The 106573-nt window shown below is 39.5% G+C and overlaps 3 protein-coding genes, 2 long non-coding RNA genes and 2 other non-coding genes across 10 annotated transcripts; 4 read left to right on the top strand and 3 right to left on the bottom strand.

The window, feature by feature from the left end:
• Positions 1-33264: 33264 nt before the first annotated feature.
• LOC107217577 (RING finger and CHY zinc finger domain-containing protein 1) lies at positions 33265-39570 on the top strand. Of its 4 annotated transcripts, none has more exons than XM_046739900.1 (6): positions 33265-33498; positions 34057-34281; positions 36015-36332; positions 36479-36757; positions 36866-36956; positions 37032-39570. In XM_046739900.1, exons 2-6 carry the CDS (start codon positions 34150-34152, stop codon positions 37109-37111), a joined length of 900 nt encoding a protein of 299 aa, XP_046595856.1. In that variant the 5' UTR covers positions 33265-33498; positions 34057-34149; the 3' UTR covers positions 37112-39570. The 4 variants fall into 4 exon arrangements, with proteins under 4 accessions (XP_046595856.1, XP_046595854.1, XP_046595855.1 ...); XM_046739898.1 differs by having other exon boundaries at positions 33265-33654; XM_046739899.1 differs by having other exon boundaries at positions 33265-33699; positions 34094-34281.
• LOC124294511 lies at positions 39035-74750 on the bottom strand. Its single transcript, XM_046739897.1, has 6 exons — positions 74663-74750; positions 74083-74299; positions 59448-59639; positions 46956-47056; positions 45887-46035; positions 39035-44510 (listed from the first exon to the last, which is right to left on the bottom strand). The coding sequence occupies exons 3-6, from the start codon at positions 59530-59532 to the stop codon at positions 42788-42790; spliced, it is 2058 nt and encodes a 685-aa protein (XP_046595853.1). The 5' UTR covers positions 59533-59639; positions 74083-74299; positions 74663-74750; the 3' UTR covers positions 39035-42787.
• Trnaq-cug lies at positions 41864-41935 on the top strand. The gene has a single exon. It is a non-coding gene; the product is annotated as a tRNA-Gln (tRNA).
• On the bottom strand, positions 55376-55447 carry Trnam-cau. Its single transcript has one exon. It is a non-coding gene; the product is annotated as a tRNA-Met (tRNA).
• On the top strand, positions 69201-70940 carry LOC124294512. Its single transcript, XR_006904390.1, has 2 exons — positions 69201-69831; positions 70332-70940. It is a non-coding gene; the product is annotated as an uncharacterized LOC124294512 (long non-coding RNA).
• Positions 74751-79876: 5126 nt separating the features above from the next.
• On the top strand, positions 79877-82011 carry LOC124294462. Its single transcript, XR_006904330.1, has 3 exons — positions 79877-80028; positions 81054-81112; positions 81441-82011. It is a non-coding gene; the product is annotated as an uncharacterized LOC124294462 (long non-coding RNA).
• An 18618-nt stretch (positions 82012-100629) lies between these two features.
• On the bottom strand, positions 100630-104658 carry LOC107227462 (leucine-rich repeat-containing protein 40-like). The gene is made up of 5 exons (XM_015668610.2): positions 104484-104658; positions 102911-104304; positions 102613-102776; positions 102439-102518; positions 100630-102292 (listed from the first exon to the last, which is right to left on the bottom strand). The coding sequence occupies exons 2-5, from the start codon at positions 104291-104293 to the stop codon at positions 102114-102116; spliced, it is 1806 nt and encodes a 601-aa protein (XP_015524096.2). The 5' UTR covers positions 104294-104304; positions 104484-104658; the 3' UTR covers positions 100630-102113.
• Between the last annotated feature and the right edge of the window lie 1915 nt (positions 104659-106573).

The following is a 106573-nucleotide window of genomic DNA, read 5'->3' as shown; positions in this document are numbered from 1 at the left end:
AAAAATCTTCCGTCTCAGAATTGATTTTTATGACTCTTTCCCGACCAATTGCACACCCAGGAACTCAGAAAACGCAGCGAAAAGAGCGTGGGACCAACAGGAGAGAAATGGCGAGCGAAAAAGCACCAGCTGAAAAATGTCGAAAACACAGGTTCTGGTTTTTTGGCTGTAACTTTTGATCCGTTGATCGCAGCCCATTGGAACTGCGCCCAATCGATTTCTCTCGCAGAATTACGTCGGACTAGTGCCAGACAGAATTTATTCCAGCACTTTTCAAAATCGCGAAAATTTTCGCCAAAATACAAAGGGGTTAACCTTCCTTTTTTTTTGACCGGAAAATCTCCCGTTGCAGAATTGATTTGTATGACCCTTTCCCGACCGATTGGACCCCCAGGAACTCAGAAAACGCAGCGAAAAGAGCGTGGGATCAACAGGAGAGGAATGGCGAGCGAAAACCACCAGCTGAAAAATGTCGAAAACACAGGTTCTCGTTTTTTGGCTGTAACTTTTGATCCGTTGATCGCAGCCTAACGGGACTGCGCCCGATCGATTCCTCTCGCAAATTTACGTCGGACTAGTGCCAGAAAGAATTTATTCCAGCACTTTTCAAAATCGCGAAAATTTTCGCCAAAAATACAAAGGGGTTAACCTTCCTTTTTTTTTGACCGAAAAATCTTGCGTCTCTGAATTAATTTGTATGACGCTTTCCCGACCAATTGGACCCCCAGGAACTCAGAAAACGCAGCGAAACGAGCGTGAGACCAACAGGAGAGAAATGGCCAGCGAAGAAGCACCAGCTGAAAAATGTCGAAAACACAGGTTCTTGTTTTTTGGCTGTAACTTTTGATCCGTTGATCGCATCCCATTGGGACTGCGCCCAATCGATTTCTCTCGCAGAATTACGTCGGACTAGTGCCAGAAAGAATTCGTTCCAGCACTTTTCAAAATCGCGAAATTTTTCGCCAAAATACAAAGGGGTTAACCTTCCTTTTTTTTTGACCGGAAAATCTCCCGTTGCAGAATTGATTTGTATGACCCTTTCCCGACCAATTGGACCCCCAGAAACACAGAAAACGCAGCGAAACGAGCGTGAGACCAACAGGAGAGAAATGGCCAGCAAAAAAGCACCAGCTGAAAAATGTCGAAAACACAGGTTCTCGTTTTTTGGCTGTAACTTTTCATCCGTTGATCGCAGCCTAACGGGACTGCGCCCGATCGATTTCTCTCGCAAATGTACGTCGGACTAGTGCCAGAAAGAATTTATTCCAGCACTTTTCAAAATCGCGAAAATTTTCGCCAAAAATACAAAGGGGTTAACCTTCCTTTTTTTTTGACCGAAAAATCTTGCGTCTCTGAATTAATTTGTATGACTCTTTCCCGACCAATTGGACCCCCAGGAACTCAGAAAACGCAGCGAAACGAGCGTGAGACCAACAGGAGAGAAATGGCCAGCGAAAAAGCACCAGCTGAAAAATGTCGAAAACACAGGTTCTCGTTTTTTGGCTGTAACTTTTGATCCGTTGATCGCAGCCTAATGGGACTGCTTTCAATCGATTTCTCTCGCAAATTTACGTCGGACTAGTGCCAGAAAGAATTTATTCCAGCACTTTTCAAAATCCCGAAAATTTTCGGCAAAAATACAAAGGGGTTAACCTTCCTTTTTTTTGACCGAAAAATCTTCCGTCTCAGAATTGATTTTTATGACTCTTTCCCGACCAATTGCACACCCAGGAACTCAGAAAACGCAGCGAAAAGAGCGTGGGACCAACAGGAGAGAAATGGCGAGCGAAAAAGCACCAGCTGAAAAATGTCGAAAACACAGGTTCTGGTTTTTTGGCTGTAACTTTTGATCCGTTGATCGCAGCCCATTGGAACTGCGCCCATTCGATTTCTCTCGCAGAATTACGTCGGACTAGTGCCAGACAGAATTTATTCCAGCACTTTTCAAAATCGCGAAAATTTTCGCCAAAATACAAAGGGGTTAACCTTCCTTTTTTTTTGACCGGAAAATCTCCCGTTGCAGAATTGATTTGTATGACCCTTTCCCGACCGATTGGACCCCCAGGAACTCAGAAAACGCAGCGAAAAGAGCGTGGGATCAACAGGAGAGGAATGGCGAGCGAAAACCACCAGCTGAAAAATGTCGAAAACACAGGTTCTCGTTTTTTGGCTGTACCTTTTGATCCGTTGATCGCAGCCTAATGGGACTGCTTTCAATCGATTTCTCTCGCAAATTTACGTCGGACTAGTGCCAAAAAGAATTTATTCCAGCACTTTTCAAAATCCCGAAAATTTTCGGCAAAAATACAAAGGGGTTAACCTTCCTTTTTTTTTGACCGAAAAATCTTCCGTCTCAGAATTGATTTTTATGACTCTTTCCCGACCAATTGCACACCCAAGAACTCAGAAAACGCAGCGAAACGAGCGTGTGACCAACAGGAGAGAAATGGCCAGCGAAAAAGCACCAGCTGAAAAATGTCGAAAAAACAGGTTCTCGTTTTTTGGCTGTAACTTTTGATCCGTTGATCGCAGCCCATTGGAACTGCGCTCAATCGATTTCTCTCGCAGAATTACGTCAGACTAGTGCCAGACAGAATTTATTCCAGCACTTTTCAAAATCGCGAAAATTTTCGCCAGAATACAAAGGGGTTAACCTTCCTTTTTTTTTGACCGGAAAATCTCCCGTTGCAGAATTGATTTGTATGACGCTTTCCCGACCAATTGGACCCTCAGGAACTCAGAAAACGCAGCGAAACGAGCGTGAGACCAACAGGAGAGAAATGGCCAGCGAAGAAGCACCAGCTGAAAAATGTCGAAAACACAGGTTCTCGTTTTTTGGCTGTAACTTTTGATCCGTTGATCGCATCCCATTGAGACTGCGCCCAATCGATTTCTCTCGCAGAATTACGTCGGACTAGTGCCAGAAAGAATTCGTTCCAGCACTTTTCAAAATCGCGAAAATTTTCGCTCAAAATACAAAGGGGTTAACCTTCCTTTTTTTTTGACTGATAAATCTTCCGTCTCAGAATTGATTTGTATGACCCTTTCCCGACCAATTGCACCCCCAAGAACTCAGAAAACGCAGCGAAACGAGCGTGGGACCAACAGGAGAGAAATGGCCAGCGAAAAAGCACCAGCTGAAAAATGTCGAAAACACAGGTTCTCGTTTTTTGGCTGTAACTTTTGATCCGTTGATCGCAGCCCATTGGAACTGCGCCCAATCGATTTCTCTCGCAGAATTACGTCGGACTAGTGCCAGACAGAATTTATTCCAGCACTTTTCAAAATCGCGAAAATTTTCGCCAAAATACAAAGGGGTTAACCTTCCTTTTCTTTTGACCGGAAAATCTCCCGTTGCAGAATTGATTTGTATGACGCTTTCCCGACCAATTGGACCCCCAGGAACTCAGAAAACGCAGCGAAACGAGCGTGAGACCAACAGGAGAGAAATGGCCAGCGAAGAAGCACCAGCTGAAAAATGTCGAAAACACAGGTTCTCGTTTTTTGGCTGTAACTTTTGATCCGTTGATCGCATCCCATTGGGACTGTGCCCAATCGATTTCTCTCGCAGAATTACGTCGGACTAGTGCCAGAAAGAATTCGTTCCAGCACTTTTCAAAATCGCGAAAATTTTCGCCAAAATACAAAGGGGTTAACCTTCCTTTTTTTTTGACCGAAAAATCTTGCGTCTCTGAATTAATTTGTATGACGCTTTCCCGACCAATTGGACCCCCAGGAACTCAGAAAACGCAGCGAAACGAGCGTGAGACCAACAGGAGAGAAATGGCCAGCGAAGAAGCACCAGCTGAAAAATGTCGAAAACACAGGTTCTCGTTTTTTGGCTGTAACTTTTGATCCGTTGATCGCATCCCATTGGGACTGCGCCCAATCGATTTCTCTCGCAGAATTACGTGGGACTAGTGCCAGAAAGAATTCGTTTCAGCACTTTTCAAAATCGCGAAAATTTTCGCTCAAAATACAAAGGGGTTAACCTTCCTTTTTTTTTGACCGAAAAATCTTGCGTCTCTGAATTAATTTGTATGACGCTTTCCCGACCAATTGGACCCCCAGGAACTCAGAAAACGCAGCGAAAAGAGCGTGGGACCAACAGGAGAGAAATGGCGAGCGAAAAAGCACCAGCTGAAAAATGTCGAAAACACAGGTTCTCGTTTTCTGGCTGTAACTTTTGATCCGTTGATCGCAGCCCATTGGAACTGCGCCCAATCGATTTCTCTCGCAGAATTACGTCAGACTAGTGCCAGACAGAATTTATTCCAGCACTTTTCAAAATCGCGAAAATTTTCGCCAAAATACAAAGGGGTTAACCTTCCTTTTTTTTTGACCGGAAAATCTCCCGTTGCAGAATTGATTTGTATGACGCTTTCCCGACCAATTGGACCCCCAGGAACTCAGAAAACGCAGCAAAACGAGCGTGAGACCAACAGGAGAGAAATGGCCAGCGAAGAAGCACCAGCTGAAAAATGTCGAAAACACAGGTTCTCGTTTTTTGGCTGTAACTTTTGATCCGTTGATCGCATCCCATTGGGACTGCGCCCAATCGATTTCTCTCGCAGAATTACGTCGGACTAGTGCCAGAAAGAATTCGTTCCAGCACTTTTCAAAATCGCGAAAATTTTCGCTCAAAAAACAAAGGGGTTAACCTTCCTTTTTTTTTGACCGAAAAATCTTCCGTCTCAGAATTGATTTGTATGACCCTTTCCCGACCAATTGCACCCCCAAGAACTCAGAAAACGCAGCGAAACGAGCGTGGGACCAACAGGAGAGAAATGGCCAGCGAAAAAGCACTAGCTGAAAAATGTCGAAAACACAGGTTCTCGTTTTTTGGCTGTAACTTTTGATCCGTTGATCGCAGCCTAATGGGACTGCTTTCAATCGATTTCTCTCGCAAATTTACGTCGGACTAGTGCCAGAAAGAATTTATTCCAGCACTTTTCAAAATCCCGAAAATTTTCGGCAAAAATACAAAGGGGTTAACCTTCCTTTTTTTTTGACCGAAAAATCTTCCGTCTCAGAATTGATTTTTATGACTCTTTCCCGACCAATTGCACACCCAAGAACTCAGAAAACGCAGCGAAACGAGTGTGGGACCAACAGGAGAGAAATGGCCAGCGAAAAAGCACCAGCTGAAAAATGTCGAAAACACAGGTTCTCGTTTTTTGGCTGTAACTTTTGATCCGTTGATCGCAGCCCATTGGAACTGCGCCCGATCGATTTCTCTCGCAGAATTACGTCAGACTAGTGCCAGACAGAATTTATTCCAGCACTTTTCAAAATCGCGAAAATTTTCGCCAAAATACAAAGGGGGTTAACCTTCCTTTTTTTTTGACCGGAAAATCTCCCGTTGCAGAATTGATTTGTATGACGCTTTCCCGACCAATTGGACCCCCAGGAACTCAGAAAACGCAGCAAAACGAGCGTGAGACCAACAGGAGAGAAATGGCCAGCGAAGAAGCACCAGCTGAAAAATGTCGAAAACACAGGTTCTCGTTTTTTGGCTGTAACTTTTGATCCGTTGATCGCATCCCATTGGGACTGCGCCCAATCGATTTCTCTCGCAGAATTACGTCGGACTAGTGCCAGAAAGAATTCGTTCCAGCACTTTTCAAAATCGCGAAAATTTTCGCTCAAAATACAAAGGGGTTAACCTTCCTTTTTTTTTGACCGAAACATCTTCCGTCTCAGAATTGATTTGTATGACCCTTTCCCGACCAATTGCACCCCCAAGAACTCAGAAAACGCAGCGAAACGAGCGTGGGACCAACAGGAGAGAGATGGCCAGCGAAAAAGCACCAGCTGAAAAATGTCGAAAACACAGGTTCTCGTTTTTTGGCTGTAACTTTTGATCCGTTGATCGCAGCCTAACGGGACTGCTTTCAATCGATTTCTCTCGCAAATTTACGTCGGACTAGTGCCAGAAAGAATTTATTCCAGCACTTTTCAAAATCCCGAAAATTTTCGGCAAAAATACAAAGGGGTTAACCTTCCTTTTTTTTTGACCGAAAAATCTTCCGTCTCAGAATTGATTTTTATGACTCTTTCCCGACTAATTGCACACCCAAGAACTCAGAAAACGCAGCGAAACGAGCGTGGGACCAACAGGAGAGAAATGGCCAGCGAAAAAGCACCAGCTGTAAAATGTCGAAAACACAGGTTCTCGTTTTTTGGCAGTAACTTTTGATCCGTTGATCGCAGCCCATTGGAACTGCGCCCAATCGATTTCTCTCGCAGAATTACGTCAGACTAGTGCCAGACAGAATTTATTCCAGCACTTTTCAAAATCGCGAAAATTTTCGCCAAAATACAAAGGGGTTAACCTTCCTTTTTTTTTGACCGGAAAATCTCCCGTTGCAGAATTGATTTGTATGACGCTTTCTCGACCAATTGGACCCCCAGGAACTCAGAAAACGCAGCGAAACGAGCGTGAGACCAACAGGAGAGAAATGACCAGCGAAGAAGCACCAGCTGAAAAATGTTGAAAACACAGGTTCTCGTTTTTTGGCTGTAACCTTTGATCCGTTGATCGCATCCCATTGGGACTGCGCCCAATCGATTTCTCTCGCAGAATTACGTCAGACTAGTGCCAGACAGAATTCGTTCCAGCACTTTTCAAAATCGCGAAAATTTTCGCCAAAATACAAAGGGGTTAACCTTCCTTTTTTTTTGACCGGAAAATCTCCCGTTGCAGAATTGATTTGTATGACGCTTTCCCGACCAATTGGACCCCCAGGAACTCAGAAAACGCAGCGAAACGAGCGTGAGACCAACAGGAGAGAAATGGCCAGCGAAGAAGCACCAGCTGAAAAATGTCGAAAACACAGGTTCTCGTTTTTTGGCTGTAACTTTTGATCCGTTGATCGCATCCCATTGGGACTGCACCCAATCGATTTCTCTCGCAGAATTACGTCGGACTAGTGCCAGAAGGAATTCGTTCCAGCACTTTTCAAAATCGCGAAAATTTTCGCTCAAAATACAAAGGGGTTAACCTTCCTTTTTTTTTGACCGAAAAATCTTCCGTCTCAGAATTGATTTGTATGACCCTTTCCCGACCAATTGCACCCCCAAGAACTCAGACAACGCAGCGAAACGAGCGTGGGACCAACAGGAGAGAAATGGCCAGCGAAAAAGCACCAGCTGAAAAATGTCGAAAACACAGGTTCTCGTTTTTTGGCTGTAACTTTTGATCCGTTGATCGCAGCCCATTGGAACTGCGCCCAATCGATTTCTCTCGCAGAATTACGTCAGACTAGTGCCAGACAGAATTTATTCCAGCACTTTTCAAAATCGCGAAAATTTTCGCCAAAATACAAAGGGGTTAACCTTCCTTTTTTTTTGACCGGAAAATCTCCCGTTGCAGAATTGATTTGTATGACGCTTTCCCGACCAATGGGACCCCCAGAAACACAGAAAACGCAGCGAAACGAGCGTGAGACCAACAGGAGAGAAATGGCCAGCGAAAAAGCACCAGCTGAAAAATGTCGAAAACACAGGTTCTCGTTTTTTGGCTGTAACTTTTCATCCGTTGATCGCAGCCTAACGGGACTGCGCCCGATCGATTCCTCTCGCAAATTTACGTCGGACTAGTGCCAGAAAGAATTTATTCCAGCACTTTTCAAAATCGCGAAAATTTTCGCCAAAAATACAAAGGGGTTAACCTTCCTTTTTTTTTGACCGAAAAATCTTGCGTCTCTGAATTAATTTGTATGACGCTTTCCCGACCAATTGGACCCCCAGGAACTCAGAAAACGCAGCGAAACGAGCGTGAGACCAACAGGAGAGAAATGGCCAGCGGAGAAGCACCAGCTGAAAAATGTCGAAAACACAGGTTCTCGTTTTCTGGCTGTAACTTTTGATCCGTTGATCGCAGCCCATTGGAACTGCGCTCAATCGATTTCTCTCGCAGAATTACGTCAGACTAGTGCCAGACAGAATTTATTCCAGCACTTTTCAAAATCGCGAAAATTTTCGCCAAAATACAAAGGGGTTAACCTTCCTTTTTTTTTGACCGAAAAATCTTCCGTCTCAGAATTGATTTGTATGACGCTTTCCCGACCAATTGGACCCCCAGGAACTCAGAAAACGCAGCGAAACGAGCGTGAGACCAACAGGAGAGAAATGGCCAGCGAAGAAGCACCAGCTGAAAAATGTCGAAAACACAGGTTCTCGTTTTTTGGCTGTAACCTTTGATCCGTTGATCGCATCCCATTGGGACTGCGCCCAATCGATTTCTCTCGCAGAATTACGTCGGACTAGTGCCAGAAAGAATTCGTTCCAGCACTTTTCAAAATCGCGAAAATTTTCGCTCAAAATACAAAGGGGTTAACCTTCCTTTTTTTTTGACCGAAAAATCTTCCGTCTCAGAATTGATTTGTATGACCCTTTCCCGACCAATTGCACCCCCAAGAACTCAGAAAACGCAGCGAAACGAGCGTGGGACCAACAGGAGAGAAATGGCCAGCGAAAAAGCACTAGCTGAAAAATGTCGAAAACACAGGTTCTCGTTTTTTGGCTGTAACTTTTGATCCGTTGATCGCAGCCCATTGGAACTGCGCTCAATCGATTTCTCTCGCAGAATTACGTCAGACTAGTGCCAGACAGAATTTATTCCAGCACTTTTCAAAATCGCGAAAATTTTCGCCAGAATACAAAGGGGTTAACCCTCCTTTTTTTTTGACCGGAAAATCTCCCGTTGCAGAATTGATTTGTATGACGCTTTCCCGACCAATTGGACCCCCAGGAACTCAGAAAACGCAGCGAAACGAGCGTGAGACCAACAGGAGAGAAATGGCCAGCGAAGAAGCACCAGCTGAAAAATGTCGAAAACACAGGTTCTCGTTTTTTGGCTGTAACTTTTGATCCGTTGATCGCATCCCATTGAGACTGCGCCCAATCGATTTCTCTCGCAGAATTACGTCGGACTAGTGCCAGAAAGAATTCGTTCCAGCACTTTTCAAAATCGCGAAAATTTTCGCTCAAAATACAAAGGGGTTAACCTTCCTTTTTTTTTGACCGAAAAATCTTCCGTCTCAGAATTGATTTGTATGACCCTTTCCCGACCAATTGCACCCCCAAGAACTCAGAAAACGCAGCGAAACGAGCGTGGGACCAACAGGAGAGAAATGGCCAGCGAAAAAGCACCAGCTGAAAAATGTCGAAAACACAGGTTCTCGTTTTTTGGCTGTAACTTTTGATCCGTTGATCGCAGCCTAATGGGACTGCTTTCAATCGATTTCTCTCGCAAATTTACGTCGGACTAGTGCCAGAAAGAATTTATTTCAGCACTTTTCAAAATCCCGAAAATTTTCGGCAAAAATACAAAGGGGTTAACCTTCCCTTTTTTTTGACCGAAAAATCTTCCGTCTCAGAATTGATTTTTATGACTCTTTCCCGACCAATTGCACACCCAAGAACTCAGAAAACGCAGCGAAACGAGCGTGGGACCAACAGGAGAGAAATGGCCAGCGAAAAAGCACCAGCTGAAAAATGTCGAAAACACAGGTTCTCGTTTTTTGGCTGTAACTTTTGATCCGTTGATCGCAGCCCATTGGAACTGCGCCCAATCGATTTCTCTCGCAAATTTACGTCGGACTAGTGCCAGAAAGAATTTATTCCAGCACTTTTCAAAATCGCGAAAATTTTCGGCAAAAATACAAAGGGGTTAACCTTCCTTTTTTTTTGACCGAAAAATCTTCCGTCTCAGAATTGATTTTTATGACTCTTTCCCGACCAATTGCACACCCAAGAACTCAGAAAACGCAGCGAAACGAGCGTGGGACCAACAGGAGAGAAATGGCCAGCGAAAAAGCACCAGCTGAAAAATGTCGAAAACACAGGTTCTCGTTTTTTGGCTGTAACTTTTCATCCGTTGATCGCAGCCTAACGGGACTGCGCCCGATCGATTCCTCTCGCAAATTTACGTCGGACTAGTGCCAGAAAGAATTTATTCCAGCACTTTTCAAAATCGCGAAAATTTTCGCCAAAAATACAAAGGGGTTAACCTTCCTTTTTTTTTGACCGAAAAATCTTCCGTCTCAGAATTGATTTGTATGACCCTTTCCCGACCAATTGCACCCCCAAGAACTCCGAAAACGCAGCGAAACGAGCGTGGGACCAACAGGAGAGAAATGGCCAGCGAAAAAGCACCAGCTGAAAAATGTCGAAAACACAGGTTCTCGTTTTTTGGCTGTAACTTTTGATCCGTTGATCGCAGCCCATTGGAACTGCGCCCAATCGATTTCTCTCGCAAATTTACGTCATACTAGTGCCAGAAAGAATTTATTCCAGCACTTTTCAAAATCGCGAAAATTTTCGGCAAAAATACAAAGGGGTTAACCTTCCTTTTTTTTTGACCGAAAAATCTTCCGTCTCAGAATTGATTTTTATGACTCTTTCCCGACCAATTGCACACCCAAGAACTCAGAAAACGCAGCAAAACGAGCGTGGGACCAACAGGAGAGAAATGGCCAGCGAAAAAGCACCAGCTGAAAAATGTCGAAAACACAGGTTCTCGTTTTTTGGCTGTAACTTTTGATCCGTTGATCGCATCCCATTGGGACTGCGCCCAATCGATTTCTCTCGCAGAATTACGTCGGACTAGTGCCAGAAAGAATTCGTTTCAGCACTTTTCAAAATCGCGGAAATTTTCGCTCAAAATACAAAGGGGTTAACCTTCCTTTTTTTTTGACCGAAAAATCTTCCGTCTCAGAATTGATTTTTATGACTCTTTCCCGACCGATTGCACCCACAAGAACTCAGAAAACGCAGCGAAACGAGCGTGGGACCAACAGGAGAGAAATGGCCAGCGAAAAAGCACCAGCTGAAAAATGTCGAAAACACAGGTTCTCGTTTTTTGGCTGTAACTTTTGATCCGTTGATCGCAGCCTATTGGGACTGCGCCCAATCGATTGCTCTCGCAAAAATACGTCGGACTAGTGCCAGAAAGAATTTATTCCGGCCTTTTTCAAAATCGCGAAAATTTTCGCCAAAAATACAAAGGGGTTAACCCTCCTTTTTTTTTGACCGGAAAATCTCCCGTTGCAGAATTGATTTGTATGACGCTTTCCCGACCAATTGGACCCCCAGGAACTCAGAAAACGCAGCGAAACGAGCGTGAGACCAACAGGAGAGAAATGGCCAGCGAAGAAGCACCAGCTGAAAAATGTCGAAAACACAGGTTCTCGTTTTTGGCTGTAACTTTTGATCCGTTGATCGCATCCCATTGAGACTGCGCCCAATCGATTTCTCTCGCAGAATTACGTCGGACTAGTGCCAGAAAGAATTCGTTCCAGCACTTTTCAAAATCGCGAAAATTTTCGCTCAAAATACAAAGGGGTTAACCTTCCTTTTTTTTTGACCGAAAAATCTTCCGTCTCAGAATTGATTTGTATGACCCTTTCCCGACCAATTGCACCCCCAAGAACTCAGAAAACGCAGCGAAACGAGCGTGGGACCAACAGGAGAGAAATGGCCAGCGAAAAAGCACCAGCTGAAAAATGTCGAAAACACAGGTTCTCGTTTTTTGGCTGTAACTTTTGATCCGTTGATCGCAGCCTAATGGGACTGCTTTCAATCGATTTCTCTCGCAAATTTACGTCGGACTAGTGCCAGAAAGAATTTATTTCAGCACTTTTCAAAATCCCGAAAATTTTCGGCAAAAATACAAAGGGGTTAACCTTCCCTTTTTTTTGACCGAAAAATCTTCCGTCTCAGAATTGATTTTTATGACTCTTTCCCGACCAATTGCACACCCAAGAACTCAGAAAACGCAGCGAAACGAGCGTGGGACCAACAGGAGAGAAATGGCCAGCGAAAAAGCACCAGCTGAAAAATGTCGAAAACACAGGTTCTCGTTTTTTGGCTGTAACTTTTGATCCGTTGATCGCAGCCCATTGGAACTGCGCCCAATCGATTTCTCTCGCAAATTTACGTCGGACTAGTGCCAGAAAGAATTTATTCCAGCACTTTTCAAAATCGCGAAAATTTTCGGCAAAAATACAAAGGGGTTAACCTTCCTTTTTTTTTGACCGAAAAATCTTCCGTCTCAGAATTGATTTTTATGACTCTTTCCCGACCAATTGCACACCCAAGAACTCAGAAAACGCAGCGAAACGAGCGTGGGACCAACAGGAGAGAAATGGCCAGCGAAAAAGCACCAGCTGAAAAATGTCGAAAACACAGGTTCTCGTTTTTTGGCTGTAACTTTTGATCCGTTGATCGCAGCCTAACGGGACTGCGCCCGATCGATTCCTCTCGCAAATTTACGTCGGACTAGTGCCAGAAAGAATTTATTCCAGCACTTTTCAAAATCGCGAAAATTTTCGGCAAAAATACAAAGGGGTTAACCTTCCTTTTTTTTTGACCGAAAAATCTTCCGTCTCAGAATTGATTTTTATGACTCTTTCCCGACCAATTGCACACCCAAGAACTCAGAAAACGCAGCGAAACGAGCGTGGGACCAACAGGAGAGAAATGGCCAGCGAAAAAGCACCAGCTGAAAAATGTCGAAAACACAGGTTCTCGTTTTTTGGCTGTAACTTTTCATCCGTTGATCGCAGCCTAACGGGACTGCGCCCGATCGATTCCTCTCGCAAATTTACGTCGGACTAGTGCCAGAAAGAATTTATTCCAGCACTTTTCAAAATCGCGAAAATTTTCGCCAAAAATACAAAGGGGTTAACCTTCCTTTTTTTTGACCGAAAAATCTTCCGTCTCAGAATTGATTTGTATGACCCTTTCCCGACCAATTGCACCCCCAAGAACTCCGAAAACGCAGCGAAACGAGCGTGGGACCAACAGGAGAGAAATGGCCAGCGAAAAAGCACCAGCTGAAAAATGTCGAAAACACAGGTTCTCGTTTTTTGGCTGTAACTTTTGATCCGTTGATCGCAGCCCATTGGAACTGCGCCCAATCGATTTCTCTCGCAAATTTACGTCGGACTAGTGCCAGAAAGAATTTATTCCAGCACTTTTCAAAATCGCGAAAATTTTCGCCAAAAATACAAAGGGGTTAACCTTCCTTTTTTTTTGACCGAAAAATCTTCCGTCTCAGAATTGATTTTTATGACTCTTTCCCGACCAATTGCACACCCAAGAACTCAGAAAACGCAGCAAAACGAGCGTGGGACCAACAGGAGAGAAATGGCCAGCGAAAAAGCACCAGCTGAAAAATGTCGAAAACACAGGTTCTCGTTTTTTGGCTGTAACTTTTCATCCGTTGATCGCAGCCTAACGGGACTGCGCCCGATCGATTCCTCTCGCAAATTTACGTCGGACTAGTGCCAGAAAGAATTTGTTCCAGCACTTTTCAAAATCGCGAAAATTTTCGCCAAAAATACAAAGGGGTTAACCTTCCTTTTTTTTTGACCGAAAAATCTTCCGTCTCGTAATTGATTTGTATGACCCTTTCCCGACCAATTGCACCCCCAAGAACTCAGAAAACGCAGCGAAACGAGCGTGGGACCAACAGGAGAGAAATGGCCAGCGAAGAAGCACCAGCTGAAAAATGTCGAAAACACAGGTTCTCGTTTTTTGGCTGTAACTTTTGATCCGTTGATCGCATCCCATTGGGACTGCGCCCAATCGATTTCTCTCGCAGAATTACGTCGGACTAGTGCCAGAAAGAATTCGTTTCAGCACTTTTCAAAATCGCGGAAATTTTCGCTCAAAATACAAAGGGGTTAACCTTCCTTTTTTTTTGACCGAAAAATCTTCCGTCTCAGAATTGATTTTTATGACTCTTTCCCGACCGATTGCACCCACAAGAACTCAGAAAACGCAGCGAAACGAGCGTGGGACCAACAGGAGAGAAATGGCCAGCGAAAAAGCACCAGCTGAAAAATGTCGAAAACACAGGTTCTCGTTTTTTGGCTGTAACTTTTGATCCGTTGATCGCAGCCTATTGGGACTGCGCCCAATCGATTGCTCTCGCAAAAATACGTCGGACTAGTGCCAGAAAGAATTTATTCCGGCCTTTTTCAAAATCGCGAAAATTTTCGCCAAAAATACAAAGGGGTTAACCTTCCTTTTTTTTTGACCGAAAAATCTTCCGTCTCAGAATTGATTTTTATGACTCTTTCCCGACCAATTGCACCCCCAAGAACTCAGAAAACGCAGCGAAACGAGCGTGGGACCAACAGGAGAGAAATGGCCAGCGAAAAAGCACCAGCTGAAAAATGTCGAAAACACAGGTTCTCGTTTTTTGGCTGTAACTTTTCATCCGTTGATCGCAGCCTAACGGGACTGCGCCCGATCGATTCCTCTCGCAAATTTACGTCGGACTAGTGCCAGAAAGAATTTATTCCAGCACTTTTCAAAATCGCCAAAATTTTCGCCAAAAATACAAAGGGGTTAACCTTCCTTTTTTTTTGACCGAAAAATTTTCCGTCTCAGAATTGATTTGTATGACCCTTTCCCGACCAATTGGACCCCCAGGAACTCAGAAAACGCAGCGAAAAGAGCGTGGGACCAACAGGAGAGAAATGGCGAGCGAAAAAGCACCAGCTGAAAAATGTCGAAAACACAGGTTCTCGTTTTCTGGCTGTAACTTTTGATCCGTTGATCACAGCCTATTGAGACTGCGCCCAATCGATTTCTCTCGCAAAATTACGTCGGAGTAGTGCCAGAAAGAATTTATTCCAGCACTTTTCAAAATCGCGAAAATTTTCGCCAAAAATACAAAGGGGTTAGCCTTCCTTTTTTTTTGACCGAAAAATCTTCCGTCTCAGAATTGATTTGTATGACCCTTTCCCGACCAATTGGACCCCCAGGAACTCAGAAAACGCAGCGAAAAGAGCGTGGGACCAACAGGAGAAAAAGGACGAGCGAAAACGCACCGGCTGAAAACGTCGAAAACACGGGTTCTCGTTTTTTGGCTGTAACTTTTGATCCGTTGATCGCAGCCTAACGGGACTGCGCCCGATCGATTTCTCTCGCAAATTTACGTCGGACTAGTGCCAGAAAGAATTTATTCCAGCACTTTTCAAAATCGCGAAAATTTTCGCCAAAAATACAAAGGGGTTAACCTTCCTTTTTTTGTGACCGAAAAATCTTCCGTCTCAGAATTGATTTGTATGACCCTTCCCCGACCAATTGTACCCCCAGGAACACAGAAAACGCAGCGAAAAGAGCGTGGGACCAACAGGAGAGAAATGGCGAGCGAAAAAGCACCAGCTGAAAAATGTCGAATACACAGGTTCTCGTTTTTTGGCTGTAACTTTTCATCCGTTGATCGCAGCCTAACGGGACTGCGCCCGATCGATTCCTCTCGCAAATTTACGTCGGACTAGTGCCAGAAAGAATTTATTCCAGCACTTTTCAAAATCGCGAAAATTTTCGCCAAAAATACAAAGGGGTTAACCTTCCTTTTTTTTTGACCGAAAAATCTTGCGTCTCTGAATTAATTTGTATGACGCTTTCCCGACCAATTGGACCCCCAGGAACTCAGTAAACGCAGCGAAACGAGCGTGAGACCAACAGGAGAGAAATGGCCAGCGAAAAAGCACCAGCTGAAAAATGTCGAAAACACAGGTTCTCGTTTTCTGGCTGTAACTTTTGATCCGTTGATCGCAGCCCATTGGAACTGCGCCCAATCGATTTCTCTCGCAGAATTACGTCAGACTAGTGCCAGACAGAATTTATTCCAGCACTTTTCAAAATCGCGAAAATTTTCGCCAAAATACAAAGGGGTTAACCTTCCTTTTTTTTTGACCGGAAAATCTCCCGTTGCAGAATTGATTTGTATGACGCTTTCCCGACCAATTGGACCCCCAGGAACTCAGAAAACGCAGCGAAACGAGCGTGAGACCAACAGGAGAGAAATGGCCAGCGAAGAAGCACCAGCTGAAAAATGTCGAAAACACAGGTTCTCGTTTTTTGGCTGTAACTTTTGATCCGTTGATCGCATCCCATTGGGACTGCACCCAATCGATTTCTCTCGCAGAATTACGTCGGACTAGTGCCAGAAGGAATTCGTTCCAGCACTTTTCAAAATCGCGAAAATTTTCGCTCAAAATACAAAGGGGTTAACCTTCCTTTTTTTTTGACCGAAAAATCTTCCGTCTCAGAATTGATTTGTATGACCCTTTCCCGACCAATTGCACCCCCAAGAACTCAGACAACGCAGCGAAACGAGCGTGGGACCAACAGGAGAGAAATGGCCAGCGAAAAAGCACCAGCTGAAAAATGTCGAAAACACAGGTTCTCGTTTTTTGGCTGTAACTTTTGATCCGTTGATCGCAGCCCATTGGAACTGCGCCCAATCGATTTCTCTCGCAGAATTACGTCAGACTAGTGCCAGACAGAATTTATTCCAGCACTTTTCAAAATCGCGAAAATTTTCGCCAAAATACAAAGGGGTTAACCTTCCTTTTTTTTTGACCGGAAAATCTCCCGTTGCAGAATTGATTTGTATGACGCTTTCCCGACCAATGGGACCCCCAGAAACACAGAAAACGCAGCGAAACGAGCGTGAGACCAACAGGAGAGAAATGGCCAGCGAAAAAGCACCAGCTGAAAAATGTCGAAAACACAGGTTCTCGTTTTTTGGCTGTAACTTTTCATCCGTTGATCGCAGCCTAACGGGACTGCACCCGATCGATTCCTCTCGCAAATTTACGTCGGACTAGTGCCAGAAAGAATTTATTCCAGCACTTTTCAAAATCGCGAAAATTTTCGCCAAAAATACAAAGGGGTTAACCTTCCTTTTTTTTTGACCGAAAAATCTTGCGTCTCTGAATTAATTTGTATGACGCTTTCCCGACCAGTTGGACCCCCAGGAACTCAGAAAACGCAGCGAAACGAGCGTGAGACCAACAGGAGAGAAATGGCCAGCGGAGAAGCACCAGCTGAAAAATGTCGAAAACACAGGTTCTCGTTTTTTGGCTGTAACTTTTGATCCGTTGATCGCATCCCATTGGGACTGCGCCCAATCGATTTCTCTCGCAGAATTACGTCGGACTAGTGCCAGATAGAATTCGTTTCAGCACTTTTCAAAATCGCGAAAATTTTCGCTCAAAATACAAAGGGGTTAACCTTCCTTTTTTTTTGACCGAAAAATCTTGCGTCTCTGAATTAATTTGTATGACGCTTTCCCGACCAATTGGACCCCCAGGAACTCAGAAAACGCAGCGAAAAGAGCGTGGGACCAACAGGAGAGAAATGGCGAGCGAAAAAGCACCAGCTGAAAAATGTCGAAAACACAGGTTCTCGTTTTCTGGCTGTAACTTTTGATCCGTTGATCGCAGCCCATTGGAACCGCGCCCAATCGATTTCTCTCGCAGAATTACGTCAGACTAGTGCCAGACAGAATTTATTCCAGCACTTTTCAAAATCGCGAAAATTTTCGCCAAAATACAAAGGGGTTAACCTTCCTTTTTTTTTGACCGGAAAATCTCCCGTTGCAGAATTGATTTGTATGACGCTTTCCCGACCAATTGGACCCCCAGGAACTCAGAAAACGCAGCGAAACGAGCGTGAGACCAACAGGAGAGAAATGGCCAGCGAAGAAGCACCAGCTGAAAAATGTCGAAAACACAGGTTCTCGTTTTTTGGCTGTAACCTTTGATCCGTTGATCGCATCCCATTGGGACTGCGCCCAATCGATTTCTCTCGCAGAATTACGTCGGACTAGTGCCAGAAAGAATTCGTTCCAGCACTTTTCAAAATCGCGAAAATTTTCGCTCAAAATACAAAGGGGTTAACCTTCCTTTTTTTTTGACCGAAAAATCTTCCGTCTCAGAATTGATTTGTATGACCCTTTCCCGACCAATTGCACCCCCAAGAACTCAGAAAACGCAGCGAAACGAGCGTGGGACCAACAGGAGAGAAATGGCCAGCGAAAAAGCACTAGCTGAAAAATGTCGAAAACACAGGTTCTCGTTTTTTGGCTGTAACTTTTGATCCGTTGATCGCAGCCCATTGGAACTGCGCTCAATCGATTTCTCTCGCAGAATTACGTCAGACTAGTGCCAGACAGAATTTATTCCAGCACTTTTCAAAATCGCGAAAATTTTCGCCAGAATACAAAGGGTTAACCTTCCTTTTTTTTTGACCGGAAAATCTCCCGTTGCAGAATTGATTTGTATGACGCTTTCCCGACCAATGGGACCCCCAGAAACACAGAAAACGCAGCGAAACGAGCGTGAGACCAACAGGAGAGAAATGGCCAGCTAAAAAGCACCAGCTGAAAAATGTCGAAAACACAGGTTCTCGTTTTTTGGCTGTAACTTTTCATCCGTTGATCGCAGCCTAACGGGACTGCACCCGATCGATTCCTCTCGCAAATTTACGTCGGACTAGTGCCAGAAAGAATTTATTCCAGCACTTTTCAAAATCGCGAAAATTATCGCCAAAAATACAAAGGGGTTAACCTTCCTTTTTTTTTGACCGAAAAATCTTGCGTCTCTGAATTAATTTGTATGACGCTTTCCCGACCAATTGGACCCCCAGGAACTCAGAAAACGCAGCAAAACGAGCGTGAGACCAACAGGAGAGAAATGGCCAGCGAAGAAGCACCAGCTGAAAAATGTCGAAAACACAGGTTCTCGTTTTTTGGCTGTAACTTTTGATCCGTTGATCGCATCCCATTGGGACTGCGCCCAATCAATTTCTCTCGCAGAATTACGTCGGACTAGTGCCAGAAAGAATTCATTCCAGCACTTTTCAAAATCGCGAAAATTTTCGCCCAAAATACAAAGGGGTTAACCTTCCTTTTTTTTTGACCGAAAAATCTTCCGTCTCAGAATTGATTTGTATGACCCTTTCCCGACCAATTGCACCCCCAAGAACTCAGAAAACGCAGCGAAACGAGCGTGGGACCAACAGGAGAGAAATGGCCAGCGAAAAAGCACCAGCTGAAAAATGTCGAAAACACAGGTTCTCGTTTTTTGGCTGTAACTTTTGATCCGTTGATCGCAGCCTAATGGGACTGCTTTCAATCGATTTCTCTCGCAAATTTACGTCGGACTAGTGCCAGAAAGAATTTATTCCAGCACTTTTCAAAATCCCGAAAATTTTCGGCAAAAATACAAAGGGGTTAACCTTCCTTTTTTTTTGACCGAAAAATCTTCCGTCTCAGAATTGATTTTTATGACTCTTTCCCGACCAATTGCACACCCAAGAACTCAGAAAACGCAGCGAAACGAGCGTGGGACCAACAGGAGAGAAATGGCCAGCGAAAAAGCACCAGCTGAAAAATGTCGAAAACACAGGTTCTCGTTTTTTGGCTGCAACTTTTGATCCGTTGATCGCAGCCCATTGGAACTGCGCCCAATCGATTTCTCTCGCAAATTTACGTCGGACTAGTGCCAGAAAGAATTTATTCCAGCACTTTTCAAAATCGCGAAAATTTTCGCCAAAAATACAAAGGGGTTAACCTTCCTTTTTTTTTGACCGAAAAATCTTCCGTCTCAGAATTGATTTTTATGACTCTTTCCCGACCAATTGCACACCCAAGAACTCAGAAAACGCAGCAAAACGAGCGTGTGACCAACAGGAGAGAAATGGCCAGCGAAAAAGCACCAGCTGAAAAATGTCGAAAACACAGGTTCTCGTTTTTTGGCTGTAACTTTTGATCCGTTGATCGCAGCCCATTGGAACTGCGCTCAATTGATTTTTCTCGCAGAATTACGTCAGACTAGTGCCAGACAGAATTTATTCCAGCACTTTTCAAAATCGCGAAAATTTTCGCCAGAATACAAAGGGGTTAACCTTCCTTTTTTTTTGACCGGAAAATCTCCCGTTGCAGAATTCATTTGTATGACGCTTTCCCGACCAATGGGACCCCCAGAAACACAGAAAACGCAGCGAAACGAGCGTGAGACCAACAGGAGAGAAATGGCCAGCGAAAAAGCACCAGCTGAAAAATGTCGAAAACACAGGTTCTCGTTTTTTGGCTGTAACTTTTCATCCGTTGATCGCAGCCTAACGGGACTGCGCCCGATCGATTCCTCTCGCAAATTTACGTCGGACTAGTGCCAGAAAGAATTTATTCCAGCACTTTTCAAAATCGCGAAAATTTTCGCCAAAAATACAAAGGGGTTAACCTTCCTTTTTTTTTGACCGAAAAATCTTGCGTCTCTGAATTAATTTGTATGACGCTTTCCCGACCAATTGGACCCCCAGGAACTCAGAAAACGCAGCGAAACGAGCGTGAGACCAACAGGAGAGAAATGGCCAGCGAAGAAGCACCAGCTGAAAAATGTCGAAAACACAGGTTCTCGTTTTTTGGCTGTAACTTTTGATCCGTTGATCGCATCCCATTGGGACTGCGCCCAACGATTTCTCTCGCAGAATTACGTCGGACTAGTGCCAGAAAGAATTCGTTTCAGCACTTTTCAAAATCGCGGAAATTTTCGCTCAAAATACAAAGGGGTTAACCTTCCTTTTTTTTCGACCGAAAAATCTTCCGTCTCAGAATTGATTTTTATGACTCTTTCCCGACCAATTGCACCCCCAAGAACTCAGAAAACGCAGCGAAACGAGCGTGGGACCAACAGGAGAGAAATGGCCAGCGAAAAAGCACCAGCTGAAAAATGTCGAAAACACAGGTTCTCGTTTTCTGGCTGTAACTTTTGATCCGTTGATCACAGCCTATTAAGACTGCGCCCAATCGATTTCTCTCGCAAAATTACGTCGGAGTAGTGCCAGAAAGAATTTATTCCAGCACTTTTCAAAATCGCGAAAATTTTCGCCAAAAATACAAAGGGGTTAGCCTTCCTTTTTTTTTGACCGAAAAATCTTCCGTCTCAGAATTGATTTGTATGACCCTTTCCCGACCAATTGGACCCCCAGGAACTCGGAAAATGCAGCGAAAAGAGCGTGGGACCAACAGGAGAAAAAGGGCGAGCGAAAAAGCACCGGCTGAAAACGTCGAAAACACGGGTTCTCGTTTTTTGGCTGTAACTTTTGATCCGTTGATCGCAGCCTAACGGGACTGCGCCCGATCGATTTCTCTCGCAAATTTACGTCGGACTAGTGCCAGAAAGAATTTATTTCAGCACTTTTCAAAATCGCGAAAATTTTCGCCAAAAATACAAAGGGGTTAACCTTCCTTTTTTTGTGACCGAAAAATCTTCCGTCTCAGAATTGATTTGTATGACCCTTCCCCGACCAATTGTACCCCCAGGAACACAGAAAACGCAGCGAAAAGAGCGTGGGACCAACAGGAGAGAAATGGCGAGCGAAAAAGCACCAGCTGAAAAATGTCGAATACACAGGTTCTCGTTTTTTGGCTGTAACTTTTCATCCGTTGATCGCAGCCTAACGGGACTGCGCCCGATCGATTCCTCTCGCAAGTTTACGTCGGACTAGCGCCAGAAAGAATTTATTCAAGCACTTTTCAAAATCGCGAAAATTTTCGCCAAAATACGAAGGGGTTAACCTTCCTTTTTTTTTGACCGGAAAATCTCCCGTTGCAGAATTGATTTGTATGACCCTTTCCCGACCAATTGGACCCCCAGGAACACAGAAAACGCAGCGAAACGAGCGTGAGACCAACAGGAGAGAAATGGCCAGCGAAAAAGCACCAGCTGAAAAATGTCGAAAACACAGGTTCTCGTTTTTTGGCTGTAACTTTTGATCCGTTGATCGCATCCCATTGAGACTGCGCCCAATCGATTTCTCTCGCAGAATTACGTCGGACTAGTGCCAGAAAGAATTCGTTCCAGCACTTTTCAAAATCGCGAAAATTTTCGCCAAAAATACAAAGGGGTTAACCTTCCTTTTTTTTTGACCGAAAAATCTTCCGTCTCAGAATTGATTTGTATGACCCTTTCCCGACCAATTGGACCCCCAGGAACTCAGAAAACGCAGCGAGAAGAGCGTGGGACCAACAGGAGAGAAATGGCGAGCGAAAAAGCACCAGCTGAAAAATGTCGAAAACACAGGTTCTCGTTTTTTGGCTGTAACTTTTGATCCGTTGATCGCATCCCATTGAGACTGCGCCCAATCGATTTCTCTCGCAGAATTACGTCGGACTAGTGCCAGAAAGAATTCGTTCCAGCACTTTTCAAAATCGCGAAAATTTTCGCTTAAAATACAAAGGGGTTGACCTTCCTTTTTTTTTGACCGAAAAATCTTCCGTCTCAGAATTGATTTGTATGACCCTTTCCCGACCAATTGCACCCCCAAGAACTCAGAAAACGCAGCGAAACGAGCGTGGGACCAACAGGAGAGAAATGGCCAGCGAAAAAGCACCAGCTGAAAAATGTCGAAAACACAGGTTCTCGTTTTTTGGCTGTAACTTTTGATCCGTTGATCGCAGCCCATTGGAACTGCGCCCAATCGATTTCTCTCGCAGAATTACGTCAGACTAGTGCCAGACAGAATTTATTCCAGCACTTTTCAAAATCGCGAAAATTTTCGCCAAAATACAAAGGGGTTAACCTTCCTTTTTTTTTGACCGGAAAATCTCCCGTTGCAGAATTGATTTGTATGACGCTTTCCCGACCAATTGGACCCCCAGGAACTCAGAAAACGCAGCGAAACGAGCGTGAGACCAACAGGAGAGAAATGGCCAGCGAAGAAGCACCAGCTGAAAAATGTCGAAAACACAGGTTCTCGTTTTTTGGCTGTAACTTTTGATCCGTTGATCGCATCCCATTGGGACTGCGCCCAATCGATTTCTCTCGCAGAATTACGTCGGACTAGTGCCAGAAAGAATTCGTTCCAGCACTTTTCAAAATCGCGAAAATTTTCGCCAAAATACAAAGGGGTTAACCTTCCTTTTTTTTTGACCGGAAAATCTCCCGTTGCAGAATTGATTTGTATGACGCTTTCCCGACCAATGGGACCCCCAGAAACACAGAAAACGCAGCGAAACGAGCGTGAGACCAACAGGAGAGAAATGGCCAGCGAAAAAGCACCAGCTGAAAAATGTCGAAAACACAGGTTCTCGTTTTTTGGCTGTAACTTTTCATCCGTTGATCGCAGCCTAACGGGACTGCGCCCGATCGATTCCTCTCGCAAATTTACGTCGGACTAGTGCCAGGAAGATCTTATTCCAGCACTTTTCAAAATCGCGAAAATTTTCGCCAAAAATACAAAGGGGTTAACCTTCCTTTTTTTTTGACCGGAAAATCTTGCGTCTCTGAATTAATTTGTATGACGCTTTCCCGACCAATTGGACCCCCAGGAACTCAAAAACGCAGCGAAACGAGCGTGAGACCAACAGGAGAGAAATGGCCAGCGAAGAAGCACCAGCTGAAAAATGTCGAAAACACAGGTTCTCGTTTTTTGGCTGTAACTTTTCATCCGTTGATCGCAGCCTAACGGGACTGCGCCCGATCGATTCCTCTCGCAAATTTACGTCGGACTAGTGCCAGAAAGAATTTATTCCAGCACTTTTCAAAATCGCGAAAATTTTCGCCAAAAATACAAAGGGGTTAACCTTCCTTTTTTTTTGACCGAAAAATCTTCCGTCTCAGAATTGATTTGTATGACCCTTTCCCGACCAATTGGACCCCCAGGAACTCAGAAAACGCAGCGAAAAGAGCGTGGGACCAACAGGAGAGAAATGGCGAGCGAAAAAGCACCAGCTGAAAAATGTCGAGAACACAGGTTCTCGTTTTCTGGCTGTAACTTTTGATCCGTTGATCACAGCCTATTAAGACTGCGCCCAATCGATTTCTCTCGCAAAATTACGTCGGAGTAGTGCCAGAAAGAATTTATTCCAGCCATTTTCAAAATCGCGAAAATTTTCGCCAAAAATACAAAGGGGTTAGCCTTCCTTTTTTTTTGACCGAAAAATCTTTCGTCTCAGAATTGATTTGTATGACCCTTTCCCGACCAATTGGACCCCCAGGAACTCAGAAAACGCAGCGAAAAGAGCGTGGGACCAACAGGAGAAAAAGGGCGAGCGAAAAAGCACCGGCTGAAAACGTCGAAAACACGGGTTCTCGTTTTTTGGCTGTAACTTTTGATCCGTTGATCGCAGCCTAACGGGACTGCGCCCGATCGATTTCTCTCGCAAATTTACGTCGGACTAGTGCCAGAAAGAATTTATTCCAGCACTTTTCAAAATCGCGAAAATTTTCGCCAAAAATACAAAGGGGTTAACCTTCCTTTTTTTGTGACCGAAAAATCTTCCGTCTCAGAATTGATTTGTATGACCCTTCCCCGACCAATTGTACCCCCAGGAACACAGAAAACGCAGCGAAAAGAGCGTGGGACCAACAGGAGAGAAATGGCGAGCGAAAAAGCACCAGCTGAAAAATGTCGAATACACAGGTTCTCGTTTTTTGGCTGTAACTTTTCATCCGTTGATCGCAGCCTAACGGGACTGCGCCCGATCGATTCCTCTCGCAAGTTTACGTCGGACTAGTGCCAGAAAGAATTTATTCCAGCACTTTTCAAAATCGCGAAAATTTTCGCCAAAATACGAAGGGGTTAACCTTCCTTTTTTTTTGACCGGAAAATCTCCCGTTGCAGAATTGATTTGTATGACCCTTTCCCGACCAATTGGACCCCCAGGAACACAGAAAACGCAGCGAAACGAGCGTGAGACCAACAGGAGAGAAATGGCCAGCGAAAAAGCACCAGCTGAAAAATGTCGAAAACACAGGTTCTCGTTTTTTGGCTGTAACTTTTGATCCGTTGATCGCAGCCTAACGGGACTGCGCCCGATCGATTCCTCTCGCAAATTTACGTCGGACTAGTGCCAGAAAGAATTTATTCCAGCACTTTTCAAAATCGCGAAAATTTTCGCCAAAAATACAAAGGGGTTAACCTTCCTTTTTTTTTGACCGAAAAATCTTCCGTCTCAGAATTGATTTGTATGACCCTTTCCCGACCAATTGGACCCCCAGGAACTCAGAAAACGCAGCGAAAAGAGCGTGGGACCAACAGGAGAGAAATGGCGAGCGAAAAAGCACCAGCTGAAAAATGTCGAAAACACAGGTTCTCGTTTTTTGGCTGTAACTTTTGATCCGTTGATCACAGCCTATTGAGACTGCGCCCAATCGATTTCTCTCGCAAAATTACGTCGGAGTAGTGCCAGAAAGAATTTATTCCAGCACTTTTCAAAATCGCGAAAATTTTCGCCAAAAATACAAAGAGGTTAACCTTCCTTTTTTTTTGATCGAAAAATCTTCCGTCTCAGAATTGATTTGTATGACCCTTTCCCGACCAATTGGACCCCCAGGAACTCAGAAAACGCAGCGAAAAGAGCGTGGGACCAACAGGAGAAAAAGGGCGAGCGAAAGAGCACCGGCTGAAAACGTCGAAAACACGGGTTCTCGTTTTTTGGCTGTAACTTTTGATCCGTTGATCGCAGCCTAACGGGACTGCGCCCGATCGATTTCTCTCGCAAATTTACGTCGGACTAGTGCCAGAAAGAATTTATTCCAGCACTTTTCAAAATCGCGAAAATTTTCGCCAAAAATACAAAGGGGTTAACCTTCCTTTTTTTTTGACCGAAAAATCTTCCGTCTCAGAATTGATTTGTATGACCCTTCCCCGACCAATTGTACCCCCAGGAACACAGAAAACGCAGCGAAAAGAGCGTGGGACCAACAGGAGAGAAATGGCGAGCGAAAAAGCACCAGCTGAAAAATGTCGAATACACAGGTTCTCGTTTTTTGGCTGTAACTTTTCATCCGTTGATCGCAGCCCATTGGAACTGCGCCCAATCGATTTCTCTCGCAGAATTACGTCGGACTAGTGCCAGACAGAATTTATTCCAGCACTATTCAAAATCGCGAAAATTTTCGCCAAAATACAAAGGGGTTAACCTTCCTTTTTTTTTGACCGGAAAATCTCCCGTTGCAGAATTGATTTGTATGACCCTATCCCGACCAATTGGACCCCCAGGAACTCAGAAAACGCAGCGAAAAGAGCGTGGGATCAACAGGAGAGGAATGGCGAGCGAAAACCACCAGCTGAAAAATGTCGAAAACACAGGTTCTCGTTTTTTGGCTGTAACTTTTGATCTGTTGATCACAGCCTATTAAGACTGCGCCCAATCGATTTCTCTCGCAAAATTACGTCGGAGTAGTGCCAGAAAGAATTTATTCCAGCACTTTTCAAAATCGCGAAAATTTTCGCCAAAAATACAAAGGGGTTAACCTTCCTTTTTTTTTGACCGAAAAATCTTCCGTCTCAGAATTGATTTGTATGACCCTTTCCCGAACAATTGTACCCCCAGGAACTCAGAAAACGCAGCGAAAAGAGCGTGGGACCAACAGGAGAGAAATGGCGAGCGAAAAAGCACCAGCTGAAAAATGTCGAAAACACAGGTTCTCGTTTTTTGGCTGTAACTTTTGATCCGTTGATAGCAGCCCATTGAGATTGCGCCCAATCGATTTCCCTCGCAGAAATACGTCGGACTAGTGCCAGAGAGAATTCATTCCAGCACTTTTCAAAATCGCGAAAATTTTCGCCAAATATACAAAGGGGTTGACCTTCCTTTTTTTTTGACCGAAAAATCTTTCGTCTCAGAATTGATTTGTATGACCCTCTCCCGACCAATTGGACCCCCAGGAACTCAGAAAACGCAGCGAAAAGAGCGTGGGACCAACAGGAGAAAAAGGGCGAGCGAAAAAGCACCGGCTGAAAACGTCGAAAACACGGGTTCTCGTTTTTTGGCTGTAACTTTTGATCCGTTGATCGCAGCCTAACGGGACTGCGCCCGATCGATTTCTCTCGCAAATTTACGTCGGACTAGTGCCAGAAAGAATTTATTCCAGCACTTTTCAAAATCGCGAAAATTTTCGCCAAAAATACAAAGGGGTTAACCTTCCTTTTTTTTTGACCGAAAAATCTTCCGTCTCAGAATTGATTTGTATGACCCTTCCCCGACCAATTGTACCCCCAGGAACACAGAAAACGCAGCGAAAAGAGCGTGGGACCAACAGGAGAGAAATGGCGAGCGAAAAAGCACCAGCTGAAAAATGTCGAATACACAGGTTCTCGTTTTTTGGCTGTAACTTTTCATCCGTTGATCGCAGCCCATTGGAACTGCGCCCAATCGATTTCTCTCGCAGAATTACGTCGGACTAGTGCCAGACAGAATTTATTCCAGCACTATTCAAAATCGCGAAAATTTTCGCCAAAATACAAAGGGGTTAACCTTCCTTTTTTTTTGACCGGAAAATCTCCCGTTGCAGAATTGATTTGTATGACCCTATCCCGACCAATTGGACCCCCAGGAACTCAGAAAACGCAGCGAAAAGAGCGTGGGATCAACAGGAGAGGAATGGCGAGCGAAAACCACCAGCTGAAAAATGTCGAAAACACAGGTTCTCGTTTTTTGGCTGTAACTTTTGATCTGTTGATCACAGCCTATTAAGACTGCGCCCAATCGATTTCTCTCGCAAAATTACGTCGGAGTAGTGCCAGAAAGAATTTATTCCAGCACTTTTCAAAATCGCGAAAATTTTCGCCAAAAATACAAAGGGGTTAACCTTCCTTTTTTTTTGACCGAAAAATCTTCCGTCTCAGAATTGATTTGTATGACCCTTTCCCGAACAATTGTACCCCCAGGAACTCAGAAAACGCAGCGAAAAGAGCGTGGGACCAACAGGAGAGAAATGGCGAGCGAAAAAGCACCAGCTGAAAAATGTCGAAAACACAGGTTCTCGTTTTTTGGCTGTAACTTTTCATCCGTTGATCGCAGCCTATTGGGACTGCGCCCAATCGATTGCTTTCGCAAAATTACGTCGGACTAGTGCCAGAAAGAATTTATTCCGGCCTTTTTCAAAATCGCGAAAATTTTCGCCAAAAATACAAAGGGGTCAACCTTCCTTTTTTTTTTGACCGAAAAATCTTCCGTCTCAGAATTGATTTTTATGACTCTTTCCCGACCAATTGCACCCACAAGAACTCAGAAAACGCAGCGAAACGAGCGTGGGACCAACAGGAGAGAAATGGCCAGCGAAAAAGCACCAGCTGAAAAATGTCGAAAACACAGGTTCTCGTTTTTTGGCTGTAACTTTTGATCCGTTGATCGCAGCCCATTGGAACTGCGCCCAATCGATTTCTCTCGCAGAATTACGTCGGACTAGTGCCAGACAGAATTTATTCCAGCACTTTTCAAAATCGCGAAAATTTTCGCCAAAATACAAAGGGGTTAACCTTCCTTTTTTTTTGACCGGAAAATCTCCCGTTGCAGAATTGATTTGTATGACCCTCTCCCGACCAATTGGACCCCCAGGAACTCAGAAAACGCAGCGAAAAGAGCATGGGATCAACAGGAGAGGAATGGCGAGCGAAAACCACCAGCTGAAAAATGTCGAAAACACAGGTTCTCGTTTTTTGGCTGTAACTTTTGATCCGTTGATCACAGCCTATTAAGACTGCGCCCAATCGATTTCTCTCGCAAAATTACGTCGGACTAGTGCCAGAAAGAATTTATTCCGGCCTTTTCCAAAATCGCGAAAATTTTCGCCAAAAATACAAAGGGGTTATAAACCTTTCTTTTTTTTTGATCGAAGAATCTTCCGTCTCAGAATTGATTTGTAAGACTCTTTCCCGACCAATTGGACCCCCAGGAACTCAGAAAACGCAGCGAAAAGAGCGTGGGACCAACAGGAGAGCAAAGACGAGCGATATTTATCATTTATTCATGATCAATACGTGATGCATACTATAAATTTTATAATTGTCTAGGAAACATACTAGATTATTCACAATAATCGGCTATAATATGACAATAAAAGAATTGTTCGTTTCGATATGGGATTTAATTCTACATGCAGTCCATATATTTCATAACATCAATATTCAGAATTAGGAGTAGGAGTAGGAGTAGGATCAGAAGTAGGAGTAGGAGTAGGAGTTAGAGTAGGAGTAGTAGTAGGTGAAGAAGTTGGAGTAGTGGGAGTTGGAGTAGGAGTTGGAGTTAACGTAGAAGTAGGAGCAGTAGAAGTAAGAGTAGTAGTAGTAGGAGTAGGGTAGGGTAGGGTAGGGTAGGGTAGGGTAGGGCAGAGGGTAGGGGGTAGGGGGTAGGGTTGCCCCCATCACCACCCCACCACAGCTTTACCCCACCACCCCATCACTCCACTACCCCAACACCCCAACAACCCATGATCACACCACCCCAACACCTCACCACCATCGCACTACCTTCAATCACCTTTGACGACCTCCGTCCTTTTTGTCGCCCTCGATCAGCCGCAAACACTTCTTACCGCCTTCAACCACCTCCAGCGACCACCGCTGACCACCTCGGGTTATGCCTTGAATAGTAATAAATATTTTCAGTATAAGAACACGTCAAAAATATTGTGTGAGGATTTATATAATTATTTATTAAATTAATAAAATAATAAATTTTATCAGCGCACTTATAGCTACTGAATTTGTGCTTGAACGAAGAAAAATTTAAATGATTTATTGTAAACATGACAAGTTTAAAAAATTTCAGATAAAATATAATCAACCTTGCTACCAAATATTATAAAAATGTTATAAAAATAAAAAACTCACCATTCATAAATCCTCGTCCTTCTCCTCCTTGTCTTCCTCCTGGTCCCGCACGATCACCCGTAACCACCTCTAACCACCTCCGACCACCTCCAACTACCGCCAACCACCTCCAACGACCACCACTGACCACCTCGGGTTATACATCGAATACTAATAAATACTTTAACTATTAGAACACATCAAAAATATTGTGTAAGGATTATTATAACTTTTGTATTGACACATTTCACCAAGAAGATTATGAGAAAATTATAAAAACTTATAGGAATTTTACTATCGCAATGATAGCCACTGAAGTTGGGCTTGCGCGAAAAATGAATTGCAATAATTTATTGTAAGCGTGACAAGATTAAAAATTTTAGTAAAATATAATTACAATTGCCATTAAATAATATAAAAATGTTTTACTCACCGAGTACAAATCCTCGTCCTCCTCTTCCTCATCCTCCTCCTCGTCCTCCTCCTCTACCACCGGCAACCCCCGCCAACTACCGCCAACGACTACCGCTAACCACCTTGGGTTATACCTTCAATATTAATAAATATTTTTCGTGAAATTTAGAACACTTGAAAATATTGTGTACTGATTAAATATAATTTTTCTATTGACACATTATACCAAGAAGATTATGAGAAACTTATCAAAAAGTAAAGAAATTTTACTTGCGCATTGACAGCTACTGAATTTGGACTTGCGCGGAGAATGAATTGAAATAATTTATTGTAAACGTGACAAGTTTACAAAATTTGAGATCAAATATAACTACAATTGCCATTAAATATTATAATAAAGTTAAACTCACCGAGCACAAATCCTCGTCCTCCTCGTCCTCCCCCTCGTCCTCTTCCGAACACTTCCAACGACCACCGCTAACGACCTTGGGTTGTACCTTGAATAGTAATAAATGTTTTCAGTATAAGAACACATCAAAAATATTGTGTAAAGATTAATATAATAAATTAAATAATCCATTGTAGAATGAATTTTATCTACGCATTTATAGCCACTGAATTTGTGCTTGCGCGAAAAATGAATTGAAATAATCTATTGTAAACGTGACAAGTTTAATAAATTTTAGATAAAATGTAATTACAATTGCAATTAAATATTATAAACATGCTAAACTCACCGAGCACAAATTCTTGTCCTTTTCGTCCACCTCTGACCACCTCCAACCACCGCCAACCACTTTGCATTATACCTTGAATAGTAATAAATATTTTCAGTATAAGAACACATAAAAACTTTGAATTGACGTATATTTTCATCATCGATGAACTAAATAACTCATAAAAAAACTTTAAATCACATTCATTTTCGTTCAGAAATTTCTTGGTAAAAATCGTTACCTTTTACGTTTGAGCTCGACAAATAATAGGATATCACGGTTTTTTGGGTCATTTTGGTACATCGATAATAGAATGATGTGCGAATTCAAAATAACTAGTTTTAAAACACTCGCTCTGTAAAGCGCGCTCGGGTTCGAATGCCCAGTGTAACTAGTTTTGTGCTCGTGCGCTCGCTGACTCGTAGTCAGTTTCTCACCAGATGACATAATTGTAGGGGAGACTGGGGCACGATGACTCCATAAAAATTCTGGTATTTGCTTCACAGTATACAGAATGAACACTGTCTTCGTGCATGTGACGCAAACCGAATCTGCCAGTTATATTTTTTCTATATAATGCTACAAATCACGTTCACACATGCATGTAAGTTTAACGCATTGTGATTCTATGACAATAAATTTCGTCAAAAAATACCACAGAACAATCATCTAAGTGCTGACAGATTTGAAATCCTACGCACAGCAATTCTAGCTCCAATTGAACTACGTTATTGTCATATATTCCTATTTATATAGTGCCAACCACTCACCAATTGCAATTTGTTGATCCTGGTCGTTGGTTTTTTTTCCGATTCAAAATGTTATCCGAAGCATACATATTGATTTGATAGTACAAAACATGACGTTTTCAATAATCAAACTTGTAGACTTGAAAATTAGTCCGTAAGGTCAGAAGTCATCAGGTCAAGGACCTGGACAGCCAGGACTACGGAACGCTTGTCCTGGAAGTAGAGTTCCTCCCGGTAGTGGACCAGGAGTGCAGGAACCCTGGAGCGTTTGTCCTCGAAGTCGAGTTTCACCAGGTAGCGGACCTGGAGCGCAGAAACCACGGAGCGCTTGTCCTAGAAGTCAATTTACACCAGGTAGTGGACCATGAGCGCAGGAACCATAGAGCGCTATGAGAAACTGGAGAACTACGGAAAATTAGTCCTGAATGTCAAAAGTCACCAGGTCAAGGACCTGAGCAGCCAGAACTACGCAGCGCTTGTCCTGGAAGTCGAGTTTCTCCAGGTAGCGGACCTTGCGCGCAGGATCCACGGATCTTTTGTCCTGGAAGTCGATTTTCACCAGGTAGCGGACCTGGAGCGCAGAAACTACGGTTCGCTTGTTCTGGAACTCGAATTGCACCAGGAAGCCGACCCGGAGCGCAGGATCCAGGAGGAAGAGAACCCGGTACTCGAAATCTGCGGAGCGCGATTCTCATCCGTCCGCTCTACTGCGCGGTTGTTTCCAGACTGAGGAAATCGGCTAGCTCATTACTATAGATCGATGACGTCAACAGAAAAAAAATTTTCAGTGACGTCACCGTCTGAACGTCCGAACATATGAACATCCAAACTTTGGTTTCGAACTTCAATACTGTGTATGATCTATGATGTATGCGATGTATGATGATGTATGATGTATGATGTACGATGATATGATATGATGTATAATGATCTTAGTTTTCACGTTTCACAGACAAGAAACACGCACTTTATCATTTCCGTCAATTCCAGACTCAAGCGGCTTGGCCCTTCGATGATTAGCCGTTGACTCAAGATATATTCTTCAGTTAACGGGTCAACTAATAACGCTGCCGTTCTACGACAGTTGGATGATAAAAATTTTTGCTCGTACCTTTCAAATTCGTGTTAAAATACACTCGAAGTTTTAAGAACCTTCGTTCTTTCTTTCCCTATAAAAATGAAATAAAAATTGCTGACAATCACCTCTTTAGGTTTTTAAATCAGGATACTGCGTTAAATACTGTCTCATGTACGGGGCATCCAATTTCATCTCGATCAAAATTAGCGCACCCGTGATGTATTAAAGTTACTCTGAATTTTTGTTCCATACGAACACTTTTCGAAAAACATTTCTGCTTCTCTACCCAACGGAGATACTTCAGTTGCGACTAGCTAAAACAGCGTTTCGATTGTATGCCTACGAAAATTAAAGATCGAGAGAGCAAATAAAAAGTTGTTGGAATAATTATGAATTGCCCAGCTGCCCACCGAAACCTGGTCACAAAAATTTACCCAGGGGTATCCGTCTATATTATCTTCAGTCAACGTTCGAACATTTATTTGGACGGCCTCGTAATTTTATGTCGTGATACCCCTGTACACGTAGCGACGCGTGCGGCCGTTGATGAAACTACCAACGCCGACGATAATACGATACCGTAGCGCTGTTGTTCCATCACTGCTATCCGTTTCCAATATCGAATATTCTAGTTTTCTATTTCTTGAATCTCGCGAAAACTTCCAACGTTATTTCTTACGTAGTGAATTAAAATGTATTTTATTTATCGATTCGAATCACGATTTGAACGAATTATTGATGTCAGTGGTTGAAGGCGACATGACTTAGAATATTTTTACTGTGTTTTTCTTTGATTATTTCAGAAAACTATAGATCAGCAAATATCTCTGTGACTTCAAATACGTACCAATTATCTCAACACCTGTGTAAATAATATTTTTTAGTGCCATATATTTACGCTACCGGATGTTTACGTGATCCGTAATCACTGTATCAGGCAGGCGTCGGAAGTTCCGGTTCAAGTTTCGGCTGTTCGCCGTTCGAGAGAGGTCGTCCTTAAAATCTTGTAAAATTACGTTTGTGGCAATAATGCTTGACTTAACAACGTATCTTGATTCGCGCTGATTTTAATCCGAGTAAAATTCCAGCGATAAATCTTGTAGCCGATGAGGGAACCTTGATCACGGTAATTGGAGAATCGGTCAGAAATGTGTCGGGTAACCTGTCATTCGAGTGATATTTGTTTTAGTTTATTGCGTATGTGTGTGACGGTGCTGAGTATTAACGGGTCTCGTCTCATTAATCGCACAATTGCGTATTGTGCGTAAATAAATATTGTGCCGTAAGTGTTTCACTCAGGTTGGATTGAAAAGGCGTCAAACAACGGGTAAAAATTTGTTTTATATTGACCTTGCCAGTGTGAGTTGCGAGAGACGGCTGCCGTGTGATAGCTGAAATATACAGAGCATTAGCAATTGTTGCAAGGCTTTTATTTTACTATTATTTCTATTCTCCTTCTACGTTGTATGTTGTAACATTCCGTTAAGGGTTTCATTCAGGTTGGATTGAAAAGGCTTCGAACAACGGGGGAAAATTCGTTTTATTTTGACCTTTTCAGTGTGAGAGCTGAAATACAGGGCATAAATAATTGTTGCAAGGCTTTCTTTTTTACTATCGTTTCTTATTTCCTTAATCGTTAAATATCTACATTGGCAAGGACACTTTTTTTTACCTCCTCTTACAGCTCCTGTCTCGAATTTTATCACAACCAATCATTCAAGGTGTGTTAATAATTTAAACAAGCAAGTGCAGCTTTGTGCTAATTATAAACTATATAATGGAGGACAGTGATGTCAAGCAGGTTGAAGAATCTGAGCCTAATAACAAATCTCAGAATGACGAAACCTCCGATCAAACAGACGAGGCAAGCGTTGGTTGTGCACATTACAAAAGAAAGTCGAAATTTGTGGTAAGTTTCATTTATTCGTACTTTCTAATTCACATGAACATATTAGTTTTCATCCAGATCCCCCAAAGCGAATAAAGTATGCTGAAAAATTTGCGCATCTGCTTTATAACTTGATATAGCAATTATTCGCCAGTACGATTTACCGTTGAAAATAATGTACTCATATTAATTAAAATGTATACACGTAACACGCGGTAGACTCTCCGTAACTTCCTATATTCTGGAGTTTTAAGCACTAAGCGCAAAGTGCGAGAAATTGTCTTGCTAGCGTCGATTAGACGAGCTTTGTTCTTTTCATAAAATACGCGATAGTTTAACCGCAGGGAATCGTATCTATATGTAGTAGCGATACTTGTAACGAGAAGCTGTCCAAACAAAAAGTTGGCACTTAAGAAGTTACGGAGAGTCCAGCATACGTGCATCTACCTACCTTATCAACGCTTAACCGACTCTCGTGCAAATATGAATTCTTGGTAATAAACACCGCTAGAGCAGCACGTGGAATATACGTGATTTCGATAGCTTTCAAATGCATACAGAGCAGGTTACCAAATGGTATTTGATCAACGACACGTCTACATTCGTCCATTGTTTACTACCTTATATGCTTTTAGAAACCTATAAGAATAACAATGCCATATCTAAAGTAAAAGACGGTAGTCATCGGTCGCTCTAGGCAAGCATGAGGCATTTTAAGATGCTTGATTCAACCGATTGGCATGCATGAGGTCGGAGTTGGTTACGTTAATTTAACGATGAATTTTCAGAAAAAAATTGTTGTATTGCAACTTTACGATTGACTGAAATTTAATAAACCGTAATAAAGCAAGATATACTTATATTTTAGAAACGTGACTTCTTCAAAGCCGTTGAAAAATTGCATAATATCAATTTTAGATCCACAATTTTTGCTAACATTAAAAACTTGAACCTCTTTGGCATTCTTGGAAGTTTAAATTTCTTATTCTTTCAAAGATATTAACTTTTAATATGAGATACATTGTATGAAACTCAATCTGTCCAGAAAAATAAATAAGAATCTTTACTTTTCAAAAATTTAATGTATGGAAAAATTATTAATTCTCGAGAGAATTGCAGATCAGTCAGCCAACCCTGAACCAGAACATTGTGCAGTTGTCACTCTATTATTCTATGAAGGCAATTATTAACCAGTGGTGCTCAAACTGCTGCAACACAATTCAATCTGTTTTGCAGCAGAGAAATACAATTTTCTCAATCCTGTAACTGTTGCAGTGAATTCACTGAAGTCACGACATCCATTTTTCTAGTATTAGCTAATCAAAATATGAAAAGTCAATGGGTTTTCCACAATCTTACGAGTTATTCTTGGTAAAAAGAACAGTACTTTTATTATATTTAGACATTGTCCATACTTGGAAATAATTACTATTTCATTTAGCCTCGTCCCTCTAGTTTGAAGCTTAAAACTCTGTGCTGTGAGTACATGTGTGAACCTTTACAGCGGATCAATAAAATATATATTTATCTCTGTTGCTGAACGTGAGTGACGGTGTACCGCGTGCTTTGTAATCTATAATCGGAAGGCATTTAGAAATAATATGGGTCTTTTTAGCTTATTAATTGAATGTAAATGAAGTTTTGTTAATTTCAATTCAGGATTATTACTTGTCCGTGCCAAATAGACTAATCCTTGATCGAGATAATAAGATAACGAATAACGATAAGTCAATTGATTTGTTTTCATTTTACAGACGCCATGCTGCAACAAGGTTTACACCTGCAGATTTTGTCACGATGAGCAAGAAGCCCATACCGTTAATAGGAAAGAAGTAACGGAGCTCATCTGTGTCCTGTGCGATACTCGCCAACCAGTGCAAGCTACTTGTCAAAAATGCAATTGCAGATTTGGAAAGTACACGTGTCTAGAATGCAACTTGTTCGACGACGAAGATAAAAATCAGTATCACTGCGATGGATGTGGGATTTGCAGGGTCGGAGGACGTGAGAGGTTCTTTCACTGTGCTAAATGCAATATGTGCTTACCGGTGCAGTTGCAGAATGGTCATAAGGTGAATAAAACAAAAATATTACACGACATGAAAAGGTTTTAGCAAAGGATCTTACTTGTTTCTTATTGATACCTCCTCATTCAATTCTGTACTGACGCAGAATACTTAAAAGTAAATATGTATTGCAAATTTTAATTACATTTCAGTGCGTTGAAAATGTTTCGCATGCAAATTGTCCGGTTTGCTTGGAAGACATTCACACAAGTAGAATTCCATGCCACATTCCTGATTGCGGACATCTGTTACACCGTACCTGCTTCGAAGAGCTTCTACATTCTGGCCACTATGCCTGTCCTACCTGCCAGGTATCCCTGCTAGACATGTCGGAACTTTGGAGATTCTTAGACAACGAAGTATCACAGACACCGATGCCTCCTGAGTACAGAGATTACAAGGCCGATATATTGTGCAAGGATTGTCACGAGGTTAGATGTTATTGATTACCTATTGCCAATTGACGATGTATGCTTTTTTTAATTGCGACAAATCTCCCGACAATCAATTTCTCCCATCTCATCAATTTAACGTTCCAGGAGTCCACTGTCAAGTTTCACGTGGTTGGCTTGAAGTGTTTAAACTGCGGAAGTTACAACACATGCAGGATCAAAGGGTCTCCGTGTCCTGGTAAATATTGAATTAACACCATCAAGTTAAAAAAAATTTAATGGAATTATTCTTACACTCGTTCGCTCCTATCAGATCCAGAATCCTTGGATGTTGCAGCTGGTGGAAGTGGTACAGGAGATGAGGAAAGTTCGCAAGACCACGATTCCCCGTAATGATATTGGGTATCAATATTTTTAGATGAAAAGATTCAACTGAAAATTTTCACGATACGGTACGTCAAATTGAAGGCCTACGTTAATTGCACTCTCAACAGTAGGGAAATGTGTGTAATGTGTGTGATTTTATTCGAATAACATTGAATGAATAATTGAATGTAACGGATATTCTGCAAGCCACATGCGGTTGTTAAGTACCTAAATTTCAAACTGTAAAATACACGTATACTCTTATGTATACTATGAACGCTTAGTCTTGCAGCTTACATAATTTAATGCCGGAAAGAGAAATGTTTATCAGATTGTAATCTAAGTCGATTTTCACGATTTGCCTTTTTTTAAAAGCAAGTGGCATAAAATCGAGGAATGCTTGAATTTACGAATAACGATTCATAACACAAAGATTCTCTAGTTTGAAAAACGTATTATTACATTTTGAAACGTACATATTTATCTTTTAGAGCAATTTTTTCAATTAGGAGGCAATTTTCGCTACTTATAATCTACTGTTATTCTATTTTTCATTGATTATCGTGCAGTGCATTTAAGATCTTTTAGAAATACGTACAATAGTAACCACCATTGCGGGTATGTATGAATACCGGAACTAAAATAGTCTAAATGCTTGCTTAGCTTTATTAGAGTTTCTCTTCAATGAATATATGCTGTAGGTAATATCTGTACTACAATTGGTATACCTATACTCAAATTATACTAAGATATGTAGAACCCTGACGAGGCATCGAGGCTTTAAGTTGAATTAGAGATTAATTTTATTAACTAAGAAAGAGCATAGAAACAAATGCTGTTAATAAAATATAATTTCGTCAAACATTTGTCCGAAAGCCGACAATATGTAAATACATATACACTACGATTAAGGCCATAAAATTAGCATGAGTAATTTTCTCATTGATACCAAAAAGACGTAGTTGTTTTCGTTAATGATATATTTTCTCTGCGTATCAAAGCGTTGAAAATGCCGTTAACTATATAAATAACGTTGTTTTGTCTTCAAAACACGTTTTGCTTAATTTTAGTAATCAATTGTTATGCATTCCCTTGGCTTGCCATTCCTAATTCGGAGCATTTGAGCTAAAATCGTGTTTCTTGTTAGTATAATTGAAGGATTTCCGTACACGTGTTATATATCAATATTTTTATTTCTCTAATGTTAGTAAATTGATTTTGAGACATTCCTTTTGGGCATAAACCTATGTTTACACATATAGGGCCAAGCTGACCAGTTATTTTGATCTTTATACAGGTCTTAATCGGTATACAAACAGTTTTTAGTTAGAAAACAAACAATCTTACTACTTTTTACATTCCAAGAAACTAGTAATAATCAAACTATTATTAGGAAATGAAGGTAGCAGCAACTGTACCTCTTAATCAAATCATTATCATGTTTGAAAACCACTATACACTGTGCGTTAAATGTTGAGGTTATTTGGCTGCCCCCGTAATGTTGTTTTCATCCAATTTATGTCACTTATCTTGCGTACAAGAGGCAGCTTGTATTTGAACTCGTTCAACTTACACACCGCAATTTGAATCACCCTCTTCTCCGCCCAGTTGGTTGTTGCATATTGTTGTCCCTTTACAAAATTTTCTTTATTTTCGAAGTGAAAAATCACCGTTTCAGTGATTGTGGAATATTGTCAGGGTAGAAAGATATTATTGTACCACAACGATTTGCCAGAGATTTATTTCTTAAATAGTGCATTTTGTATATGTATAATTGCTGTAAATAAAGATGCGTGATTGTTTATCACGCGAGAAATAAAGTGTGAAATGAGTCTTAAACACATGAGTACAGAGAGATTTATTGTAATGTAATCATGAATTTAGGTTTCTGTACTATAAAAAATTATCAATTTTATATTAGCACGCAGCGAACGTTTTTTAAATAATTAGGCTCTATTTACTTCAGTACTTGTTCAATAGAATTAAGGAAAATAATATTATCTCATTACAATAGGTTTCTCTACTTTATGCACGTAGAAATATTTGATACATGTACCGAATTGGAGACAAGTTGGGCTGCGATGGTACATGTACCTTGGAAAGATATAGTAATATTAATCGGCTGGAAAGGGTTCAATTAATTCGTTGTACCAATGATTATTGGTATCTTTATTGATCTTTTCTCCAATACATCAAGCGTATAAGCTAGGTGTCGTAACATATTGCGTGCGTTGAACTTGTCACGAATATGATCAATTAGTGTGAATTGTTTCGACGCAGTATCACTCCGTACTGAATACAGAGATTCTTAAAACAACTATTCATTATTCCACTTACTCGAAAAACGGTAGTTGATAAAATTCGTAGATATCGTGTATTCGATAATTTGTGTATGTGTGCGTATATTTGTTAGAAACTTTGACATGTGATTTTAAAAACTGAATAAAATGTAGTACTTTGTTCTTACTACTGCAAATTCCACCTCACACTTGCATTACGGATATCCCATGGCTGTTTATCTCATCGGTTTTAACCCTCGCAAATGTAGGTCCGTAAATGTGCTATTTCTGTAAGATCGAAATTTGCTGCTTCAACGTCGGTGATAAAGGCATTTACTATTGTTTCTTTGAGCCGGACAAATTTTGATTTTATTTGATCGGTAGAGAAATGATCCGAAGAACTGCTAAACAAGGTACCTGATGTTTACAAAACCGGTTTCTTTTATTTTGTAATTTGTTGAACAAAGAAAATGAACAAAGAAGATGAATAGGGCCTTTCTCAAAAAATCTTTGTCTCAGATTTGTTTTGTATGATCCTGGCTGGACTGAGCGGACCCCCAGAAACTCAGAAAACGCACCAAAAATGCACCACTATCGTTTTTAGGCTGTAACTTTCGAACCGTTGCTTGCAGCGTTTTTGAAACTTGCCTCGTCGATACCTCGCGCAAAATTACGTCAATGGAGTGTTCGGATGAAGTCATTCCAGCGTTTTTCAAATCGGTAAAATCTCAGATGAAGAACTCCAAAAGCCCCTCCTCGTTTCTATCGGTGTGTGGATTTTCACGCACTTCCAATTGAATCTTTCAATCACTTAATTGTTTGCCGCGTCACAGGAATGTTCCCAAGCGTCGTATGACGTTGTATTTGAGATTTCTGGAGCTACTCGATTTTCGTAACATCAACAGTTATTACGCCAAATTTACTCCTTCGATCGGCCTTTGAATTCCTTCAAGCAACTCGAACGCGATAACGAAAACATCGTGAGATCGAATCAATAACATTCTTTTGTTCGTCTTATGTTATTAGTATATTTCGAGTTTGAACCATTAAGCAACAATTGTGGTACTCCTTTTCCTTCCGAGGTATGAAGTATTGATTGTAGCATTTCAGTTGTTACGATTAATCTATTTACTAATTGCGATCACAGCTCTTGAAAACGCAGCATAATTCTTCGATAATATTTCTGATCCGTATAACAGAACGTTGATAGTTTCACTATCATATCGGATTATTCCAATTCACAGATAGGACGATTCAAAACTTTCAACAGCATCACTGCTATAAATACCTTAATCTGATTTCGTAAATCTCACGTCTGTCAACGTAAATCAAAGTATATTCCATTCTAGATCAATATTAATACATGATTGATACGTATAATATAAAAAATAGTCATAAATTCTCTCGGATAATAAATGGTTCAAAACTCTAAATTAGTTAAATTTATTGCTCAAACAGCCAGCCGCGTGTCACAATAATTCCTACGTCCGCTACAAAATATAGTCACAAAAAATTTCTCCGTTGTGTAAACAAAAATATTTCACGTTATTCACAATCAGAAGTATCGTAGTCACAGGTTATAAATTTATACGACAGTTTCGATCAACAGAGTACGTGAAAATTCGAAAACCACAAAACCTGGTGTTTTTCAGCGTAAGTATATTAATAAAATTATTTGACGAACCGACTGTAAAAAACAATCGAGTCCTTCAAAGCTTTAAGTGGAATCGACGGATCAGCTGCAACTCTCTTTATTTTACTTTTTATTTCTACGAGTAAATCACTCGGAGAACTTATCGCAATATTTTAAGCTGTAGTTCTGTAAATTTAAATTAATATTGAGCAGGATTTCGAGTGAAAAATGATTCTTATATCCGGATACCGGATAATTCATCTCGGAGCCAAACATCATTTTTAACCCTGCAGGCGGCAAGGTGTGCAAGGAAATTTACTTATGTATTCAACGCTCTACACAAGCCTGGCAATCTTATAATAATTGTCTAAAATTAGCTGCGTGGTCCGAGAAGCTGAGCCCACACACCGAATGACGCACGTAGCAATAATTGTATTCGTTTAATTAATACCAAGAAATCATTTGTTCCACATCCCCCTGTCAGTTCACCTGTCAATTAATATTACTTTGCGCATAATCACAACGACGCGGAGCTTGAGAAATTGATTCTGCCATCCGCATAAATTTGCGTTATATGATTCGGCCTGCCCGGGTCTCCGACCTCGTCCGTAATTATATTAATTTGGATTAATTGTAATTGTTCACTTTCAAATCTAGTCTCTAGATTGATACAGATATCAATGCATTACGCAGAACTGTATTTATTGAAGTAAATTGTTTGAGCCGAAACTTTGAGCGGAATAATGTTAGCCGACGATAACTAACGAATAATCAATTTCCGATATCCGAATACGTATTTCGGTTGCGAAAAAAAGTATCACATTTACAGTGCTCCTCGTTATCCTTGATTCGTTCCTTCAGCTTCAAGGTTCCATGGTGTAATGGTTAGCACTCTGGACTCTGAATCCAGCGATCCGAGTTCAAATCTCGGTGGGACCTGATTTTTTTTTTTCTTATCTCACGGTTCTTTTTTTACGTACTATGCGCGAACAGATGAATCAGGTATGTTTATAGTAATGTAAATCTTTATTAAATATAAATATAGAGTAAGGTATATTATTATAGGTACATGATATTTGCGATGCTACTTACCCACCTAGTTTTTGGTAATAATACAGTTAGTCGCTAAAATAATGTCTAACTCAGTCAACGGGTATCAAATTCACTCACCAGATAGTCAAGTTCGATGCATGTAAACCCTGTGCCTATGGGCGATTCCTTAAAAATTTGACACACTTTACAGTATCTGCTGTATAAATTGATCACGCAGTGTTGTGCAGCCAAGCCGAGGCAGTTTAGAACCAAATGCATCGAACGATTAGAGGCCATTTAAAGTATGCTGGAATTACGAAGATGTCAATCCCCCACACCGCACACATGAAATCACAGTTAATGGTTCTCTACACGACTCTGTGAATGATATTTTCAAACCAATAATTGAACTTGAATAGCGACCGACAGGAAAACGACATTACGGAAGCATACTCATGCAGATATGTTCGAATAAATTACACTGTTATACGGTTAACGCAGTTTGAACAATGCATCACACGCCTTATGGTAATTCTATATGTCGTACCACCGTGAAAAACCGCATCCCATGCATCACGTGCGGTCCAAATAACGCGATACGATGACACCAGTGGTACAAAGCGACGTAGATATTTAACCAGATAAAAATGAACGACTTTTGGTAACTCGTCAGGAACAATTGATTCGATGTTCCCGATAGACGGCGGCTTTGGATACATCATCCGATAAATGTTGACCACAAGTTCAACGTATCGACGTTCACCGTTTCGGTGTCTGCAGCAACTTGTTCTCCATGGATCTGATCTTGAGGCACTTCATGAGGAGCGCAACGATGGTAATAACGGCGCCAAAGAACGATATAACACCGAGAACGACGAGCACTATGAACCAGCTCTTGAAGGTTCCGATCCTCGTCGAAAAGTCACAATTACAATTTTCGTAGTCGGTAAGATTGAGGGCGGAAAAATTGACCGGCTTTAGCGAGATCGCGATCTTGGTTTCGTTGAGGACGTCGGGTTTCCGCTTCGCCGCGCTCTGTGACTTCTTCACAAACTTGTACGATATACCGTAGGTGAACTCCTGTCCATTGAATGACCCTTTCCAGCTGTAATACTGGACGAGTAAAACATTTCCAGTCGACGTTACCGGTACCTGGATATTGTTTATGTCGGAGTGGAGGATGTCGCAGTAGGACCAAGCTAGCGAATCGTTGGTAAAGGCTCCATTGTAGACGGTGATTTCGTTACCAGGACAGTAATTCAGGCTCGAATTCCGCCTAGAATCTGTTGATCCTGACTCGTCCTCGAAGGAGTTACGTATTATCTTCAGCTGCACGAATACCCGCTCTCCAGTTTTTCCCACAAATTTGTAGCTGCACAAAGTGCTGGGTGGGTACCAATGCTGGAACGACTTGATGCTCTCCTTGGTACCCCGGTCCGAACTCTTGTATACAAAATCGCAGTGCTTCCGGTGCCTCGCGGCCTCGTTGTGCTCGGTTATGGTCTCCTGCAGAGTAAGTCTGAACCCGTCGTGCATCACGGTACCGTCACGTTTGCTGAAAAATTCTACGATCACGTTCCGACCGCGTGATAATATTTCGGGAACGTTACCCTCGCCGCAGAATTTCGATATCTCGACGATCTTACCGTTCAGGTTTTCGTATATCGCCAGATAATCGCCGACGCAACGAAACCCGTCAAACTTCTCCAAGGACTTGTGTCGCCGTTTAAATCTGTGGTCGAAGAGGGCGCTGCTCTTCCTCATTTGTCCCATCGCCGTCTCCTCGAAAATCTTTTCACCCAGCCCCGAAGACGGAGAAAAAGTCTCGTCGAATCTCTGTCCCGCGTTCTTCGGTCCCGACGATTTTCTCCCCCCTTTTCCTCTTCCTCTTCTACTCTTCACCCTCCTCCGTCGGTTACCTTCCGTCATTTTTCGCCTCCCGTTAATCGCCTTCGGTTTCCTCTGTCTCACGTCGCTGCCGATTATCACCTCGTCGTCCTCGTCCAGCCGGTAGTCGAAGCTCTTCAAACCTCTTTGGTGCCTCGGTTCGTCGGAAGACTCGGTCTCGATGGGTGATTCCTCCCCTGAAGATCGCGCGTCCTCCTCCACGTGCAGGTCCTCGCAATTTTCGGTCCTGCATCCGTCCTGGACCGTGTAGTTCATCAGGCTAAAGATGTCGTCGGAAATACCGCCGATTTTAAACCTTCCCGAGGTCGACTCGAGCGATATTCTGCACCGCATTCCCCTCGGATATACGCCGGGGAATCCTGGCGAAGTGATCCTGCATTGACGCTGATAATTGTGGTTCGAACAATCCAGCGAACATTCGGCTGCCGAAGGTAGCGAATCGCCGTGTCTCTCCATTGCCAGGCGAACCGGAAGCACCGAAAATTGGGCTGAGAATATCACTGGATTCTTGTCGGCGAAGTTCTTGTCAGAATCCATCACGATGTTTAGTTCCGGACCTTTTCTCAGGAAGAGTCTGAAACACGTGTCGACGATTTCTTAGTCAAAAGAGCAAACATGAGAGAAATTATTATATTATGTTTTGAGATTAGTTTAACCCTTTAACGGCCGAGTCTCTTTCACGTTAGAAAAAAAACGATTTTCTCAATCGCTTAAAATTTTTCTCAATCTAAATGTTTGAAAAATTACATTTTTTAAAAACAGTTTTTCAATTTTTATGCCGAATCAACAGTTTTTCAAATGAAATTGTTCAGCGTAAACTTTCTTTGGAGTGTGTTACTATTTTTCAAATTGTTCCGGGATTTTTAAAATATAGTTGTTTCGTCAAAGGGTTCAGGGGTAACACCACTCTAACGGCCAAAAAAAAAGGGCCATTACGATTCACCTTCATCTCATACTCCGTTTTCAGATTTTCCTAAAGTTAATGAAGGAGGTTACTCTTTCAGGTTTGATTTTTAAGTCACCTTTGAAATACACGAGTTTTATCTTTATTTCAAGCTTAGTTATTTCAAAAACGGTCTAGAATTGTTCAAGTTACGAAACACGTCGACAGGCAAGAAAATTTCTGACTATCCTCCCTCACGGTGAAAAACCCCAACTTGGGTGTAAATTCGTACCCCTAACTTTTTTCTTATGGGAAAATTAGCATTATATATGAATGGGGAGTACGAATTTACACCCAAGTTGGGGTTTTTTTTGTGAGGTCTGCACTTTTCATGTCATTATAACGTCTGCCCATAAAATATGTGAAACAAAGAAACCACATGTTTTCGGCCTCAAAAACACACAATCGTACAATTATCGTCAGAACTGAAAACTCTAATGTAGCCACGGACTTTCTTTTTCTACTACGCTTTTCGCAGTTTCATTGAATTCTACACTGAGAGAAATTTTTTGTTCCGGTTACCGCTCAGTCCTTGATTATTTTCATTTTTTACCACAATCGAAAAATATACTTATAGGTAGAAAATGAAAATTAAGTCTATTATCCGTTACTATTCTTTCTCATCACGATCACTGTTGCTATGTATTCTTGCAACTGTTGCAAAAATTTAACGCTAGTGCAACGATAAATTGACGGTAAAGCCTTGTTTAGCTAAAAAAGTCGAGTAAACCTCACAAACTGATTTTGCCATGCAATTATTAAAAAAGGATCGACGATAGCGCAAAATGTTTACGCGTACCTCGTTCTTCGCAATTCCAACAATATTCAGACAGTTTTTTTTTTAACGATACCTGTTTTACTCAATTTTTCTAGTTACTCTAACAAATGAAATTTTTCACAGTGTAGCACGGCTCAAAACGTATAGCTTGCAGAATCTACCTGTCGAAAATTAAAATCTGTCTTAAAAAAATCCCTCGCTTAAAATGAAACTTGGACGAGATTCTGACCTGGTTGCATTTCCGGTCACGTGTCCGCAGTACCGTCCGACATCGTCCTCGAGGTCCTCGATGCCGTCAGAAAACTGGACGTAGGCACCGTGACAGATCGAGTCCCGAAGAGTTCCGACTTGAAGTCTGCGGATTCTCAGCTCTACGACCTAACAAGAGGATGAAATTAGGTTTTGGCTCATTAAAAACGGGGACATGCTTCGCCTGGATGCTTGGACGGGTTGAAGGTGTTACGAAAGTCTCTCTTCCCCAGCTAGGCGGACGGCTGTCTCTGCTAAAAACCGTTTGTCACACTCGCTAGCTCTGACGGCACGTATCGCATTTTACCCTCAGGGGTCAGGGGAAAACGACAAGTGCAGACGGTAGTTGGGCGACGTGTTTCACCTCTGGACCGCAGCTTCCTGCTTTTTTCATTAATTCTTTCTTTTCTCTTTTCTTTAATTTTTTCTCTTCTTTAATTCGTCGTCACGTTGTAAAATTTAATTTTAAATCAACGAGAATAAAGTTGAATACTTCGTTCGAATTCAGGTTATTAACGCTGATTCAAGTACCTGAAATCTATAATCAAAGATTTCCGAACGATATTTATCCCGGCGATTGCTCGATTAACCCTAATTGATCACTCCGGGTGAATTTCACCCCAAATATTTTTCAAGCTCACCGTAGAGTTCGGAAATAGACGTTCACAGTTTTTATGCTAGAAATCTTTTCCTAATCTTACGCTAGAATTTTTTTTTTTCCCGTTTCACCTTACCTTCGCTGATATTTTACATTATTCAAAGAATCCATTTTTGGTTAGGAACACTGAGAGAGAAAGAGTTTTTTATACGATCCTTAAACAATACCTAAAGACTTTTTTTTTATTGATATTGAGAACTCATCGTTGAAGCGGGATATCACTTTTTTGGAGCTGGATTAAATTTATCCCAATGTGACCGATTTGGGTTAAAACAACATTTTTTTCTCCCTTTCAAAAAGAGAAAAATCCGGTTAGGTTGAACCAAAAAATATCGATAAAATAAAGACAGTCTTTACAAATGAATCGAAAACAACGGAACATCCGAATTACCTGAGGATCTCTCAACGGTGCTCGAATCCTGACGACGCATCTGCCCATTCGTCCTGTCCAGTGAACCCATCCAACTGAAGTTCTGATGGTGCGGTTGCAGGCTGAAAAAAAAAAATTGCTCGCTTGTATATGAAATTTAATAAACTAGGCTCTGATTATTTAATCTCGATCGATAATAACCCGTCAGTGTGAAGTAAAAGAGATAATTTTCCCCCGCATCAATTATCGCAATTCCGAGAATCCGTTTCCCCTACAGCCCCAAACGCGGAATTTTATCGAGAGACTGCCGAGTATTTTTAACCTACCGGGTATTTTCCCACTGAGAAAAGCGATTTTATTTAGACATGGGGAAATAAGCGTGTATTTATTTTATTTCAGACAAATAACGATCAATGGAAATTTGTTAATGGTTAAAAAATCATACTTGGCACAACTAAAATTTGATAAAGTTTGTTAACAGTAAATAAACTCTTTTCTCAGTGCCTTTATTTCGATCGTTTTTTTCAACAAGTGCCCAAATCTGGATACGAGTAGAATCGGTGCGTTTCACGGGTGTAACTTGCTGTATTTATACCGGTGTAATAACGTATGCACCGTGCGTTAGGCGCCTAAGAGGGAGAACGTTTGAAGCACGCTTGTGGGCTAACAACAATCCGATGTCTTTGGGGCGAAATACGGCTCTCTGTCCCCCTCCGCACCCTCGAGTCCTGGAAAGTACCTCGACTTTTCCCGAGGACCTTTACCTCCTCCACCCCGAGAGCACGCCGCCGTCTCGCCGACCCCAGCAGTAGGTACGCAACTCCAACGATCATAACGAGAACGTGCTCTGAATATTTCAAGGAATCTATTGTTGTTATCATTATTTGGCGGAAAAAAAGACAGCGATACAGAGAAAGAGAGAGGGATGGAGGGAGGGAAGGACGGACTATTTTTAAGTAATTATTTATACACATACATATATTGTACATAAGGAAACTAGAATATAGTTAAATAGAGGTTTACAGAGAACGCAAGGTTGCGAAGGGGTGGAGATAGGCGGACGAACGGAAGGAAGGGTTAATTTCGGGCGATACTACCGCAAATTGGTGTTATGAATTTCGGCGTATTAAAATCCCGGAATACGTGTACGCAGACGTTTTGGCAAGGGTGAGCAAACGGCGTCCCCTTTAATTAACTCTGACTGGACGGGGAATGCGTGAACGTGACTTACGGAAGCCAGATTCTTGAGGTTTTGCGGTCTGCTTTCCAATACACTTCGAACCCGGCTAACAAGTTTCCTTCGAACAAGTTTCGGACCGGCGAACGTCCAACTGTCGAAAAGGTATTTTCTCACCTCTATATTCGCGGCTGCGGAGAAACTTTTGATTGTGCGAAAAGTCGGCGAACGACAAACGGCATTAAGAATGATGAAAAACAATCGATTATTTTTCGTGTATGAAAATGTTATAACGATCGGTTTTTTGGTCATTTCACTCCAGTGAACGACGCGATGCAACATCAATTTACGTTGTCGAAGTATCAATTATGATCATTGTATCACTTACTAAGCGTATTATAAGTTTGATATTATAAGTAAGAGGTAAGTGAATATTCTCACTTAAAGTTGAAAAATATTTTCAATCAAACTATAAATTATCAGAAAAACATTCTCGTTATTCAGACCAAAAATTTACAAAAATCCGGGTTTCAAAATAACACGAAATACTCGATTAATCGATTAATTTTTCGATTACTTACTTCGATGCATCGATTATTTTTTTACCTCATCGACAATCGCTAAACGCGCGATCGACTTGCACGCGTCGAAATTGCTTTGCGAATATCCACATTTACCTCGCGAAACGCCGGCGTCGCTGCGGCCTGGAACCATTTATTTATTTAGCCCAACTTTGTGCGATCAATTAATGGAATTAAACCGACCCTATTGACGGACCCTGGCCATACTGCAGGTACCTCCTCTCTCTCTATATACGATTTACCGACTAATTAATTGGCATTGATGCAGTCAATTCGATTCGAGTGCTGAGCCAAGTGCTCCGTGTGACGTCACACGATACGCAGCCGATAGCCGCCGCGAATAATCTACGAAGCATTTCGGCGATATTTTCATTCAATTTCGTTTCATTTCGTTTCATACTGATCTTTGATACATTAATTTTTTTTCCTTTCTTTTTTTATTGCAGCTGAAAACAGTCGCGTAAGCCGAATTCTATTCAAGGAAAATAGCGGATAATTGTGTAAAAGTCGAATCGGGCTTGAATGTAAACGGAGGATAGAAAATTTGCCGTATTAAATGTTAAACAATATATCAGGCATAATATTTAAACCACCGCGAAGACTAATCTAACTTGAATTTGGTGATATTAAACATTTTGAACTATACAATCAACCGGAACAATTATTCCGTTGTAAACTTCCATTCTTGAACAGGATAAAAACAAAAAACAAAAAAAAATCGCACTACTTAAATTAAATGAATAGATTTTAATTCGTTGAACATAATGATGGGACAAAAAATGATTCGGAAACGTGTCAAAAAATGATAAGGACGAAAATTTCGTTACATAGAAATAATCTCTAGCACCGTTTCTAAGGTTTCTATTCATCTATGTACCTGAAATTTTTCCAAGCAATTGAACGGTGGCATGATTTTCGTTAAGAGATGGAAAAAGTTGCCAGCAAACGATGCAATAAGATGCTGAAACTTTTCGCCGAAGTACCAGTTCAGTTATAATTATGTCAACATTATTAACAACTGTACGTTCAAAATTTGAAAGTTGAAGTAATTGAAACGCATTCATTTCCAAGTTGCGGAATATACGTATACGTTATCCGCATATACGTATACATGTGATATGTATAAATACATTCTCACCTGTTTGTGTGTAAAGTTAAGAGCGTATTGTGCGAAAATTGTTTTAATTAACAAACAAGTAGAGATAACGTGATAGGGTTGTTTAATTGCAGCAACTCAGCCCAGTTAATTTCTACGCTGCAATATTCCTGCTGCACCGAGCGTATTATAAATTAACCGACGAACTGGCCGTCAAGTTAATTTTCAGAGTAGTGGAGATAACGCCATTTACGCGAGCGTGCACTAACTACGCATATTTTTCACTTTTATTCCGTCTTCATCTTAACCATTGCGTCGTCGCTTGATCAACGAATTCACACGTCAGCGTATCGGAGAGAATCAAGTTAAGGATATCGAGTAAACGAAACAGCTCAATTTATAATATGCGGAAACAATGTATTAATTTATTACGAATCACCGATCGTGGTGTGCAGAATTTTTTACCATAGGATTATTATCTGGTACAAAATTTTTTTTTCACAGTTTCATAAATTTCGATTCTGTACACCGAATAATAAATAAAACCTGTAAGGTTTGCGTTTGTCTTTTTTACGTTGATAAACAGGTCTTGAAGTTTTTGTAAAACTTTTGAATAAAAGCGATTTAAATGTATTACTGAGCATCGTTTAATTGTTATTTACAATAAATGTTTAAAAAAAAATAGGTATTTTTTATTAAAATCCGAAATATCGTTCCGGTTTATACAATAAGCAAACTTTATCTAATAAAACTATATCTTCATTTATCAGTCGCGTAGGAGAAATCTAAATTTGACACCTTGAACCCAAACTCAAAATTCGTGTTGACCGGTGTAACAGGTTTAAAATAATTATGTAAATTACTCTTGACAGAGTAACTCGCGAGAATCTTTGAAACACAAAAGAGAGATTGAGTGAATGAAAATAAAAAAAAATAAATAAATAAATAAACAAACGTAACGAAACAAATACATCAATATTTTAGGGCTGATCTCTCTCGGGCGGAGAGTCTGAAAATTTAGTGCTTTTCTTTCTCTGCGTTAAAAAGCGAACGCGTGAACAGCTGCGCCGGCACCCAGCCGTCAAAAAATCTTGACGGTTACGATTTATACTCGTAATATGTATACGCCGGGGCGTGTAAAGTCGGACTGCAATTCTCATGGCTGATCCCGTGACACAAAGTCTGTAACACGTGTGTAAAATAACAGCGCGTAGAGGAGCCGCTGCAGGGTTTCGGCCAAGTGATAATACAGCGAATGCACCACGGAATTATGTGAAATGCAGGCGTCACCCGATAACTTTTAAACGATTATTCAATCCACGGTCTGGACGAGTAATTATCACGTTCATTCGGATCTTGGATAAATGAGACCTGTCATCCAGTTAATACGAACCCAACCAACGTCTGTCCTCATCGTTTTTGATTGTGCTGTTTAAAATTTATTTTGTATTTGTCCCAACTTTGAAACAGTATCCTAAATCTTTTTTTACCCATTTTTTCATTCAACTGTTCAATAATTTGTTAACATTGAGAGCGATTATGAAAAGGACCTTTTCGTAAAATTCTCAAAAACTGTGTTTTTCTTTTCCAATTATTTCCAATTATTTTTGTCTTCTTTTCAGCGCTTTTAATTTTTTTGATCAACTAAAACATTGTTTAAGCGGTCTGAAAATGCAGAAAAAAATTCTCAAAATTTTATGTTTCACTCAGACCACATCTAGACCGGTTTCATTTTGAAGTTGATAAAAAAGAAAAGTTGAATGTGCCAAAAAAAAAAAATGGACAAAAATCACTCCACGAGGGAACCGGTCTAAAAATGTTCCAAGTGAAAAATACCAGTTTCGAGAATTTTTCGGGAATTTTTAGTCCGTTCGAAAAAAAAATTGAAGTGCTGAAAAAATATAGAATAAAATCGGCCCGTCATGTCTCGGTCTTGAAATGTTTCGAACAGAAAATACAGTATCCGAAATTTTTTTGAGAATCTTAGAAAGGTCCTTTTCAACATCAATTCAAATATTTATAAGTAACTAAGCAGTTGAATAAAGAATCTGAAGAAATTCAGAGTACAGTTTCAGAGTTGGTACAATTGCAGACTTTTTTTTTAAACAAAATCAGAAACGGTGAGAGTCAGGCTTTGGTCGGGTTCATATGGAATTCATATACATATACATATATATACATATAGAGTTTAGAATTAAGCGTCATGCGTTCGGCGTCTAAATAAACCAGTCAACTCTTCACATTTCTCATCTCATTTTTCTTCGTTATAAATTACGTTTATCGCTGTACAATAGTGACGAAGAGTGAATGTCGCCCGCTTGTTATCCGAGCTGGTGTTGCTCAGACGGAAGGAATGAACCCCAACTGAGAACGGAGATCGTAAATATAGATGCGATTATCTCCGAAGAAGATCCTCGGGCCATGTGGATGATATCCTGCTGCCTTCCAAGCTGCCGATGTGAAAACGGCCGCAAGTCTGCCCGAAAGCACGTGACGAAAGCCGACTTTGAAATCTAATGATCTGTCGACTGTCACGTTCGTAACTTAGGCACGAGGATCTTTAGCATTGAAAATTCTCGCTTTTTGCTCGGGGTTGGTTGGCCACGAACCGATACTTTTTATCCGTACATAGTCTACGATATAATCGTACATTTAGTTGTACCTGTTTAAAAATCTATTTAAAAATATTGCAGTATAAGGTGCTGGAATTACAAGCAAAAGCTTGGATGGGTATCGGTCATGATTGATTAGATAGTAGATTCTCATTCATCCGGAAAACTATTTTTTCACGATTATTGAAACGGATATTCTTCTTTTCAAAACTCAATTTCAATACTGCCATTGTCGATGATGATCGATATCGGTGCAATGATGCGCGTAAATTTACGTATAAATATTGACTCTTTTTCGTCACTTTGACACTCCCGTGTTATTTATTTAAATAGTAACACTGAAACATCAATTCATGTAAATTATTCTTCAACGCGTGATATCATTCCTAAAAGTGTAAAATTAGCTTTGCCCATTGAATTAGCATAGATTTTCGATTTTGAATTTCAACTCGGTGATACGAGTCCAAGATTCTGAATATCGATATATTTTCTCAACAAGTTATTTCCTTAATCGCGCGGCTCTTTGTCTCATTTCGTACATACTAGTATTCTAATAATTAATTATAATTTACATCGTCAACGCCTCACGAGTCTCGGAGCAACGAGATAGCGGCCGATTATGAAAGAAGAAGGAAAAATATAAAATTATGATAGAAAGTATTCCGCTCGTAAAAGTCTCCGTGATTTATGTCGAGAGCTAGGAACGAATGATATCTGTGACAGACACGCACTCATCCTGAAAGCAGGACAGCTGAAAAAAGTACTTTCGATTGAAATATTACATACGCCGCGGTGATATCGCTATCTAGATATTTTTTCATCTGTCACAGAGGAGAAAGAGAGAGAGAGAGAGAGAGAGTTTGTGTACCGCATGTTGCAAGCATCGAGTTCTGATCGAGTTGCGGTGTTAAAAAGAGTTTCTTGGTGTATGATAAACGGAAAGGAAGTGAAAAGAAGAAGGAGAAAATCAAAAGACCTTCAAAAAAGAAGCTCGTGCAGAGAAGCCTCAGAATCAAAGCTGGTTCCGAGGCGCAAGGCAAATATTTACACAAACGAAAAATCCCTCTAAAACGCACTGCAGGTATTGTATTAAATATTTACACTTGCGTACGATTTCTCGTTATCTTAAAATGCGTTCAGCGGTTGTGTAAGAGAACACGTTTCGGTTATATTAAAACCGCGGTGTTCTAAAACTGTTTAATGTATAATACGGGATATAATTTAAACAGCAATTTCGGAACGGTCAACAAATATAACGCAATTTACAATATTGGAAATATATTCTATCGATTCGTTACTGTTCTTATCGCAGCAAGTGAGTATAACTGACATTAATTTCATTCCACTTCCAAATTCAACTACACTCGTTCAAATAATTACCTTTTTTTTCGTCGTGCAGTATCTCTAAATTTTTTCTCTTACATACACTGAAGAAATTTTGTAGTTCCGGTTACCGCTCAGTCCTTGACTTTTTTCAATCTTTACCACAATCGAAAAATATAATTCTAGGTAGAAAATGAAAATTAGTTCTCTAGCCATTCAAACAATTTTTTTTTAACGACACCTGTTTTACTGAATATTTCTAGTTACTACGACAAGTGAAATTTTTCTCAGTGCATCTGTGTCTTGACATTTACTCGGTCAATTTTGCGGTAAAAATATTGAAAATTTCCGTGACTCATGATTTTTTTGATGAAAAGTTCCATTTTGCCTCGAAATATAACAGCTGACGAGTGTTCCAGAATTTTTTCAAGTTATACGAATCGTAACATCTGTTTCCGCGCAATGATTTTTGACTTCAGCGACTCCGATGTTCCAACAATGTTATACACAGGACTCGTGCAGCGTAAGGGTTAAAGAAGAGTAGTAAAAAGATTTATACAACGATCAGCGAAACGCAAAAACTTTTCGAATAAACGAAAAACTCGAACTGGGAGAAAGAGGGAAATTGATTGGACAAATAAGAAGTCTCAGCAAACAACGGGCGAGTCTTGTTTTTTAGGGTTGACTGATTTTGTGGCAATTTTTATTGTTTTTCGTGACATTTCGGACATTGAAAAGGGTCTGGCGGGTCGTCTGAACACAGTACACAAACAGAGGTAAAGAGAGGCAAAAAAAAAAAAAATACGACCGAAGATGAAGATGAAAAAAAAAAAGTTTTTCCAGTTGAACCGAAAAGTCCATTAGCTTTCTGCCTCTTCGTCACCTGAACGACAGACTAACGCCAGTCAACCTCATAGAAACTCAGGCTACCATGTCCGTTTCTTACACTCGGGTTAAGTTATTCACGCGGTCCTTCCATTCACAAAACTTCTCTTTACTTTTATTCGTGCGTTTTATTCATTCAACTAATACAACACGCCTGTCAAGGCTTGATATTCTAAAATTCACACGGAACGTGGTGGGAAATAATTTAACTATGTATTAGTCATGGTGTCGTTGTTATACAGTACTGTAAACAATAATTGTCAAATAAAAATATCGACGTACATAATCGCGGTGGTTGCATAAATTGAAACTGGAATAAACGCGATGCATAGAACAGTTGTTAATACGGAAATAAAATGGGATTTGAAGCTGTAATATCGTAAAGTGAAAACAGTTGGTTATTATTAACGTTTTACGTAAAAATGACGATATCTTTTCGTTTTCTTGTTGCCAAAATCGTGTATTAACACACGCAAAAATAAGCAATAAAATCCTAAATTTAGGACGGTCAAATTTTGGAAATTAAACAAAGAAAAATGCCAACTAGCAGAGCGCGGTTTAAATAAATAAATAGGAAAAAACATTTGAAACTGTGATGTTGTATGATAAGAATAGTTGGTTATTATTATCGTTTTACGTAAAAATGACGATATCGTTTCGTTTCCTCGTTGCCAAAATCGTGTCTTAACAAAAACAAAGATAAATAATTAAATTTAATATTCAGGACAGTTAAATTTTTTAAATAATTAAAGTAAAAAAATACTTGTTAGCAGAGCGTGGTTTCGATCCACGGACCTCTGGGTTATGGGCCCAGCACGCTTCCACTGCGCCACTCTGCTCTCGCATCTGCTGTGCGTTAAAACTACAATTTAAATCAACTTGTTTTTTATAGATTTTTTTAAAGAGATAACAATCAAAATAAGAATGACATTTACCCTGCGTTCTGCTTTGTGTATTGGGCTGTGATTAAAATTATAACGATTATTACAATTTATCTATATAACGTATTTGTGATTTGTAGTAATTATTAGTTCTTGTTACAGAGTATAGACTGTGTTGAACACGTGTAAATTGACTTATCTTGCAATGTAATTAAATGTGCCACATGCCTATCGTTACACGCACAATATTCAATGCTACGAAAATTTATATCGTAGATAATAGAAGGCGTGTGACGTATGCATGATATATAGATCGTATAACGTATAAATTTCGTTTGACACAAACCACAGAACCGATGAATTGCTGTCTACAAAGCACTAATCGCCAATGAAAAGAAAAGTAAGAAAAACTGAATAGTTACAATAATTCATTAATTAATCAATCAAGAAGTTGAATCAAGCTCATACTATAGACGCAATGATTGTAATTTTTATTTTTTCCGCAACAGAATTATATTCGCTTATGCTAAAAATTTTGTATTATTTTAGCTGTGTGTTTATACTTCGAGACGATTTCGCAAAAATTGTATCTTATTTGTAAAAATCAATCGAATGCAAGTCGAATGCGAAGAATTTTATTTATTTGATAAAGACGCAAAGATTTCTGGAGATTTTTTTTCAAAATCCTGCGGTAGGCAAAGAATCGTAAATTTTTATTGCAAGTTAGAAAAGTTTATAAAAATTGTCTAAGACATTTATAGTTCGGCAGTTTGTTGCAAGAAAATTTTACTTCGGATGGTGACTGTGATTAATTTGGTAATTCTGAAACTAAAATCGATCAGCAATATCTGATTCGTAATTAAAGTTGTTCGTCGTTTGCAGCGTGTAATTCACGCGTTGATTCGACACGAGTTAACGGCGTCAAAAACGGTCTTTGAACTCGCAACGCTAAGGCTCGATGAAACTTTATACAGTTGGATAAACTTTATACGAGTTGGATAAACCTGAATCCCTCCGATACCGAGACGGGAAGATACGACAAGTTTTTCTCCACGGTTTTAAAATCTCCGTTACATAAAAACAAGAGTATGTTACACGTTTATTTACAAAGTACGAAATTGAGGTTAGAATCGCGTAATCTCAGATTTGTTTGCGACTGCGCATGCGCGCAGTGGAGAAAAGATCACTTTCAACTCCCAGGAGTTAAATACACTGAGAAAAATTTCATTCGTTACAGTAACTAGAAAAATTCGGTAAAACAGGTACCGTTAAAAAAACCGTTTGAATATTGTTGGAATTACGAAAAACGAGGTACGCCTAACCATTTTGCGCTATCGTCGATCCTTTTTTGCTAATCGCAACGCAAAATCAGTTTCTTCGGTTTACTCTACTTTTTTAGTTAAGGGAAGGTTCTAGTCAAAATCGACCAAAAAAACTTATTCTTTTGTATTGCTTTATTTTCATCCTTAAGGTCTTAAAAATGTGTAGGCAAAATTAAGGACTGAGCGGTAACCGGAACTAAAAATTTTTCTCAGTGTAGTAATAATAACATGCTTTTGCGAGGTCGTATACAAACAGTTTTGCATTGTTTAAGAAACGGAGTTTTGCCGTTTTCGAAATACGGCATGCACGAGACGCGACCTCGAGGCTCAGGGCGAGACGTGCCTGGATATGAAAAATAGGACGGATTTTGGAAGGGTGCGGGTCATCCTCAAGATGAATTCCTCGACGGCGATGCTACAGATGTCGTTTTATCATGTCGGTTGACGCGTGACGCTTTTTATCGTACTTGGCAACTCTGGACTGAAAGTGAACAGTGTCCATCAAATCGTGACGCGAGATTTCCAACCTGAGATTGAGACGTTTCGGGAAAAGATACTCCGTGCCTCGGTTCGTTGTGCGATTGCATTGCAGGAAATTAAAGACCAAAGCCAGAAATCTACTTCTCTAATCAGACTGAATTAAAGGAAATTATAATCATCGTGATTAACAACTCGAGGATACGCTTTACGATAAAGATCTTTGGTCTTGAGGGAAAAGAATCTCGAATAAAACCCCTGAGATTCGTATCTCAGGCTTGTCAAAGTCAGATTTAAGACATCGACGGAACACGAAGATAATGTTGGTAACTTTACCGCTGAAGAAAAGAAATTAAAAAGATATAACTATTTTGAAACTTCACAACGCCTTTGAAGATGTTAAGTTCTTGGAATGTGAGATACAATGTCTAGATATTTGCTTTATCACAGGTTCACTGAATTTCGAACGATCCTGACAGAGTTGCGAGATAATGATTTTTCCTAAGATAACACTTCGCGAACTTCAAACTCATGGCCAACCACACGACGGAACCCGATTTAGCGATCACAGTATCACCAATTTTTCAAAAAAACTAAAATTTACGATTGTATGTTTGAGAATTTCGTCGATCGTGAAAAAAAATTCCAAAAAAATCTCAAAAAATTCACAGCACACAAAGTTTCTTCAAGTGACTCGAAAATCCTAATTGCAAGTTCAACGAAAGCTTTTGTAGCCCTAAATACCTGTAATTCCAATATTCTGAAATCAGATGCGCGGTATAAATAAATCGATGAAACGGTTAATTCCTGACTTATATACATATATACGTACAACGACGTCGAATTTAAGTATCCGTAAAAAAAAAAATAGCGAAGCAACTCGACGACGACTTGAGCCAGCGTTCTGACGATACGCACGCTGTAATACCTGGCTATTCGAAAACAGAATTCAACCCCCGAGCCGCGCTGAATATTCATGCGACATCGGCACTCTCACGGCGACGGTTAAATCCGGTGTAGTTGTAAGGGAAAGGTTCTTCTCGAGGTTCCTAGCCGCGAGGTGTAGTGCTCGGAGTCACTCGGTGTAATGAATGAGCCAGTCGTATGCTGCACCATGCACCATACACCATACACCACATTCTACGGGAGGAATATGGAGAACGAACGGGGCGGGCTTTACACGCCGATTGAAGACGCGTGTTAATTTCTCCGTACGCCGGAGTTCAAAGAGGAATTACAGATACCGAGGGGAGGAACAGACCGACGTCGCTATTGTCTCTGAGTTTCAAACGCGTTGACGGTATCCGAGATACCGTAAGCACCGTGTTACTTGTTAAGCTTCAAACTCGGACGCGGTTCTGATTAACTGCAAACGCGGCCACTGCCATCCATGGGATGATCAATCTCAATTTTCTCTGGTTCGAAGTTACCGCGCTTAAGGTCGCGTAGTACTCCTACCCTTACCGACCGAGCAAACTCAACCTTTTTTTTTTCCTATATTGAAGAAACAAAATAACGGCTTCGAAATTCGATGGTCGATGAAAACAGTATCGCGATGGATTGTTTTACTCCTCGTTTTTCCATTATGAAATTGTGCAAAGTATCTCGGGTACTGTTCAGTTTTTAGCCCCTGAAATGCGGGAAATTTGGGAATAGTCACACGTGTCAAAAAAGCACACATCTTTTTTTTCTTTTACAATTTTAAAGGATTTGAGTTACTTGCGATGCATCGTCGAAATTTGTACACTTACCGTTCGTTTGTTTATTTAATACGGGAAGAAGAAGAGCGAGTTTGCTCGGTCGGTAATGGTAGGAGTACCACGTGTCCTTATGTATCGCGAATTTGGCTTAAAGCGAAAATTCAGTGGTGAGCACAGAGAAAATTGGAAAGTAGGTGTAGGTTTTTAGAATCGCTGATTACGATTCCGATCTTGAAAAATAAAAATTTAAGATCGCGGTTTACTTCTTTATGATGGTAACAACAATTCGGATTTCCAATTTCATGAATACATTTACCGATTTCTACTCAAATTTCGGCTAATATCAATCGTTTGAATTTCTTCACAAATCTTGACGAAATAATATAATTGCCGTTGGAAATTAAAGGTGAAAATTGATACATAAAATATACAATCAATTTTATCTTGAGATCAACGAACCTTTTGCATGGATGACGCCTCCCCAGCAGAGATCGGTCATCAAAGGCAGTATAAAACAGAGGCAAATTATGGCGTCGCATTTCATCTTCGAATCTGGCTGAAACCGCGTTTGTCGCGGACTGGGATGATGGAACACCTTCAGGACACCTTCTTCTTCATCCTGATCCCATACGCAGAATTACGCGCCTGAATCTGTTGCAAATAAACAGTTATTCTGTTATAAATTTATCCAGCAAAATTGTGCGATTGTCGAAAATATTATTTTCATTTATTACACAACGAGTTGCAATTATTAGATATTATTATTCACGGATTGGTAAAACGATTTTCGTCTTATTATATGATAATTGTGTTACTGTGAATTATCGATACTGATAATCCAAATCGTGGCTAAATTGATTATGCAAAAAGTTAGGCATTTTCGAGACAAATTAAATAAAATTACCGGACTATAATTTGGAGTAATTTTTTTCCTATCCAATTCCGGCTCTTAATCTCTCTTTGAAAACGACTGTTGTGTACAGATAATTTTAAAGTAAAATTTTCATCCGTGTCTCTCGAACCCCCCTGGAAAAGTAAAAATCTCGAGGTGAGAATTCTTCGCGTATAGCGAATTATTTTCGGAGACGTCGATCATCACCTCAGGCTCATTTCCAGCAGTTTCCAAGGAACGTATAAGACGCAAAGATGTATTGTACATGCACTCGCCGGCTTTCTTCTCGAATCAACCCCGTCAAAAGTACCCAAAATGGGATTTCACACGTTCTCGAAATCTTTATCAGCATCGTCCCGAGTCGCGGTTCAGGTGCGTGCCGAGGATGTGATAAAATATTTCTGATTCAGGGTGATTGGGCCCCGGGATATACGGGGGATCACCGTGATTGACGTGAACGAAGGAACGATCCCGCGACGTGACGGAATTTTAAAGTTTCTGCGCCATTCGTCGTCTGCATGCGGAAGTATCGATAGATACGGTGTGAAAATTCTTAGTACTCGTGTGAAAAGTACGACGATTCGTACGAAATGTTTAGACCGTAAGATGAATGAGAAAAAGAGATTAAAAAAAAAAAAAACTGTTTTTTCGCATCAATTTTCATCATCGTGAAAAGGGAAGAGTTTTTATTAGTCTGTCCGACTAACTTGAGCAAGTTTTGAAAGAGAATCAAAAAATTTGTACATTAGAAAAAAAAAAAAAAAATCTAAACTGGGAAAAACATGATCGTGTTATTTAGAAAATGTAAAGAGGAGGAAAAAGTATATGTTTGTCGGTAAAACGTTGGAAAACAATTTATTTCCGGTAGAACCGGAGGTTTCCAATTGAACGGGACATGGCAATTTTTCATGCTCATCGTATCGTTGTAAAATCTTGTAACTTTTAGATCATTTCATAACAACCGTTTGCAAGATCATCGCGAAAGTTTGTCGGACAGACGGAAATTTTTGTAAATACCTGTACTCCGGATTCTAGAGCTTCGAAAACGTGAAGATTGGTTGAAGTTAGAAAAAGTGTACAAATACTTTTCTTACAACACCAGAGGTGATGAAAATTATCACTTTATGAATAAATTCTCGTTGTTTAGAACGAGCAAAAGAAGAAGTTGGAAAATCTCGACAGCTGATAAAAGGTACGATTGAACGTCCAAGAAATTTACTGCACGTAGTTGGCGAAGAGATGAGACGTTTTCAGCACGGAATTAGAAAGCTCGCAGCCGCAGAATGTCCTCGCGAAAATACCGACCTGCCAAACTGACTTGAGTGCAGATGCAGCGACAGGGGAAAATCGCGGAGATAAAGGCGCATGACTTGGCTCGCTGATCGCGATTTCGCGCATCGCTCAGGCCGCACGTACGGTTGCAAAAGGTCCAAAAGAAACGCGGATTCGCACAGAATATACAGTTTCGATGACTCGAAGGGTTCGTTCGTTCTTTTGCACGGATTTTTCGCTTTGTTCTTAATCGGTTTCCGCCTCTCTTTCTACGTACAATGTACATGACAATATATACATATATACGAGCTTTTCACTCCCGGAATTCGCTCATCTTCGTGCTTCTTCCTTTTCCCCTTTTTCCCCGCACGCTAAGAATCGCCGTTTGCCTGTCCAGTAATTATTTCGACCGAAAGAAACTCGTTCGCAATGCTAAATTCGTTTTCTTGTTTGCGTCGTCCGTGCTTTTTCTAGTTTTTGCTACGCAAAGTTGTGAAACTTATGCGTAGTTGGAAAATTATATTGTGGATTAATAAAAAGATTCCTGGTTTATGAAAAATGGATGAACAGTGGAGTATTTATGCGATTCAAGTTGTATTTACGGTAACGAAACATTTACCGTTAAAAATGATTGTCAATTTACTTGTACACGTTTATTGTACAAAAGAGTTGTCAAATTACGAAATAGGGTTGCAAATTTACAAATTGGGTGTAGCTACGTAAATTACCATGCATTCGCCTTGTATTTCCGATAAAAAAATTTCAATTCGCTGCGGTGCGTGGTAAATTTGTCGTATTTGTAAATTGAATAAACAGTCTACGTATCGCGAATTCATTTTTCCGTATCCGAATAAAACTTGCAATACATTGTAGGAATTAAAAGTTGAATACAAAAATTTTGAACAGTGTTGATTTGGGAAAAGAAAAATCACCATTTTGCAATTTTATATTAACTCCGATTCAGAAGTTGAATTTTCGAAACATGAGTGTGTTTTGCTCAATTGTAAGCTTTAACAAACTTTGAAAAATTTATCCTAAACGTGGCAGTATTGTTGCAAATTTAAACCCCATTACAGAAATCGAAGAACGGAGGGTATCGCGTCTTGTAATTTGCATTATTTGTCAGACCTTCGACGAGACATCCGACAAATGATTTCGGTGCGACAAACAGCGGCTAGACTTCAAAGGCGGAGGATTGATAGAGCGAAGTCAATACTCGACGAGTGCAGACGGGGTGTTAATTAGGCTAAACAAGGGTTGAACTCATCGAGGTAAGAAGATCGGAATTAGGTATTCCGGCAAGGAGGCAGAGCCGGGGATTATTGCAGGCTAATTTCGAATGCGGAGCGGAAGTCCGAGTGTTATACTTCGAAGGGAAGAATCCTCGAGGAGATGATCCTGCGCGAGGTGGGTGGGGGTGAAGGGGATGATGGGGAAAACTCCCTAATTCCGGCCCTCGCGACACAGCGCCGTTTTTCCCGCAAGAATAAAAACCGATCTGATTATCCCCTTGTTTTATCCCCAAGGAATTTACTCGGCTCGATGCCGCGTGTTTACGGATCATACGGGGATCGTCGGGCTAAGCTTTTCAACTTCTCTACCTACCGCAAAAACCTTGCGCTGATATATCCCGAATTTTAAATTTATACAAACACGTGTAAAATCGCGATAAATCCTCTGATTGTATTTACAAAATTCTCTTTCGTCTGATCCACGGAAGACTTGGTTACGCTGTACGTATATGGGGAGTTCCATGCGAACCCAACCAACGTTGGGTTCCTGATCATTTCTGGTTGTACTTTATTTAGCTTACTAGTTGTCAGTGTTTTACCAGATGACATAGTTGTAGGGGAGACTGGGGCACCACGACTCCCCAAAAAATTCTGGTATTTGCTTCACGGTATAAAGAATGAACACTGTCTGCTTGTCCTGGAACTCGAGTTGCACCAGAAATCGACAGGATCCAGGAGGAAGAGAACCCGGTACTCGAAATCTGCGGAGCGCGATTCTCATCCGTCCGCTCAACTGCGCGGTTGTTTCCAGACTGAGAAATTCGCCTAGCTGATTTTCGTCGTCGACGATTACTATAGATCTATGGCGTCAAGAGTGGAAAAAAAATTTTGGGTGACGTCACTTTCCGAACATCCGTACGTCCGAACATCCAAACTTTGGTTTCGAACTTTAATACTATGTATGATTCTGTAATTGTCCCAACTCTGAAGCAGTACCCTAAATTTTTTCAGATTTTTTTATTCCACAGCTCAATAATTTATAAACATTGAGTGTGATTTTGAAAAGGATATTTTCGTAAAATTCTTAAAAACTGTATTTTCTTTTCGAAACATTTTAAGACCGGACCGTTGACGGATCGATTTTTGTCTTTTTTTTAGCGCTTTTAATTTTTTTGACCAACTAAAACATTGTTTAAACGGTCTGAAAATTCGCAAAAAATTCTCAAAACTTCCATTTTTCACTTAGACCATATCTAGACTGGTTTCATTATGGAGTTGATAAAAAAAAAGTTGAATGTCCCAAAACAATGGACAAAAATCGCTGCGTAAGGAAACCAGTCTGGAAATGTTGTAAGTGGAAAATACAAGTTTTGAAAATATTTCGGGAATTTTTAATCCGTTCAAACAATGTTTTAGCTGACCAAAAAAATAGAAAAAAAATGGGTTCGTCATGTCTTGGTCTTGAAATGTTTCGAATATAAAATACAGTTTCTGATTTTTTTTTGATAATTACGAATGGTTCCTTTTCAAAATCGCTTTAAATATTTATAAGTAATTACGCAGTTGATTAAAGAATCTGAAAAACTTCAGGCTACTATTCCAGAGTTGGGACAATTGCAGAAATTTTTTTAAACAAAATCAGAAATGATGAGGGTCAGACGTTGGTCGGGTTCGCATGGAATACCCCATATACTCATATATACACGCGTATATCGCACTCCTTTATTTATTCAGAACTTGTTTTAGGTCTCAAATATTTTACGACCATCCTCCATTGTTGTTTCACGGTGTTACGTTTCGTAACTATTTGTAGAAAAGAAAACCCCTATATGATTGTAAATTTACATGCATTTTCCACAATTTTAACCCCATAGATTCATTCAAGCAAGAATATAATAATAAATTTGTTATACTTAATAAAAATCTAAACTCAACGTCTAATTCGGATGATATCCGAGTGTATTAATGTGATTGCGTTACAACCGATTGAAAAATATGCAATTCACACGTTAAATTCACAAAACTATTTTCCCCTGGCTTCACATCACACCTATATAATTATACACTTTAAATAATTTGTACAATCAATGGTAAATTTTTTTTTTATTCATACAATTAACACCGCATTTTCAGAGTAGCAGTTTCATAACAATTCCATATAGTTTTTTTCCAGTTTCAAAAGGTTTCGTCGAAACGAGGTAAAATATGAGCAACTGTTATTGCTGCATCGGGATATCTCCTGGACTGTCCACCTTTCTCCCTCTCTCTCTCTCTCCTCTCTCTCTTTTCCTCGAGTTGCAACCCATGATCCGTAAGTCACGGATCCATCGTTTGTCCAGAACACCGTGTATACCTATCCAATAATTGTTTCTCCGCGGCTTTCATTTCTCATTTGTGGGTTGTTTTTATTTTTCCACAGATCGCTGAGCGCCTTTTTGCGGTGATTAGAGAAGATTTGTTGGAGGATTCTTCTGCTTTGGGATTTGTAACCACGTATATATATATAATACAACCACAATCACCGGCAGGCTGCAGGTCCACGCTAGAAGCTCGTTGCCAACTTTTCAATGTACTCCGGACACGAGAGCCGACGATTCATCACGAAAGATGTTCCGTAAGTTTGAAAATTTCTATACACAGAGGTCTTCTTATTATATATATATATATATATATATATATATATATATACACGCAACTTTTGTTATTACGTTATATTGCGAACAGGTTTCATGTACTCGAGCTCAGTACAGGAAACATTTTATTGGAAAGTATTTGAGAAAATTGTGTAAGATTAATCGTTTTTCCGATAAATCGATTCATCGAAGTTTCCTCACAATAACTCTGCTGGTCGATCGGTGTAGGAATTGAAATGTTGGATTAATCGATCGATTGTAAGAACGATTAAACGAAACCGATTTATCTCCCATTGCTACTATTTGCGTACCAAAATAAGGAAAACTTGATATAGAATTCTGAGGTGTTATTTCGGAGGCCGCAGAATTGCCACGTTTCGAGGATCAGATCAGAGTAATCACGCCTCTTGTTTGTTGGCATGGGCGAATGTAAATGTATCTTGAACTCTGTGAGGAGGGCACTTAACAATCGCTTAAAATAACCCCCTGGCATGAGCCGGCAACGAGACTGAAAACAAAGTTTCGATCGTTTTGCGCTCCTCGGCGATGAGACACGCGCCTGTCTTTCCGACTGGAACCGAGAAATCAACTGTCTCGTATCGTTCAAACGGTCCGTCGAGGGTGAAACGAAGTCGCAAAATTTTTACATTCTTATTTTTCCCTCTCGAGGATTCACAATTTTCACTGATTCTATTCATTATTTATTATTATTATTATTATTATTATTATTATTATTTTCTTTTTTCCAAAAAAATGGCGATCGTTTGAAGAATTTCAAATTCGACTTTTCGTCCTAAACTGTTGTGACATTTTTGTAACTATATATCGAAAAATTATGACGGTTGAAGGGGAAAAAAAAAAAAAATAGAATCGTGACAAATAATGTAAATTAGCCAAGAATATTCGTATCTGCAAATTTCAAAGATCTGATTGTTTGATGTTATTATCGATAAAAAAAGCTTCCTCTTCATTGATTGTGATAAAAAAAAAAAAATCAATCAATTTAAGCTCGATCTACACACTTTTTAATCGAACGAACAACCCCAATGAATTTCGATAATTCGTCGTCGGGATTTAACAGTTTTTTTTTTTTTTGTTTTAAATTCAACCACTTTTTCAGCTCTCTAATGATTAATTATCTATACTCGTATAATATCGTAATTTAGAATACGCGGATGTGCGGACGATCAGTGTTTTGATTTGGCATCGTCAAGCCCGCGGCTAATGACCGTTTCAATTGAAGGCTCGAGAGGAATTTCATCCTCGAGGACCGGTACGTATGTGTATATATATATATATACCTAATCGATCTTGATATGAAGTATTTAAACCAACTTAATGCCGCGCAGACTCGAGCTTTCATGAGAGCTGCTTGGCTTCGCAGGCCTGATCGAGTGGCTGGCATCAAATTGCGATGTTTTGTTCGCCTCTGATCAAATCCGCCGATCTGAGGGACAGGAACAAAACCATTACAGGCAATCGTCTCAAGTCCGACTGCGTCGCTTATTATCTATGATAACAAACGTTACATCCTCGTAATTTTCTGTGCGGAAAAACTTTGACGCGAAATTACGTGACCTCGTTGTAGGACGATAACTTGAAAAATTCAGGACCTTAACGACAATAATTTATAGTAATTAGCTTCTTTTTGCTTACAGCTGATCACTGATTACTTGCGGAGATTTATTTCGGCGCTTCGAAAGGGAGGGGGGGGGGGGGGGGGGCAGGGCAGAGAATTTTTGAAGAAATTTCAGAGGCAAAATTCAGTTCCACCGGTCTCGGCTGCGAGGCGAAGATTAAACGAAAAATGGAGGGAGGATGCGTCGCGTATAGCGTCTGGATTCGCGCAGCGTATAACTCGAAGTGTGCGATAAGCTCGTGAACCCGCGATTATCGCACCCTGTACGTATATCTATAATTCCGGCGTTTCAATTATTGCATACTCTAATCTAATCAAGCACCTCGCCGGAGACATTGTCATAATTCAGTTAATTACACATCGTAGGAGACATTCGACTGGCGGGTATTATTATATCCCGCGGATCGGAGTTCGACTAAGCCGATCGGGTAGACGATTTACCCCCAAAGGAAGGGATATTTTTTTAAAACATCTTGAGGAAGTTGGTTTGCTTGGAATCGATGCTTTTTTATTGATCTTATTGCTAGGTAAATGTACGCTCAATGTTTGTCGAATTATTATCATCGTTATTTAAGCCAGACGATCGTGATATGAAAAATATAAAAATCCACGACACTGGAATCGATGACAAAATTTGTGTTCAATTTATCAGCGGAAGAGATTGTTAAAAATCGGTTCGATTTCGGTCGTTTTATTGAAAAGAGTGCATCTTACCAACACACCTAAATAACTTTTTATCATCATGTCGGCATCGTTTGTTTGTTAATTCAAAAATATCCTCTTTTGATATATTATTGTTGGGCAAAATGCAACGGTAATTAATAATATATAGATAACGGTCGCTAATTTAATCGCATAGGTATACGTGCGCGGATATGTGCAGTAATTGCAGATTTTTACCGCTCGGGAAAACTCATTACCGCGGATTCGTAGTGCGGAATTTGATTTTCATCGATTCGTGAATGACGGGAACGAGAAGCGCGATTTGTAGACGTAGCGATATCGGAGTTTGACTTCATTTTGCCGGTTGATCAAAGAACCAAAAGGAAATAAAAGTCCTGAGGGTGGGGGTGAATATATATACAAAACGAACGGAAGACAGGAGGATTACAATATCAAAGTTTAAAAGGTGCGGAAAACTGTTTTATACAATGAGAAAAATTTCATTTTTTACAGTGACTAGAAAAATTCGGTAAAATAGGTACCGTTAAAAAAACTGTTTGAATATTGTTGGAATTAGGAAAAACGAGGTACGCGTAACCATTTTGCGCTATCGTCGATCCTTTTTTGGTAATTGCAAGGCAAAATCAGTTTGCGAGGTTTACTCGACTTTTTTAGTTAAACAAGCCTTTAAAGTCAATTTATCGTTGCACGAGCGTTAAATTTTTGCAACAGTTGCAAGAAAATATAGCAACAGCCCAGTAAACATGAGCCGGTTAAAATGTGGTTGAAGAAACGTTAAGGTCGTATAATTATGGTATAGGTAGAAAATATTACCGTGTTCGATATACGGTAATTTTTCAGTAAAATATTAATCGTTGTCTCTCCACAAATATTATACGATTTTCATTACACGTACATTTAAACAACGGTTTCTAGACTAATAATCAACGTTTTGTTTACTAGTTCAATTGCTAATTTAAATTCGTTAAAAACCGGTATATTTATAGATATTAAAATACAAATTTTCTACGTTTCATCGTCAACGTTTTGTTGTGGTAAGCGAGATTCGTAGTATAAACGTGTGGTAAAACCGTTTATATTTCTAGTCTTATGAACAGTTAATATACATGTTTTATTCCTTCACCGGTAACACAAGTTTAACGTTTAATTCACTGCTTTTCTACAACATTTAAACAACGGTTTCTAGACTAATAATCAACGTTTTGTTTACTAGCTCAATTGTCAATTTAAATTCGTTAAAAATCGGTATATTTGTAGGTATTAAAATACAAAATTTCTGCGTTCCATCATCAACGTTTTATTGTGGTAAGCGAGATCCGTAGTATAAACGTGTGGTAAAATCCATTATATTTCTAGTCTCATGAACAGCTAATATACATATTTTATTCCTTCACCAGTAACACAAGTTTAACGTTTCGTATAGTTACCATACCTTGCCAATATGTTCTCATTAATTGTTTAATAATTAAGTCAATACACTTTTGATCTACTGATCACATGTAATACGTGAAAATTACGTCGTACATAGACTTGTCATATCGATACACAGAATTATATACCTACTCGGGCCGAAACGTAAACAAGATTTGTTTCGTACCTTTCTGACCTTCATATCCAAGAATACTACCCTTTTCAACATAGTGAGGGCAGGAATCAACTTTTACATCATTTACTTACATATTGCGATGTTTGAATTTGGAACTATAATCATTATATTCAAGTTTTTCTCATGTTAGCAGTGACTAAAATTCAACGTTTTGTTATCCTCCTCAGCACGTTCTTCTGATTACCTTAAATTTTGTAAACAACTGGTCATTCGATTTCCAATCTTTTTTTTCATTCGATAAACTAGTAAGTATCATCAAAAATATGAAAAAATTCAGGTGACATAACACTAGAAGTGATAATTTTATTCTACGTAATATTGTAAAGTAGAACAATATGTTACCTCCATTTTTTCAAATTCTTTTCCTTGTGTTATTGTTAATTCCCTAACATAGGAAAAAAAGTTGAAAAATCGATGAACAGATTTTTTTACAAAGGTCACCAAGAAATTACGTAGTTGAGCATATAAGTGCATCCCTTCGCGGCGTCTTTATTAATTGTAAAACATACGTTTTCCTATACCATAATGTATATATTGGAATAACCCATGCTAGGAAAGCGAGTGGCCGTAGATGAAGCTCGTGTACCATGGATGTTACATATACGTATAATGAGCGCATGTGTCAAACGACAAGCGGTCGCGAAGAATCGAGAATGTCCGAGCGTGAAATACTCGCGCCTCTTCTTCTGCCTCTGATTGGCTCGCTAGGTCAGCGTGTTGTAACTCGTACGGTTCCTGCACGCTGAGAGCCGAGGACGACGCGTCAGAATGCCCCCCCCCCACCGTTCGCGAAGGCTCTCAGCTCACGCGATCAGTGAATCAGTCTAATTTGACCAACTTCCGAGGTCAGTGCACGTCCGTGTTTATGTGAGCCTTCATAAGCTGGTAAGTACAAATGTATTTTCTATTTGGAAAAATTTATCACGATGATTCAATACAGACGAAAATGACAATACAGGCGTAAATAACCTGACAATAAAAAGAAGAAACAAATACTTTGTGATTGCGTCGTACTTGCTTTTGAACGTCGCCGAAAGGATGTAGGCACAATAGAATTGCTTGTAGATAATGCTATAAGAAGCATGTCTATGGTATGGAATATATACTGATTGCAAATAGAAGCCGCAGATATTTATTGTTAGCTTCATTCTTACTTGTGCAGGCATCGTTTTTCTTTTATAAGGTTATCCAGTGAAATAGATCGCTAACACATACGTATCATGTACGAATGAACGATCATTTAGTGGCTGCATCTTTTCCCAATAAACACACAGTGGTTGAAATGATATATAATAGACCTGTCAAGACACGTTGAGAGAACGTTGAAATGGCACATAAAGATTATTCTACCTAGAATACAGGTGTTAAATACTATGTATTTTCAGGTATTTGACGGATTAGCAGTGATATCGAGGAAGTGAATGCTCCAGCTGCGGTCGAATAATAATTAAAACTTATGCGTACTGCGTACCTAGACAACGCTTTCTATAGCGTCTGTGTTCTTTTTTGAAATAATGTGCCAATACTTTTTATTATTTTACTTTGTCAGGATTGTGATTTTTTACCTAGTCCCGAGATGAAAGTTAACAATTTTCCTCGTTAGGGTATAATCATTGTATGATTATTTTGTTTCATGTTTTATTTGTTATCAAACCTCTTGTATCGGATATAAGTTTTTGTTTGTTCATGTTCACTTAATTTTACTATTTGCTATACTTCTATACTCTTGTGAGTACATCTGTACAATTGAGGTATGCGTATATGTAAAAGACTGTATGTTTATTTATACATCCCAGTCAACATTCACACAGTTACATCGTTGGCATAATAAAATGTCCGCATCAACGATACAGACAAACTGGTATATAAAAAACTACTGTTATGTTTCGGATACATTGTTAAAGCGGATATTTCGATACGTGTGCAATGTAACTATTGTCATTGTTGCCTTGGATGAAAGTACCTTATAATAAATATATATCATGTTTCGCAAAGGTGTGTGCTTTATCTCATTTAGTTGTCCTGTATTTCTCATAAGAATACATAGGTGTGGATGTAAAATAATTAATATCATTTAATTGGTGCAAGTTACCATTACTGAAATAGCTAAGAATGTGAGCGTTGCTGTATCATCTAACCCCTGAGATAAGTCCATATTGACCATACAAGAAGCTTTTAACAGCTTGTGTATTAATATAGTACATGAAAAATTATACCGAAAACATATTCTCAAGTTGGTTGTTACACGTTTATCGGAACCGCGTGATATTCGATTAAGTGTATTCAATTAAACGTATAATAATTGTTTACGGATATCGTTTTTACGTTAAATCAACACACATTAAGTACGTGTATTATTATGAAAAAAATTTTCCAATGAACACGCTTATTAAACGTGTTTGAACCACGAAAAATGGTGGCTATAACAGGTATATATTAAACGTCTACGTTAACATTTAAATTGCGTTCTTTCATACTTGTTTCATTACGTTTCTGAAAACCGTAATTTCGACGTTTACTTCAACCGTGGAATATCCGGATCATAATCACTAACAGAAAACGTTGATGAGCGCAGTAGAAAAAACCTATATCAGGGCGGACATTTTTCACGAGAAAAAACGTATGTGCTGAACGATTATTCAACTATATACAACGTTATTTTTCGACGTATTTCTTACGATTTATTTACCAGCAATGTTTATTGGGAGTGATCGTAATAAGAAAGAATAGTAACGGATGCTAGACTTTCCGGTAACGGCTAGGAAACTAATTTTCACTTTCTACCTAGAACTATATTTTTCGATCGTGGCAAAAAATGAAAATAGTCAAGGACTGAGCGGTAACTGGAACTAAAAATTTCTCTCAGTATAGAATTTGAAAAACATGGAAAGCCAAAATATAGGTAGAAAAATTTTGCATGTTCTGATTATCGAGACTGCACGTTTCCATATTTTGACTGTTTCATAATTCAACTTTCTACATTCTAAAACGTTATAAAATTCATGGTCACGTTTTTTAAAATTCGATATCGCAACTCTTCTGTTTTCTAATCTTTCTACAAACTTTACGAGATCAAATTTCACAATATTAACGTGACGTTCCATTTTTATGAAAAACTAGCCATTCGCGAACCTCAGGATTGTCTTAAATTCCATAAATCGTGTCACCAAAGCAAAATGTAACACTGCATATTTTACAAATCCTAAAACGACTCGAAACTCGTCGTTTCAAAGTTGCAACAAGTTAAGCGGTGAGCTGACCAGCCATCAATAATAATACATTTTTTTTTAAATCACCCATCGAGTATAAAATGTCCAATAAATTGACAAAACATTACATTAAATTAAATTTATCTACTAAATTTTTTCATATTTTCGTTCCAGTACTCGCGCAATTCGGATCGGTGTTGCAGGGACAATACGAGGGGTGTTTAAAGGGTCCGAAAATACTGTTTGAAGAGACGATTACAGGTTCAGAAGGCTGGCGAACCCTTCTCAACTCAACCTTTCGAATCCCGACAGTTCTGCAGACATTTCCAGGGATCGCATAAATTCCGGCGTAGAAGATGCTGGCGAGTCGAGTCGTTCTCCGCATTGATAATTGCGCGTCCGACTAGCCGTCGGCCAATTAGCCGATTCGCAAAAGCTTATTAATTACGCTCGTAAGTCGCACCTGCCACGCCGCAGGACGGATTCCCCCTCTTACTCCGGTCCTTTCCATTTGTCCACGTCTGAATTACCGATACGTTTCAGAGCCGAGATTTTGCCGCGGCTTGCAGCCTCCGAGTCCGGTTTTGACAGCTCTGACGCATCGCGGCGAGTGTGAAAATATCCGTATTACACAGAGAGATATGTAAATCTTATATATATATATTTATACATGGAATGACAGAGTTATAAAGCGAAAAGTAACGGAGTATTGGTACGACATGTGTCCGCGTTAAAATAGTAACCGAATTACACCGCGTTGTGCTTAGGGGGTGAAAAATCGCCCCCGTTATGCCGCTGCGTAAACGGAAGTCAAAGCGGCCGATTTTTATTTTCTCCATTTTTCGACGTTGCGGGCTTTTATGAAACGCGCTTTTTTTTAGTCGCCGATCGTTTCTTTCATTTCCTATCGTTGTACGCGTTTGTACGACTGATAAGATCGAATTAATATAAAAATATTTTTTCACGGATTATATGCCCGGAAAAGGATGGATTTGTCCTGGGATTTACTTTTTTGGCTTCGATTCGAGAGCTTAACGACTCCGGTTTTACTTTTTCAAAATACCATTTTCAAGCTCAAATTTATTGAAGGTTTTCAGCGCACCGTTTTATACGACGATCAAGTTCGTGCACGAATTGGAAAATATAATCTGGTAACATGAGTTATCGTGCCAAATTTGAACAATTTTGACAAAAATTCCAGTCACCGTAATCTTGCGTTGAAAAATCGTTGGTTTCTTTCAAGTTTCATGGCTGCACTGAGAGAAATTTTTACTTCCCGTTACCGCTCAGTCCTTGACTATTTTCATTTTTTACCTCAACCAAAAAATACAGTTCTAGGTAGAAAATGAAAATTAGTCGGAAAATGGTTACGCGTATCTCGTTTTTCCTAATTCCAACAATATTCAAACAGTTTTTTTCAACGATACCTGCTTTACTTAATTTTTCTAGTTACTGTAACAAATGAAATTTTTCTCAGTGTGCAACTATTCAAAATTTGAAAAATGTATAAAATTGAATTATCGATAGTTTGGAATATCGGAAATCCAAATTACCGCCAAGATTTCGTTGAACCGTTTTATACACTAGGGTGTAGAATAAGCGAATATGGTATATTACATGCCTGTAGATAGCAGCTATTGTCTGTCCTCGATATCTATCTATATCAGCTGCTGCTAAATTCGGATGAATAATCGCAGCCTCCCGGATACAATCTCGATACTATATCCGCAATAACCGTTTACAAAGTCAGAATTATGACCGTAATTATTTCCCGCGTTGTAACGATAAAGCTACACACACGGGGCGGGGTTGAAATTCCGAATTTGAAAAGTTACGAAAGCGCCAAATCCAGAGTTTTTTGGTGGCGAAAGTTAAACCAATGAAATCAAACTTTAACCAAATATCAAAGTTGGGAATTTGCACTTACCTCTCGGATTAAAATTGCGCTTCAACTCGCCCTTCCGCTGTCTCTCTATCTCTTTCTCTATTTCCCTCTTCAGGGCGATTATTTGTATCCTATCGTCGCCATTTAACACCTTATCCACTTATTTCCACTTTTTGTTTCCGTTAAAAGAATAGAGAGAAAAGAAAAAAAAAAAAACTCGAGGGTAATTATCCAAGTCTTACCTTAAAAAAAAAGGTGTCTAAAACACGCCACCGAGTCGAGTTCACAGATTTTCATGTTTGCGATTACTCCCGTTAAACGATTGTTTGTAAAATAAAAATAAAAGAAGAAGAAAAAAAAAAAATTGAAAAATAAACAAATAATTACATTCACAAACAGGACGTGGCGAATTATATCGAAACTTTATCCTAGCGCCGGTTTATATCTTGAAATTAATTATTCTCAAACACGTTATTTGTCACAGAAAATTTCGTCTCAGCTGTGATTGTCGATAAAAAAAAAATAAATAAATAAAAAAAATAAAAAAATCACGACACCATGGGAAAAACTGTTCTTCCTACCGATATCGTTTCGGAAAGCTTTTGCCGCGTGCCGTTTTTACTTTTTCACCGCCGTTGGGATGCGTGCCCGATATAATCGCACGTGTCCAACACAATTATTAGCCTTTGTCCCGTGTTTGATAAATGGACCGCCGCATATGGCGCTTCGCGCTCGACTGCGAGAAGAGATTTTCTCCACCATCCTCTCGGCCGTATCTTCTCCCACCGTGACTCCCCCTCGATCCGTGACGTCATTCATTCGCTATACGCAAGCCCGACGATTTGTGTTTGTGCGAGTAGCGTACAGAGGACCAGATACAACGTATACGCGTGTCTGTAATGTGTAATGTGTGGGGATGAGAGGACGAGGTTGTTTAATATTCGGGGAAATCTGACGAATCGGATAATTTATTCCACCTTACACCGCGTATTAACGCGTGACGCCCTAAGTCTGATACCTAAACCTAAACCCACCACCACCACCACCCCTTCACCCCATCTGTCGGCTTGCCAAAACTTTACTACACCACTTGTAATTTTCTTTATTTCGTCGTTTATACTTTTCACCATTCACCGACAAGCTACGGGGTGTGTTTTTATCAATTTTATACCGTTACTGTTAATCGATTGTTTGTAACGAAGCCGAAAGTATTGAAAGAGATTGAAAAATTTTTTTTACCGTCGTTATTGTGAGGTGAAAAAAAATCAGTCAAACGGGTGAATGAATTTTTTTTTTTTTTATACACGTCGATTATGTTTGATTGGAGCGTGTATAAAAATATGACGAAATCAAATTTTTCCAACGCAATAATGCAAAGATATTTCGATTCGTTAATTGACAAATGATTCAACGATTACAAATAATTACCTCACACCTTCATTTTGTGTATATATTCAATTGTTTTTCATTAAATTTTCGCAATAACACCGACATTCCCATTCCCGTGAAAAATATACATTACGATCATATTTGCATAGTCGGATTACTATAATCGGTCTCTCCTTTATGAGTCAAAAGCGGGGTGAATATCGCTGCATTACGGCTGAAAATTTACACTTCTCCTATCGAAAAGATTACACCAATGAATCAAACGGACGGTGAATGGAGGAAATGAGTTAAAAAAAAAAAAACAAAAAAAAAAAAAAAAACGACACAACGTTTTAGATAAAATCAGCTCGTTCGAACAAATAATGGACGAATGTTTGTGTAATTCTTTTTTTTTTTTTTTCAAAAACTATTTTCACTTTCAATTTTAATTTCTTACCAGCGATTTCTCCGCCGTGATTCATTGCTAGCTCGTTACTTCCTATTGTGACGATCGTTAGGGTGCTCTTCACGTGTGAATAGACGTATGCGGAGTGAGCATCGATCATAGGGCCAATAAAGAAGAAAGATGAAAAAAAAAAATGAAAAAAGAAAAGGAAAAAAAAAGAACGGTGAAAATCGTTTGGTATACAGGCATGTTACTTATCCCAAGGCGTTAAATACCGGTCTCATATTTAACCCCGAAGGTAGTTCTGTACCACTGTTACATATCTACCGTAGAATTCTACCGAATCGTATTATTAAAATCGACATAAATATCACGAATATAAAAGTAAATTTGTGGCGTCGTAGTTCGAGGAGAGGAACGAGATGAAATTCTAAAAAACAAAAAAAAAAATAAAAAAAAAAAAGAGAGAGAGAAAGAAAACCTAAATTTCATCGGTTTTGCGGAATATACTTATATGTATTATATACTTATAATACATGTATCTGTATAGATTTCCACAAATATTGAGGAGTCAGGATGGTAACTACGTAAGTTCGTCCCGTAGAGCCAATAAGCGAGTGCAGTGCTCGATTTGAGGATATATATATATATATGTATATATGTGTGTATATACATATATATATACACAGGAGCCTGAGAAAACTTTGCAGGCGAAACTTTGCCGCTCGAGCGGAAACCTTTTTTGTTTCTTTTTCTTTTTTTTTTCTTGCTCTTTTTTCTTGCGTTCTTCCTCGTACCGTCTTTTTTCTTTCTCTCGTTTACTCTTTATCTGTTTTACCCTATTTTCTCCCCCGCTTCTTTTTCCTCGTATTTTTCTTCTTCTTCTTCTTCTTCTTCTTCTTCTTGAGTTAGAAATAGAAGATCAGGAAAAATAGCCAAAATTCAAGGGGAACCGTGACGTTATCTCTCTCTCTCTCTCTCTCTCTCTCTCTCTCTCTCTCTCTCTCTCTTTCTCCGTCTCTTACTCTCTTTGCGCTTTCGAATCGTATGTACTTTGAACCGCCAACTGTCCGAGGCACCTGTCAACTCGACCCTTGAGCCCTGAAAAACAGCAACCGGCACTGCCGTCGAGGTTTTTACTGAAAAAAAAGATCCCTTGCCGACCGCTTGGCCATTGTACCGAATGCGTGTGCCATCCGTTCACCATTAAAATAGAACTGCATCGCAGCGGGCCTCTGCATGGTTGTTGTGTCCGTAAGGGTGGAATTGTGTATCGGCGGGGATAACTTTGGCTTTAAAGATAAAAGGCGAGCTCTTGCAACGCGTTGTGAACAATGTAAAGCCAGAAGCACCGGTATACAGGTTTTTGACATTGCTCTTCGAACTGATAAAAAGGCAAAATATGCCATTTGGGGAAAAGAAATTAAACATCGTTGCAATGTTTTGAATAATTTTAGTCGTTACTTCGGTACCAAATGTGAGATGATTGTGTAATATTGTGTATCCGTCAACTGTGCGGAAAAATTGTATCGAGGATAATATTGCGGAACTGTTAAATGTACGTAAAAGACAGACGCCCGTCTCTGTGAAACCCTTGAAAACAGTCGGTGCGTTCTGGCATTTAGATTCTTCGACGCATCGCCACGGCCACGGTGTGAAAACCACACTTATGTAATTACGTGGGAATGCTCGGGGATCTATCGCGGCTTAAAAGCTCTAAATACAGATCAGACTCGGGCGGTGATGTATGGCCCAAATTTGAAAGAAGGGAAAATCGAAGCGAGTTATTTCTCGATTCCCGCCCGTTTGGTGAACAATTTCTTTTACGTAACGCGAGCATGTTTTACGCGCTTTTCCATGCTCGTTTTTCATACACAAAGTACACGTTTCTATGACGGTAAAGTGAATCCGCGAATGCGCATGCGCGGAGTACAGAAAACACCGCTTTTATGTCCTAGGAGTTGAAAGTTGTCTTTTCCGCACTTCCGCGCATGCGCTGTAGCGAACAAATCTGACATTACGCGACCCTAACCTCAATTTCGTGCTTCGTTAGAAAAACGTGTAACATACTCCTGTTATGTAAATAATCGTATGCAACAAAGAGTCAACGATATTTTTGCTGCCAGTATTTGCAATATTCGTCATCGGCTCACCTACGATTCATATTGGAAACTCACGCTCGGTCCGAAAAGACCGTATTAGCCTAAAAAAAAGTGAACCTGATCAATAAAGACCAATTACTATTAACGTATCGATTACAAAAATTCCCTATAATTAATTTCCCGAGAAAGAAACATGGAAAAAATTTCTAGGCGATCGAACAAGAAAAAAAAAAAAACACGAGCAAAAAAACCGCGTTTCCGTTTCCAAGGTTTTAATTCAAATAAGCTGTCCAAACTCACCCACGGATCTCCAAAAACTCGAAATAAAAATCCCGTGGACAAAATTGTTTTACAGTACCTACCAAACCGCAGACCCACCTAGCGATTACTTGTTACGAAGAAACTTTACAAGTTGTGTAAAAAAGTGTAACTTCCCACACGGCACGAAATATGTCAGAAATATTTCCGAAATGTTACAACATTTCAGATTCATTACATAATTTCAGGAATATTTCTGAAATGTTTCTGAAATATGTCAATTGCAATATAACATTCCCAATATTTCGGAAACCTTTCAGAAATATTTCAAATGCAATATAACATCACTGGTACCTTCGAAACGTTTCAGAAATATTTCAAATGCAATATAACATTTTCGATATTATAAATATATTTCAGAAATATTTCAAATGTAATATAACATTTTCGATATTATAAATATATTTCAGAAATATTTCAAATGCAATATAACATCACTGGTACCTTTAAAACGTTTCAGAAATATTTCAAATGCAATATAACATGTTCGATATTACAAATATATTTCAGAAATATTTCACATGCAATATAACATTCTCGATATTATAAATACATTTCAGAAATATTCCAAGCGCAATATAACATCACCGGTACTTTCGAAACGTTTCAGAAATATTTCAAATGCAATATAACATCACTGGTACCTTCGAAACGTTTCAGAAATATTTCAAATGCAATATAACATTTTTGATATTATAAATATATTTCAGAAATATTTCAAGCGCAATATAACATCACCCGAACTTTCGAAATGTTTCAGTAATATTTCCGTTTATGTGTGTATACATATGTATTTTTCATAAAATTTGTCATTTTTCAAATTTTCCATAATGGACACGTGCATAAAGTTTTTCAATATTTATACCTTTCATAAAGTTATGGATCTTTAATGATTATGCATACTGAGCTACGTCCAGTCAAGAAGACCGAAGTGAAGATTTTTTGACGGAATACGAATTGGGCGTCATAATTCTCATTTGTCTTGTTGAATCTACCAATTTTCTCGAACAACATCTCTTAAGGGACAACACCACTGTGACGGCTTCAAAAAATCGATTTTTTGAAAACCATCTAGAAAAATCTAGAATACATTTAAGAATAGAATGCCGTTGGTCCCAGGTCGAAAAAATAATTATTTTGGGAGATATAGGAGATATGGGAGATGCCAAAGGGACTCGTGAGAACGGGTCCGAAAGTGTGGTCCACACCGAATGCGTGTTTACTTTAAAACCAGTATAACATTGACCAGATACTTCCAAATTCCAATGTTTAGAATATTCAAGTATTGGACGTGGTGGTTTCGAACGCCTTAAACGGATACATATAAATATTCGTTATTTACGTCTGAACTATATAAGAATAAACAAGCAGTGTTTATATTTTAACTAAACAATTCATCAATAATTAACATTCCTTTTTGATTCCTGGGTGACCGGTTTACACTAATTGTAATATTATAATATTTATTCACATTCTTATTCTACGTATATGTTTATTAAAATTACCGTCGTACTTATATTAATTCAAATTAACGCGCCTTATTTATTCGCGTTTTATCCGCGAGGAAGCGCTGAAAAACCCTAAAAATATGGCATCACGTCGCATACTCGAGCGCGAGTGTCGAGCGTCGCGCGCCAATTTTTCGCGCATCACCGTCGCGCAGCGTCGTGCACTCTTCCATCCTTCATTCTCGAGCTTTCTTGTTCTTTCGCACCGCGTTTCACAGGTCGTTAGATACCACGGATCTCTTGAGAAAATTACAGAAACCCACGTGGCAAGAAAAGTGGATATTTGGTAAGTAAATGTTTAATTTCCAATAAATGTGTAGAGAATTAGACCAAAAAATATCCTTAGCTACTTGGCATAATTACATATTTACGTGCATATTTGCTATGTACGCGGTTCTGCAGTTTGCTTGCTAAATCGGCTATCCTTGGCCACCACGTGTTGAATGGTATGCAATTGAAATACCGGCTTATGTGTGAACAGAAAGTACTATACTGCTTATAATTTTTTGTCAAGCTGTGAATTAAATAAAATAATTACGATCGTTGACTTCCCAACTATGAAACATCTATAATATTAAATCTTTTTATAGTTTACTCAACAAGGTTATTTCCTAACCGCAGTTGACCTCTCACGAGTGAGTACTCGTTTGATTTTCCCCCTTGATGGAAAATCACACGATACGGCATAATTGCCTTATGCAGTATTAAATTATGCATATTCCGATATTCGTATAGTGTCGCGATTTATTAATAAAGGCTAATTTTAATTTATACTAAATTGTTGATCAATTGAAACTTGAAGATACGCCGAACGTTATCAAACTTCGGTTTACTTTTCACTAGTTAATTACTGATTGAGGCCTGTATATTCAAAACTGTACGTTTTTAACATTTTAACTATAATTATTATAGGATATTATTATGCATTATAATTATTTTTCACGCTATACATATAGACGGGCCCTAATGAAACACTTAGTGTATCTCGCTGGCCCAAATAGAACAAGGCTATTTCATAAAAAGCTGTATAAGGCATGTACAGAGCTCTGTATATACGTCCTATGTCAGCTTCAGTTTTATGCACATTCCTATCATTGTTGATTATAAAATAGCAGAATATACCCTCACAAAACATTCTGCTTATACGTTATTTCAATCTGGCGTATACCACCTTGAGCCTCGTGTAATCTAGCTTTAGTTAGAAAGATATCAGACTAGGTGGAGACCGCCGATCAGTAATTACATGTTATTTGCTTTGAATCACACTCATGTATTTACAACTAAATCTTGAAACATCTGTAATAATTGCAGGAAAAGGTTGAGCAGCTGACAGTCAACTGTGTATTCGAAATATACAACATACGTTTTAGGTAAGACTATTATTAACCAATCATTTAGTTTATGTTTGATCAAATGATTGGGTAACCAGCTACCATTCGATTGGCAATCACACTAATCTAATATCAATAGTGGCATGACGTCCATATTTTCAGTGTATATTTTATGTTAAACAACTTAACTTTGCAGTCAACTGTATAGTAGACCCTGACAAACATTAGTTCTCAGACTGTATTCAGAATAAACTTTTATTTTCCTGCACATCAAATGAGAAATTATTGACTGACCTTTTGTTATTCAAAGTTTTATGTTTGCAACATTGAATATTATACTTGTATTATTTATGATATTTGATTTCAGAAAATGACACGTAAAAGAAAAAGTATCGACTGCTATTCAGATAGACATAAACGTCGACTCGTTGAACAACAAACTAAATTAAGTATTATTAGAATGAAGCACGTTAAGCACGTAAAGTACGAAATGTAAAGTCGTGAACCAAACGCTTTTTTTAAAATATACATGAAAATAAGTATAGTTTTTTCTCGGTTTAAACTTATTATTATAATATTATAATAATTAAATTATTTTTAAATCAATAATGCATATGAAAATATAGGTTATAATAATTAAGCTGATACAGGGCAGTCTTTTGCTATACACCATATTTACTAGTATAGTAGTAATTATACATAGTAACATGTACTACGTGTATTACGTAACATTTCTTTGTAAATATTGTGCAGAGCAAAAGACTGCCCTATATCAGCTTAATTATTATAGCCTATATTTTCATATGCATTATTGTTTCCAAAATAATATAATTATAATAATATAACGATAAGTTTATATTGAGAAGAAGACTATACTTACTTTCATGTATATTTCAAAAGAAGCCTTCGATTCACGACTTAATATGGACATGACTCTGTACGATTTTATAATGTATTTGAAAATAAATAACTTTGTAAGATACCTATATAATTAATCATTTTACTCAGATTCAGGACTTTCTTTATTACCTGAAAGATTTTTGAAATGTATTGTGGAATATATCAGAAATATTTTCACTATATCTTTCGGAAATGTTTCAGCAATATATCAGTCACCATTTTCAGATATATCGCTGAAAAATTTCTGAAATATATCGCGGAAATATTTCTGACATATTACCGAAATGTTTCTGACATATTTTTGACATATGTCAGCTATAAAACGTTAGTTATATATGCGGACATGGACATATTTCTGACATATTTCTGAAATGTTGCAATGGAATATAACATGTTTCTGATAAGACATTTCTGAAACATTTCTGAAATATATCGCGGAAATATTTCTGACATATTACCGTAATGTTCCTGACATATTTCTGACATATGTCAGCTATAAAACGTTAGTTATATATGCGGACATGGACATATCTCTGACATATTTCTGAAATGTTGCAATGGAATATAACATGTTTCTGATAAGACATTTCTGAAACATTTCTGAAACATATTGTGCTGTGTGGGTTGGCGCGATAGCGATTCGAGGGATAAGAAGAAACTCGAACTCGTACCGTTAAGGGCAACGATAAATTCCGAAAGTAAATCTGCCCCTTGCTTCGCACACATAGAGAAACACTATTCCAGTACTGCTAAGCTGCACTGCGGCACATCTATCTATACACACGTACACCTACAAAGTACACGTCGCACATGCAATGAAATTGCCATTTGGTGCACCAGATTTCCTCTTCCTTATTCCTCACACACACACATATATACATGTGTGTAGCAGCGTTTCGTGCCGGGAATATAATTTATCGGAGTTGGAATTTTCCCGCCGGATTCGAGAATGGAGGGAGGGTCAGACGGGGGGTGGGAGAGCAAAGGGCAAAGGGTTCGAGTTTCCCTTTCCAAGGGAGCAAGGGAACAAGTCGTCGTTCCCCGCAACCCTTGTCCAGTCCCTTCTAAACAATCTCTATATAGTTGTAATGCCGCTTCATCCTTCGACGCCCTTGAAGCCCAACGCGTTTACCCTTAACTTAACCGCCACCCTTTTAATTGCCTAATGGCCGGCGTTCAAACGCCTGTTGTTCGCTGCTCTGCTTGGGACACAGCGCATATTGTACCTTATAGCACATCGTGTATCGTTCTTCGCTACGCGATCGATCGACGCGGAAGTTTATTCTCGAAAATGATCTATTTACCAAGATTGTAGAATATATCTTCTAACGTCATTTTGCGGGGTTTGATCCAAGTGTCGACAAAATTACGGTTTTGGAAAAATTTTTACCACGCGTAAACAGAGTCGGTTGTTGTGGGTTTTTTTTTTTTTTTTTTTTTTATTTATTTAATTTTTTTTTTTATTTTTTATTTTACTCGGAGGAAACATAATTTGATATGGAAGATTTTGGTCGAGTTTGTGGTGCAGGGAATATTAAACACCGTGGCTAACAAGTAAAGTAAATGGAAATTAAAGTTGGCGTGGAAAATGTGTTTAAGTATACTTTTATAACTTATCTTCAACCGGTTTGGGCAATCGTGTTTCGATGTTTTTTTTATCTGTAGTAAAAGTGAGGAGGATATCTGGAAGAAGGGAGACCGACTAGAAGAGAAGAGGATTCCCCAATTTCAACCAGCATGCAGTTCTGACAGGGTCACCATCCGTCATCGTTACAACAGTTTTTCGAGTTCGTCTTTTCTCCTCCGACGTTTGCGTCTAGATTATTGTACGTTACACAGGGTGTTCCATTTAAGTTGACGCAGCATAAAATATATTGTGAAAAATTTTCGAAATAATAGTTTCATGATTCGAAAAGGGCGACAAACTGATCCGTCGTACTTTTCGTTAGGTTGACGTTTGCAAAGTCATTTGAAAATTAACATTGCCTTTTTAAATGGGAACGTAAGAACGTAAATTTACACAAAAAAAAAAAAAAAAAAAAAAATACAAAATCTTTATCTCAAACTGTTATTTCTACTAAATCAATTTTACAGTTTGAAATAAAATTCTTTTTTTTATTTCAACTTTTTTCATCTCTTGTAGAATCCAAATCACGAGATATTCTGCTGCGTCAACTTAAACGAGTCACCCTGTATGACAACGTGACACTGTAACAGTCGAATTAGCCTGCCTAAATCATAACAAATTTGAATGTCAGTGAAGGTAAAGGCTTGACCGTCGTAGCTCTATGCCCATAAGTTTTCTCCTCACCGTTCCTCGATCTCACTTCCTCGACGGCAACTGAACCGATAACACGTGTCGAAACATAAAATATATATATATATATATATATATATATTTCTCAAAATGGAGTGAGCCTTTCGAAAAACTAATCGTTTATTGAATTATTAAAGTTGAACAATCGCCTAAATTACACACAAGAAAATAAAAAAAAAAAAAGGAAAAATATATACAACAAAGGAACCTACGAAAAGGCAACAAGGGCAATCGAATAAATTAACGTACGAAACTGGACAAACACGACACTAAATCATACTCGGATCGCTAATGATAGGTTTGTATTATGCATACATTTATATTATTTTTACACATATTATCCACATTTTACACAAACAATCACGATTTTATCAGCTGGTTACGTGTTCCGTTTTATTTGTTCTCGTTCCTTTCATTAAACGTCGGCACGGAGACGCGAGCGAGGGTGATGTACAAAATTATTTATTATTGTTTAATTTATTAACGTGTATTGTAAGGAAATAAGGGCATTCCATTACGATACGTTCGCAGTGCAGTGAGACTTTGTTGCAGAGAATCGCGACGTACGTTCCGGCAAAGTAGCGACGCACAAGTTGAAACAAAAGTATTTCAAATCGTTATCACATGTGAACTCACACTCGCGTGCAATGTTTACCTGTCCGTCTATACTTCAAATCTCTCGTTACAAATCTGCTTTGTATCTACGTGTATTCTCGCCTGTAAATCGTCAGTTATCGTTCTCTTCTCTCGCTATACGCATCGCGTCACCTGTCTATCTTTCTTAAATAAATAATCTTTACCGAGCAATTAATTATTACAGGCATCCCGCTTTTCTAAATAGTTCTGTTTATTTCTTTCTTTTTTTTTAATCTCATAGAAATAGCGATAAAATATGTGGCATTTTCATTCATTCGTCCATTCGATCACTCACACATTCGCCACACAAGTTATTGGTCAAAAGGTGGAATAGGAAATCAATTATAAATTATAATTCGTTAGAATTGTCTCACAGCTTTTGCTTTAATAATTTTCTAAATATTCGGTCGCTTACATATTTTGTTAATATTTGGTCTTTTCGACGTTTGAATTGTTTCCTGGTCATTATCTTTCGGTTTCGAGAAACGCGGATTATTTGATGTTCTTAACGGCGACACGTTAATCACGAAAATTATTCGCAAGGTTTGTACCTTACTTGTCACCGATTTGTTTATGTCGCGACGAAATCTTCGTGAGATAATTTGTATGAGAATATTGTTTTAATGCTTCACAAGGTCCAATCTCTACGTGAAAAGAAGAAAATTACTTGAAAATCAAATTTTTGCACTCGTTGATGGTTCAAAAAAATATATTTGAATCGTTACAAACTTCGATCTAATAAATCTACCAGATTCAATCGATGTAATTATTTCAAAACACAAAAATCTGTAGCGTAATTGAATGAATAAGGTAAATGAAATCACTTCTGTTTCAAGCGTTATTTCTTCCCACCATCGCAGGCATGTAGTGTGCATATTTTTTCGTGGGCGTCTCTCGACTCTTCGCTCTAAAAATGATCCACCGCGTTCAATAAATCTTAATAGAACTCCCAGCCGCATTCACAGCGCCTCGTTCTTCGTCCGATTGTCATCTACTCAACAACTGATCGATGCTTCCTTTTCATCTTTGCCTACGCGAATATTTTGCGGTGAGATTTATAACGAGTGCGTGAGCGAATTGTGTTGATTTCTCTTGGCGATATTGACGGAAACCTGAATCCTAACAAACTGATTTTGCGTTGCGATTGCCAAAAAAGGATCGACGACAGCGGAAAATGGTTAGGCGTGCCTCGTTTTTCCTAATTCCAACGATATTCGAACAATTTTTTTTTTAACGATACCTGTTTTACTCAATTTTTCTAGTTACTCTAAACAAATGAAATTTTCCTCAGTGCGTGTATCCTAAGTCTGGTGAAAAATTATCGAGCCGCCAAAAGCGTCTCGAGATGGAGTTTTCCAAATTAACACTGACGGCTGCGTTCCATCCGAAGGAGAGAAGCAAAGCCGTAAAACTGTCACCAAGAGCTGCGGTAGAGTGAAACGGTGGGCTCTTAAATTTTTGAAACATACCAACGGTCCGTCGATAGCTGCAGCCTTTGGCCTAATCGTGGCTAACGAGTATAGGTAAATACGTACAAAACCTTAAGTATACAGCCATGTGAGTGAGAAAGCTTGGAAAGTTTTTTCTTTTTTTTTCTTTTTTTTTTTTTTACAAAATCACAATGCAATGCCACGTGTGTACAATTCGGTACCCGCATTTCGGGAGTCTCGATGTCTTACATACGCCATAACCGAGACGCGATCCCATAAACGTTCGGATCGTGACCGAAATACGAACCTCCTAAGAGTTTTGGAAAATTATAGAAAATAAAACAAAAAAATATTATATAAATAAGAATAAAAATATTCCCGTATCCTACCCTGAAAACTGGGCATTTATATATCGTATATATACCCTCTGCCTCAAGATTCCCATATGCAGTTACACGCATATGGGTATATAATATCCACCGTAGCTCTGAGAGAGCAGCTGCAGGAAATGATTTTCCCAAATCTTTGTATTCCCCGTTCGTTTCTGCGTAGAAAAACTTTTACTCCGATCGGTTTCACTACGAGTAAAAGGGGATTTTTCAACCCTGCGGTATGCTAACGATAATAATATATACGTATCACGTGTCTAGTGGTATAAGGACGCAACGATAAAAAGATGTATTTCCTCCTCCTCTTCCCCCCCCCCCCCCGCCCCCTCCTCCTCGCTGTATTTACGCGAAAAACATGAGGATGCATTGAGAAACGTTGATATTGAAAAATGGATCAATTAACGGTAAAAAGTAGCGAATGTAACTGTCGGTTATGTCATTTCGTCAGAAAGTATACGAAAAATAAATCACGTTCGCTAACAGTGTAAGTAATTCGCGTGTTTCCACACACGACCTCAAAGCATTACGTTTGATATTATTCGTTTGTAAGATATGTAATTAAAAAACAATTATCTCGAAATCGATAAATGTTTGTGTTTCGAAGGTTTTTTTTTTTTTTTTTTTGCATCGTATGCGATAAAAACACAAAAATGGCGGATGCGACACGGTACCATTTATAAATGTGATAAATAAAGATATATATCGGTGCTGAAAGGGCGTATCCACCAAACCATTATCTATTTTTTTCGGCTAATTTTTGTGTATATATGCGTTTTGAGGGCGTTTGGAGCAAATTTCTTAAAAAAAAAAAAAATCACACGCCCCTCTATCACCAAATTTTCCTCTTTGGCGCATACGTCCGTATACAATTAGACACCCGATATACATTAGGGTGGTCCTTATATGAAGTGAAAAAAATTCATGATGGAGCCTGTCAAATCGGTTCGAAACGGTGAAAAAAAAAATCCTCAATTTTTACAGATTTTCATTCAAGTTTCAAATTATTCAAACATATGCTCGTTCGCTACATTTTGTACGGAATTTTGTTTCAAAGTTATGAATGGGCAAAAAAAAAAAACACGTTCTCGAATATTCGGCGAGATTAATTTTTTTTTCAGTGAAAAAAAAAAAAAAAAAAAACAGAAAAAACGTTACGCCGTTTTGCAAAAGTATTTGAAGTAAAACACTATTATTTGTTTATTTTATTTTAATTTTTTTACTTAATCTAATCGTTCGACATGTTGAGAGAAAAAAATTGAATTAATTTAGCGGACATTTCTCACGGTACACTCCGCTTGTGATTTTTTTTTATTTATAACTGAAAAACAGATGAATCTCGCTAAATATTCGAAAATAAGGATTTGTTTTTTTTTTTTTTTTGTTCATAATTTTGCCTACGAATAACATTAAAATAAAATTCAATAAAAAATACAGCGCACAACGAGCATGTTTTTGAATAACTTGAAACTTTCCGCTTAAACGGGGAGACACTTATCGAGGAATGAAACGAAAAATCTGACAAAATTAGAGATCTTTTTTTTTCTTTTTCCGTTCTTTCTTTTTTGACCCCGTATAAGGGCCACCCTGATATACATACACCATATGTATATATAGGAAGCAGGCAATTGCCAGCTTCCACATAAGGGCTAATCGCGAGACTGATTGTGAGACGGGACATGCGGCCCTCCTTGATCCCAGGAATGTCCGTCCCCCGAAGACCCTTCTTCGGTCCGGGTACCTAGGAGATCATCCGAAGCCCCGTATTCTACCGAAGTAGGGATCCCGAGGTCGGATTCCCGGAGTCATCAAATGGCAACAAGAGGCCATTAAAAGTGCAGCAACGCTCTTAGCGCAACGTCTAATCTTGAGGCTGCTTAGCAGTTTCCCCGGCTGTTGGTCCCCGCGTGCTGAGGGTGCCGGAAGAAGGTCCGTGTATCGCTGTACGGAAAAACCGAATGTATACAGGCTTACCTAGAAAATGAAAATCACCAATCACTGCGCCCTTTTATGCCCTTTTATACCCTCTCAAAGACTCTCGACTGCGAACGAGAAGTGTAATTATAAGGGGGACCTCGGAGATCGGTTGACTTTGACAAATGGGCTGTGTGTCGTTATAAAGATGAGAAATATATGTATCGGATGTCTAGAGTGAAGACTAAAAAAAAGCATTGAAAACTGATAACGCTTGGAAGTTACGCGTTGAACTGATCTGACATTATATTTCGACTTACTGGGTTCCTGTAATACCGAACATCAACGGAAAGCGAGCAAGTTATTTCACTACGTAACTACAGTCGATGTAAATAAAAAAGTTTTATTTAGTTATTTTCGTATTATTGGAAATATCGACTTTGCAAAAGTGTCTGATAGGTCTGAAAATTTTTTCATTCCCTTTCACGTGCGCCACCGCCGAAATTTTGCCGCGTTAATAATCAGGCAGTCAAATAATTATCTACAGCGATGTTTGAGAAAATATTTGCGTACAACTTGACTGAATCTGTATATTTTTTTTTTTTTTTTATCAGTTGACGCAAAGTGGTTACACCAGAGCCCATATTTTCGTTACGAAATTGGTGGAATATATCGAGTAAATTATCCCTACGGTATACAACGTACACGGAGACATATATGACACCGCATAAAGAGGGGAATAAAAAAAATAAACGAAACGAGAGCAAACAGATATTAAGCTTTGAAGTTTTAGAAGCTTACAATTAGTCAGGGTAGATGTGTGCATGATTCTTTTTTTTTTTTTGGAGGGGGGAGGACACTGATTTTTTCTTTTTTTTTTTTTTTTTATCCTTATGGTTTCGTTTTATGGCTCGTTTGACACGGCGAGAAACGAACATTGCGACGTTAACAAATTGACAACCCCTGTGTAGGAGATATTTGGCATGAAACCGACTCGCCGAAATTCCCAAATCGCAACACCCGTGTGCGATGGGATCCTGCGGGCAAACAGAGGCGTAAACCCTGCACACATACACGTGTATAATATTAAATGTAGGTATATATGCGCATATTCTACAGCCTGAAATTCTGGCTCGCCGTTAGCCAACGTACACAGATGAAACCGACTCAATCGGAGAGTTGAATTGCAGGCTGGTTCACTCCGATATCGTCGAAATACATCGGCTATATCCTTGTGAGTGTGTGTGTGTGTAATAACTGGACGGCTAACGCTCTCGGATACAAATTAATTAATCGGCAGCGATGTGTTGAACTCTACGATGGTTTGGAAAATAACCAAAAGTGTCAATATTTCAACGGTGGGTGAAAATCTGTTTTACCTATAACGGCTGTAACGTAACATACGTTGTTGTTGCTCGAATTATTCGAATTTTGTGAAATTTATAGTTAATCACATTTCATTCTCATCACTTTTCTTCGATCGTAATATCGTATTATTAGTTATAACAATTTATCAAAAAATTACTTTTGATTTTTAGAGAGAGAAGAAATCAGGGGAATTCTTTTTTTTTTCTTGGTTTTTTGTTCTTTGCTACCGTTCGCTACGAATTATATTTTTCCATTCTCTCATTTCAACGATATATTTCGTCCACCCCCCCCCCCCCCCCCCCGCCGCCGCCGCTTTTTAACATACGTCGAGTATCGAAAGCTCACTTCACTTTTCACAACAATATCCATCGGCATCAGGGTTGAGGGTCGCCTGTATAAACCCAGACATCGCAACGCTGCAGGCTCGCCGAATTTTTGTTTCACCGCTTTTCACCCCCTTCGTTTTATTCTTTCTTTCTATTTTTTTTTTTTTTTTTATTGTTTTTGCTCAGCGGCGAATGTTAAACCCCAAACGCCTTTTCACGGTTCCGCTGTTTTTATCACCCTACAGCGTGTCTTGCAGAGTTACTGTCAAATAAAAATCGGAGCTCGTCTTCCTGGATGTCACAGATTGTCGAGTTGAAAAAATCCCGTACACTTGTTCCAGAATCTTGTGTTAACTTTTCGAAAAATTTATCACTCGTAACCTTAGCACTTGACCCTAAAAATCACTTTCAGATCGATACGAATTTCGTAGCGGCAGAAAACGAAACGAATTTTGAACGAACTTTAAACCTTTCAAATTGCGCCTGTCATATATCTATTTATATAAAATGTCGCCTCACTTTACGCGGCTTAATTACGTGTCCATCCCAGTGTCGCAAAATCTTTGCCATTTTATCGCCATCGCGTAATTCCTGCACTATAAGCTGTCTGTAATGTAACATCGCTGCTGGTGCAGCAGTCGAGGATCTGTTGGACAGTAACTGGTCTATTACTGGCTTTATTGAGATTGGAAATCAGGCGTTGATTACCACTAGAGAGAACGAGAGAGAGCGAGAGAGAGAGAGAGAGAGAGAGAGAGCTCATAAGCCGCCCGCGTAGTTATAGGATCGGCTTTAGATCACGAAATTATGGCAGTGGGTATAATTTTTGGTCGGAAAAACACGTCCGTTTTTATAGGAACGAGCTGCAGATTAAATGCAATGCAGAGTTCCGCGTCTCCAAAATTTCTCCATGAAAGACGTCCGGTACTATTGTAGGTATGTATGATTTACAGTGCTCCGCGAGTTCTCCCATAATTTATACTGAGCGAACTTTCGGGTATGATGACGCGAATCGTATTGTCGGTTGAAGTTCTCGCGTTAGTATAATAATGTAAAACCAAGAGCTCAGATGTCGCGCCAAATCGTGCGATAGATCATTTTCAAACTCGCGATCACGCGCCGTTGCTATTATGCGAGTCAATGCGAAACTGGATCGAGCAAACCAACCGCAATTTACACCCGAGATTGTATTATGCGCTTTCAACGAACCGTGATTCGCAAAACATATTCCCCCAAATTACGATGTGAATCTGGATTTGACGCGGTGCTCAACTATTCTTGCCGTTCTCAGTTACGCCATTAATAATCGGATAGTCGTGAGTTCATCAAACACTGAAAAAAAATGTTACCAGAAATTTATTTTCTTTCTTAAATTCCTAGGTTTGATACTAAGTTATATACTTAAGAAAAGTAAAAGTTTTGCGAATTTTTCAGGAATGTTCAAACCGTTCGAACGATGCTTTAAATGATCATAAATTAAAAGCGCTAAAGGAAAATTGAAAAAGAAATCGGTCTGTCATTTTCCTGGCACTGTTTCACAGTTCGGACAATTGGATGACATTTTTTTGAACAAAATCAATAACGGTGAGGGTCAGATGTTGATCGGGTTCGCATAAAATTCCCCATAAGTATATAAATTCGATGGTGGATCGATTAAGTAATTTCACTTTTCACCGTCCAACCATTCTGATCTGTTCAATGTGAAAAGTAAAATTCCATAATCTCGACCCTGGTCCATTTGAAGAGGGTGAGGTTCGACCCAAAGCTGGGTAATTATATCGTCAAGAGTTGATCGCAAATACGTCAGCTTAGACCGTGCAGACTGCTGCTGGATGCAGGTGATGCAGTTTAAGCCGTAGCTTTTCGACCCGACTCGACGGCATGAATATTGAATTTATACCTCGTCAAGTCTGTCGTTAACCGCATTACTTCTACCTAGAATCTATCTATACAGTTATAGCGGGTTGCGAAGTCTTGTATGCATAGGGTGAACTGCCCTTTATGCCCCATCATGAATCTAATATACACGTAATATGTACACGAGTTCACGATGATGCATGTATATAATATACATATATAAATTGTTATATAACACATATATATACATATGTATATATATATATATATATCTGCTATTATAACGCACATGCTTGTTTAATATCACGTTTCACGTGCGCACACACGTACCAAGTTGGCGTGTACACGGTTCGATTCCACTTTTCGACCCTGCTTACAAGGGCGTGTCTTCGAGCTATTAACATTACGTCACTTCAAAAACTAATTATATCCATGCAAATACGGGTGTGCGCGCGTGTGCTCTCGCGTGATGAAATTGAACTGATGAAAAAAAAACTAGATAGAGAAAGAAGAATAGCTGTGTACCGCGTTATTTCCGTAATGCGCCCCATAGGGGCCCCTAATTATAGGCAAATCGGGATAAAAATCCACTCTGAGCAGCTCAGAGTTTTACCGGTGCGATATCAGCTGCGCGTTAACAAAAGAGCAGCGGAGATGCTCAGAGTCGAATTGTACCCTGGATTGCCTATAATCAGGGGCCCCCATGGGGCGCATTACGGAAATAAGCCGGTATATACCGATTATACGATGAAAACTTTATAAAACTCACCGTCAAACAATCTCCGCAATTCTCTGTGCGTAAAATATCAAATTTCTTTTATCATTCACGATTGTTAAGCGAGATGGCACTAGATTTGGATCATTGACGTAAGATCAGCGAATTGGTGATAGTGGACGGCAGTGAGTGAATTAGGAAGATGGTTAAACAACTAGAGGAAATAATTTATCCAGGCACACGATACGAACCGTACCGCTAGAAATCAGAAAAACAACTGAGGCTTACAGACGTAATACATGAAATACACAGCCGATCTGTTCGCGAACAACGACAAGCGGCTAGGTTTGAAGTAAAGACGGATAGTTAAAGATTGCACGCGAGTGTGAGTGACATATGTGTGAGGACGATTTTAAACAGCGAGTGAAATAATCGCTGCTTGGCCGAAACGACGATCAAGTCTGGTAATAAGGCTGCACTGCAAAAAAAAGGCCGAATGTAGGTCCTGCCAAGGGTCCGTTGATAGACGCTACAGTCTGACAATACAATCGCCATTTTTGTTTCCACGGAAAATCCCTCGTGCACAGACCTTCTCTTGTCCGCTCGTCTGTCTACTTGAGTCCTGCAAGTTGATCCAACAGATATGAAATTCAAAAAGTGACGATAGAAAATTAAACCGACTAAGGTTGATAAGACCAGTTTTGTTATAATTTTTTTTTTTTATTACGTTATTAAGTCCGAGGACACGTATAATATAATATCGCACAGGGATACAAATATTTTTATGCCGATTTTGATTACTTACATTATTCATATTTTTTCATCCCTTAACGCTGGAAGAATCATGTATCATATTTTAAAAGTTCAAAGTACGAACGATTTCACTCTTTACGCACAATACAGATAAATCATTGAGATTTTCCTGCGATACGAAACGCAAGACATTTTTTACCCTATTTACTAACGAGAAAAACCTCTCTACACTGCAAGTTGTGACCATCGAACCCAGGTAAATTCTTAATGCGATATCGACGTTTGAATCAATGAGAGAACGGTACCTACATCCAGGCGCGTCTCCTTTCGTTGTCTTTCTGGTTAAAATTTGTGAATTCAAATGTTGTAAAGTTGGATTTTGAACATCGAAGGGCCGTAGCTTTTTCAGTCTTACGGTTAATCCGGGCCCATCCACGATCGAACATTTATACGTAGGTATAAAACGCGGCGGCCGGTGAGCGATGGCGATCCCGAACACCCTTAAACACCTTTGGCAACACCGACGAGGGATTTTCTTGTATGGCTCTGGCGCACACGAATGCATTATACAGAGGCTCGTTCGGAGTGCGTGTAACGTGTGAAGAGGGGTCTACGGTACACCTGTTGTAAATAGCAAGCTCAAAACGGAAAGCGTTCCCAGTTGGCCCATCCTCGTGAACGAGCCGTAGAGCCCGTTTGCAAAAACATTAATTACAAACGACTTGTTAGCCTTGCAATGAATTGCACCAACCGTTTACCTCACTCCCCTGCAGACATTGCAGACAATGTGTACAGGAATACCTTTAACGCATGCCACCAACTTCGCAAATTTATACCGTAAGTACGAATCGCGATTTTATTGCTAGCAAAAACTTGAACGTCGAAAATCGGCCTTTTATATAAAACGAAAATCTCTTATAATCGTGGTGTTGTTTTTTTCGATTGCATTTTTATTCAACGTTGATATAAAAAAAAAAGCCCGTTGGAATGGGGTTTCAAGGGTATAACTGAGGCGTAAGAAAATTGTCTGGAATGTTTGAAATTGAGAATGAGGAAATTTTGGATATTATTGTTATCCTGAATCCAAATCTGGGTGAAATATCAACCGATCACACAAATGGAAAAATCGGGACCGGTCTTTTGCGCGAGATTCAATCTTGCGAAAAATGAAACGAGACCGTAAGTCTCTGAGGACAAGTTCGTGGATATTTGGATATGAAAAACGAATTCGATCACAGGAAATTGTCTGCAATGTTTGTTTGACATAGAGAATTAGGAAATTGCGGATATCATTGTTATCCTGAATCGAAATCCGGGTGAAATATCAATCAACCACACAAATGGAAAAATCGGGACTGACCTTTTGATCGAGATTCAATTTAAATTTCTGCGGACAAGTTCGTGTATGTTCGTAGATGAAAACCGAGGTTCTCGCGGTTTTCGCCACACTGTGTACGAGGAATCGATCGGAATCCCGAATTTCCAAAGATTCGCATACATCTATAACATAGCAAGGTGTATTCACCACAGTGAAAAGAATCAGTACCTAATTGGGGACACTTTTTATGAACTTGGTCGGCAGTTAATTAGACCCTGCTCGTTAACGTTCCCTTGTATCTATAGCGTGTAGATGTAACGGCGAAGTCGGTGGAGGAGGGCAAAAAGCGAAGGCGAGAAGAGAGAGCCGCCGAGGCGCAAAGAGCGGTGGGAAGGAAGGAAAGAAAGAAACGAAAGGAAAAGAAAAGCGAGCAACAAAGAGAAGAGAAAAAGAAGATAAAAAAAAAAAAAAAAAATAGGGGAAAAAAAGAAAAGGAAGCAAAAAGGAAATAGAAAGAGAAAAGTTGTCGGTCCCTCAAGTCAATATGGTCGATGGCTGAGGTATTGGCTCCGTGTAACCTTCGTCGTTGTAAAGAAGGCGCGTGCAACCGGGGGAATTCTACTAGCCCTAAAAAATATACGCTTCAGGGGTGTGATTTCGATGAGTAAAAATTTCCCGCCCCCCCCCCCCCCCCCCCGAATTCCGGGCCATCGGACCAATGACGGGGCTTGTTAAAGGCGCGCCTCGAAACTTTTCTAATCCAAAAGCCAACGGGCCTGATATCGCCCTGGAGACAGATTAAGATCTCGCGAGTCAGACCGCGTGCCAACGAATCGCGGAAGCTCTTTCTATGCATATTAGGCTGTTAAAATCTCTATCGGGAATTCGTTTTCGCTTATAGAAACCTCGGCGTGCTGCCGAGTCCTGTGTGGATAGCATACGTATACGTGCTGCTCTATATTATGCTGTCCCGAGACTCGAGAACCTGGAAGTCGATATACCTGCTCTAAATTTCACGGTACATTTCTTCGCCCTTTTTTTCAGAACCCCCTTCATTCTTATCGGCTGTTCAAAATCCACGCCATTTCTCGCTTATACACACAAAGATTTTATCTGTCAAGTTGAAAAGTTTTTTTTTCTTTCTTTTTTTCTTTTCCAAATCAATCGCCATCCGTTTCTATTTTTTTTTTCTCAATTTTACGAACTGCAAAGCGAAACGATTTCGAAACACAATTGTTCTCATTTTTGTACGCATGTATTTTTTACATTAATGTAACGACGACTAGAATAATCCGTGCGATTTTTAACTAGTAGGTAATAAATACAACTGAAACTCGACGATCTGTGGAATACATGTGATATATTGTATTTGACAGGTTTGTAGAGGATGTTTGATTATCTTCGTTGTTATCGGCACGGGTTTGATTATACGGAACGATTTTTCACGCGTGTAAATTTACCGAGGTGAAAAAGCGTCCGTCGGTTTGATGTGGAAATTAATTATCGAGATTTCTGTGGCGTCTGATTGACCTGAAGAAAAGGAAGGCGCGCGGAGGGTTGGATGTGCTCTGAGGGAATAAAGGAAGCGTGACCGAAAAGGGACTGCTCGAAGAGTGCCCCTATAAATTCAGCAACAATCTGATTTCGGAAATAGTGACCCCAGATCGGGGGCTCGGGGTGCAAGAAAGTTTAGTTTAGAGGGGTGGGAAAGGCAATAATAGATTTTCGCAATTTCCTGTCATTTTTATTAAATTAAAAGGGGTTGCGCGCCCCTGCACGGCTGCAATTCGCACCCCCGTAAGAAAGCGCAACCATGAGCTTTGTCGTTGTCCGTACACTTTACCGAGTCGCGTTTCCGGTAAAACGCACCGCAATAATTCTACTCGCATATATAACTGCTCGAAAAGGCGAATTAAAAACCAGCGTTTATATCACCTCCGTTACGAAATATACCTTCTTCACCCCCGCGTCGCGGTTGCAATTTTCGAGACGCGTCACGCCGAGGGGATCTGCAAATGGGGTCGTTGCTTTTCGAGACCCTTGAAATTGACGCAATTTTCTTACTCGTTCGTTCCTCTTCGCCGTATGTATATATACATATATAACACCGATATTTTCTCTGCGCGTATTATATCGCAGCGGAAAAATTTCGGTACAAATATACGGAGAGTTTTACAATCCACCCCATTTATTCTTTTATGCTTTATTTTTTTATTATTTTTTTTTTTTCTCATTCTCTTTTTGACCCCGGGTAAATTCATTAGCTTTCACATCAAGCACATCAGGTATGAGGTATGTTATACCATTTGACGGTCACCGCGTTGACTGCACTGAGAGAGATTTTTATTTCCGGTTACCGCTCAGTCTTTAACTATTTTCATTTTTTACCACAATCGAAAAATATACTTCCAGGTAGAAAAAGGAAATTAGTTTTATAGCTGTTACCGGAAAGTCTAGCATCCGTTACTATTCTTTCTCATTACGATCACTGTTGCTATATTTTCTTGCCACTGTTGCGAAAATTTAATGCTCGTGCAACGATAAATTGACGTTAAAGCCTTGTTTAACTAAAAAAAGTAGAGTAAACCTCACGAACTGATTTTGCGTTGCAATTACCAAAAATGAATCGACGATAGCGGAAAATGGTTAGGCGTACCTCGTTTTTCCTAATCCCAACAACATTCAAACAGATTTTTTAACGATACCTCTTTGACTCAATTTTCTAGCTACTGTAACAAATGAAATTTTTCTCAGTGTGTGTCTCTTTTTTCAAGCCTAAATCTTTCCTTTTTTTTCTTCTTCACACTCCCCGCGTCGTCGTCGAACAGCTTTTTTCTCCTTCAAATATCGCCACGGGCCATTGCTCCTCCCGCACAAGTTACAGATTCGCCGTCGTTCAGAACGCCCCAATAATTTCCTATCGATCAAAACTGGTTTCACACTTTCCTAATGGCCTAAATAAATCCGCTGTCCGATTTCGGGCGAAGGGCGTCGGATTGCGAAAACCGGTGTGAAAGATTGACCACTGATACCCGAATTTCGTGATCGTGAACGTCGACGAAGCTTCTGTTAAATGTGAAAATCTCAAATCAGATTTCAAGTCAAATTTGATAACCGAAATTCTCAGCTTTACTATGAACACGTGTTCAAGTTCATTCCTCGCATTGAAAAAATGCGTTAATGTTCAGGTTTCCAAAGAGCGAAGTAAAATACGACTCGGAGATACGAATGAGGGATGAGTCTCCGGAGACACGAAGAATCGCGCGTACGTACCTACTATATAGATTTTCCGATACTAAACTTTTACAAAAATATGATTACGAACCGAAAGGTGGAGGATAAGGAACATGATCCTTATCGAATAAAAGTTTCAAAATCAGAAAAAAAAAGAGAGACGAATAAGAGTATCCAAGTCTTGGGGTTTTGGCTCTAGTTTGAAAAGGGGAGAAATCCTGCGTCCCGTTTACTTACCGCCCTGCAGTTTGAGAAAATATTTGCTCGGTGCGACGAGTGTAGGCATCGTATGTGCTTTCGGGAAAATAGTTGCTCCGCGAAGAAATATCGAATACGTGCAATAGTACGTACATACAGAGTGTACATATGTATACCTATGTATCGAGCTAATATCCGACGTGATCGGCTCCGCAGTTGTATATTATAAGTATGTATTGTATATATATATATATGTATATATATACACGAGGGTGAAATAATTATTATTGTTATGATCGATTCCCGTGCATTTCTGCGGCTTTAGTTAAGCTACGTATAGATTGTTGGCGTGTTCCCTGATGGTCTTCCAGGGGATCCATCCCGGCTTCGCTTTCCCTCCATCCCTGCTTCCTTGAAACGAAATACTCCGTCTATTTATTCTGATAATTAATAATGAATGGTAAACACGCTAGACTTTTTCAATGGCTCAAGATCAGGACTCAGACAAGATGGTTTAGAAGTACTCCTTAGGGGGATGCCCTGGTCGATTTCGACGTGTTGTATGTATCTCCAAGTTACATATCTGAGGTCGCGTATTTTTAACGCGAAGAAGGACTCAACAGACCCATTTGATGTGAAATTCTGTACAGAAACATTACAATGAATTTTTGTTCGAGGCTGAAATAAAGAAATTGCAGCAATTCTACGAATTTGCGATTGCCATTTTATAGGAAACATGACATTTCTTTACTTCTGCGTCAAATGAAAATGCGTTGGAGTGTTTTTGTTCAGAATTGCGACCAGAACGGGGCTGTTAAGTCTTTTTTTTTGCGCTCAAGATAAGCGGACTTCGATGTTTGGAGATATATACGACAACGTCGAAATCGAATAGGGAATTAATGCGCTTTTTTTGTACGAGACGCGCGGCTCTGAAAGTTATGAAAGAAAAATTCGGAAAATATTGCGTTCAGAATTCTTTTTTTCGGGAGAACATTCAAGGGGGTTCCTTGGCCAAAAACCGATACTGTTTATTAATTTTCTTACGATGTAGTTGCACGCTGAGTATTCAACGAATTATTGGACTCGTAAGCTACGAGGATCTTTTAAAAAATGTACAGATTAAAAATGATGAGGTTATAAACGAAGGCTTTTGTATTAGGGTGGTCCTTATTTGGGGGTCGGAAAAATTTTCTTTCGGACACCTTTCAGATCTGTTCCATATCATTAAAAAAGATCGGTGTAAAGTTTTAACTCTCTACGTCAACTGGAACACATGCCTCGAAGCTCTGATAGTTTTATCTGTAAAATACATGTAGTATTTATAACCAGTTATTTTGTTTTGTATGACTTTGGTATAAATTAAGGGACTGATTTGAAAGTTGGGAGAGTTGTTTCTTATAATGATAGGTACAAGTCCTGAAAATTGAAAAATTTTATAAATATTGTTTCCTTATATATAAGCTTAAATAATGTGATGCTGTTAAGCTTATATAAAAAAAGAAATTTATTAGAAAATTGCGATAAATTTTTGAAATTTTCTGGGTTTGTTCCTATCGTTATAAGCATTTTTTCATTTACACTCACATTACACGGATACTGATTGTCATCAACGGATAGGCGTATATTGAATAGAGTACTGTAAAGAACATGTGTTTTAATGACCGTAGAAAGTATAGACTTTTGAATAAAATGAGCCGTTCTGAACTGATTGTGAAATCGAACGCATTAACGAGATTTTTAACCATTTTGAAGCTATTTATAATGAAGTATCGACATTCAAACTCTTGTTTATAATTCCAATATTTTCCATTCACTTCTTTTCAAAGAGATCTTTGCAGCTCATTAATATCATATAATATTTGTAAGACTACTCAGAGTCCGATTATCTGGTAATAAAATTAATTTTAAAAAACTACAGATTTTTGGTCGACGGACCTCCTTAAATTGATAATTCCATTAGCATTCTATTCCATTGATAAAATTCACATCATTTATTCTTATCAACAAAAAACAAATGTTCGTCAACGCCTGGAGACAGGCAACAGGAGGCGTCTAAAGGTCTAATACCAGTGACCAAAAAACGGTCAATAAGTAAATGACAAGGTAGAAAAATTAACCGAAAAATATTAAAAACTTTATGTAAGTTTAATTGTTTAATTTTTAAGCGTTAATTCTATACCCAATATGATAAAATAAGGTCAGAATAATTTTATTAGTATCTGTAGCTTTCTCACAGGTGGTGGATTGTCAGCTATATAAATATATATATTTGGCGTTAAGTTGCGTAAGCTGACAAGGGAAATGAGGATATTTTATCAAGGATATACCATGAATGTTTGTATGTACAAATTGCAAGGACGTAATTCTGATCCTGTCATTTTTACCACCAGTTTGTTGTTAACTTTATGACGACATAATTACCATGGATTTTCGTTTAGTGATAGAACGGTAGTTTTTCACGGAGTTTTCATGATTTAATAAAAGATGTGTTATTTGTGTAACAAAAAAAAGCACACTTTTAATAGAAGAGGTATCAGTAGATGTACACGTCATAACTATATACTTTGTCTATATTTGAAGTTGATAATTGATGCAACTTCGACGTTTCTGCAACGTCATATAACATACAAATTAATTCGAGTCTAAACAAATCAGTCCCATTTTCTCGCTACCTAGTTACTTACAATATCTATTTGGCAGTCAGACGTACGGTACGAGGAAGAAAATATTTTATGAATACAAATTTTTGCAGACTTGCCTTGTGATAGATTTACAACTTTACGAAATAGTAATTTTTACAAACTCAAAAATAGTATCTTAATTTATCTCGATTTCATTGATTAATTAAACATGAGTTAATTCAACATTAATATGTATTCGCTAGGCAATTGTTGAATTGCTAGTATAATTGTATTAAAAAAAAAAAAAAAATACTAACTAAACTTGTAGAGTACTTTTAATATATCATGCGGCGAGTACGGCATTTATTTATATTTGTGTAGCAGTGTTACTCTAAAATATGGTTACAAATGTTTGATAGAAGTTGGTGGAAATAATACTGAAGTTAAAAAGTGAATACACGCAATTTTGGCGATTCCATATTGAAATCCAACAGGGATAAGCAATTTTGACGTAGGCAAGAGAGCAATCAGCTAATCGTTTTACGTACATCACTCCGATATAAAGACACAGGGAACTTTGTGTAGCTAATAGAGCCCACAATTTTTTACATTCAATAAATAGTAAATAATGGCAACAGATGGCGTCTTTTGATTTGTGACATCCCAACCATTTTCGTCAATGATTAATTGTGAATATTTTTGTTAATTGATTAAAGTTATTATGAAATATAAGATCAAAAATCCCATGTCAAGAAGTTCTGAAGATTATGAAATTTGAATTTCTCTCATTACGATTTTTTTTTTAAATTTTGTTTAACGGTTTCAATACGGCAGCCAAACACTTTGAGGCATCATAAGTTTGTACGATTATTAATGAATCACAGCAGTTGGTATTGTTTTTTTATGACGGCAAGACGGAAACTATAGCATATTGGCCGTAAATGAAGGAACATTAAATTTATTTGAACTAATCCGAATGTTGGAAGAATTCCAAGTTCGTGAAATAAGCATATGTTCAAATGAACTGACCAACACGCTTATTTTTTATTGTTTTTTTAAATTCATTATCAAGCGTCGTCAAACTGTCCTTCTTCTATACTCGGTGTTTGCCTACCAGTGTTTCCTTGCATCGCTGCCAGCTGATCTCTTATTCTAGCACGGTGTAAATCCGCTGGGCAAAAATTTCCGTCATAAAGTACAGACGACACGGTGAACGGCGAGTGCGAGTTGTGAGTCCTCGGTTGTGCTGAAATTAAATTTAAAGAAAATACGTGAATCAGTGGTTGATTAATCGAACTGCAAGTGTTGATTTGAAATGTTGACGTAGGATAGCAATTTAATAAGGTCACGAAATTTTTGTTCTTAGATCAATATTTTCCACAATCCCACCACCTGTTGGGTCATAATCATCAGCCGAATCCTCAGATATATCCCAGTTTTCAACACTGCCAACGTCGCTGAGATTTGTATCTCTGAAATTAATTGTAACAATTTAATTGAATGTGAAAAATAAGTGTACAAAGAAGAGCTTGTTCAACTTTAATTATCGAAAAATGATCTCTTTACATCATTGATTTGTCCCCCAGGCTTAGCTGGTCCCAGTACTCAAGCGAGGAAATCGATTCGTCGTCAGAGCTATAGGCAATCTTTGATTCATCTGTGCGAACGAGCAGAAAGCTGCTCATTGATCTCAAGATATTTCTTGCCTTCAGGTACTCGATATTTGATATCTGAAAATTTAGATCTATTGAGCAGAAAAATTCGTAGAAAAAATAATTGTTTCAGGGTCGTTACAGATTTTGACTTGCAAAAGACATTCTCAGATTTGTGGCAAAGGCGTTTCTCCGCGAATTTCTATATTCACCTGTAAATTATCAGTCTTAAAAATGTTCCCCTCAATATCGAGAGCCTGCAGGTTGGGAATTTTTTCCAGCTGCTTTGGCAACTCGTGGAACTCATTATTGTATAGATCAAGGCACTCCAGTTTCGATAGTGATTGAATTGAATCAGGCAAACTGGTGAGCTTGTTCGTTTCGAGAAAAAGTACCCTAAGTGCGGTAAGGTTACCGAGTCGCTGCGGCAAGGCATACAAGTTGTTGTGCGCCGCATTGAAAATCTCTAATTTCTCCAGTTCGCAAAATTCTTCAGGCAGAGACGAAATGTTGTTTTTGCTCACATTGAGCCGGGTCAAATTTCTCAGCATATTTATTTCGCACGGCAATGCGGGCAGACCGGCAGCCTGGATGTTAATTTCCACAATGTTTTCAGGACTTTTCAAATTCGCTGCCGGCATTACCCAGAAAACATTGCCATCCACGTTCGTTACATCATTTCCGACGTTCAAATACTCCAGATCCGGTAGCGACTGAGACAATTGGTCAAACGACGTGTCAGAGAGCCTGCATTTGGACATGGACAATTTTTTGAGGTGCGAAAATGTCTGACCAAAAGATTTGGCCGGTAGATCAAAAGATGAAAAGCGGGTTTCATCCAGTACGACTTCTTGGAGGTTTGAGAATTGTTCGGTGAGTATCCAGTCCGGGAATTGTTCATTTCTCGGATTGTTCTTGAAATAGAATTTTCGCAAATTCCTACTACAAGGTGGCCTGGTGATTTCCGTTATATTATTATGTGACAAGTCCAGAACCTCCAGCCTTGACGATCCTTCGACCACGCATTTGGGGACCGTTCTCAATTCGTTAAAAGACAAATTCAGCACTTTAAGATTATCCAAATTAACGCAGGTAACGGAAAAGCTTTTTATCTTGTTGTGACTCAGTTCGAGTTTCTCTAGATTTTTTATATTTCCAAAACTCTCAGGAATAATTGTCAGCTTATTCCCCGCAGCGCTTAGAACCTTTAAATTAACTAGCTCTCCTAAGTCGTTCGGCAGTTCTTCAAGTCGATTTTTATCGACTATTAATTCTTGGAGGTTTTTCAGGCTCTCGAAGCAGATCTCAAGGTCCTGCAGATTGTTATTTGATACGTCGATTCTAGTAACACTAGATAAGTTGGAGGTAAAATTTTTTGGTAGGCTAGTTAGGTTGTTATCTTTCATTGAGAAGTCTACGACTTTGGTAAATTCTTGGGATATGAATATATCTTCCAGGTCGTTGTGATTTTCCAGCATCGAGTCAAGACTCAGTGTCTGTGAAATGGGCAGGAGGCCGTTAATTCTGCCATTCACCAATTTTTCCAGTTCTTTATCCTCAGGCGATGCGACGTCGAAATTCTTTTCAGATGTCATAATTACTGCCTCTAAAAAAAATTAAATTAGTGGGATCAAAAATATGGAAAATTGAGAATTTTGTTTGTAAACACTTTTGTTCGATCCAAAAGTAAATCATTATCGACGCTTTGCAAATTAACGTGTAAAAATTAGTTTTAACATGCACAGTGGCAACTCATTGCCACGAATTATTGACGATTTAACCTACCTATGATTGTTTAGGTTATTCCTAAAGTATTTTATTTCAATGCCTTATTAAGAATAAAATCTAACTCGAATTCAGAGGTAGATTCCACTACGATACGTTATGAAATTTTTTTCGCCATGTGACATTTGACAGTTGTGTTAAAGTTTCTTTCATTCTCTGTTAAGACTAGGTTAAGATGGCCTACACGCTGGACTCGATCGGTAATAAATTAGTTTCGTTAATTACTCAACATTCTGGTAGATGACGTTAACAGATTGAGAACTACTAAATTAGAACTAGGAGGTATTCAAAATGTCGAATTATTGAAAATCAGGCTTCATTATTTTCAATCAAGTATCTGGATGATGACGGTAGAATTTAAATACCGTTACCCGTACATAAATTTTCCTCACGAGTACTCCGCAAGTACGTGTGCGATTCGGTAACTACCTTATCGGCGGTAGCTGTGAACTCCTGATATAGCCTTGAATCTATTCAATTCGATTTTATTTTGGAATACTTGGAGTTGGTAAATTTTTTTCATCGAATCATCTGTAAGTCGATACGCAAACATGCAACCAGTACGGAAAGAATAAAATCATTCATCGTATAATTGAGAAATTATTAATTAACGTGATATAGAAAACTGATATAAAGTTTTCATATTCTGCTAGGTTTTCAGTAACTGCATGTCACTTTCGACGTTGACTGAAGAATATGAAGACAATTGCCTTAATGGGCTATTATTTGGTGTGACTAACGAAAACCATCGTGCGCTTTCGTCCCCTGAGATGTTCCAACAGTGAAGTTGAGAGCTTATTGCAGAACATAAGGGAATTGCCGATTTTGACATGAAGCTGGCTGCATTCATCTTCCGAGTAACACAGTCTTCCCAATGGTGAGCCCAAGCCGGCGATACAAGAAATTAATATTGAGAATGAATATCTTCCAAACTTCGTAGCAAAACTGTGATTTAATTGAAATATAGGTACTCGAGAGAAGAATGTATACGAGAATCATAAATAATAATAGATCAGATGTAATAATGATGCAGAGACCAAAAAGTATATATGTATATGCGGTCCATGTACAATATTAATATATATGATCCATTTACGATTAATACGTGATGCATGCTATAAATTTTATCAATTTCCAGGGGACAAACTAGATTATCTACAATAATACGTCTATAATATGAAAATAGAAGAATTATTCATTTCGAAATCGGATTCTATTCGACACGCGCTCGATGTATTCCGTAACGTTAATATTCAAAATTATTCCGACAACTTTTCATGTGCTCTCTCGATTTTGAATTTTCGTAGGCATAAAATCGAGACGCGGTGTTAGCCAGTCGCAAGTGAAGTATCTACGTTGAGTAGAGAACCAGAAATGTCGAAAACACAGCTTCACGTTTTTTGGCTGTAACTCTTGATGCGTTGATCGCAGCGTATTGGGACTGCGCCCGATCGATTTCTCTCCCAAAATTACGTCCGAATAGTGCCACAATTAATTTATTCCAGCACTTTTCAGAATCGCGAAAATTTTCGCCAAAAATGCAAAGGGGTTAACCTTCCTTTTTTTTTGACCGAAAAATCTTCCGTCTCGGAATTGATTTGTGTGACCCTTTTTCGGAAGATTGGACCCCCAGGAACTCAGAAAACGCAGCGAAAAGAGCGTAGGACCAACAGGAGAGAAATGGCGAGCAAAAAAGCACCCGCTGAAAAATGTCGAAAACACGGCTTCGCGTTTTTTGGCTGTAACTGCTGATGCGTTGATCTCAGCGTATTGGGACTGCGCTCAATCGATTTCTTTCGCAAAATTACGTCCGAATAGTGCCACAATTAATTTATTCCAGCACTTTTCAGAATCGCGAAAATTTTCGCCAAAAATGCAAAGGGGTTAACCTTCCTTTTTTTTTGACCGAAAAATCTTCCGTCTCGGAATTGATTTGTGTGACCCTTTCTCGAACGATTGGACCCCCAGGAACTCAGAAAACGCAGCGAAAAGAGCGTGGGACCAACAGGAGAGAAATGGCGAGCGAAAAAGCACCTGCTGAAAAATGTCAAAAACGCCGAGTCTCGTTTTTTGCCTGTAACTTATAATGC

Source organism: Neodiprion lecontei, chromosome 5 (genome assembly GCF_021901455.1).
Source record: "Neodiprion lecontei isolate iyNeoLeco1 chromosome 5, iyNeoLeco1.1, whole genome shotgun sequence".
NCBI lineage: Eukaryota > Metazoa > Arthropoda > Insecta > Hymenoptera > Diprionidae > Neodiprion > Neodiprion lecontei.
The sequence above is the reverse complement of the archived record's forward strand: the minus strand, read 5'-3'. Positions and strand labels throughout refer to the sequence as shown.

What these genes read in the sequence shown, in the direction of transcription:
- LOC124294511 (XM_046739897.1), bottom strand. Translation starts at nt 59,532, where the DNA reads ATGAAATGCGACGCCATAATTTGCCTCTGTTTTATACTGCCTTTGATG. An exon ending in CACCGTTGAGAGATCCTCAG is followed by an intron (nt 46,036 to 46,955) that starts GTAATTCGGATG and finishes TCCTCTTGTTAG; the next exon opens with GTCGTAGAGCTGAGAATCCG. An exon ending in GTGACCGGAAATGCAACCAG is followed by an intron (nt 44,511 to 45,886) that starts GTCAGAATCTCG and finishes CACGTGTTTCAG; the next exon opens with ACTCTTCCTGAGAAAAGGTC.
- LOC107227462 (XM_015668610.2), bottom strand. Translation starts at nt 104,293, where the DNA reads ATGACATCTGAAAAGAATTTCGACGTCGCATCGCCTGAGGATAAAGAA. An exon ending in CTGGGGGACAAATCAATGAT is followed by an intron (nt 102,519 to 102,612) that starts GTAAAGAGATCA and finishes AATTAATTTCAG; the next exon opens with AGATACAAATCTCAGCGACG. An exon ending in TGATGATTATGACCCAACAG is followed by an intron (nt 102,293 to 102,438) that starts GTGGTGGGATTG and finishes ATTTAATTTCAG; the next exon opens with CACAACCGAGGACTCACAAC.
- LOC107217577 (XM_046739900.1), top strand. Translation starts at nt 34,150, where the DNA reads ATGGAGGACAGTGATGTCAAGCAGGTTGAAGAATCTGAGCCTAATAAC. An exon ending in TGTGCAAGGATTGTCACGAG is followed by an intron (nt 36,758 to 36,865) that starts GTTAGATGTTAT and finishes TTAACGTTCCAG; the next exon opens with GAGTCCACTGTCAAGTTTCA. An exon ending in CAAAGGGTCTCCGTGTCCTG is followed by an intron (nt 36,957 to 37,031) that starts GTAAATATTGAA and finishes CGCTCCTATCAG; the next exon opens with ATCCAGAATCCTTGGATGTT.